Source organism: Eleutherodactylus coqui, chromosome 1, assembly GCF_035609145.1.
Source record: "Eleutherodactylus coqui strain aEleCoq1 chromosome 1, aEleCoq1.hap1, whole genome shotgun sequence".
NCBI lineage: Eukaryota > Metazoa > Chordata > Amphibia > Anura > Eleutherodactylidae > Eleutherodactylus > Eleutherodactylus coqui.
In genome coordinates, this window is record NC_089837.1 from 8,213,130 (window position 1) to 8,350,932 (window position 137,803).

The following is a 137,803-nucleotide window of genomic DNA, read 5'->3' on the forward strand; positions in this document are numbered from 1 at the left end:
AGTGTGGGGCCGTTTCTCAGGACTCTAAATGGCGTGCTGTCATAGCGTTATCGATGGGGGTGTGTGTGTGTGGCCACCTACGGGCGCTCACGGTGAGATGCAAAGAATGCATCTGATCCGTGATGGATACCCCGAAAAGACCAAGAATAGTCGGACGGGTCCGTGAGGGATAATAGGATCAGTATGTTCAGGTCGAGTGATGGACTTCACAATATTCACTATATTATCCAGAGTTTGAAGTGTGTAAAAGTGTTTGTCAACAAGGTTTTTTCTTTTTATTGCAGATGCCCCATGGGAAAAGACCCCGTGTTGGGTGTTGTTTGTATTTAATAGGTCCTCTTTGATAATACAGTAATAGATATTACAGGATTCATTTAGTTAGTTTTATATTTGTGACCCAGAAATTTAAGGTAAGTATAATACGATCTTGATCCAAAACATAAAGATAGCGGCGGATAATATGGTAAAACCGTAAGATTTCGTAAGGGTGAATGATGGACCATCACTTGTGGTCTTATTTATAGTGTCGCATGACGACCATGGATGGAGGTTGATTCAGAATTATAGTTTTTAGGCCCAAAAACAGAAAAGGTGCTAGAAGGTTATCTGTTAGATGAAGCAATTAAATGACAGAATTTCATTTAGGCCAACTGGTTGTGTGGTTCCGCACCGGAAAATCCAATTGGCCTCTTTACGAAGTAGCAGGCTGTCAGGGTTGCCGCCTCTACCATCCGATCTAATTGCTTCAATCCCTTGGAAAGCCAAGCATTCAGCATTTCCATTATGGTGTTCCCACACATGGGTTGCTACGGAGGTGATCTCTTTCCTCCCTATATTGCCAATATGACCCAGTATTCTCCGTCGCAGTTGTTGACGCATTTTTCCGATATACTGTTTTTTACAGCTGCATGTGATCAAATACACTACATTGGTTGACAGGCAATTGATGAAATCACGTATTTCATACTGTTTGCCTGTAGCATTCGCGGTAAAGGAGTTGCCTTTCAGAATATATTTGCATGCCAGACATTTGGAACATTTAAAGGTCCCATTTGGGATTGAGCGTGTGAGCCAGTTCTTACAAGAGGTGGTTGGTTTCAGATGACTTTTCACCACGTGGTCGCGAATATTCCGGCCACGTCTATAGGTGATTTTAGGGAGATCGGAGATATGCTGTTTGATATCATCATCTTTCTGAAGAATTTCCCAATAGGACTTAAGGATGTTGAAGATTTCCTGGTGTCCAGTGTCGTAGGTGCCAATAATTCTAATTACGTTTTTGTTATCTGGTCGCTGTTTTGGGATAAGGAGAGAACTCCTGTTGCAAATGCGGGCATGTTGTTCAGCTGTGTTTAGAATTTCAATAGGGTATTTACGTTGTCGAAACCTATTGTGGAGTTTGTCACATTCCTTGTTGAAGCAGTTGTCGTTGGAACAGTTGCGTCTTGCCCTTAGGAACTGGCCTTTAGGGATGCCTCGTCGTAGGGGGAAAGGGTGGTAACTGTCCCAGGCTAAGAGGCTATTGGTAGAGGTTTCTTTACGATATAAATCGCTCGTGAGTTTGCCATCTGCTTCGATTTTGATAATGATATCCAGAAATGTCATCGTATTCTCGTCTATTGCAGCTGTAAATCGTAAGTTTAGATTGTTATCATTGAGCCACATTACAAACTCTTCGAAAAGCCGTTTAGTGCCGGTCCACAGTATTAAGATGTCATCAATATATCTAATCCATGTGAGGATATGTGTGGACCATGGCATGTCGCTGGAAAAGACGATTTTCTCTTCCCACCAGCCCAGGAGCAAATTTGCGTAGGTGGGGGCACAAGAGGTCCCCATCGCGGTGCCCCTGAGCTGGTGGAAAAATTTCCGGTTGAAGAGGAAGTAGTTGTGTGTTAAGATGAAGCTCAATAGTTCCAATATTAACTCACTATGCTGTTGTAAATGTCGGCCTCTTTGAGTTAGGAAATGTGAGGTGGCTTTTAGTCCTATGTTATGCGGGATCGAGCTGTACAGGGCTTCAACGTCGAGGGTCGCTATCATTGTCTCCGGACCCACCACTATTCCCTCAATTTGACGCAGGACATCCATTGTGTCCTGCGCAAATGACGGAAGCGATGACACAAATGGTCTCAGGACCTTGTCTAGATACTTGCTGGCATTCTGTGTTAGGTTATCAATGCCAGAAAGAAACTCGGGCGGGTTCTGTTAGATAAGCTCCTACCCGTAACAGGCTAGTAAACCACTAGTCTGTTTATGTGATAGCTAAAGAAGCAGCAGATTGGTGAACGGGGTGTTCTCTATAGAGAAGCAGGGGGCTAGTGCTTCTCTCCTTTTCCTCACCTGGGGATATGTGTCCTGAATAAGCACAGGCACAAAAACCCTTGCGATACCGGCTTAGCGTCCCAGTATGCATATTGCATAGGACGAACCGGCTATCCAATCTCTGGACAGAGACGGATTGCTCCAATACTACTTTACTCACAGCATAATACTGCATCCCTATGGTATGTTTCTGTGAGTAGTAGCAGCTTGAACATTCCCGTATCAGTCCTGAACACCCCACGCCAGACATTCGCATTCAAGGCTGATTTGGGTCATTAGGATACGCTATCTCTGGCAAATCTCAAATTATTGCTTTTGTCAATAAGAGAAATTTGAGTATTGAACTTTCTACCCAGGCTAGACCCGATCCTTTGAGAAACCTGCTGCATGAACAGGCCCTCCAAAAATTAAGATATTCGTTTCTTTATCAATTGGTCTATTGGTGACCTCATGATATCATCTATACTGTCTCTACTCAATCCCGATTTATAATGCTCCTGATGATCCACGAGAATTGAAGTTAGAAGTGAATAGAAGTGAAACGCGTCGAGCAATTAAATACGAGAATCAGCATACTAAAAAGGGAAATTCGAATACGCTTGGGTCAAGTATTTACACTACGACCCTTATCTATAGAGGCGAGGCCGTCCTATACTAACCGGGAGACTCTCTCTGGAGGTTGGCATCATACATATCTAGCAACCTCGGGAGATGATCCCTACGGCCAAGGCCAATTCCGACTATCCATTTAGGAATTGGTCAGGTACCTCTACCCTCCTTTGAAAAAAAAGGGGGGGGGGGCAAAAAAGAATTGTGAAGAAACGAACGTTCAAATCACTAAAAATTGCATCCATCTACGATGTGTGGGCTTTATAAATAAAAAAGACCAAAACAACTGGGGACAATCTTACAAACCCCAAGTACCAATATACCCCTGCCTCATACATTACCGGCTTTAAGCAGGACAAAAAAACTTCGTGGTCGCCGGTGACCAGATCACACAAACACCCACACACACAGCACAATTGGATGCCCATCTTTAGTGACGGTGTGGTTGGATGGTATTTACCACGCCCCTTACTTACTTTTTTTGTTTTTGTTGTTTTATGTGTTGTGCCCCTATATGTGCATTTTTAAAAAGTTCAAAATAAAAATTATATTTTTTAATTCAAGTCACCACTGTGAAAGGGCAGTGCTGCCTTTTGGTGGAAAAAAACTGAAAACAAATCTATTTGTCCAGCCTCTGTCCGTCCTAAGGGCGGTGGACACGTGTGAGCTGCGTGAACAACATTGCTAAATCAGACGCACCCAGCTACGCTTTACTGCTGGCTTCGCCATTTGCTTTCCTTAATTGGGAAAAAAATACCTGCTCTCCAAGAGTTATAATAACTCTGCTACCCTCACGTTCTGTGACACATAAGCAGGGACACAGCACAGTTATTAAACTTCTCATGTTCATTGAATATACGCAGTGCTGCCTTTTGGTGGAAAAAAACTGAAAACAAATCTATTTGTCCAGCCTCTGTCCGTCCTAAGGGCGGTGGACACGTGTGAGCTGCGTGAACAACATTGCTAAATCAGACGCACCCAGCTATGCTTTACTGCTGGCTTCGCCATTTGCTTTCCTTAATTGGGAAAAAAATACCTGCTCTGCCAGAGTTAATAACTCTGCTACCCTCACATTCTGTGACACATTAGCAGGGACACAGCACAGTTATTAAACTTAGATAATTCATTCACTAGAGGCAGTGGGGCCTTTCGTTTTCCAAAAAGGGCAAAAATTATATTTGGCCTGCAGTCTTGCGCCAATTTATTTCCTGCCTGTGAAATCAAATCACTGGTAATACAGCATGCTGAGGGGTAGGGGTAGGCCTAGAGGACGTGGACGCGGCCGAGGACGCGGAGGGCCAAGTCAGGGTGTGGGCACAGCCCGAGCTCCTGATCCTGGTGTGTCGCAGCCGACTGCTGCGCGATTAGGAGAGAGGCACGTTTCTGGCGTCCCCACATTCATCGCCCAATTAATGGGTCCACGCGGGAGACGGTTATTAGAAAATGAGCAGTGTGAGCAGGTCCTGTCCTGGATGGCAGAAAGTGCTTCGAGCAACCTATCGTCTACCCGCAGTTCTGCGCCGTCCACTGCTGCCAATCCGAATCCTCTGTCTGCTGCTCCTCCTTCCTCCCAGCCTCCTCACTCCACTACAATAACACCTGCTCAGGAGCGGGAACACTCCCAGGAACTGTTCTCGGGCCCCTGCTTAGATTGGGCAGCAGCGGTTCCTCTCCCACCAGAGGAGTTTATCGTCACTGATGCCCAACCATTCGAAAGTTCCCGGGGTTCGGGGGAAGAGGCTGGGGACTTCCGCCAACTGTCTCAACAACTTTCTGTGGGTGAGGAGGACGATGACGATCAGACACAGTTGTCTTGCAGTGAGGTAGTAGTAAGGGCAGTAAGTCCGAGGGAGCAGCGCACAGAGGATTCGGAGGAAGAGCAGCAGGACGATGAGGTGACTGACCCCACCTGGTGTGCAACGCTTGCTCAGGAGGACAGGTCTTCAGAGGGGGAGTCAAGGGCATCAGCAGGGCAGGTTGCAAGAGGCAGTGCGGTGGCCAGGGGTAGAGGCAGGGCCAGACCGAATAATCCACCAAGTGTTTCCCAAAGCGCCCCCTCGCGCCATGCCACCCTGCAGAGGCCAAGGTGCTCTAAGGTCTGGCAGTTTTTCACAGAGACGCCTGACGACCGACGAACAGTGGTGTGCAACCTTTGTTGCGCAAAGCTCAGCCGGGGAGCCAACACCAACAGCCTCACCACCACCACCATGCGCAGACATATGATGGCCAAGCACCCCACAAGGTGGGATGAAGGCCGTTCACCGCCTCCGGTTTGCACCCCTGCCTCTCCCCCTGTGCCCCAACCTGCCACTGAGATGCAACCCCCCTCTCAGGACACAGGCACTACCGCCTCATGGCCTGCACCCACACCCTCATCTCCGCTGTCCTCGGCCCCATCCAGCAGTGTAGTTCAGCGCACCGTTCAGCCGTTGCTTGCGCAAGTGTTCGAGCGCAAGCGCAAGTACGCCGCCACGCACCCGCACGCTCAAACGTTAACCGTCCGCATAGCAAAATTCATCAGCCTTGAGATGCTGCCGTATAGGGTTGTGGAAACTGAGTCCTTCAAAAGTATCATGGAGGCGGCGGCCCCGCGCTACTCAGTTCCCAGTCGCCACTACTTTTCCCGATGTGCCGTCCCAGCCCTGCACGACCATGTCTCCCGCAACATTGTGCGCGCCCTCACCAACGCGGTTACTGCCACGGTCCACTTAACTACGGACACGTGGACAAGCACAGGCGGGCAGGGCCACTACATCTCCCTGACGGCACATTGGGTGAATTTAGTGGAGGCTGGGACAGAGTCAGAGCCTGGGACCGCTCACGTCCTACCCACCCCCAGAATTGCGGGCCCCAGCTCGGTGCTGGTATCTGCGGAGGTGTATGCTTCCTCCACTAAAGCACCCTCCTCCTCCTCCTCCTCCTCTGTCTCGCAATCAAGATGTGTTAGCAGCAGCATGTCGCCAGCAGTCGGTGTCGCGCGGTGTGGCAGCACAGCGGTGGGCAAGCGTCAGCAGGCCGTGCTGAAACTACTCAGCTTAGGCGATAAGAGGCACACGGCCCACGAACTGCTGCAGGGTCTGACAGAGCAGACCGACCGCTGGCTTGCGCCGCTGAGCCTCCAACCGGGCATGGTCGTGTGTGACAACGGCCGTAACCTGGTGGCGGCTCTGCAGCTCGGCAGCCTCACGCACGTGCCATGCCTGGCCCACGTCTTTAATTTGGTGGTTCAGCGGTTTCTGAAAAGCTACCCACGCTTGTCAGACCTGCTCGTAAAGGCGCGCCGGCTCTGCGCACATTTCCGCAAGTCCCACACGGACGCTGCCACCCTGCGCACCCTGCAACATCACTTTAAGCTGCCAGTGCACCGACTGCTGTGCGACGTGCCCACACGGTGGAACTCTACGCTCCACATGTTGGCCAGGCTCTATGAACAACGTAGAGCTATAGTCGAATACCAACTCCAACATGGGCGGCGCAGTGGGAGTCAGCCTCCTCAATTCCTTTCAGAAGAGTGGGCCTGGTTGGCAGACATCTGCCATGTCCTTGGTAATTTTGAGGAGTCTACCCAGGTGGTGAGCGGCGATGCTACAATCATTAGCGTCACCATTCCTCTGCTATGCATCTTGAGAAATTCCCTGCAAACCATAAAGGCAGCTGCTTTGCGCTCGGAAAGGGGGGCGGGGGAAGACAGTATGCCGCTGGATAGTCAGGGCACCCTCCTGTCTATTTCTCAGCGCGTACAGGAGGAGGAGGAGGAGCATGAGGAGGATGAGGAGGAGGGGGAAGAGACAGCTTGGCCCGCTGCTGACGGTACACCGGCTGATTGCCTGTCATCCTTTCAGCGTGTATGGCCTGAGGAGGAGGAGGAGGAGGAGGATCCTGATAGTGATCTTCCTAGTGAAGACAGCCATGTGTTGCGTACAGGTACCCTGGCACACATGGCTGACTTCATGTTAGGATGCCTTTCTCGTGACCCTCGCGTTGCACGCATTCTGGCCACGACGGATTACTGGGTGTACACACTGCTCGATCCACGGTATAAGGAGAACCTGCCCACTCTGATTCCCGAAGAGGAAAGGGGTTCGAGAGTGTTGCTATACCACAGGACCCTTGCGGACAAGCTGATGGTAAAATTCCCAGCCGACAGCGCTAGTGGCAGAAGGCGCAGTACCGAGGGCAAGGTAGCAGGGGATGTGCGTAGATCGAGCAGCATGTACATCCCAGGCAGTGCAACAGTCTTTAAGGGCCTGGCCAGCTTTATGGCTCCCCACCAAGACTGTGTCACCGCTCCCCAGTCACGGCTGAGTCGGCGGGAGCACTGTAAAAGGATGGTGAGGGAGTACGTAGCGGATCGCACGACCATCCTTGGTGACGCCTCTGCCCCCTACAACTACTGGGTGTCGAAGCTGGACATGTGGCCTGAACTAGCGCTGTATGCCCTGGAGGTGCTTGCTTGTCCTGCGGCTAGCGTCTTGTCGGAGAGGGTGTTTAGTGCGGCTGGGGGAATCATCACAGATAAGCGTAGCCGCTTGTCAACCGACAGTGCCGACAGGCTAACACTCATCAAGATGAACAAAGGCTGGATTTCCCCAGACTTCTGTTCTCCACCAGCGGACAGCAGCGATACGTAAGCAATACGTAGGCTGCACCCGCGGATGGAAGCTACGTTCTCTCTCACCATCCAAAACGGGGACATTTCTGCTTCATCAATCTGTGTCTAATATTCCTCCTCCTCCTCCTCCTGCTCCTCCTCCTGAAACCTCACGTAATCACGCTGAACGGGCAATTTTTCTTTGGGTCACAAGGCTCACTCATATAATTTTTCAGAACAATTTTTATAAGTTTCAATGCGCTTAAAAGCGTTGGAACTTTAACTTGAACCAATTTTTCGTTACACTGGGCTGCCTCCAGACCTAGTTACCACTTAAGCCACATTAACCAAAGCGATTAATGGGTTTCACCTGCCCTCTTGGCTGGCCATGGCCAATTTTTGGGATGTACATTAGTACTGTTGATACAGCAATTTTTGTGGGCCCTCGCCTTCAGTGTAATCAAATTAATTTTTAGCCCACCTGCATTACAGCTGACGTTACCTCAGCTGTGTTGGGCAATGCAATGGGATATTTTTATGTACCGCCGGTGGGTTCCAGGGAGCCACCCATGCTGTAGGTGCACACAGAGTTTTTAATACATCTGTACACTTCTAAAGAACCCGTCTGACTGGGCCATGCAGTGTGGGCCGAAGCCCACCTGTATTACGCACGACATTACTACCTCAGCTGTGTTGGGCAATGCAATGGGATATTTCTATGTACCGCCGGTGGCTTCCTGGCACCCACCCAGGCAGTGGGTCCACAGGGAGTTTAACCTACATGTGTCCACTTGTAAAGAACCCCAGTCAGACTGGGGCATGCAGTGTGGGCCGAAGCCCACCTGTATTACGCACGACATTACTACCTCAGCTGTGTTGGGCAATGCAATGGGATATTTTTATGTACCGCCGGTGGGTTCCAGGGAGCCACCCATGCTGTAGGTGCACACTGAGTTTTTAATACATCTGTACACTTCTAAAGAACCCGTCTGACTGGGCCATGCAGTGTGGGCCGAAGCCCACCTGTATTACGCACGACATTACTACCTCAGCTGTGTTGGGCAATGCAATGGGATATTTCTATGTACCGCCGGTGGCTTCCTGGCACCCACCCATGCTGTAGGTGCACACGGAGTTTTTACTACATCTGTACACTTATAAAGAACCCCAGTCAGACTGGGGCATGCAGTGTGGGCCGAAGCCCACCTGCATTAAGCACGACATTACTACCTCAGCTGTGTTGGGCAATGCAATGGGATATTTCTGTGTACCGTCGGTGGGTTCCAGGGAGCCACCCATGCTGTGGGTCGACAGGGACTTCACAATAGGGAGTTGTACCTGCCTGTGTCTATGAATTAAAAAGCCCGGTCTGACTGGGGCATGCAGACACCTTGACAGAATGAATAGTGTGTGGCACATAGGTTCCCCATTGCTATGCCTACGTGTGCAGCTCCTGATGGCGGTGGTACAGGATTCTATTTCTCATTGCTTCTGTACAGCATTGTGGGCTATCGCTCCGCCACTTTTAAAGAGGGTCGCTGCCTAGCCGTGCCAACCCTCTGCAGTGTGTGCCTGCGGTCCCTCGTCATGGCAGACGCAATTCTAAATAGACATGAGCGTGGTGTGGCATGAGGGCAGCTGAAGGCTGCCCAGGGACACTTTGGTGTGCGCTGTGGGGGGGGGGGAGGGGGGGCGGTTGGGCAGCATGTAACCCAGGAGAAGTGTCAGTGGAGTGTCATGCAGGCAGTGATTGTGCTTTGTTGTAGCTAGTGTGGTGCTTAGCAAAGGTATGCCATGCTAATGAGGGCTTTTCAGAAGTAAAAGTTGTTGGGAGGGGGGGGGGCCCACTCTTGCCGGTATTGTGGCTTAATAGTGGGACCTGTGAACTTGAGATGCAGCCCAACATGTAGCCCCTCGCCTGCCCTATCCGTTGCTGTGTCGTTCCCATCACTTTCTTGAATTGCCCAGATTTTCACACATGAAAACCTTAGCGAGCATCGGCGAAATACAAAAATGCTCTGGTCGCCCATTGACTTCAATGGGGTTCGTTGTTCGAAACGAACCCTCGAGCATCGCGGGAAGTTCGTTCCGAATAACGAACACCCGAACATTTTGGTGTTCGCTCATCTCTAAACCTTAGTCTTTATGACAGAAAAACAAGGTGTTATACATTTTAACACAGCTAGATGGTGCTGTAACCACTATACACCTAAAATAGGCTGCTATGGTACCTCTAACCCTGCTGGGCAGAACAAATACTAAAATTATATAGTTTTTTTAAGCATTTTCACTTTTGCACAATAAAAATCCTTATTTGTTTTTTTTTTTTTGCATATCTGCATTTAAAATCCCGTGAGTTTTTATTCTTCCGTAGATGGAGCTCTGTGAGGGCTTTTTTGTGTGAGGAACTGTAGCATAGTAACATAATAAGTTGAATGAAGACAGTGTCCATCTAGTCAGCCGGTTTCACCATCCCTTGCCTTAAGGAAGGCAAAAAACCCCAATATGCAGAAACCAATTAGCCCATTTAGGGGAAAAAATTCCTTCCCAACTCCATAATGGCAGTTAGAATAATCCCCGGATCAACGTTTGATAGGTCCTACCTGAATGTAAGACCCGGATAAACAACCTGCCGGCCACCTAATGTCTATATCCTGTAATATCATAGAAAGGCATCTAGTCCCTCTTAAACTCCTCTATGGATTTAGCTATCACCACATCCTCAGACAGAGTTCCACAGTCTCACTGCTCTTACAGTAAAGAACCCCTTCTGTGTTGGTGATGAAACCTGCTTTCCTCTAGACGTAGCGGATGCCCTCTTGTTACTGTCGCAGTCCTGGGTATAAACAGATCATGGCAGAGATCCTTGTATTGTCCCCTCATGTACTTATACAGAGTTATTTGGTCGCCCCTTAGCCGTCTTTTTTCCGGGGTGGATAATCCCAGTTTTGGTGCCTCTCTGGGTATTCCAGTCCCTTCATTCCATGTATTAGTTTAGTCGCCCTTCTTTGTACCCAACCCAGCACTATAACATCTTTCCTGAGCAGCAGTGACCAGAACTGTGTGCAGTATTCCATGTGAGGCCTGTCAAGTGCCTTATATAGAGGGAGGATAATGTTCTTGGCCTTTGCCCCTATGCCTGTAGTTTTTGTTAGTACCATTTTAGGGCACATACGGCTTTTTTGATCTTTTTTTTGCATTTTTTGGAGTCAAAATGAAAAAAAGCATTTCGACTCCATTTTTTTTGCCTTGGCTTTTTTCTATAGCGTTGGCCGTGCCGTATAAAAAGTGTGTTCAGTTTATTGCGTATGTCATTGAGATTCGACAATACCAAACTTGTTTTTTTATTATTTTTTTAATACTTTTTTTAAACAAAAGAGGGGAAAGTGCACAAAAAATATAAGCTATTTGTATTTTTGTAGTACCACTGTACTATTGCTTATCATAGCGGTCACAAGCCATGTGAAACCTAGCCGCTGTTGTGATAGGAAGCCATGCCATGTGGCATTGCATGTTGTCACAGAAGGAGTGCCCTCCCACTGTGATCCTTTTAAATGCCACAATCAACATTGATCACTGCATGGAAATGATTAGACAGCTGGGATCAGTGTTCTCACTCAGTCACAGCCGGCCCCAGTTGTGGAGGGCATGGGCTCAGCTTCTGAGCTTGAGTCATCCATAGGCTATAACTGTAAGTCCATTCACAGTAAGCCCTTCTCACCGAGGGCATACATATATGCCAGGGGTGTACCTAAAGGCTCAGGGGCCCAGGTGCAAATGTTCAGCTTGGGGGCCCCTCTCCCATACCTATACCTTTATCCATACCTACATAGTGCTACAAACAGCTGCAAATCAAATTTCCATACATGATGTAGCCCTTTGGTGTAATTTTCCCAAACATGACTCATTTCCTGCACTACATGAAAATTTGTTTGTAACCATTTAGGCCGCTCTCACTCACAAACCGCTTTTTACCGCTATTAGTGAGGCGTCCCGAGCGCCGTACTAACTGCAGTATTACTCAGATCAGAGCTCAAACAAAGCGATTTTTGAGAGTTGTCCGTTCTATTTTGGGGTTTTAACATTTTTTAATGCACCGCTCATCCTTCACAATGAGGGGGTGCATTAAAAAGCGCTGTACCATGCGTTTAAAACCCCTGCTCGAAATTGCTGTAAAAGATTTTGAGCTGTGTTCTCTGAATGCATATGTGAGAGTGGCATCGGGTGCGTTGATGTTTTTGTTCTACTTTTGAATCACAATAAAGATTAACACAAAAGAAAGATGTATGCAGTATTAAATGACCGCATACTTTTTTACGAAACTGCATATGCTACAAAAAAACGCACATGATTTTGATGCATTTTTTAATTGTGTGTAAAGTATGCAAGTATATATGTAGTGTCCCAGAATAACATCCTGGTCCCCTCCATAATCGTCATACATGTATTGTCTTATGTAGATGCACTGTGCAGAACTGTCATGTCTATTTTTCTGTGTGTGTGTTGTGTAAGATGGTGAAACAGCCCTTCTGTTGTGAATGTACCTGTTTCTGTAAATAAGTGTATGCTGTTATAACTGACATTTTTTCGTTTGACCACCAGAGGGAACTGTGGCCTGGAATGCAACAGGGGAGAGGAAGTGCAGCATCACTGCCCAGAAGGGAAGCTTAAAAAAAGAGAAGAAAAAAGGGGTGTGTGTTGGCCTTCGGGGGAGTGTACTTTTGGAGGACTGGAGAGAGTGAGCCAACATGATCCACATGGAAAAGGACCCCTAAAGGAATGGGGTTACAGTGAAGGGGAGCTGAATTAGATACTGTTCCAGAGTTTGTCAGACCCCCTTCCTAACGGAGAAGATTGTCATTAAGGGCAGGGCTCAGAAGTAGCAGCGTCAGTGAGTGTACATGGTTCTTGGATGAACTCCTATTCCTGTCGTTCCAGACAAAAGATAGAGGTACCCAACAGACCCGGGTCAGCCAGAGAACTACGGCCTCTGGTGTAACCGTGCACGCACCGCATTGTAGGTTTGGCGCCAAACTGTTTGAGACTAATAACAAGGCCTGGAGTTAGTTTAGTTAGGCATACTGTCTGTCACAGGCCGCACTACTGGGGACTGATCTGTCTGTCAACCCTCTAAAACAGAGAACGCTATGGAGCTATACTTCCCAGAGTGAGAGAGAGAGAGAGAGCTTTCTACAAAGGTCTAAAGTCACATGTTACATAACTTTACATTCCCTTGGCTTGTGAGCTATATACTGTTACATCTATTTGATGGTACTGTCGTTGGGGAGGACAGGGGTATGTTGGTAAGATCGTAAGCTCTTGTGTTGTGCCGCCGGTGCTTCCCTAGCCTCCTCACTAATTGTTCCTGTTTCTAGGGTGATAGAAGGTAATAGCGGCTGGTTAGAGACAGTCTGCAGATAGGCAAAAAGCTTGGTGTATATTGGAAGCACACATTATAAAGCTCCGCGCTGCATGGCATAAGGGTCTCGGCTGCCCAGCTGAGTGTATGTAAGTATCTGGGGGGTTCTTTTTGGTAAAGCATTCTACTAAACTAAGTAAAATCTCATTTTTACTGAGTGGGTTGGAGTCGTGGCTTTTGTTCGAGACTTCGCTGTATCCTGTGGAGTCCACCCCGGTACAGGGGTTACAGTTGCACAGCTGCAGTGTCTGAAGGGTGAACTCCCAGAAAATCATTGCCTGTCAGCTCTACTGCTGAATGTATTTATCTTACAGTATCATGCGGTACAAGTGAGGTTATAAAAGTAAGTAATTAAATGATAGGAGCTTGGATGCTTAGAGATAAGACTTTCTTCCATCTTTATTCAGTATGTGACCATCATAACAAGAGAAATACAGACGTCCTGAGGACGCGTTTCAACCTTTTCAGGTCTTGATCACCTCATTTACAACATATTACTTCCTTCCTTAAATAGTAGTCTCATTATGTTTTCACCTGTTAGTTAACCCTTAAACATCCCCGAATGTGAGCCTAAGAACATGGGCTCCCCGCTCCCATAGGAGTTACCACATATATGCATCACTTTTCTGATTATACTCACCTTGATAACATTTAACTCTATATAAAATTTCAAATATTAAACTTATTCATCATATTAATAACAGTGGAATAACAATAAGGAAATATCATAATACCATTCCAAATATATAACATTCCTCCAATATATATTTATATGTATAAGCCAACATAATGAGGATTATAATTAATATCTAATGTTTATCTTAAATAACCTAGATACATTTACTTTTAGCTAATAATCATCCTTAGTAATTGTAACAATCTTAATAGCATGGGTATAAAAAGGAGGGAGGGTTTTTAAAAGAAGAAACAGCACAAAAAAACCCCTGCATTTGTTATACCAAACTCCCTGTATTATCCGATGGCATCGCGTATACGAGATTCATGGATGACTTTCAACAAATTATGGAGGAAGACTTATTAAAATTAAAAAGAGAAAATCAAAATGAAGAAAAAGGAATTTTTGGAAGAAACAACCTGACCCCTGGGGAGAAGAGAGATCTAAAACAACTAGCCGCTAATAGGAGTATAACAATCAAACAATCAGATAAGGGGGGCAATATAATATTGATGGATACAGATCTGTATATATCACAAATTCACAAAATCGTATTGGATAGTGATACCTATAGGAAAATTGATCATAACCCAATAGAGAATTGCATGAAAAATCTGAAAAAGCTGCTGGATCATGGTGTATCCACAGGGGCTCTGAATGATAAAGAGGCTGCATTTTTTAATGGAATCCCAAAAACCCATAAGGGGTATATTCCCTCCACCACTACGCCCTTTAGTTGCTAAGTTTGTGGGTGGACCGATCCCTGCAACCTCTAGTAAGAAGAACTCTGGGTTTTCTTTTGGATAGCCGCTCAGTTATTCCACAATTGCAGAACATAAAATGGAACAAAAATTGCTTTTGGGTTACATGCGATGTGGTCAACCTATATTCAAGCATCCCCCATCATATAGCTATAAAAGCAATTAGCTATCATCTGACAAGATATAGCAATTTGGGGAATAATGTAAAAGAGTTTATTATATCAGCAATAGAATTCCTATTATGTCAAAACTTTTTCTCCTTTAACCCCTTGAGTGGCACGCCCGGAAATTTTCCGGGACGAGCTCCACTGCCGATAGTAATATAGCCCGGAAGATTTCTGGGCTACGTATCACGTTGGGAGCTGCAGAGCACAATGCCACAAGCTGTGGCACTGTGCTCTGCCTGCACTGTCCCACAGAGAACAAAGCAAGGGCTTGAAACAACAGAAGCAGAAGATATTGCCGATATGCCGGCAATCTCCTGCTTCTAAGTCTCCTGCTTTGTTTATAGGTTGCCATAGAGACCATCGGCTTGTCAGAAGTAAGCCGATGATCTCTGTGGCAGGGAGAGCTGATGCTTGGCTGTCAGAGGACAGCTAGGTACTAGCTCTTACAGCAGAGATCAGAGAAAACCTCCGATCTCTGCTGTGTTAACCCTTTACATGCTGCAGTCTATGTGACTGCAGCATGTAAAGGGCTGTCACTGCAGCATGTAAAGGGCTGTCACCATCGGACCTCCAGAAAGTGATCAGGGGGTCCTGATGGGTCCCTGTGGAAGTCCCCTAAAGGGACAAAAATAAAAAAAAAGTTTAAAAAAAAAACAAAAGTAAAAAAATTATGAAAAAAATAAATAAATAAAAACACTTGTCTCCCTTTACTTTGTAAAAAATGTAAAATAAAATTACACATGTTGTATCCGTGTGCGTTGTAATGACCCATAGAAGGAAGTTGGTACATTATTTAACCCCTTAATGACATGGCCCCTTTTTTTCTTTTTTCCTCCACGAAACATAAAAACTGTATAAACTTGGTATCGCCAGAATTGTGCTGACTCGGAGAATAACGTTATCACACTATTTATTCTGCATGTTGAACGCCGTAAAAATGAAATCCAAAAAACAAATGGCAGAATTTCTTTTTTTTCCTCCAATCTCCCTACAAATGTTTTTACAAAAGTTCTGCAATACATTATATCTACCCAAAAATGATGCCATCAAAAAGTACAACTTGTCCCACAAAAAATAAGCCCTCATATGGCCGTGTCAATGGAGAAATTAAAAAGTTATGGCTCTTGGAACGCAACTGCAAAATGAGTTGAAATTCAATGATTAGACCATTTAAAAAACCTGCCCTGGTGGGCACGACAGGGTGGTAGGAAACCCGCCACTCAAGGGGTTAATCATGAATATTTTGTACAAATATCAGGGGCCCCTATGGGCTCCCGGTTCTCACCGACCGGGGCAATATTACCTATGAGTTGATGGGAAATAGATTATGTGTATAATGAAAATAATCCCTTATTTAAAGGGGTTGTCCCGCGCCGAAACGGTTTTTTTTTTTTTTCAACCCCCCCCCCGTTCGGCGTGAGACAACCCCGATGCAGGGACGTACAGAAAGCTCACCGGAGCGCTTACCTTAATCCCCGCGCTCCGGTGACTTCTATACTTACCTGTGAAGATGGCCGCCGGGATCCTCTGCCTCCGTGGACCGCAGCTCTTCTGTGCGGTCCACTGCCGATTCCAGCCTCCTGATTGGCTGGAATCGGCACGTGATGGGGCGGAGCTACACGGAGCCGGCATCCTGCACGAAAGGCTCCATAGAAGACAGGAGAAGACCCGGACTGCGCAAGCGCGGCTAATTTGGCCATCGGAGGGCGAAAATTAGTCGGCACCATGGAGACGAGGACGCTAGCAACGGAGCAGGTAAGTATAAAACTTTTTATAACTTCTGTATGGCTCATAATTAATGCACAATGTATATTACAAAGTGCATTAATATGGCCATACAGAAGTGTATAGACCCACTTGCTGCCGCGGGACAACCCCTTTAATAACTTAATATGGTATAGCCGTTATCTAGATGATATTATCATGCTATGTGAAGAAGAAGAGGTAAAAACTAGACCGGAGCTGATGGAAAGTTTCCTAAAATGTATTAATGAGAACCCATATAACCTAAAATTTACAGGTTTATATGAAGAAGAGAAGGTGTTCTTTTTGGAACTGGAATTGTCAGGCAACCTAAAGACAGGTACTGTAGAGACCAAATTATTCAAGAAGGTAACGGCAGGTAATACAATTTTACATGCAGAGAGCGCACATCCCCCACATGTGATAAGAGCTATTAGGAGAAATGATAAGGGCAAAGCTTGTACTACAAATGATAAGTTTGTTACAACAGTAAAGGAGATTAGGGAAAGATTAACGGAGAGAGGCTACAACAAACGAATTCTGGACAGAGAGAAGGGTAAAAAGAATGAACAGAGAGGAGCTAATAAAAGGGACACAGCAAAAAAACTTAGGGATGAAAATAAAAAACTAATATTCTCTACTAGATATAGTAATGAATTCAATCAACTCAGGAGCCTATTCTATAAACATTTACTGGTTTTACGACAAGATCGAACAACGGATAAATTATTGGAGGGCAAAACTTTATTTGTAGCTAAAAGAGGTAGAAACTTAGCCAATGTATTATCCCCAAGTGTACTGATAACGAAAGACCCTACCAAACAATGGTTAGAAATTAAAGGTTTTACTAGATGTGGGAAGTCACGTTGCAGTGTCTGTCCGATGGCTAAGATGTGCAATAAATTTAAGGATAAGGAGGGAAGAAGGGAATATGAAATAAAAAACTATATCAACTGCGACTTGGAAAACGTAGTATACATGATTTCTTGTAATGTATGCAATCTTCAATATATAGGATGCACTGTGAGAAAATTAGGGACTAGAATAACAGAACATTAGAGATGAGCAAGCACACTCGTCCGAGCTTGATGCTCGCTCGAGTATTAGGGTACTCGAGATGCTCCTTACTCGAGACGAGAACCACGCGGTGCTCGAGGCAATTCCATTTCCTTCCCCGCATGTTTAGCGCCATTTTCTAGCCAATATACATGCAGGGACGGCATTACCACCTCCTCCTGTGACTTTCCAGCCCTATCCTACCCCCCTGTAGTGAGTGGCTGGCGAGATCAAGTGACCACCGAGTACTTAAAGCAATCCTGCCCGCGGCTCGCCTCACACACACACTGGGAGAGCATAGGGAAAGTGCTGCTGAGATAGGGAAAGTGTTATTGTAGGATCCTGTCTTCAAGAACCCCAACGGTCCTTCTTAGGACTACATCTGACCATGTGCATTACTGTTGTGGCTGGCTGGGAGCAGTTTTGCACAATTTTTTTTTTTTTCACCTCGGGCTCTGCAGGCATTTTACAGCTATAGTGTTCTCAGTCTGCAGTCTATTATACAGAGTATAGGGAAAGTGCTCCTGAGATAGGGACAGTGGTAGTGTAGGATCCTGTCTACAAGAACCCCAACGGTCCTTCTTTGGGCTACATCTGACCAACTGCATTTTACTGGGTGGCTGCTGGGAGTTGTAGTGCTTCACTATTTCACAGCTAGGCCTGTTTGCAGCCTTCCATATGATTTTTTTCTGTCTGGAGTTAGCGTTACAATACCACTGTCAGCGTGAAAGTGTACGCAAATAATTCCATAATTATTTATACAGTTCTCTGTCTGCAGTGAATTAGACCGCGATCTCACCGCTAAACAGTACTGTAATATTACCGGGGCCACTGCTAAGTATTTCAACTCAGCTGCTGTGCAGAGCGTCTCACAATACAATTTCCGTGGGTGGGCTTGAGATAGCCGCAGTTACCAGCACTATCCACTGGCTTTACAGTCTTCTCCCACTCCACACAGCCTCTATTATCTACAAGTCTCTGTGAGCAGTAAATTACCCCTAGGTATCAGCGCAAGACAGCGGGTTAATTTTTCCTAGTCACAGCATAGAGCCTCCGCTAGCTACAAGTCTCTGTGTGCAGTGAATTAAGGCCCAGTTGAAAGTGCTGTACAATGGGGTAATTTATTTGGCCCCTGCTCTATTTATAATCCGCCATGATGAGAGGTAGGGGTCGAGGACGTGGACGTGGACGCGGACGAGGATGCGGAGGTCCAAGTGAGGGTGTGGGCACAGGCCGAGTTCCTGGTCCAGGTGAATCACAGCCGGCTGCTGCGGGATTAGAAGAGAGGCAAGTTTCTGGGGTCCCCAGCTTTATATCACAATTTATGGGTCCACGTGGTAGGCCTTTATTACAAAATGAACAGTGTTAGCAGGTCCTGTCGTGGATGGCAGAAAATGCATCCAGCAGTGTATCGGCCACCCAGTCTTCTACGCAGTCCACTGCTGCAACTCTGAATCCTCTGGCTGCTGCTCCTCCTACCTCCTAGCCTCCTCACTCCATGAAAATGGCATATTCTGAGGAGCAGGCAGACTCCCAGGAACTGTTCTCGGGGAGACGGGGGATGACAGTATGTCGCTTCAAAGCCTATATCTCAGCATGTTTTGAGGGAGAAGGAGCAGGGGGAGGAGCAGGAAGAGGAGCAAGAGGAGGGGGAAGAGACAGCTGGCACACTACAGAGGGTACCCATGCTGCTTGCCTCTCATCTGTTCAGTGTGTATGGGCTGTGGAGGAGAAGGAGGATGAGGAGGATCCTGAAAGTCATCTTCCTAGTAAGGACAGCCATGTCTTGCGTACTGGCACCCTAGCACACATGGCTGACTTCAAGTTAGGCTGCCTTTCTCGTGACCCTCACGTAAGACGCATTCTGGCCAACATGGATTACTGGGTGTACACCCTACTCGACTGACGGTACAAGGAGAACCTTTCCACTCTCATTCCCGAAGAGGAAAGGGGTACGAGAGTGATGCAATACCACAGGGCCCTGGTGGACAAAGTGATGCTAAACTTCCCATCTGACAGCGCTAGTGGCAGAAGGCGCAGTTCCGAAGGCCAAGTAGCAGGGGAGATGCGGAGATCAGGCAGCATGTTCAGCGCAGGCAGGGGAACACTCTCCAAGGCCATTGCCAGCTTTATGGCTCCCCAGCAAGACTGCGTCACCACTCCCCAGTCAAGGCTGAGTCGGAGGGAGCACTGTAAAAAGATGGTGAGGGAGTACGTAGAAGATCGTACCACCGTCCTCAGAGATGCCTCTGCTCCATACAACTATTGGGTGTCAAAGCTGGACACGTGACACGAACTTGCGCTGTCCGCCCTGGAGGTGCTGGCTTGCCCTGCCGTTAGCATCTTGTCAGAGAGGGTGTTTAGTGCAGCTGGGGGAATCATCACGGATAAGCGTACCCACCTGTCAACTGCCAGTGCAGACATGCTTACACTCATAAAGATGAACAAAGCCTGGATTTCCCCAGACTTCTCTTCTTCACCGGCGGAGAGCAGCGGAGCCTAAAGATTCTTTTCACTGCAACCGCAGATAAAAGCACTCTTCTCTATCACCGGAAAAACTGGGCATTTAGCTTTGTCAATCTGTCTCTGATATTAGTCCTCCTCCTGCTACCCCTCCTCCAGAAACAACATGTCATCACGCTGAACTGCCAATTTTTCTGCAGCCCAAAAGGCTCATCTAACAATTTTTTTACAATTTTTTAAAGTTTCAAAAGGATTGATACTTTAACATGAACCAAATTTTTTAACAGGGCTGCCTACAGGCTTTGTTACAAATTAAACAACAGTGAGCTGTATCTTTCAAAAACTATTTATGGGTTTCACCTGCCCTCTCGGTTGATACATTTTTCAGAGGTACACTCGTACTCTTGGTACACTAATTTTTCTGGCCCACGCCTACACTCTTATCCAACTAATTTTTCCAGCTTTCGCCTACACTCATGGTACCCCAATGTTTCAGAGGTTGGCCTATACTCTTGCTACAGAAATTTTACTGGGGTCTGCCTGCCTATACTTCTGCCACATTAATGTTACAAGGGTCTGCCTATACTGCTGCTACATAAATGTTACAGGGGTCTGCCTATACTGCTGCTACATAAATGTTCCAGGGGTCTGCCTATACGTCTGCCACGTAAACGTTACAGGGGTCTGCCATACTTCTACTACAAAATTGTAACTGGGGACTGCCAATACTTCTGCGATGTAAATGTTACAGGGGTCTGCCTATACTTCTGCTGCAAAAAATGTTACAGGGGTCTGCGTAAACGTCTGCCACATAAATGTTACTGGGGTCTGCCTATACTGCTGCTACATAAATGTTACTGGGCTCTGCCTATACTTCTGCCACTGAAATGTTGCAGGGGTCTGCCTATACTTCTGCTACAAAAATGTTACTGGGGTCTGCCTATACTTCTGCAACGCAAATGTTACAGGGGTCTGCCTATACTTCTGCTACAAAAAGGTTACAGGGGTCTGCCTATACTGCTGCTACAAGATTGTTACTGGGATCTGCCTATACTGCTGCTACAAGATTGTTACTGGGGTCTGCCTATACTGCTGCTACAGAAATGTTACAGGGGTCTGCCTCTGCTGCTTCAGAAATGTTACAGGGGTCTGCCTATACTTCTGCCACGTAAATATTACAGGGGTCTGCCTATACTGCTGCTACAGAAATGTTACTGGGGTCTGCCTATACTTCTACTACAGAAATGATGCTGGGGTCTGCCTATACTGCTGCTACAGAAATGATACTGGGGTCTGCCTATACTGCTGCTACAGAAATGTTACAGGGGTCTGCCTATACTTCTGCTACAGAAATGTTACAGGGGTCTGCCTATACTTCTACTGCAGAAATGGTACTGGGGTCTGCCTATACTACTGCTACTGAAATGCTACTGGGGTCTGCTTATACCTTTTCTACTGGAATGTTACAGTGGTCTGTTTATGGTATAGGTGCACACTCACTTCCTATCGTTGTGTTTTACCTATCTAGCCCAAAAACACTCACTGACTAGGGCATGAATTGTGGGCCGAGGCCAATATGTATTTTCTTGTGTTTTGGCTTTGGCCCAAACAAGAGGAGCGATTCTGCAGTTATGAGACATTCATAGCTGCATTAGCATCGGAGTCCGCTTTATGCCCGTGATTGCTGAGGATTTGTGCAGAGGCCTTTGTTCTCGGCGCAGTGAAAGTCTGCCATGTTTGGGCACTCTGATTTCTTCATGGTTCATTTCTTGGGTTGCCTAAGACCCACCTATGCTGTGGGTGCACACAGACTTCCCATGGCGGTGATTTACCTGTCTGGCACAAAGTCACTGACTGACTTGAGTAGGGGGCAGAGTGCAGATGGCTTTCCCCTTGCGGGGTCGATTGAGCTATCCGACAGCCACACAGAATGAGTAGTGTGTGGGTACATGGATTTTCCTATTGCTATGTAACTCGCGGCACCTTGGGTCACACAGTGTGTTTGCTGGGACCGAGCCTGACCAATGGTCCGCTCACATACTTCCCACACAGGGTACAGCGGGTCCTGGTCATGGTTTCTTGGCCTTGTAAGGCCACCTCCTCCTCCTGCTTGGGGTCAGGGGATCAGCACTGGGCATCATGTATTTTCTCTCACGTTACCACAGTTAACAGAGAAACTCGTTTGGGACAAACAAGAGGAGCGATACAGTGCTAATGAGACGCTCACAGCTGCACTAGCATCGGAGTCCGCTCTATGCCCGCGATTGCTGAGGGTTTGTGTAGTGGCCCATGTCCTCGGTGCTGTGAAAGTCTGCCATGTTTGGGCAGTCTGATTTCTTTATGTGTCCTGTCTTTGGGTTCCTTGGACCGACCCATGCTGTGGGTGCACACAGACTTCCCATAGCGGTGTTTGACCTGTGAGGCACAAAGACACTGACTGACTTGGGTAGGCTGCAGAGTGTAGATGGCTTTCCCCTTGCATTGTCGATGAGGTATCCGACACCCAAATACAATGAGTAGTGTGTGGACACATAGATTCTCCATTGCTATGTCACTCACAGCACCTTGGGCCACACAGTGTGTTTGCTGGGACAGAGGCTGACCCAGGACCCGCTCACATACTTCCCACACAGAGTATTGCTGCATTGTGGAGATGTGTAGAAGTGCTGGGCTGGCACCTGAGTCCCCTTTATGCCCACGTTTGCAGCTCCTGACGGAGGTGGCACAGGATTGGAATGAAGATCGAACGTCAATCTATTATCAATTCTCAACAGCATTGTGGGCTATCGCCCCGCCCCTTTTAAAGAGGGTCGCTGCCTGGCCCTGCCAACCCTCTGCAGTGTGTGCCTCCGGTTCCTCCTCATCGCAGACGCACTTATAAATAGACATGAGGGTGGTGTGGCTATGAGGCCAGTGTGTGGCCTGAGGGCAGCTGAACGCTGCGCAGGGAAACTTTTGTGTGCGCTCTGGACGCAGGGTCGTGCGGGGGGTTGGGCAACATGTAACCCTGGAGAAGAGGCAGCGGTGTGTCCCACAGGCAGTGATTGTGCTTTGTTGGAGGTAGTGTGGTGCTTAGCTAAGGTGTGCCTTGCTAATGAGGGTTTATACGAAGTAAAAATTGTTAGAGGGGGGGGTGACGCCAGACTCTTTCCCCTATTGTGGCTTAATAGTGGGACTTGGGAGCCTCAGATGCAGCCATGCATGCTGCCCCTGCCCGTCCCTATCCGTTTCTGTGGTGTTTCCATGACTTTCGGATGACTTCAATGGGGTTCGTTACTCGAAATGAGCTCTCGAGCATCGCGAAAAGTTCGACTCGAGCAACGGGCACCCGAGCATTTTGGTGCTCGCTCATCTCTACAGAAAATGTAAGACACATAAAAGACACATAAAAAATGTCAATATCATTCATTCTGGTATAATGAAGCACTTTATTGAGGAACATTCACAGAAATTGGAGGGCTTCAGTTATTGTGGTGAATACATATAAATCTTTGTATAACACTTTCTTTGTGCTATTGAATTCTTATATAGTAATATGAATAAGGTATATATATAGAAAAATTGCAATGTTTTGTTTTGAAAACACAGTTTGGCAACTATTGGGGAAATGTGAATAAGTTGTTATATGGATATTACCTATATTCTCAAAATTATTGATGATTGCTATTAAGTTTTAATCATTCTGTAATAAGAATAATAGGGAAAGGAATAAACGTGGTTGTTTTTTGCTATCAAAAGTATATATAATAATACAGATAGGGTATATATATGAAATCTTTATATTCCATTTGAAAAATTTATTATGACAGAATGTAGATGACTATGGACAAAAAAAAATGATACCCATGCTATTAAGATTGTTACAATTACTAAGGATGATTATTAGCTAAAAGTAAATGTATCTAGGTTATTTAAGATAAACATTAGATATTAATTATAATCCTCATTATGTTGGCTTATACATATAAATATATATTGAAGGAATGTTATATATTTGGAATGGTATTATGATATTTCCTCATTGTTATTCCACTGTTATTAATATGATGAATAAGCTTAATATTTGAAATTCTATATAGAGTTAAATGTTATCAAGGTGAGTATAATCAGAAAAGTGATGCATATATGTGGTAACTCCTATGGGAGCGGGGAGCCCATGTTCTTAGGCTCACATTCGGGGATGTTTAAGGGTTAACTAACAGGTGAAAACATAATGAGACTACTATTTAAGGAAGGAAGTAACATGTTGTAAATGAGGTGATCAAGACCTGAAAAGGTTGAAACGCGTCCTCAGGACGTCTGTATTTCTCTTGTTATGATGGTCACATACTGAATAAAGACGGAAGAAAGTCTTATCTCTAAGCATCCAAGCTCCTATCATTTAATTTTATCTATATCAAGAAACCGCTAAGCTCGAGCGGTATAGGATGAGAGACTGCTACATAAGGTGAGATTATTACCTTTATTTGAATATTTATATAAAAGTAAGGGCTCCCACCCATTGGCGATATTTTCTTTCTTGCGCTGCGAGAGCAGGAGAAAACTTAACATGAGATAAAATACAGGTTGGCTTCGGCCCACACTCCATGCCCTAGGCAGTCTGTTATTTTTTTTATAGTGCCAGGCAGGTACAACTCCGCTATGGCAAGTCTGTGTGGACTTGCGGAAATGTGCGCTGACCCGGCGCACCTTGCAGAGGAGGTCTGACAAGTGTGGGTAGTTTTTCAGAAACCGTGGAACCACCAAATTAAAGACGTGGGCCAGGCATGGCATGTACGTGAGGCTGCCGAGCTGCAGAGTCGCCACCAGGTTACGGCCATTGACACACACGACCATGGCCAGCTGGAGGCTCAGCGGCGCAAGCCAGCGGTCGGTCTGCTCTGTCAGACCATGCAACAATTCGTGGGCCGTGGGCCTCTTCTTTCCTAAGCTGATTAGTTTCAGCACGGCCTGCTGAAGCTTGCGCACCGCTGTGCTGCCGCGCGACACCGACTGCTGGCGACGTGTTGCTGACACACCTTAATTGCGAGGTAGAGGTTGCGTAGGAGGAGGAGGGGGAAGGTTTAGTGGAGGTGGCATAGACCGCCGCAGATACCAGAACCGAGCTGGGGCCCGCTATTCTGGGGGTGGGTAGGACATGAGCGGTCCCAGGCTTTGACTTGGTCCCAGCCTCCACTAAATTCACCCAATGTGATGTCAGGGAGATATAGTGGCCCTGCCCGCCTGTGCTTGTCCACGTGTCCGTTGTTAAGTGGACCTTCCCAGTAACCGCGTTGGTGAGGGCGCGTACAATGTTGCGGGAGACGTGGTCGTGCAGGGCTGGGATGGCACACCGTGAAAAAAAGTGGCGACTGGGGACCGAGTAGCGCAGGGCCGCCGCCATCATATTTTTAAAAGCCTCCGTTTCCTGTACGGCAGCATCTCCAGGCTGATCAATTTGACAATGTGCACATTGAAAGCTTGAGCGTGCGGGTGCGTGGCGGCGTATTGCGCTGAGAGACATTGGTGGATGGGGCCGAGGACAGCGGAGGTGAGGGTGTGGGTGCAGGCCGGGAGACGCTCGTGCCTGTGTCCTGAGATGGGGGTTGGATCTCGAGGCGGTGAACGGCCTTCGTCCCACCTTGTGGGGTGCTTGGCCATCATATGCCTGCGCATGCTGGTGGTGGTGAGGCTGGTAGTGGTGGCTCCCCGGCTGATCTTGGCACGACAAAGGTTGCACACCACTGTTCGTCGGTCGTCCGTGCTCTCACTGAAAAACTGCCACACCTTTGAGCACCTTGGCCTCTGCACGGTGGCTTGGCGCGAGTATGTGCTTTGGGAAACAGTTGGGGGATTATTCGCTCTGGCCCTGCCTCTACACCTGGCCACCCCACTGCCTCTTTCAACCTGTCCTGCTGCTGCACTTGCCTCCCCCTCTGAAGACCTGTCCTCAGTTGGCTTATCAAACCAGGTGGGGTCAATCACCTCATTGTCCAGTGGCTCTTACTCCGAATCCTCTGTGTGCTCCTCCCTCAGACTTACTGCCCTTACTACTGCCTCACTGATAGACAACTGTGTCTCATCATCGTCATCGACCTCCTTACCCACTGAAAGCTCTTGAGACAGTTGCCGGAAGTCCCCAGCCTCATCACCTGGACCCCAGGAACTTTCCAAAGGTTGGGCATCGGTCACGACAAACTCCTCAGGTGGGAGAGGAATTATTTTTTTCAGAATCAAGGCAGGGGCCCGAGAACAGTTCCTGGGAGTCTGCCTGCTCATCAGAATGTGTCATTTTCATGGAGTGAGGAGGCGGGGAGGAAGGAAGAGCAGCAGCGAGAGGATTCAGAGTTGCAGCAGTGGACGGCGTAGAAGACTGGGTGGCCGATATATTGCTGGATGCACTTTCTGCCATCCACGACAGAACCTGCTCACACTGCTAATTTTGCAGTAAAGGTCTACCACGTGGACCCAAAAATTGTGATATGAAGCTGGGGACTCATATCAAAGCAGAAACTTTCCTCTCTTCTAATCCCGCCACAGCCGGCTGCGATTCACCTGGACCAGGAACTCTGCCTGTCCCCACACCCTCACTTGGAACTCCGCGTCCTCACCCGTGTCCACATTCACGTTCTCTAGCCTACCCCTACCCCTCAGCATGATGAATTATGAATAGAGCAGACACTGAGCGGTGTAAAAAAGTTTGTGAATTATTGGCACGCAGTTGGTGGCTGACATCGGTTATGTAACACAAACTGCAGCCAGAAATAAATTAGAAGGATTTAAATTTTGGAAATGCAATGCAGGGTATATAGCGTGTATCTGACTTTCCCTCTATCAGGGGCTGTCACCGTACGCTGTGCGTGCAGTTGACGGCAGATGCAGAGTGGTGTAAAAAATTTTTGAATTATCCTCTCTCCCCTTACGTGTCTTTGTCTTGGTCTCTCCCTTCCACCCCATCCTCACATCTCTCCTTCCCTTCCATTATATCTCTCTCTGAAGGAGAATATTGCTTGCTTTATCTTATTGTTCACATACGCTTTCAACAGCTGAAGTTCGACCATCTTCTGACTTCACAGCAAACTTCCTACGATGAAAGAACTGCGGGTTATGTCCTTTAACGTGAGGGCCCTCAACTCACCCTCGAAAAGACACAACATATCCCTACTAGCTAAAAGGTATGGCACGAGTGTTCTTCTTCTACAGGAAACACATTACAAAAAAAGTAAATGCCTATTAGAGATGAGCGAACGTACTCGTTTCGAGTAATTACTCGATCGAGCACCGTGATTTTCGAGTACTTCAGTACTCGGGTGAAAAGATTCGGGGGGCGCTGGGGGGCGGGGGGAGGCGTGGCGGCACGGGAGGTAGCAGCGGGGAACAGGGGGGAGCCCTCTCTCTCTCCCTTCCCCCCCCCCCCACTCCCCGCTGCAACCCCCCACTCACCCACGGCGCCCCCCGAATCTTTTCGCCCGAGTACGGAAGTACTCGAAAATCGCGGTACTCGGGCGAAAAAGGGGCGTGGCCGAGTACGCTCGCTCATCTCTAATGCCTATCTCTTCCAGGCAGATACTTTGAACAGGACTTCCACAGTGCTCACTCCACCTCTGCCTCCAAGGGTGTCTCGATTTTCCTCCACAAGTCTGCTAATTTCACATGCCAGGCCTGTTTTGAAGACGGGGAAGGGAGGGTCCTGTTTCTGAAAGGATTATGCAATAACACCAAAATAACTGTAGCAAATCTCTATACCCCCAATATTGATCAGGTCCCTTGGTTGCTCAAAAATTTAACAATTCTAAAACACTTTGCAGAGGGCCATATAATCCTGGGAGGAGATTTAAACGTGACCCTGCACCCATTAATTCATTCATCATCAGGCCGCTCCCACACCTCGCAAATTAAAATTAGAAAACTCATTCGCTGCCTCCAAGACCTAAACCTGATAGATACTTGGCGCCTCCTGAATCCCTCCATGAAGGATTATACCTTCTTCTCTAAGGTACATCAATCCCACCAGAGATTAGACTATATATTTCTCTCTACGGGACTCCTCACACAATTAGAGAGAGCTAAAATAGATGTAACTACAGTGTCTGACCATGCCCCTGTCCACGTGGATCTCCGTCTACTCCAACCCAAGCCTAAAGAATAGAGGTGAAGGCTTAATGCGTCTCTGCTCGACTCCCCTGTGGAAAGAGAACGCCTCTCTGCCCTTATAGAAGAATACTTCTCTATCAACATAAGTGGTGGTTCGGGGATCCCCTTGGTTTGGGAAGCCCATAAGGCATTCATACGAGGACTACTGATAGCTCTCGGTACTAGGACCAAAAAACTTCTTCAAAAAGACATAGATGATAGACTCAGCAAAATCGCAAAACTAGAACAGCTAACGAAACTTTCCCAATCGAAAATCGCTTTAGAAGAATTAGAGAGACTAAGAAGAGACCTTAAACAACGCCTCGATTCCCGCTTTAATAAAAAACATCTCTACCTTAAGCACGTGGTCTACGCTCAGGGCTAAAGAGGTAGTAAATTCATGTCAGCTTTAATTAAAAAAGCGCGAGCGAAAAACCACATTAAATCTATCAAGACATCTAATGGGACCCTAGTATCCTCTTCTGAAGAGATGGCAAACGCCTTCCACCAATTTTATTCCAAACTCTATAACATCAGACAACAAAGCCCCTTACCAAAGACGAAGAAGTGGACTTGGAGAGATTAACCGACTCTTTTTTACACCAAACCAGCCTCACCAAACTTAATAGCGAGCAAGCCGAATCTTTGACTGCCCCGGTTTCCCAGGCAGAAGTCGACCTCCTTTTAAAATCTTCCCCTTAAGCCCAGGCCCAGATGGCTTAAACTTATTGTACAACAATTCCTTTAAACAAACCCTAGTGCCGAGACTCACAGAATTATTTAATGCTCTTCTGCAAGGCGCCCCTCTCCCCAAACAGTCCCTTGAAGCCCATGTAACCTTACTATACAAGGATAATAAGGACCCGGAACTATGCGGTAGCTACCGTCCCATCTCCCTTCTAAACTTCGATATAAAATTGTGGGCAAAACTCTTAGCCAAAAGATTAGAAGATCTCCTGCCATCCCTGATTAATGAGGAACAGACAGGGTTTGTGCCGGGGAGAGAGGGCAGAGACAACAGTAGAAGAATTCTCCATGCGATACGATACGCCCACAAATTTAACATACCCCTACTTTTAATTGGAACAGACGCTGAAAAAGCTTTCGATCGGGTTGATTGGGAATACATAAAGAAAAACTTACTCCACTTTCATATCCCCTCGGTCTTTGTCTCTGCCGTCTTCTCCTTATACACATCCCCATATGCCAAACTAAAAATTAATGAAATTCTCTCCGCGGCCTTTGATATCAAGAATGGCACCCGTCAGGGTTGCCCCCTATCTCCATCTTTATTTGTCCTAGCTTTAGAGCCCTTCCTTCAGACGATCAGACAAGACCCAGAAATACAGGGCCTAAAATGGGGGAGACATTAATTCTCAACAGCTGCCTTCGCAGATGATATCGTGTTCCTGGTAACGAACCCCGTGAAAGGCCTGATCAAATTAGAAACCTCGCTGAACAATTTTGGTTTAATTTCTAATTTTAAAATTAATTTCTCTAAGTCCACTGTGCTAAATATATCAATCTTAGAAGCCCACTGTAATGCCATTAAAGAAAACTCCCCCTTTAACTGGGCCGAGAAATCAATGGATTTCCTAGGAATTAAGCTAACCAAAAAAACAGAGGATCTCTACCTAGCTAACTTTCCCCCATTAATCGGCCAAATCAAAAACCTCTTGAAAATACGATATGCACTTTATATCTTGGTTTGGCAGGAAAAAATGTCATAAAGACCTACATTCTCCCTATAATCTTGTATAAAATTAGAATGCTCCCAATCCATTTACCAAAAAGTTTCTTTAAAACAATGCAAACGGTCTTCTCTGGGTTTGTTTGGAGGAATAAAAGGCCTAGACTAGCCTACAGCCTTATGACAAAAAGAGGCTCAGAAGGCGGCATAGACCTCCCTAATATCTCTGATTTTTACTGCGCATCTCAATTAGGATATTGGATGGACCTGGTCCACCCAATTAGAGATAAAATTCTACCCTCCCTAGCAGAAGCCTCAGAAGGGAGATCATTCCTGAAAGAGCTGTGGCTTCCCTCAAAAAACAGAAGTAGATCAAAGAGCTTGTTCTTGTTCCCCTCTAAGCATTATTCCCAACTTCCTGGATGCACCTGGAGATCCAGCATCCCTCTCAGTATGGAGGAAATTCATTGGTATCAATATAGGAGCCTTGGAATCATTAGCCCATAAAAACACAGAAGAAATCCTAAAAGACCTTCTTCCATTCCATAACCTCTCATTCTTACAACAGATCTACATTAAAAATATATTTAACATCTTCTTAAAAAAAATACACCTCCACAAGGCCCTTAACACGCTTTGAAAAGAATCTGACAGATAATAATCCCAATTCTAGGAAGATTTCCTATCTACGCAACAATTTATTATTAAACTCACCTACGCAAAACCTAATTTTCTTATTTCTTGGGAAAGGGAGCTGGATATATCCCTCTCACCAACCGACACCAAATCTATTTTGAACACCTCCTTTGGCCTCTCACCCTGCATTTTAGCACAAGAAAGCCACTATAAATTGCTTGTTAGGTAGTATAAAACCCCTCAGTGGTTGGCCGCCTACAACCTAGCACCACATGGGAAATGCTGGAGATGCGAGAACGATGTGGGGTCGTACATTCACATTTGGTGGAGCTGTCCGATCCTGGCCCCTTTCTGGACAGAGGTGGAAGTGACACTGAAAAAATTCTCACCCAACATAGATGATTTTCTTATGGAAGTCCTCAAAAAGATTTCATCCCAAGAAGAACCAACTCATTGCCTTTCTTTTAGATGCGGCCAAGGCTCTGATTCCACTACTGTGGCTCCAAAAAATTCCCCCTTCACTATCTCAGTGGATGGAAAAAGTTGATGCTATCGCTAATTCAGAAGAGCTTTCTAGTTGGGCCACAGAATCCCATGATAAATTTTGGTTTACATGGGGACCGTGAAGGTAAATGAGGGCATTGCAAAACTGAGCCTACAGAGTTGGGGCCCCTCCCGTGGGGACTGCTCCCTTTTCGTATCTTCCGGTATATACTCCCCGGCCAGACTCTGTAACCCCATCAGCAACGCTTTCACACTTGAGTCTACCGACCCTCTCGTCCCCCCGACTAAGTCCCGACTCACCAACTACCGCATTTAGCCTCACCTGAATGCCGACTGAAGAGTCTTCGTACATTATCTGAGCTACGCAAAAACACTCAACTGTAGTGGAAACCCAATATATATCTATATGGATCAGTGGGCCTTGGCAGTAGACAGTTGTCAATTTAACATCCTGTATACATATTTGTTTTCTGTCTTGCTACAAATATAATGTTCTTACAGTTATGCAATAGGTACTTCCGCTCATATGAAAATATCTGTTTTATAACTCTGCTGACATGGGGAAGCCAACATGAAACCAATCTATATATATATATATATATATATATATATATATATATATTTATTTATTTTTTTTTCCAGCTGTTCGTGCCTTTAGGAGAAGTATAACTCAGACCTAGATAACCGCAGTTTGAAACAGCTACTGCAATAATTACCCAAGCAATTTTACTGGAAACGTATGCAAATAACATGGGAGGTTTGTGCAATTTATAGTTCATGATGTAACAACCAATCATATCGAAGGAACCACACGTGGGGCCAAGACAACCCACTCATCTAATCCACCACCTGATGGCCAATCACAGATGACCGGAGGATGGAAGAATTGCAAGATGCTTATCCAATAATTAAACAATACGTTGTATCTATGTAATCTTTGACCTGCCCAGATGGGCGGATATGTTAAACTCTTTTAAAACAGGCTACGCGCCCAACAATAAAGTAGAATTGAGGAAGCTTATACATGCTGAGCCTGTGTCAGCGTGAAAAACTTCTTATGCGCATTATCAATTCAGAATTAATATGGAAGGGTGTAAACATTCCAAATTGAGTAAGCCGTGGTTCCACAAAGGGATTCTACGACAGTGGCACCCCAGATAGGACATGATCGATAGGCTCCAAAGAGCTCGGACACAAGGCACGGACATAGACAACCTTGGACTTAGGGGGCCCACCAAATCATCAGAACACGGTAAGATTAATTATCTATACCTGTGTGGCTAACTCCAGGCTTGCCTATGTGCCGTGCCAGGCCGATAGATTTGGAACCGCACGACAGGTATTTCTTTAAGTCTCGATCACGTGATAAGAACCTGTCATAAGATATAAAAGGAATGTTTACATGCCTGTTGTTTTGAGAGTACTGGTCGAGTGGCGAGGTCAATAAGCTGCCCTAAGGGGGGGGGGGGGGGGGGGGGGGATTACCCTGCATTGGCGTACCTATTACTTGGGTCAGGTTTGGTTACAAAACCTAAAAGTAAGGGACCTGTCAGGATAGTTTGACTAGGTGTTCCTGCTCTGGTCCGGTTTGGTTACAAAACCTAAGAGTCAAGGAGCGGTCAAATGTCTGGACAGGTATCGCTACTTCGGTAAAGTCTGGTAAAAGGCTTTGGGAGAAAGGGAACTGCCAGACCGGATCCCGAGGGGCAGTAAGACTAAAACCAGCCGTACTGGTGCTCTGTCTATTTGTCTGTCTAGTTGTGTGGGTACACTACCCATGTCTTGCCCAAATTGCTTGAGGGTGACAATCCACAAAAATTTGTTTATCATTTGAACATTCGTGAGTAGATCCCTCCGTCTGAGGGTAGATTAATAAACTGTGTAGTGACAGAAATGCTAGAGACTCTAGGGCAGGGCATATTATGTCCGGCGTCTGAGGAGACTTCTATAATCATGAATCTGGCAGCCATGATTGAAACTGAAAGGCAACAAACATTGTACCAAGGTCAATTCTTACACCCTCCAGAAAAGTGTGGAAGGGGTGGAGAGACAAGTTATCATTGATTAATCAAGCAATCTTTCTGCGTCCGTTATATAAAGTTAGTGTGCTTGTCTGTTGTGTAGAGCTAATCCTGCTGAGTTGTTATATGGAAATAGTCTATTGGTCTGTCATATGGAATTAGTATCAGTCCTGCTCAACTGTAAGAAGGGATTGTCGGCAGTGAGAACGCATTGGCTGGGTTATAGCCAAGATTAATACACCGTACACAGCGGCGCGCTGAGAGTTGGGACTTTATGTGCAGTAGTGGATCCCTTCTAGTAAGGCAGACTACTAAACTGTGTTGCCTTTGAATTGTTAAACGTTAAAAGTATAGGCTTGTGCCCGTAAGTGAAAGTATAATTGTTTAAAAAAAAAAAAAAAGGCTGCTAACTTCATTTAAAAAGAGGAAGTGTGTAACTCTGAATAGAAGCAAAGCAAATTCATGTTCTGTGCAAATAACTACTACGGATGTCTTGTTATGTAATCTAATCCTTGTTATACGTTCGTCATACCAATGTAAAAGGTTATATGCCACTCACAAACATTTGTGACCGTAAAGTCACAACATAGTATGTCAGTCAGAGGAAGAGAAGGCGGGCTGGAATGGCGTCAGTACCAATGCATGCCAAGGACGCCAGCGTTCAATATAACAGTTGAGTTGTATAACAGTTCAGTAAATAGGGAGAATTGCAATACATTATCAATCAGATGGAGATGCCCGGCATCTAAGACTGCATCTGCCCGGTCTCCGGAAGGACGACCAGGAACGAGTCTGGGACAAAAAAAACTGTTGTAAAAGTAAAATTAGCCACGTTCTCCCTTGTAATCCTGTCTCTGGGCTGTCACGGGAGCGAGAGATTTTAAAAAGAGGAAGTTATGATGCTGCAGTCCTAGGGAAGTTAAATTTAGATAGTTTAAACTGGTTTGAATAGTTAAATTTAATAAACGTTAAAATCAAGTACAGGGAGTAAGAGAAACTGCAGAGAAGCCGAAGAACGGGTAACAAGCAGGTAACGATAAGGCCAGGTATCCACAGGAGGAACGGGGCAGATTGACCCGTAATTTGTAAAATGTAAATTGTGTGATGCATAAGCCTTTATCTTTATTGGGTTGTGATGTGTATCCGAGGACTACTAACGTTGAATGAGAAAATAAGGAAGTAAGTGATTAGCCAAATTCAGAGGGGTGGAGCTAGATGATGCAAGAACACGTCTCTTAACCAAGGAGGGGGTAAGAATCATAGATAGCCAGAAGAAAAAGTTTTTTTTTTGTGTTTTTTTTTCTCCTGTCTCAAACTCAGCTTTCCACGGTTCCTGACAAATTATGGGCCACCTACAAGACAGACGTAGGGAAATTGAATGTACCCACCATGATACTATATACGAGACCCAGATACACACCCCTTGGTCAAACAGTATCCCCCTAGGTAAAAAAAAAAAAAGGGGGTGAAGGGTCAGCCACGCATGTTAGGTGCTGTGTGCTGATGCTTTGGAAAAACTGCCGACTGGCCACAATTTCACTGTTAATTTCCCTTGCAGAAGGCTGTAAGGCCTGGAGGCCTCAAAAGACTAACCAAGTTCTGCAGGCCATACCTGTACATACACCCGTTGCCAAATTCCGCACCTTTCTGGGCATTGTTTCATACTGCACCCATACGACAGTACTGACACAAAGGCACGGAGGACAACCACGGCCACTGAGATACTACTCCATGAGGGTGGATCCAGTGACTCGAGGAGATCCCTCATCTGTTTGTGCGGTGGCAGCAGTACAGGCAATGGCTGACAAATCTTCTAAGTTGGTATTGGACTACCCCCTAGTGGTCCACACCCCAAATGACATCCAGAACATACTCATGCAAGTGCAACCCAAGCACTTATCTCTGGCCTATTAGATCCGGCTACAATGTGCTCTTTCCATGCCTCCCCTAATATTTCTTCCCAATGTTGTAATACCTTGAACCCGGCTACTCTTCTTGTAATCAGGTATTCCGGTTCAAACAGGGGAAGGGAGGCATAGGTGATCTGAGTATGGCAGATCAGCTATTTTTTTAAAAAATTGTTTAAAATTCTGTGCAACAAGATTCTGACATTATTGTAGTGATGTACACACTGTTAATGATGCATATTTTGAGTTTTCTTTTGTAGATGGTATCAGGGTGAGCATTGATGACTCTGGACCAGATATGCAGAGGTCACACAACAAGATGTCCTAAACGCAGAAGCTCTGCCTCCGCATGTCTCAGGGCAAGAAGCGGTACCGAAGGCCCTCACTGAGGCGTGTGGAGTGGTAGAAGGTAAGACGGCAACTCTTTACACTGACTCCTGGAATGCATTTGGCATAGCTCATGATTATGGCCCAATATGGAAGGCCAGAAAGCTTGTTATCTCAGTAGGACAGCCAATTAAGAATGGTGCAGCGGTGCAGAGTCTCATGGAAACCCTACTACTACTACCTGGCAATGGAGAATTCACACCGATTTCTACAATGGAGAAGCGAGAGATGACACGCTCGCCAAGAACACAGCAAAGGCAGCGGCCTTCAAGCCGTGGAAGAAAGAAGAATAGATACTGACAGCATGAGTCAGTGACAAAGACTTTGGACTTTGATAAAAACTTTGGACTTTGATAAAGACTTTGGACTTTGATATGATACCCACCCTCTCGTCCCCCCGACTAAGTCCCGACTCACCAACTACCGCATTTATCCCATGATAAATTTTGGTTTACATGGGGACCGTGAAGGTAAATGAGGGCATTGCAAAACTGAGCCTACAGAGTTGGGGCCCCTGCCGTGGGGACTGCTCCCTTTTCGTATCTTCCGGTATATACTCCCCGGCCAGACTTTGTAACCCCATCAGCAACGCTTTCACACTTGAGTCTACCCACCCTCTCGTCCCCCCGACTAAGTCCCGACTCACCAACTACCGCATTTAGCCTCCCCTGAATGCCGACTGAAGACTCTTCGTACATTATCTGAGCTACGCAAAAACACTCAACTACCTTCGGCTCTACAACTAAGACCCTACCTAAAATAAAATAGGACTACATGCTAATTAGCGAGCTATCCTCCTTCAATTTACCCACCCTATACCCCCCTGTTTCCCCCCTACCCCACCCCACCTCTGTCTGATGTGTACCCCCTCCCTACCTACCTTTCCTCACACCGCGCCACACCCCACTGTTCAAAGTTAACTAATTGGTAGTATTGCATCCGTCCCCTCTGACTTACAGAGTAAATTCCGGAACAATTGTATATGTTTTATTTGTTATCTGAAAAAAAATGTCAATAAAACTTGATTAAAAAAAAATAAAATAAAAATTTTGAATTATTGGCATGCAGTTGGAGGCAGACAGCGCTTATGTTACGCAAACTGCAGCCAGAAAAAAATTATACGGAAGGATGCAAGCAGGCCTACCTGTGCAATAGTGAGGTACTACAACTCCCAGCGGCCACGGAGTTAAATGCACACGGTCACAGATAGCCCTAAGAAGCCCTAAGTTGGGATTCTTGTGGACAGGATTCCAGACTAGTACTGTCCCTGCCGGACCAATACTGCCCCTATACTATGTAGCAAAGACTGCAGCCTGAGAACGCTATAGCCTGCACGCCCGATATAAAAAATTAAAAAAAATGATTAAAAGGGCAAAACTGCTCCCAGCAGCCACAACAGTAATGCACACGGTCAGATGTGGCCCTAAGAAGGACCCTTGGGGTTCTTGTAGATGCTAACACTCTCCCTATAGCAGTAGCAACAGCTTCCCTAATCTCTGCCAGCCTGTGTCTGAGGTGAGCCGCGGGCGGGGCTGCTTTATATACTCAGCGGTCACTTGATCTCGCCAGCCACTCCCTACAGGGGGGTGGGATAGGGCTGGAACGACACAGGAGGAAGTTGTAATGCCTTCCCTGAATGTCTATTGGACAGAAAATGGTGCAAAACTTTCAGGGAAGGAAATGGAATTGACTCGAGTAACGCGTGGTGTTCGTCTCGAGTAACGAGCATCTCGAGTACCCTAATACTCGAACGAGCATCAAGTTTGGACGAGTACGCTCGCTCATCTCTATTAGCGACAGCTGAATGCTGCGCTGAGAGACATTGCTGGATGGAGTGGAGGACGGTGGAGGTGAGGGTGTGGTTGCAGGCCTGGAGGCACTGCGTCCTGAGAGGGGGATTGGATCTGTGTGGCAGGTGGGGGCACAGGAGAAGAGGAGGTGGTGTGACCTGCAGGTGGTGAATGGCCTTCGTCCCACCTTGTGGGGTGCTTGGCCATCATATGCCTGCGCATGCTGGTGGTGGTGAGGCTGGTAGTGGTGGCTCCCTGGCTGATCTTGGTGCGACACATGTTGCACACCACTGTTCGTCGGTCGTCCACGCTCTCACTAAAAAACATCCACACCTTTGAACACCTAGCCTTCTGCACGGTGGTTTGCCGCGAGGGGGTGCTTTGGGAAACAGTTGTGGGATTATTTGCTCTGGCCCTGCCTCTATCCCTGGCCACTCCACTGCCTCTTAAAACCTGTCCTGTTGCTGCACTTGCCTCCCCCTCTGAAGCCCTGTCCTCAGTAGGCTTAGCAACCAGGTGGGGTCAGTCACCTCATCGTTCAACTGCTCTTCCTCTGAATCTTCTGTACGCTCCTCCCTCGGACTTATGACCCTTACTACTACCTCACTGACAGACAACTGTGTCTAGTCAACATCCTCATGCACAAAAAGCTCTTGAGACAGTAGCCGGAAGTCCCCAGCCTCATCACCCGGACTCCGGGAACTTTCCAAAGGTTGGGCATCGATCACGACAAACTCCTCAGGTGAGAGAGGAACCAGTTTTTCCCACTCATGGCAGGGACCTGAGAACAGTTCCTGGGAGTCTGTCTGCTCATCAGAATATGTCATTTTCATGGAGTGAGAAGGCTGGGAGGAAGGAGGAGCAGCAGCCAAAGGATTCAGAGTTGCAGCCGTCCCTATGTCGGGAGTAGTGGACTGCGTAGAAGACTGGGTGGTCAATACATTGCTGGACGCATTTTCTGCCATCCACGACAGGACCTGCTCACACCGCTTTGTTTATAATAAAGGTCTACCACGCTGACCCGTAAATTGTGATATGAAGCTGGGGACCACAGAAACTTGCCTCTCTCCTAATCCCACAGCAGCTGGCTGTGATTCACCTGGACCAGGAACTCGGCCTGTGCTCACAATCTCACTTGGACGTCCGCGTCCACGTCCTCGACCCTTACCCCTGCTCCTCATCATGGCAGATTAAGAATAGAGCAGGGCCCAAATAAATTACACCACTGTACAGCACTGACAACTGTGGCTTAATTCACCGCACACAGAGACTTGTAGATAGCGGAGGCTCTATGCTGTGACTTGAAAAAATGTAAGCCGCTGTCTTGCGCTGATACCTAGGGGTAATTTACCGCTCGCAGAGACTTGTAGATAATAGAGGCTGTGTGGAGTGGGAGAAGACTCTAAAGCCAGTGGATAGTGCTGGTAACTGCGGCTATCTCAACCCCACCAAGGAAATGGTATTGTGAGACGCTCTGCACAGCGGCAGAGCTGAAATACTTTGCAGTGGCCCAGGAAATATTACAGTACTGTTTAGCGGTGAGACCTCTGACTAATGCACTGCAGACACAGAACGGTATAACTGAAGTCGTTTCAAGTAGACTAGGAAATATTAGAGTGCAGTTTCACGGTGAGAGCTGGTTGTACGGCACTGCAGGCTGAGAACTCTATTACTGACAGGCTGGGAACTGGCCTAGATGCCCAATACAAAAATGGAAGCACTACAACTCCCAGCCAGCCACAAGTATAATGCACGTGGTCCGTTGTAGCCCTACGAAGGAGCTTTGAGGTTTTTGCACAGATCCGGACTGTATAGTGTATATAACTTTCCCTATAGAAGTGGCTGTGCCCCTACACTCTGTGTTATGCACTGCAGACAGAGAGCGGTATAAATGAAGTCATTCGCAGCACGCTAGGAATAATTTGAGTGCAGTTTCACGGTGAGAGCTGGTTGTACGGCACTGCAGGCTGAGAACGCTATTACTTAATGGCTGCGAACATGCCTAGATGCGTAATACAAAAATGGATGCACTACAACTCCCAGCCAGCCACAAGTATAATGTACACGGTCAGATGTAGCCCTAAAAAGGACCGTTGGGGTTCTTGAAGACAGGTCCTATGCTAACACTTTCCCTATATCAGCAGCAGCACTTTCCCTAATCTCTCCCAGTGTGTGTCTGAGGCGAGAAGCGGACGGGACCACTTTAAATACTCGGCGGTCACTTGATCTCGCCAGTCACTCACTACTCTGGGGTAGGATAGGGCTGACACGTCACAGCAGGAAGTGATAATGCCTTCCCCGCATGTCTATTGGCTAGAAAATGGCGCTAAACATGCGGGGAAGGAAATGCAATTGACTCGAGTACCGTGTGGTGTTCGTCTCGAGTAACGAGCATCTCGAGTACCCTAATACTCGAACGAACATCAAGCTTGGACGAGTGTGCTCGCTCATCTCTAGAGAGGATACATTGAGCTGTCTGGGTGTGGTGGTTCTGGTCAGCCAATCCCTTGGCCAGGGTCTAGGTACCAGCACGGGGCCGCCTTTTTTAAGGCAATTGCTCTGCTTGTTAGGTGGGGCCCCGCCATCTTCCCTTCAGCACAGGGTTAATGTCCTCTAACCCGTGTCCTCGAGTCACATTCGTGTGGGTCCAGTGCTTAGTTGCCCACACGAACGTACTACATATATTCACTGTGTTTTTTTATGGATGCAAAAAAAACCAAAAAACGCATGATGGACCCACAGATTTCTCCTGCCTCCTTGCACACACAAATATTCACAGCATATTTACACAATCCTTTTGACTTTAATGGACAATTTTGGTTCGTAATATGGACCAAAATAAGACATGCTGCAATTGTTTTCACACTCATAAACTACACATGTAAAAACTGTATGTCTGAATATCCAAATGCAAATCGATCATTATCCGTATTACGCACATAGAAAATATCCTCATAATACAGAGCGCGAATTTTCCCTTGTGAATTAGCCCTTATAATCAGTCCTTTGAAGGCACCCATAATGCTGATGAGGCCCTTGGTAGCTATGTGTTTGTCACAAAGAAGTCTTGGACTTGCTAATTTGGTCCTGCAGGTCGCTGATCTCTAAACAGCCTCCTAGTATAAGACAGCATTGACAGGAATAAGAAACATAGAAAAACAAAGACCCTGAACCAAGAATCCAATAGTGAAGTATGAGATGGCAGAAGCAGTGAGAAGATGGACTGGTCAAGCCAAGGAGTAAGAAAAGGTTGTGCTGAGTTACAGAGAATGATGACAGAATAGAACAGGGACACTTGGGATAAATGCCTGATGGGACATCCTGTTATAAGCAGCCTGATGGGAGCAGAACATGTTATAAAAACTTATGTCACTTTTGGAAGTAAGTAAGATAAGAGATAAATCTGATTTAATGGAAACGTGTTATTTTCTAAGACCAGGGAAACATTTCAGTCAGTAAACAGCTGAGCCTCGACCTAAATCCAGACCAGAGATGTATGATACTGTACTGCATAAAAGGAGGGGAGATGCTGACATCTAGTACATTGTCCTTGGTCCTACACCATGCCTCATGACCCTGCGCTCCACAAACACCTGGACCCGCTTTGTGTTATATTGGGGTTCCCTGTGCTGCATGATGTTTTATGACCCGATACTCTACAGCCAGCTGCTCCTGCTCTGTGTTATATTGGGGTTCACAGCTTTATCTGGGGGAGTCCTGCGCAGATCTCTATTCTCTGCACACTCCAGGACAGCCCTGTTACTTGTACTGATTCTGTATGCTGATAATTGTAGATCTCAGATTCCACCAGCAGTCTGTGATCTGCACCTAGTGAACTCCGTTGAGGACTATGAATATTTTCAGGATGGAGACATCATTGTTGGAGGAGTTTTCACCATCAATTATTTTTTGAATTATATAAGCATTGATCGTTTTATTTATAATTACATTTGCTTGAGGTAAGTGGGACTGTCTTGGGGTAAGCAGTGACAAGCTTTCAGGGTGAGTCGTGAGGAGTGCACAGTATCAATGGTTAAGAGCTCTCAGAGTTGGTGATGAGGAGTTCCGAGGTTCACATCTTCTGGATATAGTAACCCAGAGTTAGTGGGGCCCCTCCATAATGTTACATGTCTGTCTCACGTCTTGATTGTAGAGTGTAACAAGGTATGTGTATTGCATGTTTGCAAGACTGAAAGAGGTAATGTCTGGTATGTTCTGTCCTGTCTGGAAAATGTATTGTTTTGTGTGTATCGTTTGTGGTAAGTCAGTCAGCCATACAGACACTAGAGAGAGGTCGATCTGTGTGTGGAGTATGGAAGAGGCCGAGCAACTTCATCATGCTCAGCCTGGGCTTGTTCAACCCAGGAATCCTTGTTGCTTCTGCTGAGCACTGAGAGAAGGAAAAACAACACTTCATAGCAAGAAGAAGGAAAAGTGTAAGTGTTTGCTGGTGAAGAGAGAGAGTGAGTGTCAGGAGTAAAGAAACCTCCAGATAACTTGGACTGTGGATTGTACAAATACCCTGTGAGCTCCACTGAGATGTAAGCTAATGTTATTGACTTTATTCACACATTTAAGTAAATAGACAAGATTGACCATTCTCGATTTTGTTCGAAAATATACTCTTCTGGTGTTGGACTGCTTTATTCATCTACAAAATCCATCCCAGGAGAAGAAACGGTGGTGTCACGAGTGACAAGTGGACTTAAGGTAACCCCCGGTTACTATTCCTGTGATTTCTTCCAGCAGTAACGTGTTCGGGTCCCAAGCTACCCTTAGAGAGGAGATGGTAGAGCCCTTTGACAAGGTCTTTCTCTACCCCGCTGTCTCCTCGGCTCTGGGCCCACTGCTCGGACATGACAGAATCAGTATTCATGGCACTGCATTTTTCGGGCTATTAGAAGCCCCCGGGTTTAGATAACAGAAAACTGGAAAAAATATTTCATATTAATTTAAATGTCTCTGGGGCTCTAACAAATTGCAGAGGTTACCGTCATTAACTTTGATGTTCTAGTATAGGAAAGAGGGTTAACAGTGAGCAGTCAGCTCCTATCAGACCTAGTGTGTCCACTTAAACAATGGAGTAATCACATAAGTTCACATTATACACAGCACTGCTGCACAGATGTACACAATGCAAACAGCTCTGCAGCACTCACATACACAAATACAGCTCTGCTACATGCACGCACACACATCTGCAGCTGGCATGTTAACCCCTTAGTGACCAAGGCTGTGTGCGCCTTAATGACCAAGCCAAATTGTGGAAATCTGACGTGTCACCTTAACATAGAATAACACCGTAAAGGTTTTGCATATCCAAGTGATTCTGACATTGCTTTTTCGCCACATATTGTGCTTCATTTAGGTGGTAAAAATAGACCGATAAAATATGTGTATATTTATTAAAAGCGCCAAAATTGGGAAAATTTAAAAAAAATTGTCATTTTTTTCACATTAACAACTGTAATATCTCAAATATGTGCAAACATACTGTACAAATTTTTGATGAGATATATATTTCCATCTGCTTAATTTATTCTGGAAGCACATTTGAAAAACTTCATTTTTTTTAACCATTTAGGAGACATAAAAATTTAACATTGATCATCAACATTTTGAGGAACACTTTGTTTTACGCACTAAGCCAAGATTGTAAAGGCTCATAGGTGTCAGAATGATAGATACTCCCACAAATGACCCCATTTTATAAACTACACCCCTTATTGTACTCACTGACGGGGTCAGGAGGATTTTGACCCCACAGTTTTTTTAAAGGAATTATTGCAATTTAGAGGAAAAAAATAAGATTTCATATTTTTGAAAATGTGCCATTTTAAAGGCAGTTTTTCTTTCTATGGTGCACATGAAAATGAGGATTTACACCTCAAAATGGATCCCCCTGTTTGTCCTGTGTTCTTAAACATACCCATTGTGGCCCTAATCTTCTGTCCGTATGCACAACCGGTGTCAGGATGGGCGGCTATCGGGGTCGCCGTGCCCGCACGGCGGACGCTGTCGCCCCTGCTGCGAGTGCGCGTCGCAGGGGGACTCCTACGCTGGTCATCACTCCTGGCCACCCGGCTCCTACATGGCGCAGAGGTGCTAGGAGCATGGCGGCTGCTGCCCGGCGCCGTGTTCCTGTTTCCATGGCAGCCTGTTGCATCCCCACTAACCTAGTCTGGTCTGCTAGTGCTGAGGGAGGTACTCCCAGCACTTTCTGATTATCCTGCTGCTGTCAGGTTCTCCGCCCCAATCAGCTGCCAGGGCGGGAGCTCTGACAGCATATAAACCCCTCAGTTGCTTCCTGACACTGCCAGTGTTTGTATAGGCTTCCTTGCACTCACCAGTGTTACCTTGGATTCCTGTTTACTAGTGTTGTGACCTCGGCTTTTCCCCTGACCTACTTTGTCTCCTCCTTCTGTACTGCGTTTCTCCGGACTGACTTTTAGTGCTTGACCTTGGCTTGCTCCTGGACTGGTTTGCGGTTTTCCCTTTGTGCTTCGCTGTGGTTGTCTGTTTGTCTGTCCATTTGTTTTCTGTTTCCAGGGATTGTGGATTTCCCCAGCATTCCCCTAGCCAGTGTAGGGACCATCTCCCAGTTGCCCACCTGGGGTTAGCCAGGAGTGGAGGCAAGTAGGCAGGGACAGGGGTTGTGGGCTACGTTGCAGGGACCCCCGACTCCTGCTTTCCCTGGTTCCCTGACAACGGGGCACAAACCAAAAGGAGCAGCCGGGGGCTTTCAGAACAGAAATTTTGCTTGAAGGTGTTTTAGGCCCCATTTCCCACTTGTAGAGCCCTTGAGCAGCCAAAATGACAGAGAACCCCCACAAATGACCCCATATAAAAAACTAGACCCCTTAGAGAATTCATCTAGGCATGTACTGCGTATTTTTACCACACAGTTTTTGAATTAATCTAAGCAAAGCAGAAGTAAATTACAATTTCTTTTTTTTGTCCAGCACACATAAGAATGAAGACTTTACTGGATCCCCCTGTTTGTCCCGTGTTCAGAAACATACCCATTGTGGCCCTAATTTACTTACAGGACACATGGTTAGGCCTGTAATGGAGGGAACAGCCGTTGGATTTCAGGGCACAACTGAAGAAATTCCAGGCCACATTGCCCACTTGTGCAGACAAAAAAAATTGACTCCCTGAAAATACCCCCCCTCCCTTCTGGCATTCCCTAAACCTTAGATAAAAGTATGTCCAAAGACAGGGGTCATTATGGAGGCTGGTTGGGATAGGCACATGGGGCAATAAACCGGGTATCCCTCTTCTTCTCATGCTTTTTGGGGGCATTTCTTGACCTCAGCGGCAGGGATGGGGTGTAAAAAGTGGCGCTCTGTGAGTCTCCGTAATCTCGCTAAGGTGCGGCGGTCTCACACAGAAGGCGCTCAACAAGCTGCTCCTGACACTGCAGGAAGGCGAATGTTCCCGGGGCTTGGTATGCCCTGGTTGGCACTGCACAATCCCCAATTTGATTAGTCCACCCGGGAATTGACTCATTGGGGATCATCCTGTCATAATCACCTGTCTACTATAGCTGTGTGCTCCGCAGATACTGTGCTTATTTCGGAGTATTTGTCAGACTTTCAGGATGTATTCTCCAAAAAAAACTGTCTAAGGCTCTGCCGCCTCATAGGGAGTGGGACTGTGGTATTGATCTGATTCCGTACAGTCCCATCCCTAAGGGAGCCATTTTCAATCTGTCAGGCAGTGAGCATGAGGCCCTCAAGTCCTATATCTCGGAGGCTCTGGCCAACCAACATATCCGGCCGTCCAGGTCCCCTGCCGGGGCAGGTCTCTTCTTTGTAGAGAAGAAGGACGGGACACTAAGGCCTTGTGTGGATTATCAGGCCTTGAATAAAATCACAGTGAAGAACCAGTGCTCCTTGCCCCTAATTCCTGACTTGTTGAATCAGGTGGTAGGGGCCCACTGGTTCTCCAAACTGGACTTGCGAGCGGCTTACAATTTAATTCGCATTAGAGAGGGAGATGAATGGAAGACGGCGTTCAACACCCCGTTAGGACATTTTGAATGTCTGGTCATGCCTTTCGGACTCAGTAACGCCCCCGCTGTGTTTCAGGGTTTTATGAACGCGGTCTTTCACGACTTCCTGGGGGTATTTCTGGTCATCTATCTTGATGACATTCTGGTGTACTCGCCTGACTGGGATTCACATGTGCGGCACCTGAGGTTGGTTCTGACCCGTTTGCGTGAGTATCAACTTTTTGTCAAGTTAGAGAAATGTACATTTGGTTCTAAACAAGTATCCTTCCTTGGTTATGTAATTTCCCCCACGGAGATTCAGATGGAGCCTGATAAAGTAGCAGCAATCTCCCAATGGGTCAGACCAGACAACCTCAAGGCTCTCCAGCGGTTCTTAGGTTTTGCAAATTTTTACCGCAAATTGATTAGGAATTACTCGGTTATTGCTCAACCCCTGACCGACCTGACTAAGAAGGGGGCTGACTTGGTAAAATGGTCACCTGCAGCCCTTGAGGCCTTTAGTCATCTAAAGAGGGCATTTACGACTGCCCCGGTGCTAATACAGCCGGACGCACGACTACCCTTTTTCATTGAGGTAGATGCGTCTGAAGTGGGGACAGGAGCAGTATTGTCGCAGGAAGTCAGTGGGAGATCTGAGTATAGCCCATGTGCGTTCTTTTCGAGGAAGTTTAATTCAGCAGAACGCAACTACGACGTGGGTAACCGTGAATTATTGGCTATCAAATGGGCTCTGGAAGAGTGGCGACACCATCTTGAGGGTGCTAGACACCCAATTACCATGTATACTGATCACAAGAATCTGGTATATCTCGCCAATGCTAAAAGACTCACAGCTCGTTGTCGGGGGTTAGCCTGCACAAACAGACTGGTCAGTGATGTTGTCCGTTTCCAAATTGACCTAGGTATGAGCGCTCCTGAGAGACCATGCATAGACCTATACACACAGTATATGGTTTAAAGCAATGAGCTCTGTTTATTGTCTGCATATCTGGGTTTTTATAGCCAATCGCTCTTGCAGGGATGCGACTTGTGGTTAAACAGGGAAAAACTTATGACTTAACATATGACCTTAGACAAACATATTTTTCTTTAAAGAACTGATGACTCTCTGTGGTCAAGCCATTTATTGCTAAACTTATGAACATCTGCTCTGGTGACCTTCCTGATTCCATTCAGGTCAAGCGTAGACCTTAAGACAGGAAACCACAGGCTTCTTCCTCAGAATAGTCATGAGTTCTCTTTCACACATAAAATATCGCAGTATTCAGCCTTATTGATTCAAATAGATTACTAAGCAACATATATTAATTTCTTTTAGGCCCTATCATTCCCCCATTTTGGACATCAGGAAGTCACACGCAGGGTCCAGTTCTATTTTGAAAGTCATAGTCGAGGTAGGTCCTATTGGTCGACTAGTCCCTATAAGGCGTCTCTAGTATAATTTATAAACCGCTGCTAATTATAATAAACATAATTAATCCAATCAACGTTTATTTACCATAATGACCAGGAAAATGGACTCGCATCTAGTTTTAACTTGGTCTCTATTTTTTTTTTTAAACTCGTCAGGTACCCCCCTTGGCTATCCTATGACGTCAATGTACACGTGTAGATCAAAACTACCACCAGGGGTCTCTCTTCTCGCTCTAGTATGATGTTACAATACTAGTAGCGTGCACAGGTACGCACGGCGTGGGACTCCCTAATCTTCACCCACACCAATGTCCCTCCTGGAGATAGTCCTAATGGTGAACACGTCCAGGTCGCCTCACCCTGACCCTACACTACCTAGTGACAAGACTGGAAGGAACCGCCGTATGTTCTGTGTAGCTAAGTAAAGTGGGTGGTCCTTCACAGTTGCTATCCAGTCCTTCTACCTCCCTCTTTTGTCTTTTGGTGAGTTGTGGGCTGTTAGGTTTTTGGTACATTAGTATACTTAATCTAGCTAGGGAGCAGGGACCTCCGGTCAGGTTAGCTGGAATATATGTGTAAGTCAGGTTACCGCAGGACAGGACCCAGCCTAATGGTAATTTGACGTGCCTAAAATGGCTGGGGCTTCGGACTGTGTGGTTGCAAAGCATAGGAGTATGTACCTTTCTACATTGCTCGACTGTGCGATTACAGAGTCTCTGGGAATCACTAGTCACCCTGGTTCTCTGCGCACAACCTCCCATATGTTCTTTATTACACGTGAAGTTATAGCATACCTCAGCCGGAGCGACATTCCTGACCCGGAAACGAGTCATATTTGACCAAAGTGTATGTTCGACCGCATCACAATGGGGACAATATTCATATACATTAAGAAAGGTATTTTCTTGAACAACATTGCTCTCTTCCACATCACTATCGTTATGCACTATTGAATATATATCGCGAAGTGTCTTTATTGGGGTGGGGATAGACAGTAAGCAAGTCTGTAAAATATCTTCCCCACTCCGGAGGTTGGGCATGTGGGAGATATTCAGTACGTCTTTTGCAAGGTATTCCCACATGTTGGGGTGTCCTTCTGCCCAAACAGTCCATCTTCTTCTTACATCGACAGTTGGTGAGGAGTTGTCCCGAAAAGAGAGTAGTCCAAGAAAACAAAGGGTAAATAATACACCTATCCAGACTATCAATGCTGGTGTCCAGGTTGCCATCCCCCTCCCCCACCCTGGGTTGGGCTTATTCTCCACCCCCCTCGTGGTGCTGAGGCGTTGGAACTTTCTTGCAGTGTGAGGCATGGATCCAAGTGGGTTTGCCTTCTAGCTTGACCGAGGTGGGAGTGGTTAACAGTACTTGGTATGGTCCATCAAAGCGAGGTTCCAAAGTCTTTCTGACGTGTCTTTTTACCACCACCCAATCTCCAGGTTGCAGAGAGTGGGATCCTTCCAAACTATCAGGGTCTGGAATAGAAGAGAAAACTAGGTAGTGTGTTATTTTTAGCCTGTGGCATAAGTCCTGCACAAAGGAAGTAACTATCATGACCCAGGGATAGAGCTTGTGGGTGATACAGTCCTAGCCTGGGCACGGAGCCAAAGAGAATCTCATAAGGAGACAGTCCTGTTTTCCTATTTGGCGTGGTCCGTACTGAGTAGAGGGCCAGAGGTAGGCACTCGGGCCAAGGTTTTCCTGTTTCAACCATGGCTTTCTGTATCTTAAGTTTGAGGGTGCCATTGAGTCTTTCTACTTTTCCGGAGCTCTGCGGATGATAGGGGGTGTGAAACGCCTGCTCTACTCCTAAGGCGGACATGACTTCCTTCATTACCTCACCAGTGAAGTGAGTACCACGGTCGCTCTCAATGGTCTCTGGTACCCCAAATCTGCACACTAACTCTGACACAAGTTTTTTTGCAGCGGCCTTCGGGACCGCGTAGGCCTCAGCCCACCCGGAAAAGAGGTCAACGCATACCAGGACATACTCATACCTTCCTGACCTGGGCAGCTGGATGTAATCTATCTGTAGTCTCTGGAAGGGGTACAAAGGTCGCGGAGTGCACTTCCGATGGGTCTTTACTACTTGACCGGGGTTGTGTAGTGCACAGATTTCACAAGCCTTGACATATGCCTTTGCCATCCTGTCAAATCCCGGAGCGTACCACATTTTCTCCACCAGGGCTACCATAGCATTGCGCGAGGCGTGCACCTTTCCATGAGCCAAAAGGGCCATACTAGGATAGGCAGCCGCAGGTAAACACATACGGGAACCCATTATCCAACCTTCATTTCCTTTTACTGCCCCTGCACTTGCCCAGCGCTCCTGCTCTTGCCCTGAGGGGAGTAGGTCCACCTCCTTCTGTGGTGGGACAGAGGGAGTCTGGTCCTTGGCAGGGGGATCAGGATCCTCCTCCGCTGGGCAGGACCTGGTCTGAACTCTGCACACGGGTGCCCTCCAGTCCAGCAGGGCTGCAGCCTTAGCTGCTCCGTCTGCCTTCTCGTTGCCTCTGCTTTCCAAGGAGTCCCCTTAGGTGTGTGCCTTTACCTTTATTATGGCTACCTGCTTTGGGAGCATGATAGCTGACATTAAACTACTTACTGCCTCACCATTCTTTATCGGTCTGCCTTGAGCTGTTAGGAAGCTCCGCGCGCGCCAAATCGGCCCATAGTCATGCGCAACGCCAAACGCGTACCTGGAGTCCGTGTAGATATTAGCAGTGACTCCCCGGGCTAATTTGCAGGCCTCGGTCAGAGCGCACAGCTCCGCTTCCTGTGCTGACATATGTGGGGGCAAGGCGCGGCCTATCAGTACTTCATTCATTGATACTACAGCAAACCCTGTCACAAATCTGCCCATCTCATTCTGGTATCGTGATCCATCCACAAACATTTCAAGGTGGGGGTTTAGGAGAGGTTTATCAGTGACATGTGCGAACCCAGCTGTCTCCTGCTCCATGAGTGCTGCACAGTCGTGCTGGTGTTCTGCGTCAAAGGCCTCCTCCTCATCAGTCAGGGAATTCGCGAAAAGCTGGTCCCCTGTATTTACTCCCCCATTTGAATCAGTGTCACCTAATGGCAGTAAGGTGGCCGGATTCAAAGTTGTGCAACGTTGAAATGAGACATTGGATGAAGAGTGTACTGCAAGTTCCATTTTGACCTGTCTAGCAAGAGACAGATGTCTACGGCTCACCTGTGTCAGAATTCCATGTACGTCATGGGGCGTGAGGACCACAAGAGGGTAGTCTAGGACCACCTCAGCAGCTTTCTCAAGTAGTGCTTGTACGGCCAGAACTGCTCTTACACAGGAGGGTGAACCCCTGGCTACTGCGTCAAGATGTGCACTGTAGTATGCTACAGGGCGCTTTTTGTCACCATGCTCTTGTGTGAGGACGGCAGTAGCATGTCCCGCCATCTCAGTCACGAACATGTGGAAGGGTTTATCATAGTCTGGCAGACCCAGTGCTGGAGCACTGGTAATCTGTATTTTCAGCTGATGGAAAGCTGACTCGGCTTCCGGGGTCAAAGCAAATGGCTTAGAACTCAGGCAGTCGTACAGAGGCTGCATGGTCATGGAGGCAGAGCGAATCCACGGCCGACAATATGAAACTAACCCCAGAAATGTCCGCAACTGAGCATGGCAGGCGGGGAGTGGCATGTCCTCCACCACCTTGGTACGTTCTGGCGTGAGGTGTTTTGTACCAGGACCTAGGCAGTGACCAAGAAACACAACATGAGATTTGCAAAACTGTAATTTGTCTTTACTGGCTTTACACCCGCTGTCTGCAAGAAAACAAAGGAGGCTGAGTGAGGCCGCAACGCAGGCAGGTCTGTCCGGTGCACAGAGTAGGAGATCATCAACATACTGAAGCAGGGCCACACACGGTGGGACCGTCCATGCATCAAGTACAAGCATCATACATCGGGTGAATTGATTTGGGCTGTTTTGTGCCCCTTGTGGTAGAACAGTCCAACAGTACTGTTTTCCTCGGAACGTGAAGGCAAACAGGTACTGGCAATCGGGGTGTAGTGGGACAGAAAAGTAGGCATTGGTAAGATCGACCAGGGTGTACCAACAGGTTCCGGAGGGTATGGTGGACAACAGAGTGTAGGGATTGGGGACCAGAGGTGTTTCTAGGATGGTCACCTTATTAATTTCTCTTAGATCGTGAACCATCCGGTAGGTATCAGGTTCGCCTTTCTTTTTAACCGGGAAGAGTGGCGTGTTAGCGGGTGAGACGCAAGGTTTTAAAGCATTCAAGGCACATAACTCTGTAATAGTGGAGGCTATTGCATCTTCCTGTGCCATGGCTAGGGGATACTGGCGGATCATGGGGGCTTTTTCCCCATCTTTGAGATATACCATGACTGGGGGTACGTGGAGACGGCCCAAGTCTGTCTTCCCTTTTGCCCATAGGGTCTCTGGCACTGCTGAGAGAACCTGTGTATCTTCTGGGGTCAACACATATACAGTACAAGAAGGAGGCAGAGTGACCAAGTCTGCTGCCATGAGACAGAATACCTGGTGGTCGGCCGCAGAGGTACTGACATGAGCCTCACCGGAAGGATGGAGCTGAATGCAGCACCCCAGGGGTCCCATCACATCGGTTCCCATGATGCAATCCCCAGCGGGTGACACCAGGAAGCGAGTGAGGACTCGTGACCCTTGAAAGGAGACTTCTATGGGCTCGGTCTCACGCATGGGTGTTGGTTCACCGGACACTCCAACGGCTATGGCTATGGAGTCTGAGAGAGGAATACTAAGGTCATTGACTTGTGAGGTACTGACACATGATTTAGTGGCCCCTGTGTCAATTAAAAAGGGCACCTCCTTCCCCTGGATTTTTAGAGGCTGAAAAATTTGTGGCCCACGTGTGTCAGTAACTATAAGGGACACGGGGGAAGGAGTGCCAGACCTTCATTGGTAATTGGTATACCCGTTATTTCCCTGTGGGCGGGATGATGTGGTATTGGCCGTACTTCCCTGTTGCCCCCTTTCGTCTGACATGTTCTGTCTAGGGCGTTTAGGGGCCCTACAATTACGGGCCAAGTGTCCAGTCTTCCCGCAGTTATAACACTTACGGGTCTCCCGCCTGGGGTCGTTAAGTCTGGGGTCTGTAAGTTGGACTGGGTCCCCCTCCATGGTGTAATGTTTAACCATAACACCCTTTGCGTGGTCTTCTGTGTCCATGACAAATCCTACAGCTTTCTTATATAGATCACGCGGTTTGGCCTGTCGCCAATCGGGGGTACATGCTTTAACGCGGTCGGACAGGCGCTTATCTATTCCTTGCATAAAGGCTTCACAAAAAGCAGCATTACGTATGGCTTTTGGACAATCATACAAACCCAGATCTCTGCCTACTTCCTCTAAACGGCCAAAGTAACATTCAATAGACTCGCCCTTGTTCTGTCTACACTGGGTTAGGGCTGTACGTCTCTCTTGGGCTTTATCCTTAAACCAGGCCTTAACCTTGTCCACATATTGAGTACCACTAAGTAATGTCTGGGGGTCATCTGGGCGATCTTCAAGACCACAAAATTGAGCAATACTATTGTAAAGGCCCAGAGGACATTTTACATTCATAAGACATTCCATGTCTGTCCAAGTGGCAGAGTAGTTTTTCTGTATGACTTCCAACTTTCTATGGCTTCCAACTTTCTATGGAAAGCTGCTGGCTCTGTCTGGGGATCAGGCAGTTGCTGACACAGTGCCATCTGGTCTGTGGCGCTCCAGGGTCGCCATGTAGTGACTGTAGACCCGGGAGTTGGTCTATGTGCGTCCGTGGGTCTGTCATTAGAAGACGATGGTCCGCCGGTGTCCCCTTGTCTGACCGTGCCCAATGGTGGACTCGGTCTGTTTGGTTCTCTATAATGGGTAGTGGAGGTTGTAATGGGGAACAAGGGAACCGGTTGTCTACACTGGTCCCTGGGACGTGGAGTCCCACATACCGTACAGAGTTCTCTAAAACAGGCATTACTTCAGGGCCCGGGGATCCTGATTGAGGGCTGTAGGGAGGTGTATCCATCTGGGCAGTAGCCTGTGGATACGTAGGAGGCAGGGGCGGCAAATTGGGATACAGAGAATTAAAGGGATTATTTGGAGACATTGGTGGAGCGGTGGGGACGACAGGAGGGACTAATGGAACCGTAGGGGTTTCCATGGGAACGTCTATTGGTGGCCGGGCCATAGGACAATAAACTAAAATGCCCTCGCCTCGGGACTCGGAGTCCCAGTGTTCGTCTTCTGCTGTTTTAGAGCAGTCCAGGATGGTCTTCATGCCCTTTTCCAAACCCTTATTTCTTATTTCCTTTCTATGCTTATCCTCATATTGTGACCAAAATTCATAATTGAATGTTCCCGCCTTCTTGAGGCCTATACGTTTGTAAACTTTATAGGCTTGTCTGCAAATGTCCTCCCCTTCTCTATCTTTAATTATTTCAATAGGAGTCTGATATGTCTTAGATTGTTCAGACCCCATGTTTGACCACTTCCAACTATTCTTCACTAAGTATACAGGACGTATATTTCACACAGTAAACTAAGATAATTACTGAGATTATCTGGGAACACACAGTTCCCTGTCCCGGAATAGATTCACAGAACTAAAACGTGGTCAACTTCAAACACTAGGATTCAGGGGAGACCAGACTTCGCCTCTTAGGGAACTTTTTAGTAATATTATAACAGATCCAGAGTAACAATATGACTGCCAGAAATGAGACTATAACAATAACAATTATTTCAATCTCCAATACAGACAACATGACTCTTTAAGTCCCAATGAGTGAGTTCTTCCGTCTAGGACAGTTAAATGAACTTATTCACTCTAAAATATGGACGGGGCAGAAAATATAGGAAACAGGCAACAACTAACCTCTAGTCCGTTAGAGACACACAGATCTAAAGAATCCAGACTGTATAATAGTAAGACAAGCTCTTACCTTTACACCGGTGTTTTCAGTCTGGGGTCTCAGGATCCAGTATCCACGTCAACGGGCCAGGAGTTTGTTTCAGTCTACTGGTTGCGATGTCCCGTAAAGGTAAGCCCCGCCCCCTAGTTGGGCGCCAAAAACTGTCGGGGGTTAGCCTGCACAAACAGACTGGTCAGTGATGTTGTCCGTTTCCAAATTGACCTAGGTATGAGCGCTCCTGAGAGACCATGCATAGACCTATACACACAGTATATGGTTTAAAGCAATGAGCTCTGTTTATTGTCTGCATATCTGGGTTTTTATAGCCAATCGCTCTTGCAGGGATGCGACTTGTGGTTAAACAGGGAAAAACTTATGACTTAACATATGACCTTAGACAAACATATTTTTCTTTAAAGAACTGATGACTCTCTGTGGTCAAGCCATTTATTGCTAAACTTATGAACATCTGCTCTGGTGACCTTCCTGATTCCATTCAGGTCAAGCGTAGACCTTAAGACAGGAAACCACAGGCTTCTTCCTCAGAATAGTCATGAGTTCTCTTTCACACATAAAATATCGCAGTATTCAGCCTTATTGATTCAAATAGATTACTAAGCAACATATATTAATTTCTTTTAGGCCCTATCATCGTCAAGCCAGATGGGCGTTGTTTTTCGCCAGGTTTAATTTCGTCGTGACATATATCCCAGGAGAGAAGAACGTGAAGGCGGACGCCCTGTCACGGAGTTTCGGGGTGCCGGATAGTGAGACTATGACCCCCGAGAATATCTTAGCCCCTGGCATGGTGGTGGCAGCTGTAGAGTCTAACTTCGTCCCTCAACTACAGGATGCTCAGCAGGACGCTCCTTCGGGGGTGCCGGAGGGCAAATGGTTTGTGCCAGAGACCCTACGTCCTAGAGTCATGGATGAATCTCACTCGTCGGTTCTCGCAGGGCATCCAGGGTTTCAGGGGACCCTGGATCTTTGTTCCAGACACTTCTGTTGGCCAGGCATGTCTCAAGAGATCCGCAACTTTGTTAGGGGATGCTCTGTCTGTGCTCGCAATAAGAGTCAGCGGCGTCCTCCGGAGGGTCCTCTGAGACCGCTACCAGTTCCTTCCAGTCCATGGTCGCACTTATCGGTAGATTTCATCACTGATCTACCAGCATCCCAGAAGTGCACCACTATCTTAGTGGTGGTCGACCGGTTCTCAAAGATGGCACATTTTGTGGCGTTAAAGAAGCTACCGTCGGCAAAAGAGTTTGCCAAGATTTTTGTTAAAGAAATAATTCGCCTACATGGGGTTCCCCAAAATATTGTATCTGATCGCGGGGTTCAGTTTGTGTCGCAGTTTTGGCGTGCCTTCTGCAGAAACCTGGGAACGTTGTTTTCCTTCTCTTCAGCATTCCACCCGCAAACTGATGGTCAGACTGAGTTTGCCAGCTACATGGAGGGTTCACAAGGTGTTCCATAAGTCGTTATTGAAACCTTTTGTCCCTTCGGTGATGCCCACCTCCGCCCACCGTGGTTCGGGATGAAGTTGAATACGAGGTCCAGGAGATCCTGGATTCTCGTCTGTGTCAAAGAACGCTACAATATTTGGTAGCCTGGAAGGGTTTTCGACCAGAAGATCATTCCTGGGTGGCCGCACGTGATGTTCACGCTCCCGTGTTGGTACGGCGTTTCCACCGTTGTTTCCCGGATAAGCCTGGTCGAGTTTCCGGGGGCCCGGAGGTCCCCCGTCAGAGGGGGGTAATGTTACCATGCAGGGCGGCGCAGGGTCCCGCGGTCGGCGCGCGCCACTCCGGTGTCGGCTCCGGCGTCCTGGAGCTCTGGAGTCAGGGCTCTCCGGGCGGCGTGGGGCAGCCAGTGTGCGGCGGCATGGGCGTGTCCGCCCGTAGGGTGCCGCCCGCACTCCTCCACCTCTCTTATGCAGCAGTGGAAGAGTCGGCTCCTCCCACTCTCAGCCCCTGGGCGGAGTCTTGCAGTTATAAGGCTGGCAGTGACCTGAGCTCACTGCCAGTTATTGGTTCTGTCAGCCACTAGCTAGTTCTGTCTGTAGCCTGTATCTGCGAGTTCCTAGTTGCCTGTCAGCGTCCTTTCTAGCCTTGCTTGCTCAGTCTTTTTTCCTGTTGGTATTCCATCTGCCTTCTCTGTCGGCACTCTGTCCCCCCATCAGTTAGTCACATCTTGTCAGTCGCCAGGTCCCTAGCCAGTGCAGGGACCGCCGTCCAGTTGTCCGCCTGGGGTTAGCCAGGGCCGAGGCAAGTAGGCAGGGACAGTGGGGTGCAGGAAGTCCAGGGCACCCCACCTGGCACTCGGGGGGTCAGAGTGCCGTAACAGTGGAGGCCCGCAGCGGATCCCAGTTGTAAACCCGGCTGTGGCGCTGCATACGGCCACATAATGTACTGCCCATCACTGCGTACTCACACAGATGGTCATGTGCAGTACACATTTATTTGTTTAATTTCCCGCGTCGTTTCTTAGCTATGACCCAGGTACCCGCAGCCCGTACACAATACAAATTAAATCAATGTGAGGAAATAAATATTTCAGTGATAATATGGGTAATGTTTTAGATAGGAATTAAATGTTCATATTTCTATGTATAATATTTATGTAAAGAATGAATTACAATGAAATCTATTCTAATTTATATTCTGTATTTCTACTACTGTTTTGGAAGAATAATCAGCTTTGGGTCTCCATTGCTGTTACTATAAGGTCATTTTCTATTGACATAGATAGAAAGCGCTCCAAGGGTTAATAATCAGGTCTTCATTGTTTTTATTTTATGTAAATTTCTGTTTAAGGGAGTGTATGGCGAGTCTACGGCGGTAACAAGAGCCTGCGTACTTGGTGAACTCCTGTATTTTACGGCCGTCGTTTGAATAAAACAATACCCTTTCTCTAAACAACCAAGCTCGTTATTCATCCTGTATACAATGTAGATGTGTATAGACTGCCGGTATATCCGCAATCAGGGAGCGAAATGGGCTTTATGTTATGGATATCCGCGATAAAATACAACATGCTGCGTTCTGCAAGTGGATTATGTAATTCAGACCTGCTAATGTGAGCGGAATTGTGTAATCCGATGCGCTTGATAGATCCGCGGTAATACACGGAAAAAACGGATGCAGAATCCGCAATTTCTATCCGGTCATGTGAGATCAACCTAAGGTAGATCGCTACCTTTTTATGAGGAGACTAGGGACCGCTCAACAAGGCCACCACTCACTGCTTCAGGCACTCTGTGACCGTCAGTTGCCGGGAGCAAGGAGATTTTAAATTTCTGCGCATGTGTCCTGCGCATGTGTCCAGCATTTTGCCAGCTGTGCATGCGCAGAAGCCAGGAAAGGTCCACAAAGGAGTATTGCCTCAAGATTCAAATGCAGAGGCCTCTGGTAAGAAATTTTATCCTCTCTCACCGATCACATTGGTGAGGGGAGATGAAACTTCAACTTTTTTTTTACTTTCACGTGACTGCCATTATCCATTGGATAACAGAGATCACTTGACTGGAGACCGCATACCATGGGCCCCTGTGGCATCTCCAGGCTCTCACCTGCCTTTGGTAGCCAACAGCAGGGAGATTTTAAATTTCCCAGGCAATCTTTGACTTTTGCGCATGCATCTGCCATTATGCTGAGAGGCGTAAGCGTCGAAGCTGTGAAAGGTCCGCAGATAAAGATCGCATCGGGGGGAAAATCCAGGGGCCTTACGTATGTAATTTCATCTTCCCTCACAGATCGTATCTGTGAGGGGAGATGAAATTTTAACTGTAAAAAAATTTTTTTTACACTTTTTAACAGCGGTCCCTGGTGACCTCTCTGTGCTCTCGGCTATCTTGGACAGCCAGGTGCAGGGAGATTTTAAATTTGCCAGGCTCTTTTCTTCTGCACATGCGCACCACATCGACACACGTGGAGAAGCCCGGGGGAAGGTGCAGATCATGGCAGGACATTGCGGAGGACCGGGGTGAGAATTTTCAGCTGCTCTCATGGATCTGATCCACGAGGGCAGCTGAAACTTTAACTTTTTAAAACTTTTCCATGATCACCGTTATCCATTGGATGATGGCAATCATGGGCCCGGGGACTGCTCACTGCGGTCACCGGTGATGTCTCCTGCCTCCCAGCTACCTTCAGTAGCCAGGAGATTTCAAATTTGCTGAGGCTGCCAGCATTCTGCACATGCAGCTGGCATAATGCCACATTATATGCATGCACAGAAGACCAACATCAGGTCCTGGAGTACTAGAGATCGCCACAGGACATCACGGAGAACGGAGGTGAGTACGCTCAGCTGCCCTCATGGTTCCGATCCATGAGGGCAGCTGAATCTTAAACTTTTAGAAAAAATTTTTTACACTTGAATGTGATCTGCACTGTCCATTGGATGGATGGAGCTGTCATGTCCACAGCCCACGTGGCTTTAATCCCTGGAGGAAGCATGTTTTACGTCCCTGGGGATTAAAGCCCACTAAAGCAGGATGTAAAAAGGCAATGGGGTTGTCACTGAGGGGTTAAACAGTGATTTTATCACAACTAAATCCCCCCATACCAGTGTAGTAATACATGATCCCCTCTAGTGGCTTCTGGTCACATGGTTATGACATCATCTGAGGTCCTGCTGCTACGGCAAGCCCTTTAATCTTTGCACTTGGCTGTCCCTGTGTGTAGAGGAGCACCTACACCCCTGGGAGATATGTGAGAAATCTCCAGGGTTATGTGCACTGATCAGGCCAGGAGAGGGAGGACTGTGCAGTCGCGGTATATATGGCTAAAGATGATCAATCGGTGCTGGGTCATTAAGGCAATGGTCAGGAGTCTCTGGGGCTACCAGACCCCCCTGTTTGTGGAGAATAAGGTGCAGCTTGTTGAAAACTGTGTCTTAGGGTGCATTCACACGAACGTATATCGGCTCGGTTTTCACGCCGAGCCGATATACGTTGTCCTCATGTGCAGGGGGGGGGGGGAGGCTGGAAGAGCCCAGGAGCAGAAACTCAGCTCCCGCCCCCTCTCTGTCTCCTCTCCACCCCTCTGCACTATTTGCAATGGGGGGAGGCGGAACGGGGGCGGGGATAATTCCCGGAACTTAGCCCCACCCCCGTTCCGCCTCCTCTCATTGCAAATAGTGAAGAGGGGCGGAGAGGAGGCAGAGAGGGGGCGGGAGTTCAGTTCCTGCTCCTGGGCTCTTCCAGCACCCCCACCTACTGCACATGAGGACAACGTATATCGGCTCGGCGTGAAAACCGAGCCGATATACGTTCGTGTGAATGCACCCTCATAGTAAGTATTCCTAAATCCTCTCATGAGATAGATGGCAGCAATAATCTGAAAATATAATCTGAAAATGGTTTAGTTCTCATGAACCTGTTGGGTATCCTGGCCAATATCTCTGATAATTCCCTACATACGACCATTAATTACTTGGTATATCTGACCAACTACAGCAGGGAGGCACAACATTCCATCGTCCATCAGATTCCAGTACTTCGAGATGGTAGAAAACAATTCTGACTTTATTTATAAAATGAACTTCTGCGACCAAGTACAGTAGGCTCCGATGTCCAGAGCTGTAGGTGCTCCATACTCGGCCTCATAGCCTGAGCTGTCTAGAGTGGTCATATGATGACATAATGAGGCTTATTTCAGTTACATTCTTTGTATTCTACTAATTTACATAAGATACAGTGAAGATATTTCTGAATTTTAGCAGCCAAAGGGGGACAACTCATGGTTTTGGAATGAGATGTCCAACAATCTCATTTAGATGTGCCTATCCTATTGTGCATATAGTGTGTCATAGTAACAAGGGTTATGGGTCCGATAGTCACCAATCTGTGACGTACAGCTCCAAAGGGGCAGACTGAAGGGTTAACTTATTTCAAGCTCCCCAGATGGGAAGATGGAGCCCAAATGGCACCGTACATGGCCTAGCATGCCCCAAACACCTCGCTGCCACCACTGACCACCTCTGACAGGTATGTCAGCCAACTAATTTTCCAACAGCTGACACACAATTAACACACTTTAGGATTATAAATCACTTAAAGTGTTCAAGGACAACTAATACAATTAAAAGCTTCATTCTAAAAAAGATTAGCAGTGTTCAGATAAAAATATACAAAAGGAAACATTTACAAAAGGATGAGCAGCTACAAAGACACAAAACATATGAAAACAAAAAGGGAGAAAATACCAGTCTATGAAGTTATTTCACACAGTCCTGGGGCGCACAGTGAGCAGAAAGGTGGACAGTTCTGCATTTAGGTGCATCTCCTGGGTCTAAGAGTGAGAGAAGATTCCTCTTTAATTTTAAAGCCGGTCAGGTTCCAACTCCACCATCCTCCTCATGACATCACTGAGGGTTAGCTGAATATGTGCACAGATCTTCCAGATGGAAACTTAATTTAACATTTCAGCCATATTTTCTTAGGCTTCATTCCCACAAGCGCATATATGGCGCGTTTTCATACCCGGGCGCATATAACGTACCCATGTGAAGCATTGGTTTCCAATGCAGCCATACACATGGGTGAATATACGGCGCATAAATATGCTGGCAGTGCGAAAAAAGTACATATATGCAGCCGGTGCATATACGCTTAGCCAAAACATACTTCTGGAACTATGTTTTAGCCAATATATGCCAGCGGGTCCTGTAGACTCCTATGGAAGCAGGGAAAAAGAAGAGAGGGGAGGCATTTTTCTAGCATCCAATGCTGCAAAAAGCTTACATATGCCTCTATATAGACACAGGAAGGTATCCCGAGGATTTTGGCAGACCGAGGGTTTTCCGGAGTGCGTCATATTTTTTCACTAAAAATGACACTCGTGATTGTGTGAATGGATGAGAAAATGCTGGCCGTGATCGCAGAAAAACACCCATTCAGGCGCTTATACGGAGCAGATGTGAAAACGTAAAAATGCCATTGCCGTATATACGCTCCTTGGGAAAGAGCCCTAAGATGGTTAGCTTTGAAGATATGTGATTTTGTGGGTTCTGGGGTTCACAAAGTGACGGGACTGATTGCATTGCATCCATGGTACACTCATGGTTTCGAAAAGATACCCACCTTTGTGCTGGGACTACCAAATAACCCACAAACCCAGTTATATTTTTTCTTTGTCCCATCACAGTGGATGGAAATCGCAGTCAGCATGTCTGGAGGATGTGTATTGGAGGGGTAGGGAAACAATGGGATCTCGTGCAGAAGGCTGATTTTGTTATCGCTCAACAAAGATCTTCTCGACTGGTCCGAAAAAGAACCTTACTACATGGACCTTACAAACTAATAATATTAAAATATAACTTTTATTACTAATGATTAAAATAAGGAAGAACAAACACATACATATATTGTATAAGATGGAGAGAAGTTAGAGAAATGTACTCTAATTGGTGCCACTTTAATAAAAAGATGAGGACTAGAGATGAGCAAACGTACTCGGTAAGGCCGATTTCGCAATCGAGCACCGCGATTTTCGAGTACTTCACTACTCGGGTGAAAAGTACTCGGGGGCGCTGCGGGTGAGCAGGGGGTTGCAGAGGGGAGTGGGGGGGAGAGGGAGAGAGAGCTCCCAACTGTTCCGCGCTGCTACCCCCCCCGCTCCACCACGCCACGCCCTGCCCCCTGGCGACCCCCGAATCTTTTCACCCGAGTAGTGAAGTACTCGAAAATCGCGGTGCTCGATTGCGAAATCGACCTTACCGAGTACGTTCACTCATCTCTAATGAGGACTAATCAAGTTGAGTGACAAATATTTTTTCACTCAACTATTGTGTATTGTTAGTCTTGAAATGATAAAAGAGTCTTAGATGGTTCAAAATTATTGTGCAGGAGTCATCCTGATGGTAAAGGACGACATATTGTGAAAGACCTGAGCGATTATATAACCCTACGCGTTTCCCCCACTATGTGGGTTCCTCGGGGGCTCAGATAAAGTGATTTCAGTACAAGATACTAGACTGAATAGTGGCTTAGAGAGATACGTGTATCTTAATAGAACCTCAAAATATCTAATATTCCACATAGATAATAGGGAATAAAATGAAGAGGAGTAAGATAAGAATAAATCTACTCTCCTAAATAAATTAAGACCAGGATTGTGATTCCTGGTCAAAATTACACCGTTAGGTATTGTTCCGTAAGAAACTAGCTAGAGACTTCAATGAATATAAGATATAGGTATTCTAGCCGGTATCTATTAGAGCTGTAACTAAGTTGAGATATCCCCATTTGATGCTAAGGTCCTCAGATAAGGGCTCAATAATAAGATAGAAACAAAATAAATGAAAAAAATGAAAAAAAACAGCGGCATGTCAGTCCTGGTGGTGGTCCGAAAAAGAACAAATTAGATCAAAGGCCCCTCTGGTGTTGCTGTTTAAGACAGCTGGATGAATATACCTAACAATCTGCCTGGATCCACTCAGCTTTACCAAGACCAGAACGGTGGCAGATTGACATGCAAAAATTGTTGACAATCTACAAGTAACATTTCATCACATAGTATATCTTTACATACCGTACACAACCATAACTATCTGATCTCCTTGAAATCTAGAATTTATAGTTGTCATGAAGGTTTTTCCACAAAGAAACATAAAAATATTAAGACTACTGGCAGTAGGGTTAATACTTACTGATCTGATGGTCGCCAACATAACCCCTTCATGTCCTACCACTTTATCTCATCTCCATAGACCCATACCTCAGTATTACAGGTATCTTCTGACTTTCCGTTTCGCCATTGAGGAAATTAACCGAGATCAGACAATTCTACCCAACGTCTCTCTGGGATATCATGTATACGACTCGTGCTCCGACAGCAAGAAAGCTGTGAAAAGTGTCCTACAGATTTTATCAGGACCTGGAAGAACCGTCCCCAATTATTGTTGTAAAGAGCAGAGGAACGTAGCCGGATTTATTGGAGACCTGGGTTCAGCATCTACGGTGTCCATGGCTCAAATACTGACAATGTACCAATACTCACAGGTAGGTGGCATCCTCATGTTCTTAGCTCCATCAGAAAAACATGTTTCTGGTTCTCATTCATCATTGAGACTCGGATCTTAGCTGCATAGGTCGGATATCACTGAAATGATAATGATAAAATATAACAGTAGTATACCGTCCATACCTTATATCAAGCTGCTCACTTTTGGAAAGTGACAGGTGCCAAGCCTCTTTCCATGACCTTTGACCCTCCCCTCATCGGCGCACTAGCTGGCCGACATCTGTCGGGGCCCCTTCCGCATTCCAGGGGTGTGACGTGCATCAAGGCCCCCCATCCGCATTCCAGGCCTGTGAGGTATCATGAGACACACTTTAGAGTAACACGTGTCTCATGATAATCAAGGGGCTTATTATATTTATAGTCTGACTTGATGTTATATACCATTCAAGTCGCCTTATGAGTATAAGGCTTAATATATAGAATGCATTTCCATCCTCTAATAGCCTTTTCAGCATTCCCACCCCTCTTAATAAGCTTTTATGTAAAGGTTTACAGTGACCATGCTATAGAGAACACACAGTAGACAAAATGCAAAGTTTTATAAAGATTTATTGAGCGCACTGAATATATAACCGATGTGCGATAAAAAAAATACAGAATATAGAGTTATTACATAAATGAATGCATAAGAATGATTACATAGATGTGTATAACAATGTATAATGTTAACAGATATATAGATAAATTTTTACAATCCTTTACAAACTTATCCACGACATGGGAAACAGTGGTGTTGATCGCTTTTTAGGCAGCAAGCTCCCCTGTGTTATTCCAGGTAGGGTAGGGGACAAAGACCGGATTTCGTTTTTGGGGGTACCATGTACAAAACTGGGGTCCGAACCTGTTTTCAAACCCTGGAGAATTTCTCTAGTACTGTGGCTGCCAATGACCGTAGAAGGCATATTAATCTCAGCCAATGAGCGCATAAAAATGTCCCAGCCCAGAGGGTGATTTTTCTTGGTAGCGCTATGGCTCTGCGTAGCATGACAGATCAAGTCCAAAATGTTTGATCCATTAACAGGCTCCCCCCTATAAACAACGTCGTCACGCATATTCCACGATGAAATATCACCATTCTGCGACAGTCTGTTTAGCAAAAGCTCAGCATTTTTTTTGAACCGTGGATTGACATGACTTACAATTTCGTGAACAGTATTTCTATTATCAGGAGAGGTATTTGACAATTGCTGGTGATCAGTTTCACCCGTGGTTACTAGGTTTAAAGTTGTTAGCAATTTCGCGTCCTGTTTAGCGTGTACCAAGTATCTTTGTAAGACAGCTGTGTATTTTTTTTAATTTTCACATCATCAGGTATGTCACTATGCTGTAAAATTAAGCTAATTTCATCATCAAGTCGTCTGGTGTATGCAAGGTGTCATTGTAATGGATTGCCTTATCTTGTTAAGATCGTGTTTAGGAACCAAGTACATTTTCTCCGCATGCTCCATTATCGATTGGCAAGCAGACTCGTAATTATTGGGATTGCAAAACCCAAGAGCGATCCTATAAAACCGCTGGCCTGATTCACTATACGCTTCTTTTTCTTGACGGCCAGTGTTTTATCACCCAGACCCCTTAAAGCACATCACCATTTTTTTAGTATCTCTTTCTGACGAGCTTTTAGAGGTATCCTACCTTTTAAAATATTTAATGCGATCTCAGCTATGGCTGTAATTAGATCGTTGCTCGCGTCACGTAAAATAGATTTTCTAACGACAGGTTTTGCCTTCACCAGGCTTTTAAGAGAGCCCAATTACTACGTATTCTCTCAGACATCCTGTCGGCACAATGCGTGCAGAATAAAATAAGTCACGAAAAAGACAAACTCACTTTTTAGAAGCATTTTTCTTGGGGATATACACAGCGGGTAAAGCACGGGGAAACAAACCCGTTCTCAAACGGTGCTCCTCAGGAGTATTGCCTCTTAAGTCAACTAGCAGATACCCGTAAGGAGCACTCGTGGCATCCTCAAAAGCTTCTAAGAAGGAGCACGTCTGCCCCAGATACATATGTCTAACTAATGTGACAATTTGGAGTTTATCACGCAGCGATTTGAATAAAACTATATAATTAGTATTCAGATTTATTGTACGTCTTTTTTTACTTTGAGAAAATATGTTCTGCACAAGGTACAAAATGCTTAGATTTCTGTGGTGTACATACTTGGTAAACGCTTTCTCTATTTCGTTGTTCTCGCTGGCACTCTCCATGAGATCATCAACAATGGTCAAATTTACCTTATCAGGCAGGAATAAGTCATCATCTATAAAAGTCTGAGGCAGTCCTTCTATAAATCTAATGTTAGTAAAAGAGGCGGAAAGTTCGTCATAAAGTGGCTGCCAAAGATCGGCAGACCTCTGTAACATTTATGTAGAAGTATAGGCAGACCCCAGTAACATTTCTGTAGTAGAATTATAGGCAGAACTCAGTAACATTTCTGTAGCAGTAGTATATGCAGACCCTATTAACATTTCTGTAGCAGAAGTATAGGCAGACCCATATAACATTTCTGTAGTAGAAGTATAGGGATACCCCAGTAACATTTCTGTAGTAAAATTATTGACAGCCCCAGTAACATTTCTGTAGCAGAAGTATAGGCAGACCCCCAGTAACATTTCTGTAGCAAAAGTATAGGAAGACTCCTGTAACATTTATGTGGCAGAATTATAGGCAGACCCCAGTAAAATTTCTGTAGCAGAAGTATAGGCAGACCCCTGTAACATTTCTGTTGCAAAAGTATAGGCAGACCCCTGTAACATTTCTGTAGTAACAGTATAGACAGAGCCAATAACATTTCTGTAGCAGAAGTATAGGCAGACCCCATGTAACATTTATGTGGCAGAAGTATAGGCAGACCTCAGTAATATTTCTGTAGCAGAGGTATAGGCAGATCCCAGTAACATTTATGTATCAGACGCATGGGCAGACCCCAGTAACATTTCTGTTGTAAAAGTATAGACAGAGCCCTGTAACATTTCTCTAGCAGAAGTATAGGCAGAGCCCACTATCATTTTTGTAGCAGAAGTATAGGTAGACCCCTGTAACATTTCTGTAGCACAAGTATAGGCAGACTCCAGTAACATTTCTGTAGTAGAAGTATAGGCAGACCCCTGTAACATTTATGTAGCAGAAGTATGGGAAGACCGCAGTAATATTTCTGTAGTAACAGTAAAGACAGACCCCTGTTACATTTCTGTAGCAGAAGTATAGGCAGACCCCAGTAACATTTCTGTAGCACAAGTATAGGCGGACGCCAGTAACATTTATGTAGTAGAAGAATAGGCAGACCCCAGTAACATTTCTGTTGTAAAAGTATAGGCAGATCCCTTTAACATTTCTGTAGCAGAAGTATAGGCAGACTCATGTAACATTTCTGTAGCACAATGATAGGCAGACCTCTGTAACATTTATGTAGCAGAAGTATAGGCAGACCCCAGTAACATTTATGTAGTAGACTTATAGGCAGAACGCAGTAACATTTCTGTAGCAGAAGTATAATCAGACCCATGTAACATTTCTGTAGTAGAAGTGTAGGCACACTCCGGTAACATTTCTGTAGTAGAAGTATAGGGATACACCAGTAACATTTCTGCAGATGAAGTATAGGCATGTCCCTGTAAAATTTCTGCAGCACAATTATAGACAGACCCCAGTAACATTTCTGTAGTAAGAGTATAGACAGAGCCCAGTAACATTTCTGTAGCGGAAGTATGGGCAGACCCCAGTAATATTTCTGTAGTAACAATATAGACAGACCCCAGTAACATTTCTATAGCAGAAGTATAGGCAGACCCCTGTGACATTTGTGTAGCGGAAGTATAGGCAGACCCCAGTAACATATCTATAGCAGAACTATAGGCGGACCCCAGTAACATTTCTGTAGCAGAAGTATAGGCAGACCCCAGTAACATTTCTGTAGCAGAAGTATAGGCAGACCCCAGTAACATTTCTGTAGCAGAATTATAGGCAGACCCCAGTAACATTTCTGTAGCACAAGTATAGGCAGACCCCATTAACATTTCTGTAGCACAAGTATAGGCAGACCCCAGTAACATTTCTGTAGTAGAAGTATAGGCAGACCCCAGTAACATTTCTGTAGTAGATGTATAAGCAGACCCCAGTAACATTTCTGTAGTAGAAGTATAGGCAGACCCCAGTAACATTTCTGTAGTAGATGTATAAGCAGACCCCAGTAACATTTCTGTTATAAAAGAATAGGCAGACCCCTGTAAAATTTCTGTAGCAGAAGTATAGGCAGACCCCAGTAACATTTCTGTAGTAGATGTATAAGCAGACCCCAGTAACATTTCTGTTGTAAAAGAATAGGCAGATCCCAGTAACATTTACGTAGCAGAAGTATAGGCAGACCCCATTTACATTTCTGTAGCAGAAGTATAGGCAGACCCCATTTACATTTCTGTAGCAGAAGTATAGGCACACCCCAGTAACATTTCTGTAGCAGAAGTATAGGCACACCTCAGTAACATTTCTGTAGTAGAAGTATAGGCAGACCCCAGTAACATTTCTGTAGTAGAAGTATAGGCAGACCCCAGTAACATTTCTGGAGTGGAAGTACAGGCAGACCCCAGTAACATTTCTGTAGTAACAGTATAGACAGAGCCCAGTAACATTTCTGCAGTAACAGTATAGGCAGACCCATGTAAAATTTCTGTAGCAGACATATAGGCAGACCCCAGTAACATTTCTATAGCTGAAGTATAGGCTGACCCCAGTAACATCTCTGTAGCAAGAGTATAGGCGAACTCCTGAAACATTGGTGTACCATTAGTGTAGGAGAAGTCCTGAAAAATTAGTTAGATAACAGTATAGGCGAGGGACAGAAAAATTAGCGTACCAAGAGTACAAGTGCACCCTTGAAAAATTTCTCAACCTAGAGGGCAGGTGAAACCCTGAAATATGTTTTAAAGATACAGCTCGCTGTTGCTTAATTTGCAACAGAGCCTGGAGGCAGCCCTGTGAAAAAAATTGGTTTCTGGTAAAGTATCACTACTTTTGAAACTTTTAAAAATTGTAAAAAAAAATTTTAAGCAGAGCCTTTTGTGACGTAGAAAAATTGGCAGTTCAGCGTGATGGCATGATGTTTCAGGCAGAGGAGTAGAAGGAGGACGACTAATATTCGAGAGTGATTGACACAGCTAATTCCCCCTTTTTTCCGGTGATAGAGAATGCTTATTTATCCGGTTGCAGCAAAAAGAATATTTAGGTACCGCTGCTTTCTGCCGGTGGAGAAGAGAAGTCTGGGGAAATCCAGGTTTTGTTCATCCTTATGAGTGTAAGCATATCAGCACTGTCAGTTGGCAAGCGGGTACGCTTCTCCGTGATGATTCCCCCAGTTGCACTTAACACCCTCTCTGACAAGACGCTATCGGCTGGGCAAGTCAGCATCTCCAGGGAGTACAGTGCAAGTTCGTGCCATGTGTCCAGCTTTGACACCCAATAGTTGTATGGAGCAGAGGCATCACGGAGGACGGTGGTACGATCGGCTACGTACTCCCACACCATATTTTTCAGTGCTCCCTCTGACCCAGCCTTCACTGAGGAGTGGTGACACAGTCTTGCTGGGGAGCCATAAAGCTGGCAAAGGCCTGGGAGAGTGTTCCCCTGTCTGCGCTGGACATGCTGCCTGATCTCCGCACCTCCCCTGCTACTTGGCCCTCGGAACTGCACCTTCTGCCGCTAGCGCTGTCAGATAAGAAGTTTACCATCACTTTTTCCACCAGGGCCCTGTGGTATTGCATCACTCTCATACCCCTTTCCTCTTCGGGAATGAGAGTGGAAAGGTTCTCCTTATACCGTGGGTCGAGAAGGGTGTACACCCAGTAATCCAAGTTGGCCAGAATGCGTCTAACGCAAGGGTCAAGAGAAAGGCAGCCTAACATGAAGTCAGCCATGTGTGCCAGGATACTAATACGCAAGACATGGCTATCCTCACTAGGAAGATGACTTTTAGGATCCTCCCCCTCCACAGCCCATACACGCTTAACAGATGAGAGGCAAGCAGCATGCGTACCCTCTGCTGTGGGCCCAGCTGTCTCTTCACCCTCCTCCTTCTGCTCCTCCCCCTCCTCCTCTTCCTCCAAAATGCGCTGAGATATAGACATGAGGGTGGTCTGGCTATCAAGCAACATACTGTCATCCCCCGTCTTCTGTTCCGTCCGCAAAGTGTCAGCCTTTATGTTTTGCAGCGAACTTCTCAGCAGGCATAGCAGCTGCATGGTAACACTAATGCAGCATCACCGCTCACTATCTGGGTAGAGTCCTCAAAGTTTCCGAGGACCTGGCTGATATCTGCCATCCAGGCCCACTCCTTGGTAAAGAATTGGGGAGGCTGACTACCACTAAGCCGCTCATGTTGGAGTTGGTATTTCACTATTGCTCTATGCTGCTCATAGAGCCTGGCCAACATGTGCAGTATATAATTCCACTGTGTGGGCACGTCACACAGCGGTCGATTCTCTGGCAGATTAAACCGATGTTGCTAGGTCCTCAGGGTGGCAGAGTCTGTGGTGGATTTGTGGAAATGTGCGCAGACGCGGCACACCTTGTTGAGCAGGTCAGACAAGTGAGGGTAGTTTTTAAGAAACCGCTGAACCAACAGATTGAAGACGTGGGACAGGCATGGCACGTGTGTGAGGCTGCCAAGCTGCAGAGCCGCCACCAGGTTACGGCCGTTGTCACACACGAGCATGCCCGGTTGGAGGCTCAGCGGCGAAAGCCAAAGGTCGGTCTGCTCTGTCAGACCCTGCAACAGTTTGGGGGTCGTGTGCCTCTTGTCACCTAAGCCGAGATGTTTCAGCACGGCCTGCTGACCCTTGCCCACTGCTGTGCTGCCGCGCTGCGCCACACCGACTACTGGCGACGTGCTGCTCACACTTCTTAATTGAGAGGTAGAGGTTGCGTAGGGGGAGGAGGAGGGGAAGGGTTTAGGGGAGGTGGCATAAACCGCCGCAGATACCAGCACCAAGGTAGGACCCGCTATTCTGGCTGTGGGTAGGACGTGAGCGGTCCCAGGCTCTGACTCAGTCCCAGCCTCCACCAAATTCACCCAATGTGCTGTCAGGGAGATATAGTCGCCCTGCCCGCTAGTACTTGTCCACGTGTCCGTGGTTAAGTGGAACTTTCCAGTAACCGCGTTGGTGAGGGCACAATTGATGTTGCGTGAGACGTGCTGCTGTGGGGCTGGGATGGCACACCGGAAAAAATAATGGGGACTGGGGACCGAGTAGCGCGGACCGCCGCCGCCATCACGTTTTTGAAAGCCTCCGTTTCCACAAGCCTGTACGGCAGCATCTCCAGGCTGATTAATTTGGCAAGGTGCACTTTTAAAGCTTGTGCCTGTGGGTGGGTGGCGGCGTATTTGCGCTTTCGCTCCAACGCTTGTGCTAGCGACAGCTGAACGCTGCTCTGAGAGACATTGCTGGATGTAGTGGAGGACAGTGTAGATAAGGGTGTGGGTGCAGGCCAGGAGGTGCTCCTGCCTGTGTCCTGAGAGGGGGGTTGGATCTGAGTGACAGGTTGGGGCACAGGGGAAGAGGCAGTGGTGCGACCCGGAGGCGGTGAACGGCCTTTGTCCCACCTTGTGGGGTGCTTGGCCATCATATGCCTGCGCATGCTGGTGATTGTGAGGCTGGGAGTGGTGGCTCCCCGGCTGATCTTGGTGCGACGCAGGTTGCACACCACTGTTCGTTGGTCGTCCGCGCTCTCACTGAAAAACATCCACACGTTTGAACACCTAGCCCTCTGCATGGAGGCTTGGCGCGAAGGGGTGCTTTGGGAAACAGTTTGGGGATTCTTGGCTCTGGCCCTGCCTCTACCCCTGGCCACTCCACTGCCGCTTCCAAGCTGTCCTGCTGCTGCACTTGCCTCCCCCCCTGAAGCCCTGTCCTCAGTAGGCTTAGCAAACCAGGTGGGGTCAGTCACCTCATCGTCCAGCTGCGCTTTCTCGGAATCTTCTGTGCGCTCCTCCCTTGGACTTACTGCCCTTACTGCTACCTCACTGATAGACAACAGTGTCTCATCATCATCCTCCTCACCCACTGAAAGCTCTTGAGACAGTTGCCGGAAGTCCCCAGCCTCATCACCCGGACCCCGGGAACTTTCCAAAGGTTGGACATCGGTCACGACAAACTCCTCAGGTGAGAGAGGAACCAGTTTTCCCACTCATGGCAGGGACCCAAGAACAGTTCCTGGGAGTCTGCCTGCTCATCAGAATATGTCATTTTCATGGAGTGAGGAGGCTGGGAGGAAGGAGGAGCAGCAGCCAGAGGATTCAGAGTTGCAGCAGTGGACTGCGTAGAAGACTGGGTGGCCGATACACTGCTGGATGCATTTTCTGCCATCCACGACAGGACCTGCTAAGACTGTTCATTTTGTAATAAACGTGGACCCATAAATTGTGATATGAAGCGTGGGACCCCAGAAGCTTGCCTCTCTCCTAATCCCGCAGCAGCCGGCTGTGATTCACCTGGACCAGGAAATCTGCCTGTGCCCACACCCTCACTTGGTCCTCCGCATCCTCGTCCGCGTCCACGTCCACGTCTTCGACCCCTACCCCTACCCCTCATCATGGCGGATTATGAATAGAGCAGGGGCCAAATAAATTACCCCACTGTACAGCACTGACAACTGGGCCTTAATTCACTGCACACAGAAACTTGTAGATAGCGGAGGCTCTATGCTGTGACTTGAAAAAATGTAACATTGTCTTGAGCTGATACCTAGGGGTAATTTACCGCTCGCAGAGACTTGTAGATAATATAGGCTGTATGGAGTGGGAGAAGACTCTAAAGCCAGTGGATAGTGCTGGTAACTGCGGCGATCTCAACCCACCAACGGAAATGGTATTGTGAGACGCTCTGCACAGGGGCAGAGCTGAAATACTTTGCAGTGGCCCTGGTAATATTTTGCAGTGGCCCCGGTAATATTTTGCAGTGGCCCCCGCTGTCTAATTCACTGCAGACCCAGGATAGTATAAATAAGTTTGTTCGCAGCTGCAGGCTAGGAATTATGTGCGTGCACTTTCATGGTGAGAGCGGTATGTTACTGCACACTCCAGCCACAAAAATATATAACAAAAGGCTGCAAACAGGCCTAGCTGCGTAATACTAAAATGGTAGCACTACAACTCCCAGCAGGCTCCAAGTAAAATGCACACGGTGAGATGTAGCCCTAAGAAGAAGATTTTGTTTTTTTGCACAGACGATACAGGCTGTATAGTGTATATAACAGCTTTGCCTCTAGAAATGGCTGTGGCCCAACACTCTGCATCAAATTCACTGAAAACCCAGAACAGTATAAATAAGTTTGTTCACAGCTGCAGGCTAGGAATTATGTAGCCCTAAGAAGGACCATTGGGATTCTTGAAGACAGCACCTCTGCTAACACTTTCCCTATATCAGCAGCAGCACTTTCCCTATACTCTATATAATAGACTGCAGACTGAGAACTCTATAGCTGTAATGCTCCGCACAGCCTGAGGTGGAAAAAAAAAATTGTGCAAAACTGCTCCCAGCCAGCCACAACAGTAATGCACATGGTCAGATGTAGCCCTAAGAAGGACCGTTGGGGTTCTTGAAGACAGGATCCTACACTAACACTTTCCCTATATCAGCAGCAGCACTTTCCCTAATCTCTCCCAGTGTGTGTCCGAGGTGAGCCGCGGGCGGGACCGCTTTAAGTACTCGGCGGGCACTTGATCTCGCCAGCCACTCACTGCTGGGGGGTGGGATAGGGCTGGTACGTCACAGGAGGAAGTGGTAATGCCTTCCCTGCATGTCTATTGGATAGAAAATGGCGCTAAACATGCGGGGAAGGAAATGGAATTGCCTCGAGTACCGCGTGGTGTTAGTCTCGAGTAACGAGCATCTCGAGTACCCTAATACTCGAACGAGTATCAAGCTCGGACGAGTGTGCTCGCTCATCTCTACTCATCACGTCACTAGATGGGTACCACAACGGATGCGTGTAAGGTCTATTGATAGTGGCCTAATAACAACAATACAACCAAAGCTTATACTTTAGGACATTTGACACAAACTATTGATACGGCATCTGATGGTTCATCACCGATGAGGTTGCATTTGCATGGTGGCGTTTACCAATAAACAGTTTGCTCTCACCTCCACGATCAATCACTGTGATGCCAAGGGCCTGTGTCTGCAACACATGATTTAATATATATATTTTTTTTAAATCAAATTTTTATTAAGGTTTTACATTAATTATTACATTCAGTTTTCCATAGACCAATCACAAAGATAATTATTAACATAGGGTAGCAGCAGGGATACCAGATTGCAGTAAGAAGAGTCTGTGTCTGTCGCTCCACGGTCTCTGGCATATGAATATAACGTAACAGTCACATTAAAGATACTTATAATTACTATATTGTAAGATAGAAAACCTTTCTCTCATCACTGCGGGCGGAGCGCCCCTTACCCAAGGAGGGTTGGCGTCTTTTTACCGCATGGCATAAGAGCACCTTCCAGTGCACTTTACCCGTGAGAGAAAAGTTAAATAAATTTAACTTCTGAACAATTCTTATGGGTGGAGGGGTTGGGAAGGGGGAAGGGGGGGGGGGGGGGAATTGGGTAAATAAGGGGGGGGGGGGGGTAGGGGGTCGTAGTATGGTTCGGCTATATCTTAGTCTAGTCTGGGGGGTTACCCCCTGTCGGGAAATGGTTAACTTATTGCTTCTCTAGCGAGGTACTCACAATCAGGGCTCGGTCTGCTTCTCCAATGGGTGCAAGATGCCGCGGAGCCGCCCACCACTCTCTCATGAAAGCATCTAAACCCAGTCCTCAACTCCAGGAAGACCACACTCCAGTCAAGGGCCGGTATATGTTGGGGGTTCGAGCTCTTTGGGATCTCAGGGGTAGTCGCTCATGTGTTACATGACTCCACAGATTTTCCTCTCTGGGTCTCCCTCTAATGTGTATTAGAGCGTATGTAGTTATTGTTTTGGTTTATTTGTCTCCAGGGGTGCCATGTTTTGATAAATCCCTCATGTGAGTCCGTGTTCCAGCTATGTAACTCCTCCATATTATAAATTGCCTCGACTTTGGTTTTCCAAAGTGCTAGAGTGGGTGGTGCTTTCTGAAGCCAAAGGGTGGGTATCAGTGCTTTGGCTGCATCTAATAGGAATGCTAATAATTTGTCTCTAAGGGGGTGGAAGTTAGCTGAGGGTCTCCAAAGGAAGAGAATCTCTGGCGTGATTCGGAAGTTAGGTTTAAGTAGACGCACGACCTCCTCCAGATCCTTCCAAAATGTGGTGAGTGCATCACACTCCCACCAGATGTGATTATAAGAGCCTGTTGCTACCCCGAATCTCCAGCATTTGTCCTGTTCAGCTAGATTATGTGTGTATAGCCACTGTGGAGTCCTGTACCATCTAGCTAAGACTTTATAGTGGCTTTCTTGAAGCAAGATGCAAGGAGACAGGCCGAATGAGGTCTGTAGGATCAGTTTTATGTCGGATGTGGTGAGGGTTATTTTGAGTTCTTTTTCCCACGATGTTAAGAACGCCGGTTTGTAGGGGGCTGTGGGTGCGATGAACCTGTTGCGAATACTGGAGATGGAGCTATTGTTTGGGTGGCTTTTGACAGTCTTCTCAAAAGGGGTCTCAGGTCTCGTTGATTTAGAGGTTCTCTGAAATTCGCCAAATGTTTGTGTTATTTGGGCTTTTTGTAGGAAGGATATAGGAAGCTGCGGCGCCAACGTTTCTAGAATATCTGCTGGTTTACTGTGTGTTTGTGTTAGTAGGTCACCTAAATTAAATGGTGCAAATCTCTTCCATAGGTTTGTGGAGACGCTATCTGATGGCCGGTTTAGGTACCTATTAATGGTGCTCAACGGAGCTAAAGGAGAGGGGTCTGGCGCCAAGGAGTGTCTGTATTTGTCCTAGGCCTCGCATGGGCCCCTTAGGAGTGGGTTGAAATTTTTAGATCTATAGTTATTTTTGGTTGGGAACCAGAGTTCCTCCAGGAAGGGGTCTCCCACACATCCCTTAGCCAGTGTGCGTAGGATGTCATCACCCTTGGGGGACACTAGATCCAGCCAGTACCTCAGTTGGACTGCCTGGAAAAAATCGTGGACGCACGGCAACCCAATTCCCCCCTCGTTCTTCCTTTTTATCATAAGACTAAAGGCCAGACGAGGCCTCTTTTGTCTCCAAGTATGTCCAGAAAAGGCAGAGCGTATAGCTTTGAAGAACGTCTGAGGTAAATGAATGGGCATCATTCTGAGTTTGTACAAGATTTGAGAGAGGACGTAGGCCTTTAATATATTTTTCCTGCCTAGCCATGAGGCGCACGGGATGTCATATTTCTGTAATAAGAGTTTAATCTGCGTCAGTAGAGGAGCGAAGTTAGCATTGTACAGGTCGTCGGTGTTCTTAGTAATCTTAACTCCCAAGTAATCTATGGATGTATCAGACCATTCAAAGGGTGAGCTGGACCTAAGCTGGGCCCACCGAGCTGGGGGGATCGATACATTGAAGATAGTAGATTTAGTGAAATTTATCTTAAAGTTAGAGATGGAGCCGAAGTTATCCAATAGGGTAACCAGGTTGGGGATTCCTGTTTCTGGTTCAGTAAGTATGAACATAATATCATCCGCAAAGGCTGCCGAACTTAGGCCGATCGAGTCCACCTCCAGGCCCCTAATAGTAGGAGATAGTCTAACCATCCTCAGTAAAGGTTCTAGTGTAAGAATGAAGAGAGACGGCGAGAGCGGGCAGCCCTGGCGGGTGCCGTTTCTGATATCAAATGGGGGGGAAAGTGAATTATTTATCTTTAGTCTTGCGTAGGGTTCCTTATATAAGGAGAAAATGGCAGCGATAAAGGTGGGTGGGAAGTTGAAGTGGCTCAGGACTCTTTCCATATAAGTCCAGCTCACCCTATCGAACGCCTTTTCGGCGTCAGTACCGACTAGTGCCAATTCTATATTGTGGGTCTGCGCATATCTAATGGTGTGGAGCAATCTGTAGCAGTTGTCCCTGCCCTATTTTTGACAAAACCAGATTGTTCTTTGTCTATCAGACGTGGGATGATGTCTTCCAGCCTTTTTGCCAGGAGTTTTGCCCAGAACTTAATGTCCACATTAATAAGAGAGATGGGCCTGTAACTGCCACAGAGCTCCGGAGTTTTATTTTCCTTATGAATGAGCGTTATGTGCACCTCTTGTGCCTGTTTTGGGAGTTGTTTTCCTGTCATGAGTGCGTTCATCACGTCTCTCAGTTTGGGGGCCAGTGTGTCCTTAAATGTTTTATAATATATTGCTGGGAGACCGTCCGGGCCAGGGCTCTTTCCATTAGGGCTATTCTTAATTATATCTTCCACTTCCTTTAAGGAAATAGGTTGTAATAAGTTTGATGCCTCTGTATCCTTCAGCTTGGGAAGGCTAGCGGAGGAGAGGAAGTGGTCAATCTGATCTATGGTGTTATTCCGATCTGTGGGAGAGTCTGGGTTTTTAAGGTTATAAAGCTCCGCGTAGAACCTTTGAAAGGTCTCCGCGATTTCCTTTGATGAGGATTTGGTTCCGCCTAGATGGTCTCTAATGGAGGGAATGTGGTTCCTAGATTTGGCTTTCTTAATTAAGGAGGTAAGTAGCTTGCTGCCCTTATTGCCATGCGCATAGAACTTGTATTGAAGATAAAGATGCTTTTTATTGTATCTAGATTCTAGCAAGCGTTTAAGTTCCCGCCTGAGGTCCAACAGTTCCTCCATGTTGTTTTTAACCAGAGGCAGTTTGTGAAGTTGTTCTAGTTTCGCGATTTGGGTTAAAAGATTATCTATTTTGAGCTGGTGTTGCTTTTTAAGCTTGGAACCCATACATGAGATGAATAAGCCTCTCATGTATGCCTTGTGGGTTTCCCAAAAAACCGGGGAGTTGACATCACCCGTGTCATTAAAGGGGTTGTCCCGCGAAACAAAGTTGGGGGTATACACTTCTGTATGGCCATATTAATGCACTTTGTAATGTACATTGTGCATTAAATATGAGCCATACAGAAGTTATTCACTTACCTGTTCCGTTGCTAGCGTCCTCGTCTCCATGGTGCCGTCTAATTTTCAGCGTCTAATCGCCCGTGTTGAATGGGGCTGCTCGTGCTGGAGAGCTGCTCCTTGTAGCTCTGCCCCGTCACGTGTGCCGATTCCAGCCAATCAGGAGGCTGGAATCGGCAATGGACCGCACAGAAGACCTGCGGTCCACCGAGGGTGAAGATCCCGGCAGCCATCTTCACAAGGTAAGTAAGAAGTCACCGGAGCGCGGGGATTCGGGTAAGTACTATCCGTTTTTTTTTTTCAACACATGCATCGGGTTTGTCTCACGCCGAACGGGGGGGCTATTGAAAAAAAAACAACCCGTTTCGGCGCGGGACAACCCCTTTAAGTAGGAAGAACTCATCTAACAGACCTGTGAGGCGGTCCCTCTCCAGTTCTGAGTCCAATAAAGAGGCGTTTAATTTCCATATCCATTCTCTGCGTCCTTCTGCGGTAAGTCTAAGATCTACATGTATGGGTGAATGATCTGAGATGGTGATTGCATCTATTTTTGCTTTCACTACCTTGTTCAGGATTTCCCGGGAGACATAGATATGGTCAAGTCTCTGGAACGAGTTATGTACTTGTGAAAAGTACGTATAGTCTTTTTCTGAGGGGTTAATGGTTCTCCATGCATCCACGATCTTCATCTCCTGAAGTATTTTATGCAGTTTTTTGGTTTGTCTCTGGGAGATCCATGATCTACCCTTTGATGAGTCCAGTAGGGGATTGAGGAACAGGTTAAGATCCCCTCCTAATACAATTGGGCCCTCCGCAAATTCTTTCAGTGTTCTCAACTGTTCTATCAGCCACTCTACTTGATTCGAGTTAGGGGCGTAAAGATTTGCTATTGTTATTTTTGCATTATTAATAGAGCCTTTTATGAAAAGCGTTCTCCCTAGCTCGTCAGAGTACTTAGCTTTTAGGGTGAAAAAAATGGACTTGTGGATCAAGATTGACACCCCTTTAGAGGCGGAGACAGGATGCGTGTTATGATAACACTGGGGAAAGTTTTTCCCGGGGAGGTGACTATGTTTATCGGCCTTAAAGTCTGTCTCCTGGAGGAGCAGGATCTTGGTGTTGTATTTTTTGACTAGTTGTGATATGCTGTACCTTTTTTGAGGAGAGTTCATTCCCCGAACATTGAATGATGTGACTCTGAGCGGCTCCGCGGCATCCGGTCCCTCCATCGCTCCCTGGTAAGATTGAATGATGCTTTTATGAACACTAGGAGATGAAGATATCAAAGTCAGAAGTCAGCGCACAGATTAGTCACTCTGTAAATCTCTAAGACACTGAATATGCTGTCAGGCATCACTGTCTGGACCGTATCTCAGATACCTGAAGCTGTTTATGTATTAGAGGTTGGGGTGGGAGGGAGGTTTAGGAAAATGAGAGGGAGGAGAGGAAGAGGGATGGGTAGGTTGTACAATTGGCAAAAAATGGTTGTTAAGTTAAGTAAAGTAAACAAGTCAGCACCTTCAGTGCTGTATGAGATACGAATGGGCTCCGTAAAATTACTAGAGCACAGACGTATACTCCGGGCGGTAAGAGAATTTTTTAACTGTGAAATAGAAGAGTTTAGCTAATGCCTAATCGGGGGAGCACAATAAGGCACTATTTTTGTGGGGAAACATAGTAAGGGGGAATCAACCAGAAAGTTACAACTGGCGGAATCTGGCTGCTTCGTCAGAACTCTGTAAATCGGTGAACTTTTCTTCTCGTGCCCGTTAGGAGATCATCCCGGGCCTCGCCAGTGAGACCTTGTTAAACTTAGGAATTCAACTGGTTCTTTAACCATAGCTAGGGAATTAGCAGAGTCCTTGGCTTTTTTTTTTTTTTAAACTTCAGGTGGTTCCGTCGGTGTTTTCCTCTCTTTGTTTCTTTTTCTGCTTACTACGAGGGGATTTCGCGTTGGTGACTGTGTGCCAGCTGTCTTGCAGAGGCAATGTAGGCAGAGTCGGGAGCCTTGGCAGTTCCGGGAGGGGGAGCCAGTTGGGGAGGTTTATGGGTTCGAGTCCCAAGAAATGCCAGCTTTCCTGTAAGTCCTCTGGGGATCTTATGTTAATCCTCCTTCCACGCATATTTAATATTTTTGGCTTTTTGTTCCTCCAAAAGGGGTCGCAATAACCTGCGCTTGGCTAGAGTAGAGGGGGAGAGGTCCTGGAAGATTTGGATCGTCGCGCCATCATACTGCAAGTTTCTGGAGCTACGTGCCACATTCAAAATGGCCACTGGATCCGGAAATGACAGTACCTTGCACACTATGTCCCTGGGGGGGTCAGATGTGGCCGGTTGTGGTCTGAGGGCCCTGTGCACTCTCTCTATGATGATCTCTGCAGATCTGTCCTCCCCCAGTAAACTCACAAAAATCTCCATCACAACCTTCTGCAGGGCGTCAGGCGCCCAGGACTCTGGAAGTCCTTTTATGCGAACATTATTGCGGCGACTCCTGTTCTCCAGGTCCTCTTGCATGAGGATCATCTTATTTAGCTGGGAGTGCTGCTCCTTCACTACTGCTGCCAGCTCCCCCGTATGTGTGGTGATGGTTGCCGTGGAGCTCTCAAGCTCCTTACCTCCTCCTTGATGGCTGTTAATTCAGCAAGCAGGGGACTCATAGTTGCTGACAGAAGGTCCCTCATGAATCCTTTTGAGAGGGGTTCATCCTCTTCTCCCTCCGAGGAGACTTCTCCCTCCCGCGCTGCCGACAGAGCCGAAGCTGCCGCCGGCGCCATCTTGCTTGCCGCATGTGAAGAGCGGGAGCTTCTGTCTTTCAGGAATCTCTGAAGATCTGTTTGTCCCCGGGCTGTACGGGGAGTCACCACGTGGTCTCCTGCTTTCTCCCTTCCAAGCTTCCCCATTTTCAGGTGAGATCGCTGCTGGTAGATGCCTTTTCTTGTGCTATGGAGATGCAGCGCAGGCTCTAAGCGTCCATCTCTCTCCGCGGTTAGGCTCCGCCCCCATGATTTAATAAATTAAAGGGGTTGTCCCGCGCCGAAACGGTTTTTTTTTTTCCACCCCCTCCCCCCCCCCCCCCGTTTGGCGCAAGACAACCCCGATGCAGGGGTTAAAAAAGAACACCGGACAGCGCTTACTTGAATCCCCGGTGACTTCTTACTTACCCGGTGAAGATGGCCGCCGGCATCTTCTCCCTCTGTGGACCGCAGGGCTTCTGTGCGGTCCATTGCCGATTCCAGCCTCCTGATTGGCTGGAATCGGCACGTGACGGGGCGGAGCTACACGGAGCTACACGGAGCCCCATTGAGAAGATAAGAAGACCCGGACTGCGCAAGCGCGTCTAATTTGGCCATTAGATGGCGAAAATTAGACAGCAACCATGGAGACGAGGACGCCAGCAACGGAACAGGTAAGTGAAAAACTTTTTATAACTTCTGTATGGCTCATAATTAATGCACAATGTACATTACAAGTGCATTAATATGGCCATACAGAAGTGTATAGACCCACTTGCTGCCGCGGGACAACCCCTTTAAGGATCACGGTGTGTATTACACAAATGATCACATTTTCTGCTTTAAAATCCAGAGGGTGATCCAGCTATTTCTTGGTGCATTCCCTCCTCCTCTCTTCTTTTCTTTTGTGTTGTTTTTGGTTTTGTGTTTTTGGGTTTATAATTTGCTTCATATTAATGTTATCTCTATCAGCTATGACCAGTTCCTATGTTCCTAGTTGTATATTATCATTATCCTTTCAGTATGCCATTTTCCAAATAAGGAAGATGGAAAAATACCTCTGCAGCGCCACCTATTGGAGGGCGGCATTCCTTCAAATTAATGTGACTTTTTCACAAGTCTTAACAATAATTGGGAATAGAAGACCAAGGCAGGAAACCATCCACAGACAGCTGCTGTTTTTCTGATTCAGTTTCCTATTCCCAATCATTGTTAAGACTTACACTGATTTGGGAAGATGAGACAGAAGTAGACCCATTTGTACAAGTGCACAATGTTATATTTGAAGTAAAAAAGAACACTCAACACCAACACCAAAACCTCATCCAATTGTGGAGCCTTGTGGAAGGCGGATCATGGTTTGGGGCTATGATAAAAGCAAAAGGTTTTTTCAGGCAGCACTCACTCAACATCCACAAAGGCAGGACCAAAATCCCATGCAACGCTACGAAATTGGGAACCCAGATCTCAGTTCCACATAAACAGCATATAGTAGAAAGTGAGTTCCACGGCAGCATAAGTTGATGCATAAAATCTTTGTATTTTAGTCCTCCATGTAGATTTCGGCGATCTACATGGAGGAATAAAATACGTTTTTATGCATCAACTTAAACTGCTGTGGACCTCACTTTCTACTATAGTTTGGGGCTATAGTGGAGGAAGTATCATGATTTAGGGCTATGATGGAGGGGTTTCATGGCTCAGGTGACTTTGTCATGTGATCACAGAGGAAAACATGAATTTTAAGGTGAATCAGAAAAGCTTAAATAAGAATGTAAGGGCCACCATCCAGGACCTCAAACTGAAGGGTGATGCAACAAGACAAGGATCCAAAGTACAGAAGTAATTACATAAACAGGAGTGGAAAAAAAAATGTTTTAGAATGGCAAAGTCAATCCTGGTGTTCATCTCATAGAGATGCTGGGACATGAACTGAAGAGGGATGTTCACAAAAGGCATCCCAGAAATAATGATAACCTGTAAAACATTTTCAAGGATAAATGGCCCAGCATTTCTCAATATTGTGTAAATCTTATTTGCAGCTACAGCCCATCGCAGAATAGACATATTTAAAACTAAATGTTATTTAAACTATTTAAAAATTCAGGCTGAAAACACATATAGAAGCTGAGTAGTACCCACACATGAATAGAGATGAGCGAACGTACTCGTCCGAGCTTGATACTCGTTCGAGTATTAGCGTGTTCGGAATGCTCGTTACTCGTAACGAGTACCACGCGATGTTCGGGTTACTTTCACTTTCATCTCTGAGACGTTAGCGCGCTTTTCTGGCCAATTGAAAGACAGGGAAGGCATTACAACTTCCCCCTGCGACGTTCAAGCCCTATACCACCCCCCCTGCAGTGAGTGGCTGGCGAGATCAGGTGTCACCCGAGTATAAAAATCGGCCCCTCCCGCGGCTCGCCTCAGATGCGTTGTGACATAGCTGAGGGACAGTGCTGTTGGTGCCGGAGCTGCTATAGGGAGAGTGTTAGGAGTTAGTGTAGGCTTCAAGAACCCCAACGGTCCTTCTTAGGGCCACATCTAACCGTGTGCAGTGGTGTGGAGGCTGCTTTTAGCAGTGTTGCACATTTTTTTTTTTGGTATATCGGCCGTGCAGAGCATTGCGCCCTGCAGTAATACTACAGGGACAGAAGTGGTGGTTAGGCAGGGAGAGCGTTAGGAGTGATTGTAGGCTTCAAGAACCCCAACGGTCCTTCTTAGGGCCACATCTAACCGTGTGCAGTACTGTGGAGGCTGCTTTTTGCAGTGTTGCTAATTTTTTTTTTTTGTATATCGGCCGTGCAGAGCATTGCGCCCTGCAGTAATACTCCAGGGACAGAATTGTGTAGGCAGGGCCAGAAGGCATATATTATTGATTGAATATACGCAGTGTGGTCCTTTTCAAAAAAATATTGGAAAAAAAATTATTTGGCCTGCCTGTCACTGTGCTCAGTGTTCTGGGTCCGTGTCTGCTGGGGGTAGTAGTTCTCCAAAATCATACGCAGCCAGCTAAGTGTTACAGCAGGCTTGCGCCAAATTATTTCCTGGCGTTCCGTAAGCGAACTCAGCCTCCAACCACAGGCCAATAAGCGGCACATTTAATTACAGCGTTGTGTTTCTGCATTCCTGGTAATACAGCATGCTGAGGGGTAGGGGTAGGCCTAGAGGACGTGGGCGCGGCCGAGGACGCGGAGGCCCTAGTCCGGGTGTGGGCACAGGCCGAGCTCCTGATCCAGGTGTATCGCAGCCGACTGCTGCAGGATTAGGAGAGAGGCACGTTTCTGGCGTCCCCACATTCATAGCACATTTAATGGGTCCACGCGGTAGACCTTTATTAGAAAATGAGCAGTGTGAGCAGGTCCTGTCGTGGATGGCAGAAAGTGCCTCCAGCAACCTATCGTCCACCCAGAGTTCTGCGCCGTCCACTGCTGCAACTCAGAATCCTCTGGCTGCTGCTCCTACTTCCTCCCAGCCTCCTCACTCCATGAAAATGAGACATTCTGAGGAGCGGGCAGACTCCCAGGAACTGCTCTCGGGCCCCTTCTCAGATTGGGCAGCAGTGGTTCCTCTCCCACCAGAGGAGTTTATCGTGACTGATGCCCAACCATTGCAAAGTTCCCGGGGTCCGGGGGATGAGGCTGGGGACTTCCGGCAACTGTCTCAAGACCTTTCAGTGGGTGAGGAGGCCGATGACGATGAGACACAGTTGTCTATCAGTGAGGTAGTAGTAAGGGCATTAAGTCCGAGGGAGGAGCGCACCGAGGATTCTGAGGAAGAGCAGCAGGACAATGAGGTGTCTTACCCCACCTGGTTTGCTACGCCTACTGAGGACAAGTCTTCCGAGGGGGAGGCAAGGGCAGCAGCAGGGCAGGTTGCAAGAGGCAGTGCGGTGTCCAGGGGTAAAGGCAGGGCCAGACCGAATAATCCACCAACTGTTTCCCAAAGCGCCCCCTCGCGCCATGCCACCCTGCAGAGGCCGAGGTGCTCAAAGGTCTGGCAGTTTTTCACTGAGAGTGCAGACGACCGACGAACAGTGGTGTGCAACCTTTGTCGCGCCAAGATCAGCCGGGGAGCCACCACCACCAGCATGCGCAGACATATGATGGCCAAGCACCCCACAAGGTGGGACGAAGGCCGTTCACCGCCTCCGGTTTGCACCGCTGCCTCTCCCCGTGCCCCAACCTGCCAGTGAGATCCAACCCCGCTCTGAGGACACAGGCACTACCGTCTCCTGGCCTGCACCCACACCCTCACCTCCGCTGTCCTCGGCCCCATCCACCAATGTCTCTCAGCGCACCCTCCAGCCGTCGCTAGCGCAAGTGTTTGAGCGCAAGCGCAAGTACCCCGCCACGCACCCGCACGCTCAAGCGTTAAACGTGCACGTAGCCAAATTTATTAGCCTGGAGATGCTGCCGTATAGGGTTGTGGAAACGGAGTCCTTCAAAAGTATGATGGCGGCGGCGGCCCCGCGCTACTCAGTTCCCAGTCGCCACTACTTTTCCCGATGTGCCGTCCCAGCCCTGCACGACCACGTCTCCCGCAACATTGTACGCGCCCTCACCAACGCGGTTACTGCCAAGGTCCACTTAACAACGGACACGTGGACAAGCACAGGCGGGCAGGGCCACTATATCTCCCTGACGGCACATTGGGTGAATTTAGTGGAGGCTGGGACAGAGTCAGAGCCTGGGACCGCTTACGTCCTACCCACCCCCAGAATTGCGGGCCACAGCTCGGTGGTGGTATCTGCGGCGGTGTATGCTTCCTCCACTAAACCACCCTCCTCCTCCTCCTCCTCCTCCAACGCAACCTCTGTCTCGCAATCAAGATGTGTCAGCAGCAGCAGCACGTCGCCAGCAGTCGGTGTCGCGCGGCAAGGCAGCACAGCGGTAGGCAAGCGTCAGCAGGCCGTGCTGAAACTACTCAGCTTAGGAGATAAGAGGCACACGGCCCACGAACTGCTGCAGGGTCTGACAGAGCAGACCGACCGCTGGCTTGCGCCGCTGAGCCTCCAACCGGGCATGGTCGTGTGTGACAACGGCCGTAACCTGGTGGCGGCTCTGCAGCTCGGCAGCCTCACGCACATGCCATGCCTGGCCCACGTCTTTAATTTGGTGGTTCAGCGCTTTCTGAAAAGCTACCCACGCTTGTCAGACCTGCTCGGAAAGGTGCGCCGGCTCTGCGCACATTTCCGCAAGTCCCACACAGACGCTGCCACCCTGCGCACCCTGCAACATCGCTTTAATCTGCCAGTGCACCGACTGCTGTGCGACGTGCCCACACGGTGGAACTCTATGCTCCACATGTTGGCCAGGCTCTATGAGCAGCGTAGAGCTATAGTGGAATACCAACTCCAACATGGGCGGCGCAGTGGGAGTCAGCCTCCTCAATTATTTTCAGAAGAGTGGGCCTGGTTGGCAGACATCTGCCAGGTCCTTGGAAAGTTTGAGGAGTTTACCCAGGTGGTGAGCGGCGATGCTGCAATCATTAGCGTCACCATTCCTCTGCTATGCTCTTGAGAAGTTCCCTGCAAAGCATAAAGGCAGACGCTTTGCACTCGGAAACAGAGCCGGGCGAAGACAGTATGTCGCTGGATAGTCAGAGCACCCTCCTGTCTATATCTCAGCGCGGTGAGGAGGAGGAGGAGGAGGAGGAGGAGGAGGAAGATGAGGAGGAGGGGGAAGAGACAGCTTGGCCCACTGGTGAGGGTACACATGCTGCTGGCCTGTCATCCTTTCAGCGTGTATGGCCTGAGGAGGAGGAGGAGGATCCTGAAAGTGATCTTCCTAGTGAGGACAGTCATGTGTTGCATACAGGTACCCTGGCACACATGGCTGACTTCATGTTAGGATGCCTTTCTCGTGACCCTCGCGTTACACGCATTCTGGCCACTACGGATTACTGGGTGTACACACTGCTCGACCCACGGTATAAGAAGAACCTTTCCACTCTCATACCCGAAGAGGAAAGGGGTTCGAGAGTGTTGCTATACCACAGGACCCTGGCGGACAAACTGATGGTAAAATTCCCATCCGACAGCGCTAGTGGCCGAAGGCGCAGTTCCGAGGGCCAGGTAGCAGGGGAGGCGCGGAGATCAGGCAGCATGTACAGCACAGGCAGGGCAACACTCTTTAAGGCCCTTGACTGCTTTATCGCTCCCCAGCAAGACTGTGTCACCGCTGCCCAGTCACGGCTGAGTCGGCGGGAGCACTGTAAAAGGATGGTGAGGGAGTACGTAGCCGATCGCACGACTGTCCTCCGTGACGCCTCTGCCCCCTACAACTACTGGGTGTCGAAGCTGGACACGTGGCCTGAACTCGCGCTGTATGCCCTGGAGGTGCTTGCTTGTCCTGCGGCTAGCGTCTTGTCAGAGAGGGTGTTTAGTGCGGCTGGGGGAATCATCACAGATAAGCGTACCCGCCTGTCAACCGACAGTGCCGACAGGCTTACACTCATAAAGATGAACAAAGCCTGGATTTCCCCAGACTTCTCTTCTCCACCAGCGGACAGCAGCGATACCTAAGCAATACGTAGGCTGCACCAGCGGATGGAAGCATTGTTCTGTATCCCCATCAAAAACGGGGACCTTTTCGCTTCATCAATCTGTGTATAATATTCATCCTCCTCCTCCTGCTCCTCCTCCTGAAACCTCACATAATCACGCCGAACGGGCAATTTTTCTTAGGGCCACAAGGCTCAGTCATATAATGTTTCTAAACAATTTTTATACGTTTCAATGCTCATTAAAGCGTTAAAACTTTCACCTCAACCAATTTTTATTTTAACTGGGCTGCCTCCTGGCCTAGTTACCAATTAAGCCACATTAACCAAAGCGATTAATGGGTTTCACCTGCCCTCTTGGTTGGGCATGGGCAATTTTTCAGAGGTACATTAGTACTGTTGATATACCAATTTTTGGGGGCCCTCGCCTACAGTGTAATCGAATTAATTTTTAGCCCACCTCCATTACATCTGACGTTACCTCAGCTGTGATGGGCAATGCAATGGGATATTTTTATGTACCGCCGGTGGGTTCCAGGGAGCCACCCATGCTGTGGGTCCACAGGGAGTTGTAAATGCATCTGTGTCCACTTCTAAAGAACCCCAGTCTGACTGGGGCATGCAGTGTGGGCCGAAGCCCACCTGCATTTCCTCTGACGTTAGCTCTGCTGTCCAGGGCACTGCAATGGGATACATTTATGTACAGCGGGTGGGTTCCAGGGAGCCACCCATGCTGTGGGTGCACACGGAATTCCCATTGCGGAGTTGTACCTGCCTGTGACTATTTATAAAAAACCGCGGTCTGACTGGGGCATGCAGACACCTTGACAGAATGAATAGTGTGTGGCACATAGGTTCCCCATTGCTATGCCCACGTGTGCAGCTCCTGATGGCGGTGGCACAGGATTATATTTCTCATTGCTTCTGTACAGCATTGTGGGCTATCGCCCCGCCCCTTTTAAAGAGGGTCGCTGCCTAGCCAAGCCAACCCTCTGCAGTGTGTGCCTGCGGTTCCTCTGGCAGACGCACTTATAAATAGACACGAGGGTGGCGTGGCATGAGGGCAGCTGAAGGCTGGGCAGGGACAGTTTGGTGTGCGCTGTGGACACTGGGTCGTGGGGGGGGGTTTGGGCAGCATGTAACCCAGGAGAAGTGGCAGCGGAGTGTCATGCAGGCAGTGATTGTGCTTTGTTGGAGGTAGTGTGGTGCTTAGCTAAGGTATGCATTGCTAATGAGGGCTTTTCAGAAGTAAAAGTTGTTGGGGGGGGGCACTCTTGCCGCTATTGTGGCTTAATAGTGGGACCTGTGAACTTGAGATGCAGCCCAACATGTAGCCCCTCGCCTGCCCTATCCGTTGCTGTGTCGTTCCCATCACTTTCTTGAATTGCCCCGATTTTCACAAATGAAAACCTTAGCGAGCATCGGCGATATACAAAAATGCTCGGGTCGCCCATTGACTTCAATGGGGTTCGTTATTCGAAACGAACCCTCGAGCATCGCGAAAAGTTCGTCTCGATTAACGAGCACCCGAGCATTTTGGTGCTCGCTCATCTCTACACATGAAGTTTGAAAAGTGCAGAGCTGTAAACTTTGAGACATACACATTACATAAATCTACATAGACAAACCCATGTTGGTATCCAAGATGAAGGAATCCCTATAAAGTATACAGAACACAATGACCCATAAAGCAAAGATTGGTATAAGGAAAGAGATGTGGTTTAAGGTATGCCAGCCAGTAAGTGGGTTACACTGTAAGGTTAGTACACTGAGAATGACAGAGCCAGGATTGTCTTAGTGCCTTCATTCATTCAACACGGATCTAAAATATGATCCTTGGATCAAACAATAAGTTGATTTGTGATTTCCAAATGTAACCTAGAATGATTTTTACTTTACAGAGGGAGTTCATTCATGGTTTAGTACACGTTGGTTCATGGCTTGACACGTTTCACCATAACAACAGCTCATCAGGAACCTACAGAACCTATTCTCTCAATAGAGAAAAAGGCAATGAAAACTTAATGGTGACTGTCCACGGGCGTGATTTTGCCGGCGGTAAACCGCTGGTGAATCACACCCTCTGAAGCTTTCCATAGCACTGCTTTGGAAAGCGCCCGCACACTGTCCATGAGCGGAGAATCACTGTGATTCTCCGCTCGCGGTGGGCAATTCGCAAATGCTACAAATTGCCCCGATTCTCCTCGGTCAGCCTATCTATCAGATAGGGCTGACTGTCAGAGATTCGGCGGCAGCTCCTGCTCCCCAGCGGCGGCTCCCACGGCAGAGGGGCCTTAGGGAGGAATCAACTACAGGATCTATATGTAAGAGGACCCAACCTAAGGGGTTGTATGAATACTCGGTCCAAGTAGGCAGTTAAATAGTGAGAGTTTTCTCAACCTTCGGCTAATAATATAATCATACAGAGACTCGGTTAGGAAGTAAAGAGAAAGAAGAAATAACTGGGTTTTCAAATCAATCTCTGAGGGAGAGGTGGGATAATAAACTATCTATGTTAGACCCCCATTTCTCAATGTCTGCTCTATATCAACCTTCACCTTGTAGTTAGTATAACCACAAAAAGTAAGTCCCACTGAGGAGTACGCGCACCCTAAAATCATTTTTAGGCTAGCTTAGAACAACCAGGTCACGCAGCTAAGGCTGTTCCTGAACCTAGAGGGCTAGGACCAGGTTAGCTAAGCTAAATAGTAGATGGAAGCATAACACCTGGCTGTATGAAGCTTAAGTTCTTGTGTAGTGGCACAGTATATGCTTGAGTGTGAGCCCTAAACCTCATGTGGTGAAGATGGAAGAGGAGGAGAGGTTTCCCATTGTGAAAGGACCATCAATACTAGAGGAGTGAGCCCCAAAGGAGAGAGAGCATGAGCTGAACGTGAGTCTAATTGTCCAAGGCCCAGTGCAGAGGTACTCTGGTTATTGTCTGAACTTCCTATGTGAGCGTCCTGAAGTCTGGGATCACCACGTAGAGTTACTCTTCTTCAATTGTTCACACCTGAGCGTCCTGAAGTCTGGGACTGCCAGGGTGGCGGTACACATCTTCAATTGTACACACACAGGCGCCCTAAAGTTTGGGATCGCCGTGTGGAGGTACTTCTACTCAAGTCTGTCTTAATGCCTGCACTTGGAATATTTTTTTTTTTTTGCCTTGTACTGTTGGAAGTTTATTTCAAGTAAAGTTTCGCCAAGCCCTGACAGTTCCCATGGACCTGAGGTACATTATATCTGTCTGTGGCTCATTTATTATCTGCCAAAGGTCATTCCAGTGTGTAACGGAATAGTAGCGTCACATGTGACAACACCTCAATCACGGTTCGCTATGTTTATTGGGCATCCCTTTCCAAGGGGTGTCTGCAAGAGGCCCAGCGCTGCCCTGGCTGAGGATATATGTATCCCTCTGGAAGGGAACAAGGTAAGTACCCCTGTGACAAGCCAGCATCTTGTCCTCCCAGCTCCTAAATGTATGCCCTGTGTCTGGGGTCATTGTACGGGACGCTGCACTTGCTCAACCTCTTGCTGACTAGTTTAGATAGTACAGCGCAATCACCCTGCCTATAAGGATCTAGATAAGTAGGGTTTCAAAATAATGTAAGATGAGATATGACCTGTAGCCCTGATGGTGGATTGTCTGCAGGCATATTTTTTGCAGCTACTGGAATCCTATTTGAAGCTGCTTACATTTGGTGTAAGTAATTGCTGCTAAAGGGGATCTACAGTTTATTACATTCAGGGGTTTACTTACATTTTCTCCCTGCACTGTGGATGATTACTTAATGTGTTCAGTGTAAGCCATGACTGATACAGCTGTATGTGTGTTAGTAGTCACATTGGGAAAAATTTACTAAGCTGGCATGTCCTGCACCGGGCTTAGGAAAATGTTCCAGTGCGCACGGTGCGCTGAATACATGAGACACATGCTTCTTTAGGCACTCAGTGCATACTCCCATCCTCTGTGTGCCTTGACAGAAATGTATGCCTGTTCCCAACAGGCCCACATTTCTGGCATAATTTATGCCAGCGTCTGGCATAAGTTTCTTGGTACACCCTCCCAACAAGCCAGACCCTCTTTTCAAAGAAGGTTGTAGGGCTGACACAGAATGCTTAGAAGTCACAACATTTTTGTGCAAACGGCCCTTGCAGAAAATGTTCCCCATTGTGTCTGTCTATAATTGTAACTTAGATACAACCAGACCACATTTTATAATCAGTGCAGAAATGCATGGGCTTCATTTACTGTTTCTTCTATCTGTAGTTAGGGTCCAAGAGCGGAGGTTCTGCCCTATGTGTGGGCTAGGCTGCTATTTCATACCAGCAATCATTTCTATTTCTTTTGGTTTTCCATTAGATTCTAGGCTGTTTATTTGGCATTAATACTTGTTTTATATCATTACTCTTTATAGATCAGTTATGGGGCAACAAGTTCTGTTTTAAATGATCGACATCGCTACCCAACTTTTTACAGAACCAGTCAAAGTGCCCAGATCAGTTGTTTGGTGTTATCCAAGATAATGAAGTTCTTTAGATGGACATGGGTTGGGATTGTATCTTCAGACGATGACAGTGGTAATGAGGAGATTCAGATTTTGACACAATATCTAACCATGAATGAAATCTGTGTGGCCTACACCATAAAAGTAAAGCGTGTGAGCTTAAATGCTATACATGAGATAGAAAGAAAAAACATGGAGATCATCAGCAAGTCATCAGCCCAGGTTATCATACTCTGTGGGACGTATTCTGTATACCTTGCAGATTGGTTACACGCATTACGAATTGTGTTGCGGGATAAGACTCTGGTCTTCGGTCCTCCATTTGCTTTAATGGCAGCTATTATAGAACATCACAGAGAAGCATTAAATGGGAGTTTGGCTCTTGAACCTTTTCGGCTGCCTCTTCCAGATATGAGCAGCTTCTACGAAAGTTTCCAGACTGTAAATCATCCAGAAGACATGTTACTGGCTCATATTTGGTTGGTAAATGTCCACTGTTTATCAGGAGATCCTCAAATGAATTCAATACTTCAGTCCATATACAAGAAATCTCTTCATAACTGTACAGGCACAGAAAGGGTCACAAGCTTTTATAACTTTCAACACCCTGGACTCTCCGACCGAGTCTATAAAGCTGTGTACATATTGGCTCAGGCTCTACATGATCTACGCGTCACCAGGAACTGTCAATCTGCAGAGATAAATTATAAGTACAGTCACCTGGTAAGTGCAAAATGCGAGTGCCCAACCTTCCATCATTTTATTATTCCATCAATAATTGTTTGTTAGCTGGGAATTAAAAGCAAAGCCAGACTCCATGTACAAATAGCTGTTTCAGTGTATTTGCCCTTTATCAGTGCACAGTAGGAGTCTGGCTTTGCTAGTGAGAAGCCTGGGATGGGGGTCAGAAATGCTATATTTTCTCCTTAGGCAGAGCACCTAGACAGTGAGTGAGGAGACTCTTAAGGCCATTCATGCTCCTCTGGGTAATATGCAAATAAGGAAGATGGAATAATACCTCCACAATGCCACCTATTGGAAGATGGTACTGTGGAGGTATTATTCTATCTCCCTTAATTGCATATTACCCAAAGGAGCATGAATGGCCTTTTGAGTCTCCTCACTCACCATCTAGGTGCTCTGACTAAGGAGAGAATATAGTTGATTGTTGGCACATTCACCAGTGTTGTGTACCTACTGCCATTATATTGCACTGCCAATGATGTTCTCCCTCTCCTAACATTCACTTTATTCACAAGCTGTTGGCAGAGATATATATACAATCTATATACTGCATGCCAACTATAGTGTTGTATCATCAGTTCTGTAGCTAAATTCAGCTTATGGTTACTGATGAGTCCTTTATGACGAAACTTGTTGAACAACTAAATAGATAGAACTGTATCTAAACCCAAAGAATAGAACGCCACACAAACTAGAATAAGTAACATAGCTATGCAATTCACCTGATCGCCTCTGCTCCACAGGCATGCAGACCTCCCTGCAGTGCTGTATGTGGAGAGTCACTGCCGATGTCTGATACTGGTCTTCGCCATAAATTATCTGCAGAAGACTAGAAGTATTTGTTAATCAAAACAGGGGACTCCGTGGCACCGGCAAGTTCCCTCCTTTGTTTTGGACATTAATTTGTTTTTTTTGACCTTAGTCAAAAAATTGAGTCAAAAAATGTCTTTGTTTTTGTTGTGTTTTGGTCTTTCATGTTGGTCCTTCATAGGATTTTTTAATAATATTTAAAATAAAGGTTATATTTTAGGGGTCCCACACAGTGAATACGTCATACTCCCTTTCTTGGGATCTCCTCCGCTTCAGTGACTTCTTTTTATTACAGCCGGGCCAGACAAGTCTCTTATTTCTATGTGGGCTGCTCAACTTCCTCTGACAGATGGGATTGGAAAAAAAAGTATCAGGAATGCTTGATTCTCTTCTTCTTATGGAGAAAGTTGTCTGGCTGTGACTTAACTCGGCTAAACACGTGAATGCCCAGCCAAGCCAAATGGACCTGAGGGACACAATTGCCATTCAGCCAACAGTAGTTGATGGTGTATGGGCACATTTAATTTAACCAATTAGTAACCAAGCCTGTCTGACATGTGTCACTTTAACAGGGAATATTTCCGTAAAGGTTTTGCAGATCCAAGCGATTCTGACATTGCTTTTTCTCCACAAAAAAAGATGCATCGAATGTGTGTATATTTACTAAAAGTGCCAAAACTAGGAAAATTGAGGGGGAAAATTATATTTTTTTCATATTTTCAACTGCAATATCTCCAATATGTGCAAACATGTGGTACACATTTTTGATAATATATTTATTTCCATCTGTTTACTTTATTTTAGAAGGATATTTAAAACTTCAGGTTTAAAGATGAGCGAGCACCAAAATGCTCGGGTGCTCGTTGCTAAAGTCAAACTTTCCGCAATGCTCGAGGGTTCGTTTCAAGTAACGAACCCCATTGAAGTCAATTGGCGCCCGGAGAATTTTTGTATATGACCCATGCTCTGCTAAGGTTTTCATTTGTGAAAATCTGGAAAACCCAAGAAAGTGATGGAAACGACACAGAAACGGATAGGGCAGGCGAGGGGCAACATGCAGGACTGCATCTCAGGGTCCCAGGTCTCACTATTAAGCCACAATAGCGGCAAGAGTGGGCCCCCCCCCCCCCCCCCCTAACAATTTTTACTTCGGACAAACCCTCATTAGCAAGGCACACCTTAGCTAAGCACCACAATAGCTCCAACCAAGCACAATCATTGCCTGCGGGACACACCGCTGCCTCTTCTCCTGGGTTACATGCTGCCCAACACCCCCCCCCCCCCCGCACGACCCTGCGTCCGCAGCGCGCACAAAAGTGTCCCTGCGCAGCCTTCAGCTGCCCTCATGCCACACACTGGCTTCATAGGCACACCACCCTCATGTCTATTTATAAGTGCGTCTGCCATGAGGAGGAACTGGAGGCACACACTGCAGAGGGTTGGCAGGGCGAGCCAGCCACCCTCTTTGAAAGTGTGGGCGATAGCCCACAATGCTGTTGAGAATTGATAATAGATTGACGTTCAATCTTATTTCCAATCCTGTGCCACCTCTGTCAGGAGCTGCAAACGTGGGCATAAAGGGGAGTCCGCTGCCAGCCCAGTACTTCTACACATCTCCACAATGCAGCAATACTCGGTGTGGGAAGTATGTGAGCGGGCCCTGTGTCAGCCTCTGTCCCAGCAAACACCTTGTGTGGCCCAAAGTGCTGTGAGTGACCTAACAATGGGGACTCCATGTGTCCACACACTACTCATTCTGTTTGGGTGTCGGATACCTCATCGACAACGCAAGGGGTAAACCATCTGCACTCTGCACCCTACCCAAGTCTGTCAGTGTTTTGGGGACTGACAGGTAAAACACCTCTATGGGAAGTCTGTGTGCACCCACAGCATTGGTGGCTCCCAGGAACCCACAGACGGTACATAAAGAAATCCCATTGCAGTGCCCCGGATAGCTGAGGTTACATGAGAGAAAAATCGATGTTGGCTTCGGCCCACACTCCATGCCCTAGTCAGTGTGTTGTTTTTTTTTAAAGTGCCAGGCAGGTACAACTCCGCTATGGGAAGCCTGTGTGCACCCACAGCATTGGTGGCTCCCAGGAACCCACAGACGGTACATAAAGAAATCCCATTGCAGTGCCCCGGATAGCTGAGGTTACATGAGAGAAAAATCGATGTTGGCTTCGGCCCACACTCCATGCCCTAGTCAGTGTGTTGTTTTTTTTTAAAGTGCCAGGCAGGTACAACTCCGCTATGGGAAGCCTGTGTGCACCCACAGCATTGGTGGCTCCCAGGAACCCACAGACGGTACATAAAGAAATCCCATTGCAGTGCCCTGGATAGCTGAGGTAACGTGAGAGAAAATACATGTTGGCCTCGGCCCACAATGCATGCCCTAGTCAGTCAGTGTTTTTTTGGGGGGCCAGATAGGTAGCACACCGTGATGGGAAGACTTAGTGCACCCATAGTATACACCGACCCCTGTAATATTGCTATAGCAAAAGGTATAAGCTGACCCCAGTAAGAGTTTTGTTGCAGACGTCTAGGGAGACCCCAGTAACATTTCTGTAGTAACAGTATAGGCAGACCCCAGCAACATTTATGTAGTAACAGTATAGACAGAGCCGAGTAACATTTCTGTAGTAACAGTATAGGCCGACCCCAGTAACATTCATGTAGCAGCAGTATAGGCAGACCCCTGTAACATTTATGTAGCAGCAGTACAGGAAGAGCCCAGTATTAGTAACATTTCAGTAGTAACAGTAGAGACAGACCCCAGTAACATTTCTGTAGTAACAGTATAGACAGAGCCGAGTATGATTTCTGTAGTAACAGTATAGGCAGACCCCAGTAACATTTATGTAGCAGACGCATAGGCAGACCCCAGTAACATTTCTGTAGTAACAGTATAGACAGATCCCAGTAACATTTCTGTAGCAGCAGTATAAGCAGACCCCTGTAACATTTCTGTAGTAACAGTATACACAGATCCCAGTAACATTTCTGTAGCAGAAGTATAGGCAGACCCCTGTAACATTTAAGTGGCAGCAGTATAGGTAGACCCCAGTAACATCCTTGTGGCAGATGTGTAGGCAGACCCCTCTAACATTTAAGTGGCAGCAGTATAGGCAGACCCAAGTAACATTCACGTGGCAGCAGTTTAGGCAGACCCCTGTAACATTTATGTCACAGAACTATAGGCAGACCCCTTTAACATTCAAGTGGCAGCAGTATAGACAGACCCCTGTAACATTTAAGTGGCAGCAGTATAAGCAGACCCCTGTAACTTTTTTGTAGCAGAAGTATAGGCAGGCAGACAACAGTAAAATTTCTGTAGTTGTAGTATAGGCCAACCTCTGAAACATTGGAGTACCATGAGTGTAGGCGAAGGCCGAGAAATTTAATTGGATAAGAGTGTAGGCGTGGGCCCGAAAAATAAGTGTACCAAGAGGACAAGTGTACATCTGAAAAAGGGCAGGTGAAACCCATAAATATTTTTTGAAAGATACAGCTCACTGTTGCTTAATTTGTAACAGAGCCTGTAGGCAGCCCTGTTGAAAAAATTGGTTCATATTAAAGGATTAATACTTTTGAAACTTTGAAAAATTGTAAAAACATTGGTAAATGTAGATGAGCCTTTTGGGCCGCAGAAAATTTGGCCGTTCAGCGCGATGACATGTTGTTTCTGGAGGAGTAGCAGGAGGAGGACTAATGTCAGAGACAGATTGACAAAGAGAAATGCCCCGTTTTCCCGGTGATAGAGAGGAGTGCTTTTATCTGCGGTTGCAGCAAAAAGAATCTTTAGGTTCCACTGCTCTCCGCCGGTGGAGAAGAGACGTCTGGGGAAATCCAGGCTTTGTTCATCTTTATGAGTGTAAGCATGTCGGCACTGGTAGTTGACAGGCGGATACGCTTGTCCTTGAGGATTCCCCCAGCTGCACTAAACACCCTCTTTGACAAGACGCTAGCGGCAGGGCAAGCCAGCACCTCCAGGGCATACAGCGCAAGTTTGTGCCACGTGTCCAGCTTTGACACCCAATAGTTGTATGGAGCTGAGGCATCATGGAGGACGGTGGTACGATCGGCTACATACTCCCTCACCATCTATTTACAGTGCTCCCTCCAACTCAGCCTTGACTGGGGAGTGGTGACACAGTCTTGCTGGGGAGCCATAAAGCTGGCAAAGGCCTTGGAGAGTGTTCCCCTGCCTGCGCCTCCCCTGCTACTTGGCCCTCGGAACTGCGTGTTCTGCCAGTAGCGCTGTCAGATGGGAAGTTTAGCATCACTTTTTCCACCAGGGCCCTGTGGTATTGAATTACTCTCGTACCCCTTTTCTCTTCACGTCACTGTCCTCACTAGGAAGATGACTTTCAAGATCCTCCTACTCCACAGCCCATACACGCTGAACAGATGAGAGGCAAGCAGCATGGGTACCCTCTGCAGCAGTGTGCCCAGCTGTCTCTTCACCCTCCTCCTCCTGCTCCTGCTTCTCCCCCTCCTCCTCCTCCTCCAAAACGCACTGAGATATAGACATGAGGTTGGTCTGGCTATCAAGCGATATACTGTCATCCCCCATCTCCTGTTCCAACCGCAAAGCGTCAGCCTTTATGCTTAGCAGCGAACTTCTCAGCAGGCAAAGTAGCGGGATGGTAACGCTAATGATTGCAGCGTCGCCGCTCACCATCTGGGTAGACTCCTCAAAGTTTCCTAGGACCTGGCAGATATCTGCCATCCAGGCCCACTCCTCTGTAAAGAATTGGGGAGGCTGACTACCACTACGCCACCCATGTTGGAGTTGGTATTCCACTTTTGCTCTAAGCTGCTCATACAGACTGGCCAACATGTGAAGCGTAGAATTTCACCGTGTGGACACATCGCACAGCAGTCGGTGCTCTGGCAGCTGAGACCGATGTTGCAGGGTACTCAGGGTGGCAGCGTCCGCGGTGGACTTGCGGAAATGTGTGCAGACGCGGCGCACCTTGCCGAGCAGGTCAGACAAATAGGGGTAGTTTTTCAGAAACCGCTGAAGACGTGGGACAGGCATGGCACGTGTGTGAGGCTGACGAGCTGCAGAGCCGCCACCAGGTTATGGCCGTTGTCACACACGACCATGCCCGGTTGGAGACTCAGTGGAGGAAGCCAGAGGTCCGTCTGCTCTGTCAGACCCTGCTACAGTTTGGGGGCCGTGTGCCTCTTGTCACCTAAGCTGATTAGTTTTAGCACAGCCTGCTGACGCTTGCCCACCGCTGTGCTGCCGCGCCATACCGACTGCTGGTGACGTGCTGCTCACACTTCTTAATTGAGAGGTATAGGTTACGTAGGAGGAGGAGGAGGGGGGGGGGGTTTGGAGGAGGTGGCATAAAAAGCCGCAGGTACCAGCACCGAGGTAGGACCCGCTATTCTGGCTGTGGGTAGGACATGAGCGGTCCCAGCCTCAACCAAATTCACCCAATGTGCCGTCAGGGAAATATAGTGGCCCTGCCGGCCAGTACTTGTCCATGTGTCCGTACCTAGCCCTCTGTACGGCGGCTTGTCACGAGGGGGTGCTTTGGGAAACAGTTGGGGGACTCTTTGCTCTTGCCCTGCCTCTACCCCTGGCCACTCCACTACTTCTTCCAACCTGTCCTGCTGCTGCTTTTGGCCGGGAGTAGTGGACTGCATAGAAGACTGGGTGGTCGATACATTGCTGGATGCATTTTCTGCCATCCACGACAGGACCTACTCACACTGCTCTGTTTGTAATAAAGGCCTACCACGCGGACCCATAAATTGTGATATGAAGCTGGGGACCCCAGAAACGTGCCTATCTCCTAATCCCGCAGCAGCCGGCTGTGATTCACCTGGACCAGGAACTCGGTCTGTGCCCACACCCTCACTTGGACGTCCATGTCCGCGTCCACCTCCACGTCCTCGACCCTTACCCCTACTCCTCATCATGGCCGATTAAGAATAGAGCAGGGCCCAAATAAATTACTCCACTGTACAGCACTGACAACTGGGTCTTAATTCACCGCACACAGAGACTTGTAGATAGCGAAGGCTCTATGCTGTGACTTGAAAAATGTAACGCGCTGTCTTGCGCTGATACATAGGGGTAATTTACCGTTCACGGAGACTTGTAGATTATAGAGGCTGTGTGGAATGTGAGAAGACTCTAAAGCCAGTGGATAGTGCTGGTAACTGCGGCGATCTCAACCCCACCAAGAAAAGGGTATTGTGGGATGCTCTGCACAGCGGCAGAGCTGAAATACTTTGCAGTGGCCCCGGTATATTACAGTACTGTTTAGCGGTGAGACCGCGGTCTAATTCACTGCAGACACAGAACAGTATAAATGATGTAGTTTGCAGCAGACTAGGAAATATTTGAGTGCAGTTTCACTTCGTCTTTTAAAGCTCTCGAGAATCCCCCTGAGTACCTGTCTGGGCCTGGAGCTTTGTTGTTGTGTAGCGATTGTATGGTGAGTTTGACCTCCTCCTCTGTTATGTCCTCATTGAGGTACTCTATTTCTTATTCTTGGAGGGATGGCATGGAGATGGAGTTCAGGAAACTCTGCCCGTTATTTGCGCTCAGAGTTGGGGCTTTGTAAAGTACTTCATAGTATTTTTGCAGAACACTATTGATTTGCTCTGGTTGTCTATGTATTGTAGCCGTGCAGTGGGAAACACACCAGGCCACGACCTAATGCTGAACGTCTTGTCTTTTATTCAGGCTTGCAAAACATAACATAAAGTACTGGTAGTCCCCAGAAAACAAAAAGATATAAGGAAAGTCCTTTTAAATCAGCAGTCCAGCAATAGCAAACACAAAAGTCCTTTGGTTTCAAGTTGGCATAGCCACAGCAAACCCTCCCTGCAGCGTGGTGCAGTGTCTCCAGCTTGGGGCTCTCTCTCACATCCTCTGCTGCTCACACAGGACATCTCCCTAGAACTAGTCAGCTGCAACAATTTATATACAGCACCTGTCCTGCTCAGGTGGAACTCCGTACCGGAGTGAGGAACGGACTGAATCTGTTATGGTATCCTACACGATGATACGCCAGCCTGGGTTGCCCTAGAACTTACCCGCAACCCCTGTCCCTGCCTACCTGCCTCCACTCCTGGCTAACCCCATGCGGGCAACTGGGTGGCGGTCCCTACACTCGCTAGGGACCGAGGAGGGACGCTGGCGTACCAAAATGGAACAGGGTAGGATACTGACAGGAATGGCAGGTGAATCTCATCACCGAAGAGACAAAAGGTTTCAATAAAGACTTATGGAACACCCTGTGAACCCTCCATGTAGCTGGCAAACCCAGTTCGTAGGCGAGCAGGTTCACCACACATGTGATGACAAACGGACCCACGTAACGTGGCGCTAGCTTCAAGGATGGGACCCTCAATTTGAGATTTCTAGAAGACAGGTATACCTTCTGTCCCACCCTTTAATGTTCAGACACAGACAGACCCTTCCCACTACGCAACTGCATACGAGTCCCCGTTGCTTCCAAGTTTTTCTGTACCTCTTTCCATACTCCCCGAAGCGTATCTGTGGCGACATCCGCTGCAGGACAGACAGAGGGATTGCAGTAAGGAAGCGAGGATGCTGACCGTATACACAAAAGAATGGAGATACCCCAGTGGAAGAACAAGGGCGGTTGTTTAGTGCAAACTCTGCCAACGGCAGGAACTCTGCCCACTGATGAGCCTTTTCGCTAGCAAACAACCGTAAATATTGCACTAAATCTTGGTTCTTCGCTCAGTCTGACCATTAGTTTGCGGGTGGAATGCTGAGGAGAAGGAAAGCGACGTTCCCAGGTTTCTGCAGAAGGCACGCCAAAACTGCGACACAAACTGAACCCCGCGATCAGATACAATATTTTGGGGAACCCCATGTAGGCAAATTATTTCTTTTACAAAAATCTTGGCAAACTCTTTTGCCGACGGTAGCTTCTTTAACGCCACAAAATGTGCCATCTTTGAGAACCGGTCGACCACCACTAAGATAGTGGTGCACTTCTGGGATTCTGGTAGTTCAGTGATAAAATCTACCGATTACTGCGACCACGGACTAGAAGGTACCGGTAACAGTCTCAGATGGCCCTCTGGACGACGCCACTGATTCCTATTGCGTGCACAGACAAAGCATCCCTTAACAAAGTCGCGGATCTCTTGAGACATGCCTGGCCTCCAGAAGTGTCTAGAACAAAGATCCAAGGTTCTCTGAAACCCTGGATGACCTGCGAGAACCGAGGAGTGAGATTCATCCATGACTCTAAGATGTAAGGTCTCTGGCACAAACCATCTGCCCTCCGGCACCCCCGAAAGAGCGTCCTGCTGAGCATTCTGTAGTTGAGAGACGAAGTTAGATTCTACAGCTGCCACCACCACGCCAGGTGCCAAGATATTCTTGGGGGTCATAGTCTCACTTTCCGGCACCCCGAAACTCCGTGACAGGGCGTCCGCTTTCACGTTCTTCGCTCCTGGGATATATGTCACGACGAAATTAAACCTGGCAAAGAACAACGCCCACCTGGCTTGACGAGCTGTGAGTCTTTTAGTAGGCAAGATATACCAAATTCTTGTGATCAGTATATACAGTAATAGGGTGTCTAGCACCCTCAAGATGGTGTCGCCACTCTTCTAAAGCCCATTTGATTGCCAGTAACTCACGGTTACCCACGTCGTAGTTGCGTTCTGCTGAACTAAAAGTCCGCGAAAAGAACGCACATGGGCTATACCCAGATCTCCCACTGACTTCCTGCGACAATACTGCCCCTGTCCCCAACTCAGATACATCTACCTCAATTAAAAACCGGTAGACGCGCATCTGGCTGTATTAACACCAGGGCAGTCGTAAATGCCCTTTTTAGATGACTAAAGGCCTCTCGGGCTGCAGACGACCATTTTACCAAGTCAGCCCCCTTCTTAGTCAGATCGGTCAAGGGTTGAGCAATAACCGAGTAATTCCTAATGAATTTCCGGTAAAAATGTGCAAAACCCAAGAACCGCTGGAGAGGTTGTCTGGTCTGACCCATTGGGAGATTGCTGCTACTTTATCAGACTCCATCTGAATTTCCGTGGGTGAAATCACATAACCAAGGAAAGATACTTGTTTAGACCCAAATGTACATTTCTCCAACTTGACAAACAGTTGATACTCGCGCAAACGGTTCAGAACCAACCTCAGGTGCCGCACATGTGAATCCCAGTCAGTAGAATACACCAGGATGTCATCAAGATATATGACCAGAAATACCCCCAGGAAGTCGTGAAAAATTGCGTTCATAAAACCCTGAAACACAGTGGGGGCGTTACAGAGTCCGAAGGGAGTCTGCTTCCGCTTGGTTTAAGTGGTGAAGGTCCAGGGAGGCAAGCAACTCGCTTAGTTTCCTGTTTTTTGTTTCGTTAGTTTGTCCTTCTCCTAGGTTCAGGTTATATAATTGTGAGTAAAATTTTTGGAAAGTTTTTGCTATCTTTGGGGTTTCACTGTGTGTCTTTCCTTCTGCGTCAGATATTTTATGTATGTGTGTTTTTCCTCTAGATTTTTTATTAAGGAGGACATGAGTCGGCCTCCCTTGTTACCATGGGCAAAAAGTTGATGTTTATAATATAGGAAAGATTTTGCGAATTTACTATTTAGTATATCTTTAATGAGTTCTCTTAAGCTTGTTATTTCTGGTTGGGATTCTTTTACTTTGTTTTGTTTAGATACCTGTTCCAATTTGGAGATTTGTGCTAGAATGTCCTCTATTCTTTTGAGCTTTTGTTTTTTCTGTGCGGAGCCGATAGAAATAAGGATGCCTCTTATATATGCCTTGTGGGCTTCCCACACTAAGGGATGTTTTTCTGAGTTTAATTGATTTTCCTTAAAATAGTTTTTCAAATGGGTGGAGATATTCTCCAGAGCTTCTTGGTTCTCTAGGATTGTTTCATTTAGTCTCCAGCTCCAGGTCTTGTGCGATGGAGGGGCCAAGCTGATAGAGCTTGTGACCGGGGCATGGTCGGAGACGGTTATGTTTCCTATGTTAGCATATTCTAGGTGTTGGATTAGTGATGTGGAAGTGAGAATGTAATCAATTCTTTGAAAAGATTTGTGGGAGCAGAGTAAAAAGTATAGTCCTTATCTGTAGGGTTCAAGGTCCTCCAGGTGTCAGAGATTTTTAACTCACTCAGGGCCTTATGGGGTCTTTTTCGCGCTCTCTGAGAGATCTGAGATCTCCCAGAAGATGCGTCTAAAATAGGGTCTAGTGTCAGATTAAGGTCTGTTCCTATGACTATTTTGCCTTCTGCAAAGACTGAGAGTTTTTTTAGTGCTTCTATCAGCCAGGACACTTGGTTCTTATTAGGTACGTAAAGATTGGCAAGCGTAAAAGTTTCTGACAGAATCTTGCCCTTTAAAAATAACAAACAGCCTTCTTGATCAGAGAGGCTCCCTGTCTCGATAAAGGGTAGTGAGGGATGTAGTGCAATTGCTACCCCCTTTGAAGCACTCCTAGGATGGTTGCTAAAGAACCATCTGTCAAACATTTTGGGGGGGAATCTCTGGGGAGCCGCTTCTTTGAAATGGGTCTCTTGAAAAAAACGCCATAGAGGTTTTTAGTCTCCTCAAGAGGCACATCACTCTATTTCTCTTTTGAGAAGTATTCTGTCCTTTAGTGTTTAGAGAGGTAAAGACGAGTTTGTTTGTCATTTTAGTTACCGAGTCTTGTTTGGTAAATGGTAGGTTATGATTTTTGGGAAATTTAGAACGAGAAGTCTTTCGAAGTTGTTGCTTATAGGGGAGGAGGGGGGGGGGGATAAGGTAGGGTTAGAGTTAGTAATAGAGGTTAGAAGTTAAATTTTAGCAATTGAAGTTAGACGTCAGACGTCTGCAACTCCAATAGACTATATTTAGGTCCACAAGGAAGTGGGTTAGGTAGCAGATAAAAAGGTACAGTTAACAGGTATCTAGTACTAAGTTTAAATTAGCTTGATGTGCACCTACCTAATGCAGGTATGTAACTAGCTAAGCATAGATTCATTAATGTGTACACAATGGCTAGAACAAAATAGTCAATCAGCAAGCAAGCAAGGGCCCGAGGGGAACGGGGCAGACCCCAGGATGCAAAGCACCCCCCAATCAGTTACGGGTGCCGCGAGCCGGGTGCCCCCGCCCCCAGGGGAGCTCAGGGGTGCCTCAGTGTCTGGGAAATTCTCCCCGGTCCGCCATCCAACAAGAACTCCAGGAGTGTCAGGTGACAGTCGGGCACGGGGATCCCAACCCAACAATGAAAGGACCTTCAGCAAAAAGCCCCTCCGTCGCTCCATCACCCCATCGGTCCCCCCCCCCCCAGGGACCAAGCCCACCAACGAACCCCGCGGGATCCGACGGACGGCCCAGGCCCCGGGGGAGACCCGCGGGCAGAGAGGGAGGCGCCAAGGCCAGGCCCCTGGACCCAGCATTAACAGAAGTGAGAACAGAAGGGCCTGGAACCTATTAATCAAAGCAAGACAATGTACATATGCAAATAAATGGGTACTTATAGAGTTGATGGAATTGTTCTATCAGAGGGCGGCTGGCATAGAGTCCTCCATGTCTTACGGCCCGAAGACAGGGCTTTATAGGGTCCATTTAGACGTCCGAATCGCCACCGGGCCAGCTCCACACCAGTATCCTAGTGCAACAAAAATAACTAAAACGGAAAAGAGAAAACGAGAACTGGTGCACTCGAAGAGTTTATCTTCTTACTGTCCTGGTGTTGGGTGGACCATCCGGACGCCGGCCGACCATAACTAAGCGTGGGCTGCGTCTGGGGCCCCAAACATCAAATTAGGGTAATGGCTCAATTTGGTTTGAGTGGCGTTGCCTGCGCTTCTGGTTGGTTCTGTGGAGAATCCAGTCTCTTGTATGATCTTCTATTTTTATGGGACTTGGATCGGGTGACTTTGCTCCATGGAGTAAGGGCAGCTGCTTTTGGCAATATTTCTTTTTCACCTAACGGCATCCAGGATGGGATTTGGATTGGTGGAATCTCCAGGATAGACCATGCTCTGTCTAGGGCAGCTGGGGTATTGATGATAATGCGTTTTCCATCTTTATGGATCAGGAGGCCGAAGGGAAACAGCCAAGAGTATTGTAGATTTGTGGTTCTGAGAACTTCTATCAAGGGTCTCATCTGTCTCATTTTCGCTAAAGTAGACAGGGCTAAGTCCTGGAAGAGCTGGATTGGGGTGTCTTGATAGGTAGACTGTCCCTTTTCTCTCGAGGCAGATAAGATTGCATGTGTATCGTTCAAAGAGAGGAGGCCACAGATTATGTCGCGTGGTGGTTCCCCTTGTTTTGGTTTTGGGCGTATTGCTCTGTGGATCCTTTCAATTGTAATTGCATTCGCTCTCTCTTTTCCCAGCAGGTCTGAGAAGATGGCTATTGCTATGTTTCTGAGATCGTCTGGGACATAGGTCTCCAGCAGGCCTTTTATTCTAATATTGCGTCTCGGACTCCTGTTTTCCTGGTCTTCTTAGCACTTAGAGCTCTGTCAATTTGGTCCCTCTGTTGTGTAATATGATTTGTAAGCTTCTTTGTTTTGAGGATAACTTCTGAGTAAGAATTTTCAAGTTCTTCCACTCTATATATATGCAGGATTTCGGTTCTAATAGCGCTAAGTTCTGAGAGGACTGGTTGGATAGCTTGAGCAAGTGCATTCTTCAGGAATCCTTTTGATATATTAGTTTTCAGTGAGGTGCTCTGTTCCGTTTCATTTTCACTCTCAGCTTCAGATTCTGTAGGGTTTTCGCTAGAGATGAGCGAACGTGCTCGGCCACGCCCCTTTTTCGCCTGAATACCGCGATTTTCGAGTACTTCCGTACTCGGGCGAAAAAATTCGGGGGTCGCCGTGGCGGCGCGAGGGGTTGCAGCGGGGAGTGGGGGGGGGAGAGGGAGAGAGAGAGGGCTCCCCCCTGTTCCGCCCTGCTACCCCCCGTGCTGCTACGCCTCTCCCCGCCCCCCGGCGCACCCGAGTACTTTTCACCCGAGTAGTGAAGTACTCGAAAATCGCGGTGCTCGATTGCGAAATCGCCCTTACCAAGTACGTTCGCTCATCTCTAGTTTTCGCCCTCATTTGAGTAAGTTAGAGTCTTTTCAGCGGTTTCCTGCAGGAGAATGGGCACTTCTCTTTTTTAGGTAACGCTGAAGATCTGCCTGATTTTTGCATGTGGAAGGGTGGCCAGGGGTCTGGCTAGTTCTTTCCTTGCCGGTCTTAACCATTATGTCGTTATGAATGTTATGTCGCTTGCTGCGTAGGGCACAAGGTCTGCTTAAGAATTAGGGCATATCAACAGCCCGGGTCCCTTCTGCTAGGTAACTGTAGCAGAGGGGAAGATTCAGTGTGGTTTGAAAAACAAAAAAAAACAGAAGGGCGCAGGTTGAGTGAGGGTAGCGGGGGGGGGGGGAGGGGGTAAGGGGGGGGTTGTGGACAGACGCTTTCAGGGACAGGAGTCTCTTTATATTGCCCAGCGGGCCCGCGAATTGACCGCTTGGGACTCAAGTGAGTCCTTTCTTTGGTACAATAATAGTGCTGGCAAAGATGTTGCATGTGTTATAATATGTCTGGGCACAGTTCAGTGGTTATTGATTATTAATTATTGAGCACTGAATACTGAGTGGACAGTAGACTTCTATCCCTTGTGAGGGCTGCAAGCTTTGATGTGGTAGAATTTCAGTCTCTCAGCTGCAATCGCCTGGGAGCTGCGGCGCTGTTCTCCCTGGTGTCTGCTTGTCGCTAGATGTGTTCGGCCAGGCTTCCTATATTGGGCTCCTCTGCGTGGGAGAGTCGGCTGCTATGTGTCTCTCCAGCCAGGAGAAACTCGAGGGAGAGATGTGCGGATGCGCGCTACCTCACTACCTCTGCTCTGCAACCTGCACTGCACGCCGCGCTCAGCCTCGGTGGTTTGTGACCAAGATGGCGCCTCCGGCTCTGTGACCTACCCAGCCTCAGATAGCGGTGTCTCGGTGGAGGGCTCGGATGAAGTCTCCTATGGCACGGAACCTCTCCCACTGCTGCGGGTAGCACTCCGCGGGACCGGTGAGCTTTCTGAGGTGTAGCTGTCAATCCTATTCCCTTAGAATTGTGTTTGATGGCGGGGAGCTCTTCTTCTTGCGACCTCACTCTTCGGAGGCTAGACCACGGTCCCTGATTATCTCATCTTCTTACCCTCATTACAAGGCTTTACCACTTAACAGATTAATATTAAGCATATTTAAAGGTACTAATCCTAAATACGTGTTCAGCCATTTAGACCATATCTCATAGAATTGATGTACCACTTTGTATTTAAGATATACTCCCTTCTCCCATGGCAGTATCCTCTTAACCTTATCTCTAAATTCATCCAATCAGTGTTGTGCAATCAATTTTCTTTCTAGACACAGTAACCTTGCCACAACAGTCTATTCTGGCTCTGGTATTGGTAAATCATTCACATAGCCGAGTATGCTAACCAGCGGTGTAAATTCCACACTGATTTTATAGACACTATCAATCAGAGAATCGGCCCAGTATCTATTCAATTTTCTCTGCATCATATGAATTAGATACACTCCATGTATTAAATACTTTGGGGACAGTCTATGTGTTTCACTTAGAGTTGTAAAGGGATTCCTGGAAATAACCAGATACATTTCCCTCCTTCATTCTTCCAGCTTCACCGATACCTGGGAAGTCAGAAAGATAATACTGGAAATCTGTTATTCCACGACAATGGAGATTTCATCTCCCAATATTCCATCGTGAATCGCTTCAGTTTGCAGAATGGATCGGTGCTCATAAAATATATTGGTTCTACAACAACAAAACAAAATGATGCTGCATTTAATATCAAAGTGGATCGGATCTTGTGGAAGAACAGGGTCAGCGAGGTGAGACTATGGTAATCTGGGCAAGAAACGTAGGCTCTCTAGTGAAAAGAGAGAGGAGGAAAGTTGGACTGGAAGACTGAGCTAATAAATCCTGAAAAATCCTCTGGTCCTGGACTTGTGGTCCCAGTTATAGGTCACTTACTAGAATGATATAATCAGCCATCTCCCAGGTCAACCACAAAACATTTCTCTTGATCCACCATATGGTGTTATATGATGGAAATGATTGTGTCAAGAACAAGGACCCTTATGGTGATTTCATTTCATTATGCCAGACTGTAGTATGTATTATAGAAGCATGCAGATGTGATTTTTTTTTCCCCCGGTGTGTGGATCGCACATGCAGAAAGACGTCACACTGTGCTCTATTTTCCTGCACATCCCGCAGGGACTGCTTTTATTAAAGTCAATGGAAGCTGCCCGGTCCACACCACACTCACAGTTGACACTGCGGGAAAGCAGGAGATTAATAAAAAAAAAAAGAAGCACTGCGCATGCACCTAGCATTTCGGCCAGCATGCCCAGATGCATCCGCCATGGTGAAGAAAGACGACCCGTTCGCAATGGAGGAGACCTACGCTGGATCTGGAGAGGTAAAAAAATGTTTTTATGCCCATGTCTGCAGACAAGGCTGGATTCTGCTGCGTGATTCAGGAGCGGAATCCGTATGTGCCTGCGTGCATGATGCCTAAGTCTTTAGGAAGAAGTTTATTCACGATGATCCCATAGCAATAACAATTTAAACACATGTACAACTATATGTGTGTTTTTAGTTTAGTGAGACTAAGGGTGCCCACCCACTGGCGTTTTTTTTCACTGCGAAATTCGCAGGTTTTTTTTCTGCAGGGGGTCTATGGGACTTGTAATGTAAAAATCGCGATCGCGCAAAATCGCGATTTACCGTGATATCGCAACTTTGCGCGATCGCGATTTTAGCTTTGCATGTCCCATAGCCCAAAGACCCCTGCAGAAAAAAAAACGCTGCGAATTTCGTAGTTAAAAAAACGCTAGTGGGTGGGCACGCTTAGTGAGTCTATAATTATCACTTAATCACTTATTAGTAATCAATGTGGAAATCTAGGGGTATATAAAGGGCTCACTTACTTTTTCTTGCAACCATAAATGTATGTGTGAGTGGTCAGCGTTAATGTCAGATGGAGGCACAAGGACATCAACATAAAGTACAAGTGGCTGGTTAAAACCTGTGAATAATGCAAAAGTGGAGTGTGTTGTGGTAGGAAATAGTCTCTCTAAAGGGTGGACACCCACAGGCATTTTATTCTCACTTGCACTGCGAGAGCAAGTGAAAACACTGTGAAAACACTCGCCTCGCAGTGCCAGAAAAACGCCGGGATGACGCTGGGATATCACCAGTGTTTTCAATGGGGCCAGCGGCAGCAGCGCTAGCCCCATTCAAAACATAGGGAGAATGCCACAGACTTCTGTCACAGCTGTCACAGCGGCGGCAGGAGTTCCCTTCATCCCCACGGGCACCGCGGGAATGAAATAATCCTCTGTCACAGCTGTGACAGCTGTGGCAGAAGTGCAGCATGCTATCCCATTGCTTTCAATTGTTTTGTTGCAAACCCCGCAGCATGATTTTCGGGGAAGGATTTGAAATTTAAGCCCTTCCCTGAAAATCATCATTAGCTGGCTCCCCGACACTGCTGTCCAGCACTTTCAACAGGCGGGGATTTAAAAATCCTCGCCTCCTGAAAGGGCTGTGCTTAGCTATTGGCTGAGCGCTCAGCCAATTACAGCTAATCCTTAGCTATTCACCGAAGGAACAAAAGGTTTTAATAAAGACTTATGGAAAACCCTGTGAACCTTCCATGTAGCTGGCAAACGTAGTTCATAGGCGAGAGGGTTCACTACACGTGTGATGACAAAGGGCCCTACGTAACGTAGCATCAGCTTCAAGCATGGGACCCTTAATTTGAGATTTTTAAAAGACAGGTATACCTTCTGTCCCACCTTGTATGGTTCAGATGCTGACAGACTCCTGCCACTACGCAACTGCATACGAGCCCCCGTTGCTTCCAAGTTTTTCTTTACCTCTTTCCATACTCCCTGCAGCGTATCTGTGGCGACGTCAGATGCAAGACAGACAGATGGAGTAGGGATCGCTGTAAGGAAGCGAGGATGCTGACCGTATGCAGAAAAGAATGGAGATACCCAGTGGAAGTGCGGTTGTTTAGCGCAAACTCTGCCAACGGCAGGAACTCTGCCCACGGATGAGCCTTTTCGCTAGCAAACAACCGTAAATATTGCACTAAATCTTGGTTCTTCTCCTCAGTCTGATCATTAGTCTGCGGGTGGAGTGCTGAGGAGAAGGAGAGCGATGTTCCCTGGTTTCTGCAGAAGGCTCACCAAAACTGCGCCATAAACTGAACCCCACGATCAGATACAATGTTTTGGGGAACCCCGTGTAGGCAAATGATTTCTTTTACGAAAATCTTGGCAAATTCTATTGCTGAAGGTAGCTTCTTTAATGCCACAAAATGTGCCATCTAAGAGAACTGGTTTACAGACACTAACATAGTGTTAAACTTCTGAGACTAGATCAGTAGATCGGTGATAAAATCTACCAATAACTGCGACCACGGACGAAATGGTACCGGTAACGGTCCCAGAGCCCCCCTCCGGAGGACGCCAACGACTTTTATTGCATGCACAGACAAAGTCGCGGATCTCCTGAGACATGCCTGGCCACCAGAAGTGTCTAGAACAAAGATCCAGGGTCCCCTGAAACCCTGGATGGCCTGCAAAAACCAACGAATGAGATTCTTCAATGACTCTGAGACGTAAAGGCTCTGGCACAAACCATCTGCCCTCCGGCACCACTAAAGGAGCGTCCCGCTGACAGTTCTGTAGTTGATGGACGAAGTTAGATTCTACAGCTGCCGCCAGCACCCCAGGTGCCAAGATATTCTCTCGAGTCATAGTCTCACTTTCCAACGCCCCGAATCTCTGTGATAGGGCGTCCACCTTCACGTTCTTTTCTCCTGGGGTAAATGTAGCAATGAAATTAAACCTGGCGAAAAATAACGCCCACCTGGCTTGATGAGCTGTGAGTCTTTTAGCATTGGCGAGATTTACCAAATTCTTGTGATTGGTATACACGGTAATGGGGTGTCTAGCCCCCTCAAGATGGTGTCGCCACTCTTCTAAAGCCCATTTGATCGCCAGTAACTCGCGTTTACACACGTCGTAGTTGCATTCTGCTGAACTAAACTTCCATGAAAAGAACGCACATGGACTATACCCGATCTCTCACTGACTTCCTGAGACAATACAGCTCCTGCCCCCACCTCAGACACATCTGCCTTAATGAAAAAGGGTCGTTGCGCGGCTGGCTGTACTAGTACCGGAGCAGTAGTAAACACTCTCTTTAGATGACCAAAGGCCTCTAGGGCCACAGGCGATCGGCCCACTTCTTAGTCAGATCGGTCAAGGGCTGAGTGATAATCGAGTAATTTTTTTATGAATTTATGGTAAAAATTTGCAAAAAACTCAAAAACTACTGGAGAGCCATAAGATTATCTGGTCTGAACCATTGGGAGATTGCTGCTACTTTATCAGACTCCATCTGAATCTCCGTGGGTGAAATCACATAACCAAGGAAAGATACTTGTTTATTACCAAATACACATTTCTCCAACTTGACAAACAGTTGGTACTCACGCAAACGGGTCAGAACCAACCTCAGATGTCGCACATGTGAATCCCAGTCTGGAGAATACACCAGAATGTAATCGAGATACATGACCAGAAATACACCCAGGAAGTCGTGGAGGACCGCATTCATAAACCCCTGGAATACAACGGGGCATTACAAAGTCCGAAGGGCATGACCAGACATTCAAAATGTCCTAACGATGTGTTGAACGCGGTCTTCCCTTCATCTCCCTCTCGAATGCGAATTAAATTGTAAGCCCCCCTTAAGTCCAGTTTGGAAAACCAGTGGGCCCCTACCACCTGATTCAACAAGTCCAGAATCAAGGGAAAGGAGCACTGGTTCTCCACTGTGATTTTATTTAAAGCCCAATAATCCACACAAGGCCTCAATGTTCCAGCCTTCTTCTCAACAAAGAAGAGACCTGCCCCGGCAGGGAACCTGGACGGCCGGATATGTCGTTTGGCCAGAGAATCGGAGATAAAAGACTTAAGGGCTTCGTGCTCACGCCCCAACAAATTGAAAATGGCTCCCTTAGGGATGGGACTGTCGGGAATCAGATCAATACCACAGTCCCACTCCCTATGGGGAGGCAAAGTCTCAGACAGTTTCTTGGAGAATATGTCCTGAAAATCCGACAAATACTCCAGAACAAGCACTGTATCTGCTGAGCACATGGCTATAGTAGTTAAGTGATTATGACAGGACGACCCCCAATGTGTCAATTTCCGGGTGGGCCAATCAAATTGGGGGTTGTGCAGTGCCAACCAGGGCATACAATGCACCACATCAACAGACATTTTTCCATAAGACAGATTCTCAGAATGGAGAGCACCCAGAGTGAACTGTAGAATGGGAGTCCTCCATTGGGCAACACCTGCGGAGAGAGGGGTCGAATCAATACTGGTGAAGCATATGGGGGGCTTCAGCATGGAAAATTCCGTCATCAGAGGTCTGACAAAATTTTAATTAATTAGATTGCCGGCAGCACCCGAATCAATAAAGTCTTGACCGGAAAAAATAAAATTCCGGAAGCCAACCTGACAAGGCACCAACAACTTTGGGAATACCTGTGATCCTAGGCGATCCTCCCCACAATTGCCTAGGATCTGTGGTTTTTCCGCCGGTTGAGACTGATGTTGTCGTTGCTTCTGTGGACAGGTTGCTACCCGATGTCTGGCTTCCTTACAGCAGAGGCAAAGACGGTGAGTCATCCCGTGCAGTCGCCATTCCCCGGGACTTAGCTGGTCCACTTCCATAGGCTCGGCACCAGGAGTTGGCATGGGAGAAGTGGGAGCGGGTCTGCAGGATTCCCTAGTTTTACAAGCCTGATGTTCCTTTTCTCTAGATCTCAGTCTCCTGTCAGCCTTTACTGCCAATTCCATCGCCTCATTAAGTGTTACGGGAGCGGGATGGGAAATAATTAGATCCTTGACAGCATCAGAAAGACACAACAAAAATACATCTTTGAGGGTACCATCGTTCCAGGAGGTTTGACCGGCATACTGTTTAAACTTAGAGCAATAGTCTTCAGCACACTGCTGCCCCTGATGCAGAGCCATGAGGTGAGACACTGCTAACCCCGCCTGGTCCGGCTCATCAAAAATACCTCCTAGATCCTGAAAAAATTAAATCAACAGACTGCAGGCAAGCCGAACTCTCAGGTAAGGAGTAGGCCCATGTCTGGGGGAGGACCCCGCAGTAGGGACATAATCAAACCCACCTTCCAGGACTCTGAGTCGGAGGATCCAATCCGCATCTGGAAATATAATCTACATGCCTGCTGAAAAACAAAAAAAAAATTGCTTCTCTCCCCGGAGAACACCTCAGGGAGAGGACACTTGGGCTCAGGGATAGACGGGGCAGCAGGAACCTGCGCAACCCCTGCTGCTCCTGGGCCACCATACGACCAGACAGGTCTTGGATCACGCCCACTAGATCCTGCATCTGACTAGCAAGGATACTCATAGTCTCCATTGGAGAGCAAAACAAAACCCACAGGGTAATTTTAAGGGCCAGTTATTATTTTTCTGTATCCTACCCGAGGATACACCAGCCTGGGTTGCCCTAGAACTTATTGCAACCCCTGTCCCTGCCTACTTGCCTCCACTCCTGGCTAACCCCAGGCGGGCAACTGGGCGGGGTCCCTACTCTCACTAGGGACCGAGGAGGGATGCTTGCTTGCCAAGATGGGACAGGGTAGAATATCTGGAATACAGGAAGGGCAGATTAACAAACCAACAAAAAATACCGGGGCAGATGGGATAACCTGGCAGAAATAGTAAACAAGCTGACAACAGGAGACTGACAGATGCAGGATGCAAACAAACTGACAGAAACCAATAACAACTGGCAGTGAATGGACCTCACTGCCAGCCTTATAAACAGAGGCCCCCGCCAGGGGCAGAGAGGGGGAGGCAAGTACCTCCCAGCAGAATCCCATAACCAGGGGCTCGTGCATAGAGCTGCACTCACAGGCGCACACACATAGCCGCCCGGACCTAATGAGCGAGCGCACCTTGCCAACCAGCCACCCACACACCCGACAGCTGCCACCTGGTAACACTTGATTGATCAGGGAAATGTGTTGGATATAGTTTATCTTGACCTTAGTAAAGTATTTGACAAAGTATCTCATATTATACTTACTGAAAAAATGACCAAATATGGGATTGACAAGGCAACCTTTAGGTGGATTCACAACTGGCTGAGTGATCGTACTCGAAGAGTGGTCATAAATGGCTGCACACCCAGGTGGAAGAATGTATCAAATAGGGAACCACAAGGCTCTGTCCAAGGCCCAGTGTTGGTCTACATTGTTATAAATGATCTGGAGGAGAGAATTGAGGGAAACTGATCAAATCTGCCGCCGACACAAAGCTAGGAGGGATAGCTAACACCGGGGAAGAGAGAGAGTATTCAAAAAGATCCATGAAAGCTTGCACAGTGGGCAGCAACTAACAGAATGGTATTTAACAAGGAGAAATGCAAAGTCCTACATCTGGGCAAGAAAAATGAAGAAAGCACCTACAGAATGGGAGGAATTGGGCTAAGCAGCAGCACATGTGAAAAAGACTAGGGTATACTAATAGATCATAGACTGAACATGAGTCAACAGCGTGATGCAGCAGCCAAAAAGGCAAACACAATTCTGGGATGTATTAAGAGAAGCATAGAGTCGAGATCACGTGAGGTAATTATCCCCCTCTACTCTTCCTTAGTCAGACCTCATCTGGAATACTGGGTCCAGTTTTGGGCACCCCATTTTAAGAAAGACAGACAAACTGGAGCAGGTTCAGAGAAGAGTTACCAAGATGGCGAGCGGTCTGCAAATCATGTCCTATGAAGAACGGTTAAATGATCTGGGAATGTTTAGCTTGCAGCAGAGAAGGCTGAGAGGAGACTTAATAGCGGTCTGCAAATATCTGAAGGGCTGTCACACTGCAGAGGGGTTAACCCTATTCCCATCTGCACAAGGTAAGACTAGAAGCAATGGGATGAAACTGAAAGGGAGGAGACACAGATTAGATATTAGACAGTGAGTGAATGAATGAGTGGAACAGGTTGCCACGGGAAGTGGGGAAGTGTTCAAACAAAGACTGGACAAATATCTGTCTGGGATGATTTAGTGAATCCTGCACTGAGCAGGGGGTTGGAACAGATGACCCTGGAGGTCCCTTCCAACTCTATCATTCTAGGATTCTGTAAAATGTATATATACAAGACTATATTGTTTGTATTACATTTGTGTACCTCTACATGAATTTAATAAAAATTTCTGTTTATATCAATGAGTATTGAAGACATTCTAGCTTGGTGTACAATGCCTTACACGCCCATCATAGAAAAGTATTGGATATGGTTATATGGACTGTAAGAAATGATTGGGCAGGGAACATAGATCATTCAAGAAGCCTACTCATGCAAGGTAAATTTTCATTGTTTTCTTTCAAGATCCCTGCATCTCAATGTTCAAAGAACTGTTTATCAGGTACTTATAAAGTCTCCCAGTCCAGAATCCATACCTGCTGCTACAATTGTGTCCAGTGCTCCTCAGGAGAAATCTCCAACATTACAGGTATGAAAACCTTACGCATAGGTGTGCTCCACTGATGATTATGGAGTAACGGTATATTGACGATGCTTCAGATACTGAATATTCCTAAGTATTTATGGTTTTTATTTTTTAATTTTCCAGACAGTGAAGCCTGCATGAAATGTACAGACCTTTATTGGCCCAACATGAAGAAGGACCGTTGTGTGCGAAAGCAGCTGGAATTTCTCTCCTACACAGATGACACAATGGTCCTGGTTATTTCCCTGGTCTCTGCTATATTTTCTTTCTTTACATTCATGATTCTTATAACTTTTATTTTGCAGCAAGACACGGCCATCGTGAAGGCCAATAACAGGAACCTGAGCTTCCTCCTCCTGGTCTCCATCATGCTGAGCTTCCTCTGTGTCTTCTTGTTCCTTGGACATCCGGAGGACCTCACTTGCATGCTACGTCAGATCTCATTTGGAATCCTCTTCACAGTAGCCGTTTCTTGTGTCTTGGCAAAGACTATCATGGTTTCCATTGCTTTCAGAGCCACCAAGCCTGGCAGTTCCTGGAAACGCTGGATTGGAAGCAAGTGGTCTAATTCTTTGGTGGTGTTTTGCTTATCCATTCAAGTAATAATCTGTATGGGTTGGTTGGCTCTAGCGCCCCCCTTCATGGAGCTGGACACACATTCCTATCAGAGAAAGATCATTGTGCAGTGTAATGAAGGTTGTGTTATTGGGTTCTACTCTGTCCTGGGTTATTTGGGGGTTTTGGCGGCTGTTAGCTTTATTATGGCTTTTTTAGCTCGGACATTACCGGACAGTTTTAATGAGGCCAAGTACATCACCTTCAGCATGCTGGTGTTCTGTAGTGTCTGGATTGCCATGATCCCAGTTTATCTGAGCACCAGAGGGAAATACATGGTGGCTGTGGAGATATTTGCCATACTCACCTCATGTGCTGGACTTTTAGCGTGTATATTCTTCCCAAAGTGCTACATTATCCTATGGAGACCGGACCTCAACTCAAGATCACGTTTACTGGAGGGAAGAAGATAAGAGATTTGAGATATATATCATATATATATATATATATATATATATATATATATATATATATATATATATATTTATAGAAGCTTGTTCAATGACTATAATAATACAATATTGAAGTGACTCTCTGGGTCACAGTAAAAAGTTCCCTAAACATGTAGAATGTATAGCTTAAATACTATGTACCATGTATAACTACTTTGACTCAATAACATGGCTGCAAGCATATAGGCTGAGGAAACTGTCCTTGTAGTTATGGACCAGTACTCACAGCAGGTATATGTTGTCAGACAGCATCCAACTCGACTGCAGCCATGTGAGAAGATTCCAGGGTTTATTCAGGTAGAAATCTTGAAGAATGCACATTCAGCAGTAGGTAAAAAGAATGATAATGACCCAAGGCACAGAGTAGGGACCTAACACAGGGGCTATAGACAGGAAACTCCCTAACAGGAGGAAAAGGAAGAGTTATACAACACAGGGTACAGAGAACCAGAAAGGACAAACTAAGAAAGCAAACACTTGCAGATACAGTATAGCTTATTCATGTCAATGAATAGAGTCAGGCAGTGAGACGTGACTCTCCCTGTTTGAAATCTTTGAGTTTCACTGAATACTGTTGTGACATAATGTCCTTCAAAGTCCAAAAATTATTGTTCAACCTAAAAAGCAAAGGAAACCAATGCAACAGCAATAATAAATGAACAAACCAACTGTTGTGGCAAAAGTAATCCGCAGGTGGACTTCTTCAGGTTCTCTCAGTTGTAGTCTGCGGTGATATGCTCACCGCTGTGTAGTATAATCATAGCGTCCTTAGGTGACTTCCTTCCTTGGAAGAAAAAGCATTAGTTCAAATTCTGTGACTGTAGGATGTGCCTTACACATATGCCAACCACTACACTTCGATGATGCGTTCTTTGCAAAACACCGGGCAATGTGAATTAGTCTGCCAATGGCTCACACAAGAGATCTCCATGTCAAGAAACGTTAGAAGCAATGTCACTTTAGCTTCACCTTAGAAGTTAAGGAAGTGTAAAGTGTAGAACTTAGGGCTCTGATTTCCTTGTTAGACAGAGGGTCCACCAGATCATAGATGGCATTGATAGGTAACAAACAAGGATCTTTGTATAGAAATCTTAGAGGTGAAGACCATATGTGGTCAAGCAGGTTTGGTGATGGTCTTGTTTCTCGGTCGGCTGGGTTAAGTTCTGTGGGGATGTAATGCCACTCGTCCGGGGTGGAGAAACTTCTGATCCGTTCTACTCAGTGGCCAACATACACGTAGAATTGTTTTGTTTGGTTGTGTATATAACTGAGAACAACCTTACTGTCTGTGTAAAAGGTGAATGAATCAAATCTGACGTCCATTTCATTCCTTATGACTTTGTCAATCTCTACTGCTAGCATGGCTTGTACACGATTTTCACAACCACACTCAATGTATTTGATAGCATTTTTACAGTCTTTAGCAACATGTTCAGTAGAAGTGCAACATCTGAAACATACCCTAAAGTTCTTTAAAAGCTCCTTGCATTCTTGGAGTGGTTTCTTCCTGAAGCCGATGCACTTCTTGGGGAGATGAGGCTTCTTATGGAAGGGACACAGACGATTAGAGTTTTCAACTTTTTTATCTTGATTGTTTTTGTAGCTGACTCCCTGTGAAGCTGATAAAGTAGAGGGAAAAACATCAGTCTTTTTTACTGACACGTGAGTTGTCAGACTTGGATGGATGTGGACCGGGGTTGGATTCCTCATAGGAAAAGCTTGGGTCGATCTTGGATTCTGCAATGTTTTTGATGAACTCACAGAAGTAGGAAAATGGAGGAAAAGAGACTTGATTTTCTCTCTTATATCTTGAGTCTCTTGACCCCAGATCGGTCCATTTCTCTTGAAGGTTGTATGGCCGCTTTGACATGATTGGGTTTACTCCACAATCAGTATCCAGGTAACTAAGGCCAGGTAGGTGGGTGTCTGCCTTAGCCAGCTGTAGCTCTACCAGTAAGTCACTGAGCTCTTGGAATTTCTGATTGTCTTTACCTGATATCCTTGGAAAGGCTTGCAGACGTTTGAACAGAGCATTTTCTATTGCTTCAGGACTGCCACAGGTTCTCTCCAGTCTCTCCCAAGCGTCCGCAAGGCCATCTGCTGGATTATCAATGTGGACAGATCCTAGTCTCTTTATTCGTTCTGTAGACTGTGGGCCGAGCCACCGGATCAGTAGATCTAGTTCTCCCGAAGCAGTAATGCCAAGATCGTCAGTTGCGGTTCTGAAGGCACATTTCTAGCCTCTGTAATTCTCAGGCTGGTCGGCAAACCTTATCAGTCCTGTCTTAGTGAACTCATGACATACCATTATCTTGCAAACACTGACATGTCGGTTCTCTCTGACTTCGGGTGCGTTCACACAAGCGTGTTTGTGTGCGTACATACACACGCACATAAAAACTCTTCTATTTGCAACAATGCATTCCCTATGGTGTGTGCACATGTCCGTACTTTGCAGGTGCGTGCCTGCAAAGATAGAACATTTGTGCACCATTGGGAATGCACGCATTGTTTTCAATGGGGTCGAGGCTGCTGCCGGCAGCTCCATTAAGTACAATGGTCTGTCGGCTCCCTGCATTCTTTTTCAGGGAAAGGCTTTACATATAAGCTCTTCCCTGAAAAAGAAAAATTTTGGTGTAAAAAAAAAAATGCAGGCATTCTCTTCAATGGAGCTGCTGCTGCCGGCATCTCCATTGAAGGCAATGGTCTGCTGGCACACGTGAATTGTTTTTCACGAAAGAGCTTTACATATAAGCTCTTCCCTGAAAAAGAAAAATTTTAGTGTAAAAAAAAAATGACTTACCTGTGCGCCGCTGCTGTGTCCCCACGGGGATGAAGAACACATCTACTGCATGCGGCAGATGCTTCCTTCATCCCCACTAGCTAAAAGAATTCCCTGCCGCTACATCTGTGGCAGATGAAGCAGTGGAATTCTTCAAATCTCTACTGTAGCTGTCACACATGTCAGCTGTGGTAGAGGATTCTGCTGCCGGCAATTGATTTCAGGGAAAGGCTTTTAATATAAGCCCTTCCCTGAAAATCAAATAAAAGTGGTTTAAAAACAAAAAAAATATTAGATACTCACCTCCCTTCAGCTGCCGGGGCTCAGCAGTGTCTTCTCCTCCTGTCCCCTGCACTGTGGTGCTGATCTATCAGCAGGCGGGGATTTTAAATCCCCGTCTGCTGAAAGAGCTGAATGTGATTGACTGAGGTGCGCAGCCAATCACAGGAAGCTCTCCCCAAATGAATTAACTGAAGCACTTCAGCCAACCACAATCAGAGCTACCAGCAGGTGGGGGATTTTAAATCCCCGGCTGCTGAAAGCTCAGAACTACAGAGCAGGGGACAGTGGCAGAAGTCACGGCTGAGCCCCGGCAGCTGAAGGGAGGGGAGTATTTATTTATTTTTTTTTAATACACTTTTTTTAAATGGCTTTTCAGTGAAGGGCTTTTTAAGCCCTTCCATGAAAAGCCATTGACGGGATGCCGGCAGCATGTGTGACAGCTGCAGTTGAGAATTGAAGAATTCCCTTTGCTGCATCTGCCCGCAGACTTAGCAGCAGGGAATTCTTTTAACTAGCGGGGGTGAAGGAAACTTATGCCGCATGCGGCAGATGTGTTCTTCATGCCCACAGGGGTTGAGGCAGCAGTGGAGAAGTTTTTTTTTTTTGTTTTGCACTAAAATGTTTCTTTTTCGGGGAAGGGCTTATATGTAATGCCCTTCCCTGATAAAGAATGCAGGGGGCCGGCAGAGCATTGTTTTCAATGGAGCCGCTGGCAGCAGCCGCAGCTCCATTGACAACAAGCACGCAGCTGTGTTCACGCGTGTTTTTGCTCGTACCTAGGTGCGGACGTATGTACACACCTAAGTACGCACAAAAACACGCTTGTGTGAACGCACCCTTCAGGTGTGTTGGCTGAGTGGTGCTGATCGCATCGTTTGTGGTGTTTTGCGTGAGACATAGGTACATATGGAGCTGTCAGGGTGTTCAGCCTAGGAGTTGGTTTGAGGTCCATAGGTTTGGTGATGTGTGGATATGGAACCATGTAATTGCTAGAGGTTTGGAGTACTGCTGGTATCTTGAATTGTCCATGAATACCCGTATATTGAGCTTGCTGGGGTGCAGAACCTTAGTGCCCAATATAGGACGGGAGGTCGGTGTGAGGAACGAGCAGAGTTCTGTGCTGACCTTGCATGCCGGGTGCTGTAGAAGAATGTGCGGCCTGGAGAGACGTCTATTTTGTCGGGAATGTTTGCAGACTCAATGTCACATACTAAGCAGTCTCTTTCTACACTGAGATGTTGGAAGCTTTGCAGTTCATCTATGGAATCCTCTGTGCTTAGTCTTTTCAAAGTGTTTTCATACTCTTGAGCTTTTGTATTATACTGTTCATACTTTGCACAAAGCTGTTGCAGGGCTCCCTCTAGTGGTGACACATGGAGTGAAGACAGACTCTGCTGGATGTTGGAGACATGACTCAGTAATATTTCCCACAGTTTTAAAATGTCAGAGGAAGGTTCCTGCTTGAGACTTTCAAGGTTCTCTCTAACCTTCCAGGTTGGCTTATTAGAGCGCCTGTCTCTCTCACTGAACTGCAGACTAGGGTCCATGCTAGCTTGTGCCTCAGAGTGTTCTTCAGCCATGATGCAGCACGCAGGATGGAGGTAACACTGAGGAGAGTTATAGCTTGGTGGGAGATTATGAGCTGCGGCTGTGGTTGTATGTGGAGCTGCTGGAGGAGTCTTTACAGCAATGTCTGGCAGGATTTATCATTCTTTTTACTATTCTGACTCAATAACATGGCTGCGGGCGTATCGGCTGAGGTAACGGCTCTTGTAGTTATGGACCAGTACTCACAGCAGGTATATGTTGTCAGACAGCATCCAACTGGACTGCAGAGGCATGGGAGAAGACTCCAGGGTTTATTCGGGTAGAAATCTTGTAGAATGCGCATTCAGCAGTAGGCAAAAAGAAGGATGATGAGCCAAAGCACAGAGTAGGGACCTAACACGTGGCTATAGCCAGGAAACTGCCGTGGTCAATGTTCAATAAAAGGCTCACAAAGTGCTCCCTTTGTGACGTCATCGGCCCTTCACCATGTAATCGCAAAGGGCCAGTGGGTTACTATAGAAACTGGATGCCAGTGAATGACGTCCAGGTCTGCTATGGCCTATGATCGCTATGATAAGTAATAATGCATTACAGTACAGGAGAACTGCAGTGTATTATAGGAGCAATCATAGCATCATAGATTCCAGTACATAAAAATGTAAACAAAATATTGAAAACTTTTTTTAGCACACTGTGTTTAAAAAAATATAAAAAAATCCATATGCTCATTATCATCACATCTGTAATGACCTGTGCAATACATTGAACATACTTTTTATCTTTGAGAGCGTGCACTAAAAAAGCAGAAAATAAGTCAAAAAGCTGTTTTTGTTTATTTTTGCCTCCCAAAAAAATTGCTATAAAATTTATCATATAAACTACACATACCTCAAAACAGTAGTAGTAGTAATTACAGCTCGTTAAAGAAGAAAACAAGCCCTCGCAGACCTCCATCCATGGGAGCATAAAACAGTTATTGGGCTTTGAATGCAGCGATTTGAAAAAAAAATACCAATGAAAGTGTGTTTATTGTGTAATAGTGGAAAACCTCAAAAAGCAATATAATTCTCGTCTCGTAATCGTACAGACCTGCAGAATACATGAATCATGTCATTTATGCTGTATGATTAGTGCTGGAAAAAATGGCAGAGTTGAGGTTTTCGTCCTGCCCTTCAGAAAAATATAGTGAAAGTTCTCCAATATGTTGTATATATGCAAAAACGGTATCAATAAAAATGACAGTTCGCCAAGCAAAAACCAAACACCAAGATGGCACAAAACCCGCTTTCTTACGTCCAAATTAGGCTGTGTCACTAAAGGGTTAACAGTAGAGATGAGCGAACCTACTCGTTTCGAGTAATTACTCGATCGAGCACCGCGATTTTCGAGTACTTCAGTACTCGGGTGCAAAGATTTGGGGGGCGCCGGGGGCGGGGGGAGGTGTGACGGAGCAGGGGGAACAGGGGGGAGCCCTCTCTCTCTCCTTCTCCCGCTACTCCCCGCTGCAACCCCCCACTCACCCACGGGGCCCCCCGAATCTTTTCGCCCGAGTACGGAAGTACTCAAAAATCGCGGTACTCGGGCGAAAAAGGGGCGTGGCCAAGTATGCTCGCTCATCTCTAGTTAACAGTACAGGTAAAATACTATTTCGAGAAATGCTACACCAGCAGACCTTATGTGAGGGGAATCCTGCCATGAGCCTCTCTGGGAGGGAAAGAAGGGGAGAAGACTACATCTCCCATCATCCTCAGGGAGTGAGACAGGAAGTGGGAGGAGCCAACAATGGGAGGGAAACTGGTGGGAAAAACCATCACTCAATGCTGTGAGAGAGAAGAATCCTGAGGGAAAACATGTGAGGAAATGTGGAGACAAGTTACCTGAAGACGTAACACTGAGGAGCTGCTCAGGGGAGCAGTCAGAGGAACAGGCAGGTGTAACCCTGTTTTGGGGAGGGTATGGGTACGAGTACTAAAGCCTGAGGTCCTGTGCAGACCAGTTGAGTCTGTCACACTGTCTGACATTGGAAGATGGCCTCCAGACACCCCAGGAGAGGTTAGTGCCAGAACCTTGTGGGTTGTGAACCCTAAAGCTATTTTGGACTGAGTATGATTTATGATGTGCTGTGAATAAAGGCTGGCAGGAGCCAGATTTAAGGAAACCTTTAGACTGCTGGAGCATATTTTCGTGCTAGGTGTGCCACTTCCTAATCATGTGGATGGCGATCCTGAGATAATTGAACCCCGACTGCTTACATATGGTGGAGGATGCGGGCACAAAGTGGAGTGGTGCACAAACCAGGAGGCTGAATCTGCGGTTGCCGTGAGGCGACAAAAAGTTGTAGGCAGTGAGTAAAGAGCCAGGAGGCTAAAGATGCGGTTGCCTTAGGGGTGATGAAAGTCTGCTGGATGCAGGTTAAAGGGCCTGGAGGCTGAGTGTGCGGTTGCTGCTGGAACAGCATTTAAAGGGCCAGGAGGCCGAAGCCATGGCTGCCTTGGAGGGCAACAAAAGAGTTCAAGCAGAGGATGACGTCTGCAGGAGGCAAGTTGTTGAACTTGCTGCTGTATTTGTTCATTTTGAACTGAGTAGTCAAGATGGCGGGTGTAGTGGGGGCAACCAAAAAGAGCCGTGCTGGGGGTGTTTACAGATGGACTTGTGTATGTACGGATGTCCAGTTGCAAAGTGGCCTGTAAAACCCCACTGGTTTGTGTTGGAGGCTAACTGCAGAGTTTTGAAGGCACAGCAGGTGGTGTCCCCGCCCAAGGACTGTGACAAAAATCCAGAGAAGACTCAATGGAGTGGTGAGGCACTAAAAGACTGTGGGTTTTGTGCGGTAAGGACATGACAGTGAAAGAATTGATGCCAAAGTAGTTAAAATGCTGCATAACATGTCTTTGTTGCAGGTCAGTGCAGTGGAATCTGCACAGTGTGAACTGACATCCATTAACCCTGAATTGTCATGGCTGGGGGATGGTGGGATGTGTTTACTATATGACATGCCTAATATGTGTTGTTATGTTCTCCGAAGTAAGTCAAGGTTTGAACAGGTTTCTACAGGCAGTGCACCCAGCGCCCATTAAGGAGATAAAACAACTATGCCTCTAGTGAAAAAGAGGAGAAACTAAAGAGTGAGTTGACATGTAGTATTAAGGGTGAAAAAAAGAAAAAAAGAGGAAAAAGGCTGGTGCTAGTGAGACAAGTGAAGTCGTCAGTGCAGATCCTGAGATCCAGGATGAGACAGAAAGAGAATGCTTGCTTAAAATTCATGAGGGATTTGTACAGATGCAGGCTTATATAAAGTTTCTGGAAGAAACATTTCAAGCTGCAAATAAAAATATAAGGGTTCAGTTAGAGAAAGAAAGGACGAACTTGTGTCTGCTTGAAGAAGAAGCCAAGAGGCAAAGGCTGCTGTTTCAGGAGATTGAGCACCTAAGAAGATTAGCGGAAGCGGATCAGAGGTTGCTGCTGAAACAGAAAACTGCTGAGTGTGAACAGAGCTTAGAAGAAATAAAACGTGAGAAAAAGAAAAATGGTGAATTGGAGTTTTAGATAAGTCGGCTTAAGGAAAAGCTAGAAATAAAGAAAGCTGCTTACAGTCAGGCAGAGAAGCACGCAGAGATCTTGAAAGACAGACTGGGTTACAAAGAAAACCAGAAGGCACTCCATGAGAGACTGGTGTAGCGGCTACAGATGAGCGTGGATGAGAAAGCTGAACTACAGGAAGCCCAGATCTAGGAGCTGGAACGGAGTCATGCTCTAGTTATGGGGGCACTGTCCAAGCCATTGGAGCAAACTGAAAAAGTGAAAGAAACGTGGAAAAGTGAGTGTCTTGAGCTGACCCAAAAGGTGAAGGGGTTGTTGGAAGACAAATATGAATTTGAATGCAAGAAAAATGCAGTAGAGATGCAGCTTTGAGAGCTACAAGTAAAAGTCACTAAAGGTGACAGCGTGCAGAAAGCTGAGAAGGTGAACAAACTGCAGCTGGAGCTGGAAGCTCATACTGAAGAGTCTAAGAGGCTGATGCAAGAAGAGACACAGCAGAGGCTCGGCCTTAGTGCAAACCTGAAGACTATGCAAGATGAGAGAGATGTGTTCCTCAAGCAGTTAGAGGAAGATGCAGAAACTAAGAGGAATCTGTCAGAGCAGATTACAACACTTCAGGCACAGGTGTCAGAGATGGAAGAGAAAATGCTAGGTCTCTGTGGAAGCTATAAATCAGCTGTTTGTTCTTCAAACTGATGTCTATGATGAACTTGAGAAGTTTACAGTGAGTCTTCAGCAGGTAGTAGAAGACATTAGTGTGGAACTTGGTTACCAATGTCAGATGGAGTCCAATTGGGAGAAGAAACAGAAGATGTGTGAACAGTGGCCTACTGAGGAGAAATCAATGTCTCCTATAGATGCAAAAGAACGGCTTAACTAGCGGGTGCGCACTGAAATGCAAGACTGGATTAGCACCAGACGCTGAGAAGAGAACACTGATATGGGAAAAGCTCAAAAGTGTGTTCCAACAACCGGTAGATGCACACCCTAAAAATGGTATCAGAGGAAAAAGTGGGGTTTCAAGAGTCTGTTAAGAATTTAAGTGCAATGATAAAACCCTGGGAATCAGAAGGTCATATTGTTGAAAAGACTAGAGAGGTCTAGGGCCCAGTACGAACAAGTGAAAAGAAAGAAGTTCCTGTTGAATGCTAAAAAGGAGATAAAAAATTGTGAAAGCAATTGAGAAAATGAGAGCTGAGCAAAAGGTGAAGACTGAACAGACCTCTGAAATACAAGAGGCCAGGAAGAAGGCAGAAGGTTAAAATGTTTGTTTTTTTTTCAAATCAAATTTTTATTGAGATTTATACAGATTGTACAGGGGTATCACGATACAGACAGATATCAAAGGCCTGTTGGTCCCAAGAATACAATACGCCCGTACATCGGGTGTCAAAAACATACATAATGGTCTCCGGTTAACATGGCCTACACCGTCAAATGCTGAATGGAAAGCGCGAAATTGTGTAACCTCTAATAAAATTCTTATCAGCAGTCTTCTTTGCATTACACCATCACAAGGCCGAGAGAAGTCAACTATAGTATCAACATAAACTTAAGGAAGGGGCAAGGGGAGGGGGGGGGGAGGGGGGAACCAGGACAGGGAAGAGGAGAAGGGAGAGGAGGTAAGTATGGTGAGCCAGCTGCCGCGGTACAGGGGGATAGGAACCACGTCTCAGTCGTCCCACACCGTCTCAAGTCTCACCTCCCGCCAAGGAGCCCATGTCAGGATGAACTTATCATAGGCGTTGTTTGACCAGCTGTGTAATTCTTCTAAAGAGTATAGATTATCCACTCTCTCCCTCCACTGAGCCATCATTTGTGCTGTATTTTGTAGCCAAAGACGGGGGGTTAAGGATTTGGCTGCGTCCAGTAGTAGGGCGATCAACTTATTTCCTTTGGGATGAAAGTGCTTGAGCGGCCTCCAAAGGAAAACAAGGTCCGTGGAGATGGAGATATTTGGCGCGATTTTTTTGTATGACTTTTCCAACTCCCTTCCAAAAGGGGACCACGGCCGGGCAGGACCACCAAATATGCAGATAAGAACCTACATCCCTTTTACATCTCCAACAGACTTCCTGGGAGGAGAGCTTGTGTTGATGTAGCCATTGGGGGGGGGGTCCGATACCACCTAACTAACAGTTTGTAGTGTGCCTCCTGGGCTAAAACGCATGGAGAAAGACCAAAGGAGGTGTTCAAAATCGATTTAGTCTCCTCGGCTGTACGTCGGATGCCCAGCTCGCCCTCCCAGGAAGTGAGGAATGCTGGTTTATAAGGTTGGTGGGAGGAGATGAAGTTTTTGCGTACAAAGGAGATTTTTTTGTGGGAGGGTTTGTTTTCTGACCAAGCCCTCTCGAAAGATGTAAGAGGTCTGGTAGATTTGTGTGATTTGAGAAACTCTTTAAAGATGCCAGTCACTTGGGCTGACTCTAGGAAGGAGAACTGCTCCGAAGGAAGTAGCTTTTGGAGGATTGAAGGAGGAGCGAGGTGAGCGAGAGACTGTATATTGGCTATGGAGAGCGATTTGAATTTTCTCCAGACCGAGGCAGAGTTTAGGCTTAGGTGTGGATTAAGGATCTTAGGAATGGTGGACAGGGGAAGAATGGGGGAGGGAGCTGGAGCAAGTACCCCACTAAGCTTGTCCCATATCTCGCATGGGCCTCTGAGGAGTGGATTAAAGGTCTTGGCCCGGTAGTGTGAACTCACAGGGAACCACAGGGCCTCAATCAAAGAGGACCTACCACAGCCCTCCACCACCTTTGTGAGTAATTTATCACTCTCCGGGTGAGAAAGATCCCACCAATATCGGAGATGGGCAGCGCAATAATAATCATAGAGATTAGGAAGGTCTATGCCTCCCTCAGTGCACCTTCTAATCATTAAGCTGTTCGCCAGTCTTGGTCTCCTCTGCCTCCACACGATAGCCGAAAAAGCCGTCCGTAACAATTTAAAGAACTTGGTAGGGAGGTGAATGGGAAGCATTCTAATTAGAGATGAGCGAACGTACTCGTCCGAGCTTGATGCTCGATCGAATATTAGCGTGTTCGGGATGCTCGTTACTCGTAACGTGTACCACGCGATGTTCGGGTTACTTTCACTTTCATCTCTGAGACGTTAGCGCGCTTTTCTGGCCAATTGAAAGACAGGGAAGGCATTACAACTTCCCCCTGCGACGTTCAAGCCCTATTCCACCCCCTGCAGTGAGTGGCTGGCGAGATCAGGTGTCACCCGTGTATAAAAATCGGCCCCTCCCGCGGCTCGCCACAGATGCGCTCTGACATAGAGGAGGGAAAGTGGTATCTTGGTGGAGCTGCTATAGGGAGAGTGTTAGGAGTATTTTAGGCTTCAAGAACCCCAACGGTCCTTCTTAGGGCCACATCTAACCGTGTGCAGTACTGTGGAGGCTGCTTTTTGCAGTGTTGCACATTTTTTTTTTTGTATATCGGCCGTGCAGAGCATTGTGCCCTGCAGTAATACTCCAGGGCCAGAAGCGCTTAGGCAGGGACAGAAGACATATTGATTGAATATAGGTAGAGATGAGCGAACGTACTCGTCCGAGCTTGATGCTCGGGCGAATATTAGGGTGTTCGGGATGCTCGTTACTCGTAACGAGCACCACGCAGTGTTCGGGTTACTTTCACTTTCATCTCTGAGACGTTAGCGCGCTTTTCTGGCCAATTGAAAGACAGGGAAGGCATCACAACTTCCCCCTGTGACGTTCAAGCCCTATACCACCCCCCTGCTGTGAGTAGCTGGGGAGATCAGATGTCACCCGAGTATAAAAGTCGGCCCCCTCCTGCGGCTCGCCTCAGATGCCTTGTGAGTTAGCTGAGGGAAAGTGCTGCTGGTGCCGGAGCTGCTGTAGGGAGAGTGTTAGGAGTGAGTGTAGGCTTCAAGGACCCCAACGGTCCTTTCTAGGGCCACATCTATCCGTGTGCAGTAGTGTGGAGGCTGCTGTTAGCAGTGCTGCCCATTTTTTTTTTTTCAAAATCGGCTGTCTGCAGAGCATTGCGCCCTGCAGTAATAGTCCAGGGACAGAAGTGGTGGTTAGGCAGGGAGAGTGTTAGGAGTGAGTGTAGGCTTCAAGAACCCCAATGGTCCTTCTTAGGGCCACATTTAACCGTGTGCAGTACTGTGCAGGCTGCTGTTAGCAGTGTTGCATTTTTTTTTTTTTTTAAATCGGCTGTGCAGAGCATTGCGCCCTGCAGTAATACTACAGGGAGAGAATTGTGTAGGCAGGGCCAGAAGACATATATTATTGATTGAATATAGTCAGTGGGCCTTTTCTTTTAAAAAAAAAGGGAAACATTCTATTTGGCCTGCCTCTGACAGTCCTCAGCGTTCTGGGTACGTGTGTGGTGGGTGGAGAACGAAAAGAAATCATACGCAGCCAGCTACGTTTAACAGCAGGCTTGCGGCAATTTATTTCCTGCCTGGGAAAAATCACTGCTCTGCTGTAGTTAATAACTCTGCAACCCTGCAGTTCTGTGACACATTTGCAGGGCCAGAAGACATATATTATTGATTGAGTATAGTCAGTGGGCCTTTTCTTTAAAAAGAAAGGGAAACATTCTATTTGGCCTGCCTCTGACAGTCCTCAGCGTTCTGGGTACGTGTGTGGTGGGTGGAGAACGTAAAGAAAAATCATACGCAGCCAGCTACGTTTAACAGCAGGCTTGCGCTAATTTATTTCCTGCCTGGGAAATCAAATCACTGGTAATACACCATGCTGAGGGGTAGGGGTAGGCCTATAGGACGTGGACGCGGGCGAGGACGCGGAGGCCCAAGTCAGGGTGTGGGCACAGGCCGAGCCAGTGCGGTGGCCAGGGGTAGAGGCAGGGCGAGACCGAATAATCCACCAACTGGTTCCCAAAGCGCCCCCTCGCGCCATGCCACCCTGCAGAGGTCAAGGTGCTCTACGGTGTGGCAGTTTTTCACAGAGACGCCTGACGACCAACGAACAGTGGTGTGCAACCTTTGTCGCGCCAAGATCAGCTGGGGAGGCACCACCAACAGCATGCGCAGGCATATGATGGCCAAGGACCCCACAAGGTGGGACGAAGGCCGTTCACCGCCTCCGGTTTGCACAACTGCCTCTCCCCCTGTGCCCCAACCTGCCACTGAGATCCAACCCCCCTCTGAGCACACAGGCACTACCGTCTCCTGGCCTGCACCCACACCCTCACCTCCGCTGTCCTCGGCCCCATCCAGCAATGTCTCTCAGCGTAGCATCCAGACTTCGCTAGCGCCACAGTTTGAGCGCAAGTACGACGCCACGCACCCGCACGCTCAAGCGTTAAACGTGCACATTGCAAAATTGATCAGCCTAGAGATGCTGCCGTATAGGCTTGTGGAAACGGAGGCTTTCAAAAGCATGATGGTGGCGGCAGCCCCGCGCTACTCGGTTCCCAGTCGCCACTACTTTTCCCGATGTGCCGTCCCAGGCCTGCACGACCACGTCTCCCGCAACATTGTACGCGCCCTCACCAACGCGGTTACTGCCAAGGTCCACTTAACAACAGACATGTGGACAAGCACAGGCGGGCAGGGCCACTATATCTCCCTGACGGCACATTGGGTGAATTTAGTGGAGGCTGGGACAGAGTCAGAGCCTGGGACCGCTCACGTCCTACCCACCCCCCGAATTGCGTGCCCCAGCTCGGTGGTAGTATCTGCGGGGGTGTATGCTTCCTCCACTAAACCACCCTCCTCCTCCTCTTACGCAACCTCTGTCTCGCAATCAAGATGTGTCAGCAGCAGCAGCACGTCGCCAGCAGTCGGTGTCACGCGGCGTGGCAGCACAGCGGTGGGCAAGCGTCAGCGGGCCGTGCTGAAACTACTCAGCTTAGGAGATAAGAGGCACACGGCCCACGAAGTGCTGCAGGGTCTGACAGAGCAGACCGACCGCTGGCTTGCGCCGCTGAGCCTCCAACCGGGCATGGCCATGTGTGACAACGGCCGTAACCTGGTGGCGGCTCTGCAGCTCGGCAGCCTCACGCACGTGCTATGCTCGGCCCATGTCTTTAATTTGGTGGTTCAGCTCTTTCTGAAAAGCTACCCCCACTTGTCATACCTGCTCGGAAAGGTGCGCCAGCTCTGCGCACATTTCCGCAAATCCCACACGCACGCTGCCACCCTGCGGACCCTGCAACATCGGTTTAATCTGCCAGTGCACCGACTGCTGTGCGACGTGCCCACACAGTGGAACTCTACGCTCCACATGTTGGCCAGACTCTATGAGCAGCGTAGAGCTATAGTGGAATACCAACTCCAACTTGCGCGGCGCAGTGGGAGTCAGCCTCCTCAATTATTTACAGAAGAGTGGGCCTGGTTGGCAGCCATCTGCCAGGTCCTTGGAAAATTTGAGGAGTCTACCCAGATGGTGAGCGGGGATGCTGCAATCATTAGCGTCACCATTCCTCTGCTATGCCTCTTGAGAAGTTCCCTGCGAAGCATAAAGGCAGACGCTTTGGAATCAGAAAAGGAGGCGGGGGAAGACAGTATGTCGCTGGATAGTCAGAGCAACCTCATGTCTATATCTCAGCGCGTTGAGGAGGAGGGGGAGGAACATGAGGAGGAGGGGGAAGAGACAGCTTGGCCCACTGCTGAGGGGACAGATGTTGCTTGCCTGTCATCCTTTCAGCGTGTATGGCCAGAGGAGGAGGAGGAGGAGGATCCTGAAAGTGATCTTCCGAGTGAGGACAGCCATGTGTTGCGTACAGGTACCCTGGCACACATGGCTGACTTCATGTTAGGATGCCTTTCTCGTGACCCTCGCGTTACACGCATTCTGGCCACTACGGATTACTGGGTGTACACACTGCTCGATCCACGGTATATAAGGAGAGCCTTTGCACTCTCATTCCCGAAGAGGAAAGGGGTTCAAGAATGATGCTATACCACAGGGCGCTGGTGGACAAACTGATGGTAAACTTGCCATCCGACAGCACTAGTGGCAGAAGGCGCAGTTCCGAGGGCCAGGTAGCAGGGGAGGCGCAGAGATCGGGCAGCATGTACAGCGCAGGCAGGGGAACATTCTCCAAGGCCTTTGCCAGCTTTATGGCTCCCCAGCAAGACTGTGTCACCGGTCCCCAGTCAAGGCTGAGTTGGCGGGAGCACTGTAAAAGGATGGTGAGGGAGTACGTAGCCGATTGCAGCACCGTCCTCTGTGACGCCTCTGCCCCTACAACTACTGGGTGTTGAAGCTGGACACGTGGCCTGAACTCGCGCTGTATGCCCTGGAGGTGCTTGCTTGTCCTGCGGCTAGCGTCTTGTCAGAGAGTGTGTTTAGTGTGGCTGGGGGAATCATCACGGATAAGCGTACCCACCTGTCAACCGACAGTGCCGACAGGCTTACATTCATCAGGATGAACAAAGCCTGGATTTCCCCAGACTTCTCTTCTCCACCAGCGGACAGCAGCGATACCTAAGCAATACGTAGGCTGCACCCGCGGATGGAAGCATCGTTCTCTTTCACCATCCAAAACGGGGACATTTCTGCTTCATCAATCTGTGTATAATATTCCTCCTCCTCCTGCTCCTCCTCCTGATACCTCACATAATCACGCCGAACGGGCAATTTTTCTTAGGCCCACAAGGCCAAGTCATATAATTTTTGTAAACAATTTTTATACGTTTCAATGCTCATTAAAGCGTTGAAACTTTCACCTCAACCAATTTTTATTTTAAGTGGGCTGCCTCCAGGCCTAGTTACCAATTAAGCCACATTAACCAAAGCGATTAATGGATTTCACCTGCCCTCTTGGTTGGGCATGGGCAATTTTTCTCAGGTACATTAGTACTGTTGGTACACCAATTTTTGGGGGCCCTCGCCTACAGTGTAATCAAATGAATTTTTAGCCCACCTGCATTACAGCTGATGTTACATCAGCTGTGTTGGGCAATGCAATGGGATATACTTATGTACCGCCGGTGGCTTCCTGGCACCCACCCATGCTGTGGGTCCACACGGAGTTGTAACTACATCTGTCCACTTCTAAAGAACCCCAGTCAGACTGGGGCATGCAGTGTGGGCCGAAGCCCACCTGCATTAAGCACGACATTACCTCAGCTGTGATGGGCAATGCAATGGGATATATTTATGTACCGCCGGTGGGTTCCAGGGAGCCACCCATGCTGTGGGTCCACACGGAGTTGTAACTACATCTGTCCACTTCTAAAGAACCCCAGTCAGACTGGGGCATGCAGTGTGGGCCGAAGCCCACCTGCATTAAGCACGACATTACCTCAGCTGTGATGGGCAATGCAATGGGATATATTTATGTACCGTCGGTGGCTTCCTGGCACCCACCCATGCTGTCGGTCCACACGGAGTTGTAACTACATCTATCCACTTCTAAAGAACCCCAGTCTGACTGGGGCATGCAGTGTGGGCCGAAGCCCACCTGCATTAAGCACGACGTTACCTCAGCTGTGATGGGCACTGCAATGGGATATATTTATGTACCGCCGGTGGGTTCCAGGGAGCCACCCATGCTGTCGGTCCACAGGGACTTCACAATAGGGAGTTGTACCTGCCTGTGTCTATGAATTAAAAACCCCGGTCAGGTTGGGGCATGCAGTGTGGGCCGAAGTCCACCTGCATTTAATCGGACGTTACCTCAGCTGTGATGGGCACTGCAATTGGATACGTTTATGTACAGCGGGTGGGTTCCAGGGAGCCACCCATGCTGTGGGTGCACACGGAATTCCCATTGCGGAGTTGTACCTGCCTGTGACTATTTAAAAAAAAACGTGGTTGGACTGGGGCATGCAGACACCTTGACAGAATGAATAGTGTGTGGCACATAGGTTCCCCATTGCTATGCCCACGTGTGCAGCTCCTGATGGAGGTGGCACAGGATTGGATTTCTCATTGCTTCTGTACAGCATTGTGGACTATCGCCCCGCCCCTTTTATGGGGTGGTCGCTGCCTAGCCATGCCAACCCTCTGCAGCGTGTGCCTGCTTTTCCTCTGGCAGACGCACTTATAAATAGACATGAGGGTGGTGTGGCATGAGTGTAGCTGAAGGCTGCGCAGGGACACTTTTGTGTGCGCTGTGGACACTGCGTTGTGCGGGGGGGGGGGGGTTGGGCAGCATGTAACCCAGGAGAAGTGGCAGCGGAGTGTCATGCAGGCAGTGATTGTGCTTTGTTGGAGGTAGTGTGGTGCTTAGCTAAGGTATGCATTGCTAATGAGGGCTTTTCAGAAGTCAAAGTTGTTGGGAGGGGGGGAGGGGCACTCTTGCCGCTATTGTGGCCTAATAGTGGGACCTGGGAACTTGAGATGCAGCCCAACATGTAGCCCCTCGCCTGCCCTATCCGTTTCTGTGTCGTTTACATCACTTTCTTGGGTTTTGCAGATTTTCACAAATGAAAACCTTAGCGAGCATCGGCGATATACAAAAATGCTCGGGTCGCCCATTGACTTCAATGGGGTTCGTTACTCGAAACGAACCCTCGAGCATCGCGAAAAGTTCGTCCCGAGTAACGAGCACCCGAGCATTTTGGTGCTCGCTCATCTCTAATTCTAATCTTATACAATATAATAGGTAGGATATATGTTTTTATAATATTTTTCCTCCCAAACCAAGACACGCAAGGGACGTCGTATGATTTGAGGAGTCGTTTGACCCGATCGATGAGCGGAATGAAATTAGAACTATATAAATCTTCGGCCTTTTTGGTTAATCTAATACCAAGGTACTCCAGGTAGGAGGATGACCATGAGAAGGGTGAGTTGTTTCTCAGCATGTCATATTGTTTTGAGGGTATGGAAATGTTCAGAGCCGTTGACTTTGCAAAATTAATCTTGAAATTTGAAATCGCGCCTAACTCCTCGAGTAACTCCGAGAGTCTGGGTAGGTTTTTCTGGGGTTCAGCAATTAGGAATGCGATATCGTCCGGAAAGGCTGCTGCTGATAGCTGCTGGTCTCCAATACAGAGACCCCTCACTCCCGGGTCCTGCCTGACCCTCAGAAGCAGGGGCTCCAAAGACAGGATGAAAAGGGAAGGAGATAAGGGACATCCTTGCCGAGTGCTGTTTCTTATGAGGAAGGGAGGAGAGAGGATCTCGTTTATTTTAAGTCTTGCATGGGGGCAAGCGTAGAGCGAGAAGATTGCTTGAGTAAATTGCGCTGGTAGGTTAAAGTGGTGTAGCACTCTCTCCATGTAAAGCCAGTTAACCCTATCGAAAGCCTTTTCGGCATCCGTACCTATTAAGGCAGGGGGTATCCTGTGGATTTGTGCGTACCTAGCCGCATGGAGGAGTCTGAGGCAATTATCTCTCCCCTCCCTTCCTCTGATAAAGCCAGCCTGCTCCACATTAATCAGTGTGGGCATAAAAGGTTCCATAGGGCGGTAGCTCCCACACAGTTCCGGGTCCTTGTTCTCCTTATGGATCAAGGTAATGTGGGCTTCCTGGGATTGCCTCGGCAGGGATGCCCCCCCCATTAAGTCGTTGAACAGGGTTGTTAGTTTAGGTTTTAGTATTGGGAGAAAGGCTTTATAGTACTGTAGCGGGAGACCATCAGGGCCCAGGCTTTTGTTGGGGGGACTGGAGACTATCAGTGCCTCAACCTCATCTTGTGTGACCTGCGCGACCAGGAAGGAGGCCTCTGTCGAGTCCAGGCTCGGTATATCAATCCGACGGAGGAACTCGTCGATTTGGGCGGTGGGATTCTCTGAGGGGGAGAATTCTGGGCGTTTTGCAGGTTGTATAGACCGGTATAGAACTTCTGAAACTCCTTATCGAAGTGGTCAGAGTCTCACCCGTGGGGGATTTAATAGCCCTAATCTGGTTTTTTGCCTGAGCTTTTTTAATCAGTGCGGACATGAGCTTGCTGCCCCTGTTGCCCTGGGCGTATATCTTGTGCTTAAAATGGAGCTGTTTTTTATTAAATCTAGAGTTGAGCAATAGCTTCAGATCTGCTCTAGCTGCCGTAAGTTTGGCAAGGTTTTGTTTTACTTGCGAAAGTTTCACCGTCAGCTCTAATTTGGCAATCAGTGAGAGCTTCTCACCGATAGCTTTTTGCGTGCGCTTTTTAATGCGTGAGCCCAGGGCTATCAGTAGGCCGCGCATATAGGCCTTATGGGCCTCCCAGACCATCGGGGACTCTGATCCCTCCGTTGAATTAAGGAGGAAGTATTCTTCTAGTAATTTGGCTAAGTGTTCCCTGTCCTCCAATTGGTCGAGGAGTGATGTATTGAGTGACCATCTCCACTCCCTAGGAAGGGGTTGAGGTGAACGTAGGGTTACATGGACGGGGGCATGGTCGGAGATCGTCATAGTATCTATGTCCGCTCTGATCAGGGATGTGAGGAGAGCAGAGGAAACCAAGACGTAATCTAGCCTCTGAAAAGTGGAGTGCACTGTGGAGAAGTATGAGAAGTCTTTTGTGGTACGGTGTAGAGAGCGCCATGCGTCCACCAAACCAAGATCCTGCAGCCGCCTACCCAATTTTTTCAATTTGCTTTGGGAAATTTGAGATCGGCCTGAGGAGGAGTCTAAAGTGGGATTAAAGGTGGCATTGAAATCCCCTGCCAGGATTACCTGGCCCTCTTTAAAGTGTTTCAGGATTTCCAGTTGTTTTAGCAACCAGGGTATCTGCTCTGTGTTCGGTGCATACATATTAGCAAAGGTCAATTTTGTGTTGTTCAAGATCCCCTTTATGAAAAGGACTCTACCCTCGACGTCCTTAAACCGCGCCTCCTCAACAAAATCAATCGTTTTATGGAGGAATATGGAGACCCCCTTTGAGGCCGACGAGCGGTGAGTGCTGTGGAACGCTTTGGGAAAAAGCTTTTCTGGTAGGGAAAAGACTTTGTTTCCCTTAAAATGTGTTTCCTGGAGGAAAATGTTTTTAGATTCGTACCTCTTCAGAAGCAGCTCAAGATTATGACGTTTCGCAGGCGAGTTAAGTCCCTTGACGTTAAAGGACGTGAAACATAGTCCACTCATGGTGGGGTTCCTGTGCTAAGGATGAGAATGGGTAAGCGTGAGAGAGAAGCACTATGACAGCAAATAAGTTAGCGAGGGTCGCACCCACTGGCTTCCTCTCAAGTGGCTCTTAGATTTGGTAAGGGAGGGGTGGGTAAAGGGGGGGGGGAAGGTAAGGCTAGGGAGGGAGGAAAGGCTGGAGGGAGGGGGGGTAAAGACAAACACAAGTCTTATTAGCAATGAAAAGCTAAACTTCAATTTAGCAGAGGACTCTGCTGGTAGGAATAATACTTATTTATGTGCACCCGAAGGGGTCAGATGACTCCCCTCTCGGGTCCACCCGGCGGGCGGTCTACAGTGATCCCACAGAGCCACCGGCTCTGTCGGGAGGTCAGAGTGTTAGTTACGGCCTGGACATTACAGGCACCCACCTTGTCCTACACCGAGAGAACAGGGCTATACGCCCGAACTATACCAACTAATAATAACGGCAAACATTCAATGAAAAGTGCAGCGTGATCAGCAATATTAAATTAAAGGTCGGCAATAGACAAACAGAAGAAAATAACATGTCACCAGACGCGGGAAGTCGTGCCGGAGGATGGAGAGAATACGGATCTTCAGGCTCCCTTGAGGAGCTCTCAGGACTCTGAGGACTAGAGTTCTCCAAAATCACACCTTTTTAAACTGCAAAGAGAAAAGGTTAAGAGGGGAAGAAAGGCAACTAAAGATACAGATGAAGATGAAAAACAGGCTCCCTAAACAGGGCGGCAGCGTGGAAGGAGTAAAAGCTGCCTGGGGGCCCTTTCCATCAAGGGATGTCCAAATACAGGAGGTGTAAACTCCGTGATGATCGGTCTTCACAGGTCCTGTCTGTGCTTCTTCTTTTTACCCTTGGGGGATTTTGAGTTATCCGCCAACAGCCAGTCCCCAGGGCTCTCTAGTGGTTGGAACTGAGGCGGCTCTGGAAGCGGTTACCAATTTGGTAGGTCAATTGGGTCAATATCCAAAAGCCCCCACAGTTTTTGCATGTCTTCCAGGGTGCGGATATTCAGTTTCTTGCCTTGGATGGGAATACTGATGCCAAACGGGAACAACCAGGCGTATCTTATCTCCCGTGATTTAAGGACCTCGAGCAAAGGTCGCAGGGCCCGGCGTTTCGCTAAGGTAGACGGCGCTAGATCCTGGAAGATCAAAATTGCGGAGTCCGTATAATTCAGATCTCTATGTGATCTGGCTGCTTTCAAGACCGCCGTAGTGTCAGGGAAGGAAAGAAGCTTACAAATAACATTCCTGGGGGGGTTCGACAATGCCAGATGGGGGTCTGAGGGCCCGATGGATCCTTTCGATACTTATGGTAGACGCTCTCTCCTCTCCCAGTAAGGCGGCAAAAATTTCTTTGGCGACTTTTAGGAGACATTCGTTAGCGCAGGATTCAGGAATGCCTTTGAAGCGCAGGTTATTGTGCCTATTCCTATTTTCAAGGTCCTCTTGAAGTAGGAGAGCTCTATTTAGATGGACGTGCTGTTCCTTTAAGGCTTGTTCCAGCTGCATAGAATGTGAGGTAATAGCAGCAGATGTGGACTCCAAATCTTCTACTCTGTGCCCCAGCAGCTTGAATTCATCTTTTATCTGTGCCAGGTCAGAGCTGATGGGACGCAGGGCTTGTGAGATTAGGTTCTTCATGAATCCTTTAGAAACAGATTCACTATCCTCTCCCTCTGAGAGCAGCTCCTGTTCCTCCGCATGGTTGAGTGCAGGAGCGAGCTCTCGTGCCGACTCCATCTTGGACAGGGGCCGCGGTGAACGAGCGGATCGTTCTTTGAAGAAGTGCTGCACATCTACTTGCGTTTTGGCCAGACGGGGGGTGCCCTGCAGGTCCGTGCCCTTTTCTTTAGTTGTCTTCCCCATCCTTTTCGTTGTTTGCCACTGCTATGAGGCTCGGTGGGTGCCTGTTAGGAGGAGCGCAGTACTCAGGCAGCCATACCGCTCGGCGTCCAGGCTCCGCCCCCCGAAGGTTAAAATGTTGAAGTGGAGAAGGCCATTAAAGTAGAGATTAGGAAAGATGCCTCAGAAGTTACAGGTGAAGAAAGTCCTGTAAAAGATGTAGCGGAGGTGATAAGTAGGACAGGGCGAGTTAATGGTCAGAGAAGAGAGTTAAGAACACACAGAAAAATGAAAATGTTGTTAGTTTTTCAAAACATGAAGAAAGATGCAGTGATAGCCTCAACAGATAGAGACCCCCAAGCCTTGAGTTCTGACCCTGGAGGGCCAAAGGAAAAAGAAGAAAAAAAGCGTGATGTGGCCTACGGCCTTTACTCACTTCAGTAATGGGAAAAATATTCGAGGGGTTTCTGAGAGACACCATTAAAGAATACCTCAAGGAGAACAACGGAATAATTCCTCACCAGCATGGATTCATGAAGGGTCGATTATGTCAGACCAATCTGATCAGCTTCTACGATGAAGT

The 137,803-nt window shown here is 47.2% G+C and overlaps 1 protein-coding gene across 1 annotated transcript; it reads left to right on the forward strand.

Annotated features, from left to right (window-relative positions):
- Positions 1–57,434: 57,434 nt before the first annotated feature.
- LOC136613174 (vomeronasal type-2 receptor 26-like) lies at positions 57,435–115,207 on the forward strand. The gene is made up of 6 exons (XM_066594331.1): positions 57,435–57,502; positions 61,921–62,212; positions 89,913–90,725; positions 106,213–106,428; positions 114,059–114,182; positions 114,303–115,207. The coding sequence occupies exons 1-6, from the start codon at positions 57,435–57,437 to the stop codon at positions 115,205–115,207; spliced, it is 2,418 nt and encodes an 805-aa protein (XP_066450428.1).
- The last annotated feature ends 22,596 nt before the right edge of the window (positions 115,208–137,803 follow it).

Excerpts from the sequence above, each read along its gene's own strand:
- LOC136613174 (XM_066594331.1), top strand. The coding sequence starts at position 57,435 with ATGCACAGAAGACCAACATCAGGTCCTGGAGTACTAGAGATCGCCACA. Across the intron at positions 57,503-61,920 it reads GGACATCACGGAGAACGGAG|ACCCATACCTCAGTATTACA; the intron begins GTGAGTACGCTC and ends TCATCTCCATAG. Across the intron at positions 114,183-114,302 it reads AGAAATCTCCAACATTACAG|ACAGTGAAGCCTGCATGAAA; the intron begins GTATGAAAACCT and ends TTAATTTTCCAG.